The sequence below is a fragment of the Diabrotica virgifera genome, chromosome 5 (genome assembly GCF_917563875.1).
Source record: "Diabrotica virgifera virgifera chromosome 5, PGI_DIABVI_V3a".
Taxonomy (NCBI): Eukaryota; Metazoa; Arthropoda; class Insecta; order Coleoptera; family Chrysomelidae; genus Diabrotica; species Diabrotica virgifera.
Window position 1 is genome coordinate 86,821,958 of NC_065447.1, and position 144,179 is coordinate 86,966,136.

The 144,179-nt window shown below is 32.6% G+C and overlaps 1 protein-coding gene across 2 annotated transcripts; it reads left to right on the top strand.

Moving 5' to 3' along the window:
• Positions 1-43,253: 43,253 nt before the first annotated feature.
• LOC126885051 (fibrinogen-like protein 1) lies at positions 43,254-96,853 on the top strand. Of its 2 annotated transcripts, XM_050651480.1 has the most exons (6): positions 43,254-43,426; positions 46,852-46,903; positions 62,626-62,850; positions 67,881-68,102; positions 84,606-84,839; positions 96,632-96,853. In XM_050651480.1, the coding sequence occupies exons 1-6, from the start codon at positions 43,361-43,363 to the stop codon at positions 96,781-96,783; spliced, it is 951 nt and encodes a 316-aa protein (XP_050507437.1). In that variant the 5' UTR covers positions 43,254-43,360; the 3' UTR covers positions 96,784-96,853. The 2 variants fall into 2 exon arrangements, with proteins under 2 accessions (XP_050507437.1, XP_050507438.1); XM_050651481.1 differs by lacking the exon at positions 62,626-62,850 and having other exon boundaries at positions 43,297-43,426.
• Positions 96,854-144,179: the final 47,326 nt, after the last annotated feature.

Below are 144,179 nucleotides of genomic sequence, written 5' to 3' on the forward strand. Positions count from 1 at the left end.
TGGCCTTAAATTATTAATAATTTAACAAGTCCACCATATCCACTGCAGGAAATATAAAGCTTTGGGTAATATAAATCACGGGCATACCTTATCTGGACTCATTGGCACCCATACCCATGGGCAGGGGGGGGGCGTGGCCGTTTGGGCTTTTTGGGTGCTGTAAACTATATATGGTTATCCAAAGTATACAAAATATACTGCGCAACATCTTCACGTCTGGCCCCCCCTGAAAATTTTTATATGGGCGCCCGTGTTGGACTAATAATCCGTATGAGAAAACCACTAAATCAGAACTAAGTTTTAAGATAATACGAAAAGTTACCTTGACCACTAAAACAAAAAGAGAAATAGCACGGAAAATATACAAAACAGGGTAGAGATAAAGTATGGGAACACGGTAATTTCTCGGAAACCGCTAAAACGATTTTTATAGATTTTGGTGGTTAAGGGTCTTCTAATGAGGCCGATATTATAGTGGTAATTACATTGTTGTCAAATCTACCGTTTTTCTGTAAATCTAATGAACTTACTTATTTTAAATGGAACACCCTATATTTTTTTGCGTTTTGAAGTCCCTAAGAAATATTAATTATTTCTCATGTTATATTCCCGATACCTAAATGCCATAATTTCGGAGTTATTGCTACATTTATTATAAAAAAAAACTTTAAACAAATTATAAAAATCAATGTTTTTCGGCCTGAGCAGATTTTATTTTAGGTTCTTTGGATCATTGGGAACAAAAAGGTCTTGTGTCATTTTCCTCTAAAGTTAGTTGTTTCCGAGTTATAAACAATTTAAAAACTGAAAAAAATCGAGAAAGGACGATTTTGAGGTTCAATAACACAAGTAAAAAACATAATTTTTAAAATTACGAAGTACCTAAATTCAAGCTTAAACCTTCTTCTATCAGCTTCCTATAAGAATTTTTGGCACGTTTTATTCTAAAATATTGTTTTTTAATTGTTAATGAAGCGCATATGAGAGAACAGGCGATCGGGTTGCATTAATAACTGAAAAAACGATGTTTTAAAATGAAAGAAGAAAGACGATCAAATAACTTATACACAACGCTAACTGATACAATAAGCTTTCAACTTGAATTTGGGTACTTCATAGTTTCAAAAATAATATTTTTTACTTGTGTTTTTTAACCTAGAAAATCGTCATTTTTAGAATTTTTTCAGTTTCAAATTGTTTATAACTCGGAAACGATTAACTTTAGTGGAAAATGACAAAAGACCTTTTTTGTTTCCAATGATCTAAAGATGCTAAAATAATGTCTACCTGTGCCGAAAAAATTGATTTCTATAGTTTGTTTAAAAGTTTTTTTTAATAAATGTAGCAATAACTCCGAAATTCCAGCATTTAGGTAAAGGGAATATATCATGAAAAATAATCAGTATTTCTTAAGGACTTCGAAACGCAAAAAATATACAGGGTGTTCTATTTAAAATAAGAAAGTTCATTAGATTTCCAGAAAAACGGAAGATTTGACAACAATGTAATTACCACTATCATATCAGCCTCATTAGAAGACCCTTACCCACCAAAATCTATAAAAATCGTTCCAGCGGTTTCCGAGAAATTACCGTGTTTCCATACTTTATCGCTACCCTGTATATGTCTCAGAATATCGTAATCACTAAATCAGTACTTATGTTTGGAAATAAGTGTAAAAGATCTTGGTTTGTGTTGGTTTATTGAATTTTATTTACAGTAGTATATAGTTTTATGAATATAAATATAATCATTACAACCCCTTGTAAAAAGTACGTCAATGCTTGGTGGAAACTTCTTTGGTCGTTCTTTTCCGTTTGTTTGCAGATAATGTGATGGGATCTTAAATAGCACTAAATACGCGGACGGTAACAAAGGTTCTATGAAATCCGAGATGGGATATTGATAAAACTTGTACGTATGTTAGAGCACGGCTTACACACTATGAATAAAAGCGGCGGTCATCATTATCATTTCGAATTATGGTAACCAGTTCTCCAAATCCGAACTACCATTGTGAGCTTTATTAACTCAACCTTAAACGTGGCGCAATATAGATTATATTATCACCAAAACGAAACTCAAGAAGTTGAAACTACCAGGAGTTCCGTAAATAGTTTTAATAATTCCGAAAGCAATTGCATTATGTATTTGGAGTATCGAAAAGGACAACTATTAAAATATAATATCTGTGTATTATTTGAGTTTGTCAACTCATTATCAGGATCGCTCCAAGAGAAAATAGTCCGAGCAGAAAATATGTCTAACTAAACTCAATTTTCTTTATTAATAACTATTGGAAAGTTTAATTTTTATACAGAATGCTATGTATGAGAGAACACTAAAAATTATATTTTTACATTTTTACTATATGACTCTGTACCGGGTGTCCCAATAAGAATAATGGCTTTCGGCCATATCTCAGGAACCGTTTATAGTACAGCTTTGAGAAAAAAATATTTATAACAAAAGTTCTCACGGGAAAAGCCTGGAAATTATTTTCATACTTGTAGGTTCACCGCTAGAGGGCGTAATTGAATATCAAAAATTAAAAAAATCAAAATTTTACAAAATTTACCTTATGAAAGGGAGCTGGAAATGCAATCATCGTATTCTTCATAAAATTCTGCGTATTTTTGATTTCACAAATCTAATTCTACCTTAGCAAATAAGAGGTGGGGGTGAGTGGGAACCTTCTTATGAAAAAATGGCTGTAAGTCCGGTTCTGCTGAATCGAATTTTGCATACTTGGTCTTGTTGAAAACAGCTCTTTTTCGTCAATATAAGTGTTTTATTTTCGAAATAGCCCAGTAAGTAATATGCAAACTAGGACGCGTAATTTAATTATTTTCAGAAATCTAGTTTGCTTTGGAAAATATTAAATACAAGTATGCATTTTTAATCCTGTATTACAAAATTAGACCAAATAAGCAACATAATACCAAAAACTACATGTCGATACCTTTTTTCAATCTCGAGATATCTTAATAAATGTGTAAATTTTAAATATAACTGTTACTGTCAACGGTAAGGTTAAGGAAAAGTAGTGGCTATGGAAAAAACAAATAAACATTTTCCAGATTTAAACGTATATAATTAATTAAAACAACAATAAGACAAACAACACTATAAAATATAACAAAAAAAAAACAAGCAACTACTTATGTACTTAGTCTTAGTTGCCTAAATGTTCAAATTGTTGCCATTATTTTCGATTTGCTCTTTTAAGAATATATTGAATAGCAATAGATTTAACTGTTTTAGACTTTTATTTATGGGGACGGATTAAATACCTTGTTTTTGCCGTTAGGCCCACTACTCGAGAAAACATGATCTAGAATCTAGGGAATACGAAACACCATTCAAAGCATTGCGAAAGCAGAAATTGAGACTGCTGTGCAATCTACTCTTGAAAGAGTAAATGCTTGCATCGAAAATGATGGGCAACAATTTGAACATTTAGGTCGTCACGCAAGTAAGTAGTTGCTTTTATTTCTTTGTTATATTCTATAGTGTTGTTTGTCTTATTGTTGTTATAATTAATTATATACGTTTACACCTGGAAAATGTTTCTTTGTTTTTTCGATAGCATACTACTTTTCCTTAACTTCGTTTACCTGTGACATTAACAGTTGTTTAGAATTTACACGTTTCTTAAAATATCTCGAGATATAAAAAAGGTATCGACATGCGGTTTTCGGTATTATGTTGCTAATTTGGTCTAATTTTGTAATACAGTATTAATAATGCATACTTGTATTTAATATTCTCCAAAGAAAACTAGATTTCCGAAAATAATTAAATAACGCCTACTAGCTAGCTTATTGCTTATTAGGCTATTTCTAAAATACGACTCTTACATTGACGAAAAAGAGCTGTTTTCAACAAGACCAAGTATGCAAAATTCGATTTAGCAGAACCGGACTTACAGCCATTTTTTTATAAGAATGTTCCCACTCACCCTACCTCTTATTTGCAAAGGTAGACTTGTGAACGGTAGACTTGCTAAACTTGTGAAATAAAATATGCGCAGAATTTTATGAAGAATACGATGGTTGGATTTCCAATGCCCTTTCAGTAAGTAAATTTTGTAAAATTTTGATTTTTTAAATTTTGATATTCAATTACGCCCTCTAGCGGTGGACCTACAATTATGAAAATAATTTCCAGGTTTTTCCCGAGGCAACTTTTGTTATAAAATAATTTTTTTCTCAAAGCTGTACCATAAACGGTTCCTGAGATATTGCCAAGAGCCATTTTTATTGGGACACCTTGTATACCTAAAATTGAGTAGGCTACAATTTACTCCCATTTCTAGGTACCTTTGCACATGGTTTCTAAATGAGGTGATTTTAATATGTTTCCAATATCATGATAGCAATTCCTTACAGCTAACTTCCCCTACTCATCGGCTTTTTTATACCTTTTTGCTAGACGGTCTCTCCTTCTTTCTTGTTTGCAGAAACATAACAGAAACAAACAAAAATTAAACTACTACATATAGGATACCGAAACCTACAAAAAACAGAGATACCAGATTGCGTATACTTACCGATGATGTAGCAATCGACATGAGAATAGGTCCAAAGAAGTATAAAAATGTGAAACAAAGCTTTAAACAAATTGGGTATATACTGTAGAAGTAAAATAGACGTCTCTTTGTAGCTGGTATATATAAATTTTATTAAAAAAATTTCTTAAGAAGATCTGGACAAAAACTTTACATCACAGATTAACGAACGGTTTCGGTCTTAGCAGACCATCATCAGGTTAAACTCTAGATCATTGTAGTTGAAACTAGCCACAGAAATTGGTGACATGACCTTTGAATAACAAATTTTAAGCCATATTTGCTTAATCTAATTCGAAAACAAGTCGATGTTAGATGATTAAAATATTATCAAATGTGCGTCTTTATCTTTGCTTTAATATTGGCACTATGCAAGTGCTGGTATTATGAGGAAGTCGGAGCAACTGATTATGAACCAACTGAATCAGTTGGTCCGACTTTCTCATAATACCAGCATGTGCCAATCTTGGAGCAAAGATGAATACGCACATTTGATAATATTTTAATCATCTAATAGCGACTTGTCGCATTAGATTAAGCAAATATGGCTTAAAATTTGTTTTTCAAAGGTCATGGGACCAATTTCTGTGGTTAGTTTGAACTAAAATGATCTAGAGTTTAACCTGATGACGATCTGCTAAGACCGAAAACGGTCGTTAATCTGTAATGTTAAGTTTTTGTACAACTTGGATCTTTTAAGAAAATTTAATAAAATTTATATACAGGGTGATTGATTAGTAGGGTAAAGCTCAAAAGCTCCGCTATAGTAATAGATAAAATAGTATAGTAAAAGTTAATAACAAAAATTTTAGCCACCTTTGAGCTTCACATTACAAAATTAGTTAGAATGTTACAGGGTGTTCGATAACAAAGTGGCAGACCAAACTTATGTTTTTTTTTTAAATAGAACATCCTATATTTTATTTTAAATTCGAAATCCTGTTAACTTCTCCATCACAAAAATATAAAGGTTTGTTATGTTATACAGGGTATTTACAAAGTTATAACCAATTTTATATGAAAATCGTAACAAGTTGAACTCCCTGTATAAATAAAAATAAGCAAAACAACAATGGTTTATTAATGCCATATTTTTAAACGTATTGTCAAAATTTTCAAGAATGGTCGATATTGCTAATTTTTTTATATCAAATACAGGGTAAGTCAAAACGCAAGTACATTATTTTCTCAGTAATTTTAAATGGAACACCCTGTATTTTATATCACTAACGAAAAGTACCATTACCGTACTTTAATTTTTAGATAACATTCCCTATGTCTAAATTTATTAGTTTTCGAGATATTTTCATTTTTCAATGGACCAGTAGCGTGGCCACTCAAATCACCAGAATTTAATAAACTGGACTGATTTTTTTGGGGTTACGTTAATAATGAAGTTTATAAAATACCTCCAACAACAAGGGATGAGATGAAAAATAGAATACAAAGTGTATTTCGATGTGTTAATTTACAAATGCTCCGTAGAGTAAGTAGCTCATTCAATGATCGTTTTTAGGCGTACATAAATGTGTTAGGGGATAATTTTGAACACCTTATGTAATTAAATATTAAAAATATTTTATTAAAAGTAGCTTCTAATTTTTTCAAACATGTTTTTTTTGCAAAATGTATTACTGATAAATTATGTTTCGTTCTTTATTTGTTACATTGTTACATTTACATACAAAAGTAGTGTTTAATTGTCTTCACAAAATATTGTATTTTGTGTTTGTGTGTTTTTTTTGTAAAATTTATTACTAATTTTCCCTGTTTATTTGTTGAATTTACATAAAAAGATAGTTTTTTTTAATTGTTTCAAAAATGTTGCATGTAGTGGTTGTATTTTTGTTTGCAAAATGTATTACTAATAAATTATTTTTATTTCTTTATTTGCTACAGTGTTACATTGATTACCGGATTGATAATCGGTAATCTTCAATTGTCAATTCAGTCATGGCTTACTTAAAATTTAGATAAATTTAAACACCTAAAATAATTTGCTCTGAAAAATGAAAATATCTCGAAAACTAATAAATTTGGGAATATGGAATGTTATATAAAAATTAAAGTACGTTAATGTTACTTTTCAATAATGATATAAAATACAGGGTGTTCCATTTAACATAACTGAGAAAATAATGTACTTGCATTTTGACTCACCCTGTATTTGATATAAAGAAAATTAGCAATATCAATAATTCTTAAAAATTTTGACAATAAATAAAAAAATATGGCATTAATAATCCATTGCTGTTGTGCTTATTTTTATTTATACAGGGAGTTGACCTTTTTACGATTTTCATACAAAATTGGTTATAACTTTGTAAATACCCTGTATAACATTACAAACCTTTATATTTTTGTGATGGAGAAATTAACAGGATTTCGAATATAAAATAAAATATAGGGTGTTCCATTTAAAAAAATATAAGTTAGGTCTGCCACTGTGTTATCGAACACCCTGTAACATTCTATTTAATTTTGTAATGTGAAGCTCAAAGGTGGCTAAAATTTTTGTTATTAACTTTTATTGCTATCTATTACTATAGCGGAGCTATTGAGCTTTACTCTACTAATCAATTACCCTGTATACCAGCTACAAAAAGAAGTCTTTTTTACTTCTACAGTATTTTTGACTATGGTATACAGCAAATTAGAGGGATTCCCATTTTATGTAAATTGGGTATAAACATCAACAAGAAGAAATCAAAACTGATGGTCATAGTAAAAGACAGAATGGATATTTTAGTCCAGACTAAGAACAGAAATTAATCGGGTAAAAACGGTTGAATACTTAGGAGGGACAATTCAAATTATACCAGGGAAAAGGAACAACTATCATAAAAAGAAATTAATAAGTACACAAACTAAAACAAATTTTTTTAACATTATAATAGTCCAATCTGTAAATCTGAGTGTGAGTCCACGACACCAATGGCCGGTTTTTCAGTGCTAGGTGAACCTAGTTATTTTTCGGTCACCGAAATGTTTATGGTTAGTCAGTTTTTCAGTACTAGGTTAACGCTTAAACCCGTTGACCAAGTTGACCAAGATTTTAACCTATCCTGGTTAGATGATTTAACTCCGAATTTTGTGGTTACGCTGGCGCATAGGTACAGTGAATGCATCAGAGTCGACTATGTCTATGTCTATCATGCTAGGAGGATTAAAATATTGATAAAAAAAATTTAAACTAGGTAAGCTAACCAAAATTTTAACATGTCACTGAAAAAATGGACCTAAGTAGGTAACAGCAGCAAAGTCATATACCGGCGGCAGAGATTAGATATTTTTAGGAAGAGTACAGGGAGATAAAATCCACGGCAGAATATGTTGAGGAAAGTCAGGTAAGTTAATATGTAAACATATATTTTTAGCCAGAATATAAGCAAATTTTAAATTAGATTTATATTTTTATTAAATAATTTAGTAATAGCAGCAATTTTTAGCTATAAATATCGTCTAAAACTTCGAATAAATTCAAGAATCGCTTTAATACTTGATACACAAAGTAATAGTTTCTCGCACAATATTATAATGATCTAATCATAATTTTATTTTCTTAAAACGTTCATTAATCACTATCAACTTAGCATGCACAAATATATCGGTGAACGTCTGAATACTGTTTGGTGGGCAATAGGCCAGTTTGCTGCCGAAATCGTAGCCTATAGGTCGTAAGCCTATATATATTACTATATACCTACGCTAAGTATTACGCAGAATACTAAGAATAATACGCAGAAAGTTAACCCAAGTAGCACAATAAAAACATTTTAGTTTTATTTAAGGTTTATAAAGGTTTTATTGTGGTAAATAAGAAGATAATGGTTTTAAAGTTACCTTGGAGATATACCGCCAGAACTTTAAAACTGTTAAGTATTTGTCACTAGTTTTAAAGTATGTAATAAAGTATCGAATAAGACTAATTAATCTTAATAGATAATTTGTTTTATTGTAGTTTTAAAATGGATAATTCTCAGTTAACTTTAAAACTAATCAGATTTATGAAGAACTTCCGGACTGTTTGGTTTTATTAGATTCTAGTTTGTTACCTTTTAGTTTTATTGCAGTTTTAAAGATTCTTCTAATATGACTAATAAAACCTATTATTACAACTATTGGATCTAAAGACTATTATGTCAGTAAAACATATGCCTTAAAACTATTTTTTAGTTTTCTTTGAAGTTGCTTTCTTAAAAGCAATTAGTAGGCTATATTAAAACCAAACGCTCTTAACTGAATCAATTTGGTTATTGTAAAGACTAAACTATTCTTCTTGTTAGAAACAATAAAACTAAACTCATCATGTCCAAAATGGTCGACCATTTGTTTAAGAGCGAAACAGTGGTATAGTGTGTTGTACAAAGTGGAAGTACAGTTAGTACGGAAGAAATAACTCGCACGTACTTAAAATATAAAAGGACTGGTCATTTTAAAGGAAAAATACAACACACACATCACTACGACGCCTCGATTTTAAGTTAGATTCACATTATAACCGAGTGGCATTATTGACAGCAGCATTAAAACTAAACGGTTTTAATTCCAAGGCAACCTTGCTTTTATGTAGGATATTATGCTCTTAAAAAGGTATAAAATAAAACTATTTGATCTTAACAATTCTATGTCGATAGACCAAATAGTTTTATTTGGATTTCGGCCATATTACTCTCTGGAGATGCTGAAAGCCATGATAGATTACAATATAAGGCTTACATAAAAATCATAAATAAGCGACTCAAAGACATAAATTCGATTTATTTTAACATTAAAACATTAAAATTGTAGATAAAATTCTTTTTCTTTCAAATTAATATTTTTGGGATTTAATTTTTTTTATTATTTTTATTATTTTAATCGCCCAAAGTCAGAAATTTTAGGGCGCGTGAGTTATTTAGACCTATTTTTGTTAACATTATCAATAAAGTTGGGTGCGCAAGTATTTTTCTACCCTGACTGTCCGAAATAACCAAGTACTTTTTATTATTTTATGGTTTCAAATACGTATCTACCTATCATAACACATGTAAAAACATGTTGGCCTATGTAGAGTATATGGGTTTAAAGAATCATTTAATATGTAAATTGTCTTTAAAAGTCTCCACTTAAGAAACCTTTTTAAGTTTGCTATAAAACTGCCTGCACTTAAAGTGTCTTTTAACATGGTTTTAAAAGCACCTTCACAGCAGCTTTAAAACCAGTTGCTTAAGAAAACAAAGTTTTAAGAAGGTTTTTATTTTTGGTTTTATTGACCTCTTTCAGAGTGGGCACTTTTATACTGAAAGCGGTTTTATTGCCACCTTAAGGTTTACTTAAAAACCAAATGGTTTTAATGTTAGTTTTATTCTACAGTTTTAAAGCATCCTTAAACCCGTTCGGTGTTACTTGGGAAGGGAAAAAAACTTATTATCTTATATATCTGTTACAGGGCCTTTATTGGACGCAGCTCATTGATGACAACACTTCGAATTCTCTCGTGGTCATGCAGCTTGGGAGATGGAAGATTAGAGAAACGTTATGTATACAGATGAGTCCCATTTTACGAGGCATTCACATAAATGGTCGCCACAGAGTATGGAGAAGGCCTCAAAAACCCTATGCCCAATGTTGCTTGCCTCCTAGAGTACAGTTTGGTGTTGGAGGTGTAATGGTAGGGGGCGGCATTTCTTTGGAAGCAAATACAGATCTTGTTATGTTAAGGGAAGGAGGCCTTAATGCTGATATGTACACTACGAAATTTCTGAAAAAATTTCTGCCGTACCTTATATGCATTTTGTAGGTGAAAATGTTCGCCTAATGCAGGATAATACTCGGCCACACTTAACCACTTAACTGTATAAACTGTACAATACTTTACATATTATGTTAGTATTCGGTTACTATTATGGCTTTCTAGAAGTCTAGACCTTAGTAGCGCTGGTAAACAAACGGTATAGGAGTATTAATTATATTTTTAAGGTACATTCCATGTCAAATCACTCAGGCAAAAACTTTTGAATCTCCGATTTTTCTGAAACTTGGTGTACAGCTTCTGCGGGACGTAACAATAAGACATTTAAGGTCAAAAAGTCTTCTTCTTCTTCTTTTTTTTTTCAAAATATTATTTTTTTTATAAACGATTTTGCAGTGATTTGTTGTTTATTTAAACAAATTTGGATTTTCTATAATAAAGTATCAATGGAAAAAATAATATTTTAAGAGAAGGGACTCAAAAATGTCATAAGATATTATAACAAGTTATTTTGATTCAAAACACGTTTTTGATCAAATTTTAGTGTAGAAAATGTTAAAATACCGTTTTTTTACATTATCCTCCATTCCCAAAATACGTCATATACGATTTGGCACAAAATTTGCCCTCAAATAACCAAAACATAGAACTTTAAGTGTTTAAAAGGATTTGAATTATTTTACAACACAAAAAAAGTTACATGCAATAATATCAGACTCAAAAGTATATTAGTCCTGTCGGGATAGGATTTAACCTTGCACGCCGAGCTGCCCAAAAATTTATTTTTCTAATCTTTAGGGGGTCAATAGTAGCCTAAATTTAAAGTCGCGAATGAATTCCTTTGTTACGTTAGCCGCCATCTTGATTTCAAAGGCGAACCGTTTTTGTTCAATATCTCCGCCAGTTTTAACTTTTCGACAAAAATGGTAGGAACTGAAATAATTTCAGATTTTTATCTGCAATTTTTTAAAGACACCTCAGAAAAACAATGAATTTTGCGGTGGACATCAGAAATCATTGGATCATGGTAGACAAAAAATTCAAAAAGATTTTATTAGCTTATGAGATTCTCGAGGTAACGCTGTCAAGTTTCTTTTAGTTTTAGTGATCTTTGACTTTTTAGTATCACTCAGAATCAAAACAACGAATTTTTTTACAGGAAGAAGGGTGAAAATCAACATATTTATTATTGTTAAACAAAATATAAGCATACAACAAAAAATATCTCGACAGTGTTACCTCAAGGAATGTCTAAAGAAAATATGTACAAAATTCCAGGAGTGTTGGTAAAGTAGTTTTTGAGTTACAATGTCTACAGCCTTTGAAAAAAGCAGTTTTGAGAAACGAGCTTTTAAAGTATTGTCAACTTTTATTTTCAATTTTCTTTTGTCTGTCAAATCGTAAAGTAATGCACACGGGAATATGTTTTTGAATCGCGGGATAATTTAAAAAAGAAAATGAGAACAGCTGTTGACCGTTTCTCACTACGCTCAACCGCGCTGGCGCGAAGATGTTGCAAAGCGAGTCGAAGGTAGGGGGATAGTGTTGAATATCCCTATTTTCTACTTGCTTTGCATCAGATTTGCGTCAGCACTCTTGAACGTAATGAACAACGGTCAACACCTGTTCTCATTTTCATTTGTAAATTACTCCGCGATTCAAAAAGATATTCCGGTGTGCATCATTTTACGATTTTACAGACAAAATGAAAAATAAAAATAAAAGTTGACAATAGTATAAACGCTTTTTCCTCAAAATTGTTTTTTTTCAAAGGCTGTAGACATTTTAACTCAAAAACTACTTGACCAACCCACCTGGAATTTTGTATAAGTAATCTTTTGGCATTCCTTGTTCTTCCTCCTGTTCCTTCGAACAGGACCTGTTCTTCGAACCTGTTCTTTCGACATTCTTTGAGGTAACACTGTCGATATATTTTTTGTTTTATGCTTATTTTTTATTTAACAATAATAAATATGTTGATTTTCGCCCTTTTTTGTGCAAAAAATTTCGTTGTTTTGAATTTTGAGTGATACCAAAAGGTCAGAAATCGTTATAACTAAAAAAACTCGACAGCGTTATCTCAATAAACATATAAGCTAATAAAATATTTTTGAATTTTTTGTTTACCACGATCCAATGATAAGTTCGGATGTCCACCGCAAAATCTATTTTTTTGCGAGTTTTCCTTAAAAATTTGCCACTGTTGGCTTATTTTCAATATTTTTCGTTGAATTTTTTTGAGTATTCTTTGAATTATACTGAATACGCTTATTTAATTTAAAAATAAAATAATTTTACCACACTTTAAAAAAAATTCACAAAAATATGCTTGAAATGTTGATTTCAACCCCTACTTCTTCTTCTTCAGATGCCATCTCCGCTACGGAGGTTGGCAATAAGCATAGCTATTTTAATGTTTGAGGCAGTAGCTCTAAATAGTTGTTTTGAGCTGCATCCAAACCATTCTCTCAGGTTCTTCAGCCATGAAATTCGTCTTCTTCCGATGCTTCTTCTGCCATCTATCTTTCCTTGCGTTATGAGTCGCAGGGTGCCATACTTTTCGCCCCGCATCACATGTCCGAGATACTGTAGTTCTCTTTCTTTAATTGTAAGTTCAACTTTCTTCTATTTACCTATTTTTTTCAGTACTTCGTTGTTCGTAACTCTATCTACCCAGGAAACCCTCATAATTCTTCTATATGTCCACATTTCAAAGGCGTTAAGTCGTCTCATTGTCTCTACATTTAACGTCCATGATTCCACTCCATAGTATAGTGCAGTGTATAAGTAACATTTTGTTAGGCGTACTTTAAGAGGTAATGTTAAATCTTTGCTACATAGGACCTTTTTCATTTTCATAAAATTAGAACGTGCTTTTTCGATTCTGACTTTGATTTCTGCAGAGTAGTCATTATTTTCTGTTATAAGTGTTCCTAGGTAAGTGTACTTTTTTAGTCTTTCGATCTGTTAGCCCTCTACTATTAAGAATTCGTTAGTATTATGGTTGTTTTTACTAATCTTCATAAACTTCGCCTTTTTGATATTAAGAGAGGGTCCGTACTCCCTACTACACCTTACTATTTTACTCATGAGTCTTTGCAGGTCTTGTAAACTATCGGCTATTATTACTGTATCATCTGCATATCTGATGTTGTTAAGTTAGACTCCATTTACTCTTATGCCGACTGTTTCCTCTTCCAGAGTTTCTCGCATTACCTCTTCAGAATAAGCGTTAAATAATAGAGGTGATAGTATGCAGCCTTGCCTGACTCCTCTCTTTATTTCCATTTCTTCAGATGTTTCTTTTTCAATTCTTACTATTGCTCGCTGATTGTAATAGAGGCCTAATAAACTAGGCCTCAACCCCTACGGCCCCCCTTAAGGATAGCTATGACACGATTTTGATAGGCAACCCATGCTGGTTGAGTTTGTCTATGTATGAAATTTTATAAAAAAAATGTTTCATCCGGCAAGCAGATGGGTACATTTTGACCTCCTATTCGGATCTTAGACTATATAATATTATTTTTTCCATTAATATTTTACGATAGAAAATGCAAATTTGTTTAAATAAATACCAAATCACTGTAAAATCGAATAAAATAACATTTTGAGAAAAAAAAAGAAGAAGAAGAAGTAGAAGACAATTTGACCTTAAATGTCTTATTTTTACATTATGCAGATGCTATATACAAATTTTCAGACAAATCGGAGATCCAAAAGTTTTCTTGATCCAATATTGAGTGATTTGAAATGGAAACATCCTTAAAAATTTTGGCACGAGGGCTACTGGTGTCCACACACAAAACAAACTAAATCCCAGAGCGGTGTTAATTATATCCTATGTAATATTAATAGGTCAATATCATTTTCTCCTTCATGTCACTTGTAGATTTGTTTAGATTTCACGGTGAGGAACTTGTAAAAAAATAATATTGACAGAACGTGAAAACGAAAAATTTTACTTGAAAAATTTAGGAAAATTCGGAAAATTATGTTTGTAGAAAAACGATTCTGACTTCCTTTATACCTTGTTAATTTACCGTCAAACAATGGAAGACTTCGCGCCGGTCCAGGCCGGCGGCAAATAAAGGTCCGGTCGTAGCCCAGGGATTGAAATCACATATTCTGAGAGAAGTTCTCAGAATTTACTCAGAACCAAAAAAAAAAAATTTCACGTTGCGACGTTGCGTTGATTTCCGTCTTTTTTTATGTTTTTTTATTATATATTTGGTGCCACTATAGTATGCGGTCTACCATCGTGTTTCTGTTACAGCTTGTGGTCTACTTCTGCGGCTAAAAACACCATAATCTTTTCTCAGAAGGATTTGCACATAATAATGTAAGGCAGCAAACCGTACAAGCATGCTAATTAGGGTGGCAGTGAATAAAATTAAGATAGCTATGATGATAGCCAACGTACTGACAGGACATTGTACATAAAGAAGAAGCAAATTATTTGTAAGCAAAATGTTTATTGCTAAGTAGTAATAAACATTTTTAGGAATATACAATAAACTTATTTCTTTACTGCAGTGACTCCCTCTACAACGAGAACTGAAATGACATACTACATAATTACCTCGATATAAGCGGATCTCGTTATGTCAGACAACAATAATATTGTTCATACCACCACTACTGAAATGTTTTGATGCCTCTTACATAGTTTATTAAGTGTCGATGGTCGACTTCACCAATGAAACTTGGCCATCGCAAATTGTAAATTACCTTGTAAATGTATTGTATTGTAAATAGGAGGGGAGAAGTTTATTACAGGCGGTGGAATTTATTACAGCACTGGCCTCGGTAAGCACACAGATGTTGGGCATTCCTGTATACAGGCAGTTAGAGGTAAAGAAAGATATTCTTCGATTTCATTTTTCCTCGTTATAACCAAATATGTCTCGTTATAGAGGTGTGATAGTTCAATAGGAATCTCATGGGACATCTAGTGTATCTCGTTATAAGCGAAACCCCGTAATACCCGTGTTCGTTATAGAGAGAGCTTACTGTATTATGTAAATAACACCATATTCTTCTTGGTTAGAGTGCCTGCATTATTTTTTTAAGCTAGAATCATTGACTACCTTTCTATGTTAAATGGGTGCATGATTTTTTCTTTAATAATAATTAGGCTGTATCGTTTTGTAAATAATTAGGTTACATCTATTTTTTTTTTTTTTGTAAATAGTGGTGATGGATTTTTTTGTAAATTATAATCCTCCTTCCACTTGACATTTATTTTCCTTCAAATGTTTATTGTAAATAAATATTTTTCTACAAGAGTTTTCTTGCATTTCATTATTTTGTGCAAATCATTTAGGAATTTTCTATTTCTTAAGGAGTAGGTACCACGCCACGTTCCGTTAGATTCCAGCTTTTTTTTATTTACATAAAGCCGCATCAACCATGGAAGGTTATTCTTCTTCTTCTTAAATTGCCGTCTCCTCAATGGAGGTTGGCTACTACAATTGCAAACTCTTCTCTGTCTTCAGCTGTTCTTATTAGCTGTTCAAAATTTAGCCCTGTCCATTGTCGGATACTTCTGGGCAATGATAGTCGTTTCCTTCCTAGTACTCCCCTGCCCTCGATCTTTCCTTTCACTATAAGTTGAGCATATTGGTACTTATTATTTCTCAATATGTGGCCCAGGTATGATGTTTTTCTGACTTTCACTGCGTTGAAAAGTTCTCTTGCCTTGCCTATTCTATGCAGCACTTCTTCGTTTGAGGTATGCGATGTCCACGAAATTTTAAGAATTCTCCGGTAGATCCACATTTCAAAGGCCTCTAACTTATTTATGGTTGATGTTTTAAGGGTCCACGTCTCAACTGCATAGAGAAGAGTCGACCAGACGTAGCATTTGGTTAAACGTAGTCGAATTTCGAGATTTATTCGAGAATCACAAAGCAGTTTTTTGATTTTTTCGAAAGATTTTCTGGCCTGTTCTATTCTCGATCTTATTTCTAGATCAGGATTTAAGCTGCTATCGGTCCAACATCCCAAGTACTTAAATCTATTGACTTGTTCTAAAATGTGCCCATTTATTGTGCAAGGTTGAGGTACATTTTGGTTTTTTCGGATTGACATCACTTTGGTTTTTTTAATGTTTATTTTCATACCAAACTGCTCACAGGTCGAGTTGGTCTTGTCGATGAGTCGTTGTTGACCCAATACGCCATTCACCTTGACTCCATCCTTGGAGTCCTCCAGTGCCTCTTTAAATAGAAACTCGGAGTAAAGATTAAACAGCAGAGGCGACAGAACACATCCCTGTCTAACTCCCCTCCTAATTTCTACTTCTGCGGATGTGGAACCCTCGATCCTAACTCTGGAGTTTTGGTTCCAGTACAAGTTCTTCAGTAAATTGATGTCTTTTCTATCTAAGCCGACTTCTTGCAAACGTTCTAATAGTAGGTCGTGTCTTACTCTATCAAATGCTTTTCGAAGTCTATAAAGCATATAAATATATATTTCTGTTGGTCGTAGCATTTTTGCGCGAGAACTAGTAAATTGAAAAGGGCTTCTCTCGTTCCCATGCCGGCTCTGAATCCAAACTGATCGTCTCCGATGATTGTTTCGCACTTTCTATAGATACGATTATGTACGACTTTTAACAAGACTTTTACTGCATGACTCATAAGGCTTATCAGACGGAACTCATTGCAGTGTTGTGGGTTTGGCTTTTTTGGTAGTGGGATGAATATTGACTCTAGCCAGTCTTGGGGTATTTTACCTGTATTATAAATGCGATTGAATAAAAGGACAAATATTTCGATATTTTCTTCACTGATTAGTTTCAACGTTTCTCGGTATATTTCATCTGGACCTGGGCTTTTATTTGTTTTGAGTTGGTTAATTGTATTTATAATTTCAGATTTCAGAATTGCTGGCCCTTCGTTGTTATTTTCCAATATTGGTTCTTCTCGTATGTCATGAAAAATAATTTTAATATAGTTTTCCCACTTTTTCAGTTTATCTTCCGTTGATTCTATCAGTTTGCCATCCGTGTTCAGCATGGTGTGAAAAGTTATTCGATTGGTAGTGCATGTAAACTCTTTTACCTTTTTATGTAAATTAAAAAAATCGTGCTTTTGTTGCAGTTCTTCTATTTCGACGCATTTTGTTTCCAGCCACTTTTCTTTTGCTGCGGTTATTTTTCTTCGAATTATTCTATTTAGTCTTTTGTATTCTCCATCCTGATCATCTTTTCCTTTAGATTCTCTTCGTTTGTCCATTAATTGTAAAATCGCATCTGTCATCCAATCCTGTTTGTTATTTCTGGATGATACCTTTAGATGTTTTTCTATTGCATGGTTCATTTGTTCTTTAATAGTTTTCCAAAGAACGTTTATGTCATCGGACGCGGTAATTCTGTGGTGGTCAATATTTCCTAAATTTTTATTCAATTCTTTATTTACTGAGTGTTGTATAGTGTCGTTTTTCAATAATCGGTTGTCTAGTTTGTGTTGAGGTTTTTATTTCTTTATTATTTTCCATCTTGCGCGCACTTTTACAACAACAGGATTGTGATCAGAATTGATGTCAGCTCCAGAATATGTTTTTGCATTGATGATAGCTTTGTGATATCTTTTGTTGACCAATATGTAATCTATTTGGTTACGGATTATTCTTTTTTCATTGTGTTGTTACGATCAGATGGACACGAGGTCATGAAGGCTGAACTGGAAGGATCAGGACGATATTATCCTTGGATGGAATAAGGAATGACCGAAGATGGAAAGGTCCAATCGTTTACATTGACGAAACAAAGGCCACTTTGCTCAGTCGGAAGAGCTGTGGGCATGGTTCTTTGGGTTGGGCTTCTGTTACAATGATAGATGTTAAATGAATAAACAATGGTATGCGAATAGAGCTAATGAAACGACGATAAACAAAAGATAAATAGATAGCATTAACTGATGGTTTGACACTTGGACTCTAAGGAAACGGAAATACTTAATACTCAAACGAAAATATAGGGCGCCAGGTATTTTGACCAAAAAATACTCAAAGGAACAATAATTAACGAAACATAACACAACAATAACAAATTAGCAAGAATGCTACGACAAGACATCAATGTACTAATCTTGAGCTGTAAATAATAAATAAAAACAACATAGTACACTTTAAAAAAACATTTATTAAAATACTCAATGAAATCTCTTAATGCTCACATAATATATGCAAATAAAACGTAAAAACGTCAACCACAAAAACAAAAATTACACAATAATTATTTAAAAATCGTTAACAAATTGCATATACGTTGGTGTATTCACCAACACCGCAAAACTAACAAAATACGAGATGTACCTATAATGTAAGTGAACGAATATAACTCTTATTAACTAAAAAAAAAAAATAAACTTAAGTTACTCAAGAAAATAAAAAATCGATACTCTAAATAAAATTTATTCTTACCGTTCACTTACAACAAAAAAGAAAGAGCTCTTTGTTTATATATATAAATCTAGTAGTACTCAATAATAATACTCTAAAGATACTCAAAAAAATTTTACATGGTAAAAAACGAGTAACCGGCATATACGTAAATGTCACTATTAACACTAAAAATGGGCTAAAACTGTAAGTCAATGAACTTATCCCACGGAAAAAACACAAACATAAGGTCCTTGTTCTGGACACGCGAGAAGACATCTCAATACTTCTAATAAAGGATGCGTAACTTACTTGAAACAGATGTAGAGGATGCCCTTAGAGGCATTCTTTATCTAGGCCAGGTCATTTACCCAGCGGCGAAGTCGAAATAAAAGGAACGACAAAGAATAGGTTTGGCGACAGTGTAATATGGATTCAGGTGCTAGCGATAGGTGGTAACTGGGACTTGGGCCAGGGACCAGCCCTGTGAACAAAATTAAGTATTCACAGCGAGTGTTCTATAAAGAAAAGGGTTTTGTAAAGACTTACCAGAAGAAAATTCTAGGCTGGTCCATCACAAAACAACTAACACTCACTACATGACTGACACGGCTTAACTTACTGCCACAAAGTTTAACTCACGAATGCCAAGATATCTCAGATTTCTGCTTAAATAAGACTGACGGCTTGGGGTACGCGACTTGCCAACGGTCGCCACAGAAATGCAAAAAAGGGCCTTATTAACACCCATAAAGGGTTTAGCAAGCCTAATACTTAAAATAAGTTATGGGATGCAAGGCCCATATCATTCACCAGAAAGCTATTAAAGTCGACTCTATCGATAGCACATATGTGTTTCTAAGAAAAACACGTCGATAGGGACTCTAAGATCTAATCAGTTAAGATAAAAGCGTGAAATGAAAGGGACTAGACCAAAATCTACGCTGGGAAAACTTAAACGTTATAGTGTTGTGGTGAAGTCCAAGTGTATAATCTGCGAGGATGTAATTTAAACTACGTATTTGTCACTACCATGTTGTGTTGTTGGCAGAATTCGGTCATTCTCTCTCCCCTGTCGTTCCGCACTCCAAGTACGAAATCTCCAATCAATCCAGATACCTTTCCTCTACCTAACTTAGCGTTATAGTCACCTAAGATAAATGTTAGGTCTCGTTTTTGGTCACCTTTATAAGTTTTTCTACATCAGCATACCACGCTTCTAGCTCTTCCATGGGTTTATCTGTCCTAGGGGCATAAGTCTGAATGATGTTAATATTTACTGGCTTTTCGGATAATTGAATAAGTAGACATCGGTCCGAAAATGGCACAAAGTTTATGACGGCATGGTTGAATTTATCTTCTAAAATTATTCCAACTCCGTTACGATGAGCCGGATCATTATTACCAAAGTAATAGAAAGTTTTGTTCATGGTTTTAACTTTAACCTGAACCTGGCCATCTAACTTCACTCAAACCCAATATCTGCAATCCTAAACGTTTCATCTCGTGACATGCATTTTCGAGTTTTTCTGTTTCGAACAGACTTCTAACGTTCCATGTTGCAATCTTAAAATTTGTATTCAAAATATTTAAATTATTCCTCCCGGGGATTCTTCGCACCCCTTGATCATCTAAGAACTACCGGGTACTAGGGGCCATTTCTGTTTGTGCTTTCATTGTAGTTTTCTTGGGAAATATATACCAGAGTGGTTTCCCGTTGCCTTCTCTGGTTTGTATTTTAGCCGATCCTCTGGATACAGACGCTATTTGCAGCCGCCCAATCTGGGTCAGACGCTGCGTGCTAGTTGATTTCATACAAACCCTAAAATCAATGGTTTGCCACTTCCGCCATCCATACCGTACCAAAGGTGTCCTTCTCCGCCATGGGTGCCGTTGTGGTCTTCATCCGTAACCCTGGACAAGGGACCGTAAACAGGTACTAGTTTCCCGGGTCAGGAAAGCCCTGGAATCTACGGGGGGCAGGGATTGATTCTTATTTTCCCTGATAAGACTATCCAAAGGAGTTCCTACCCGCTACCCATATGGAAGGTTATTAGCGGATAATTATTACATTTTATGAAATAAATTTATATCTTTAAGATAATTAATTGTACTGAATAAATTATAATTTAATACAGGGTGATCAACTTCTGTGACAAAGTCCAATATATCTGTTATTATAAAATATATGAAAAAAAGTTGTTAATAAAAGTTATAGACACCTTTAATGTACACATTTTAAAATTAGTGAGAAACATACAGGGTCCTCCATAACACGGTGCCAAACTAAAGTTATGTTTTTTTAAATGGAACACCCTGTATTTTATTCAAAATCTGGTTTCTCTACATTTTTCTGATTAAAAATATATAACACATATTATATTCATATTGACTGTCATATATCAACACATATTGACTGTCAATATTAAAGTAGTTTTGCAAAAACGTACAATTTTTTTATCACTTCACAAATTTTATACAGGGTAAGTCAAAATGCAAATAAAAGATTTTCTTCATATTTTTAAATGGAACACCCTGTATTTTATATTACCATCGAAAAGTTCTTCCATTATACTTGCTTATCTTTTAAATATTCCCTACACCTAAAATTATTAGTTTTCGAGATATTTTAGTTTTATTTTTGATAACTCATAGATACGTTTATTACAGTAAATTAATTACCCTTAATATTAGAAACCTCCAATGAGTTTGTTAATGATAATTAAAATTAGACTGCATTTCATTTTTTCTCCAATTTTATGGTAAATTCTATACAATAACGACAATTTTATATTTACTAACAAAATGATATTAATTTTCCGCTAAGAAATGGGAACTATAAATTGTTGCAAGTTCTTGTTTAAGGTGGCTTTGAAGTATTTGACACAAGAACTGTCAGATGTAAGATTTTAATTATCTGTACGTTTTTACTTTTGTTATTGATTATAACTGTTTGCCATATTGTTATAATTGTTACCTAACAATGAATTTTAGTCGTGAAGAAATGACAGACATGATACGGATTTTAGGAGGGTGTTTCAAAAACTCATTAGTTGCCACAAGAATTTATAAGGAACGGTGTCCATAGCGTCAACAACCAAATAAGAGAGCATTTGACAACTTATTAGACAGGTTTAATCGCACTGGTTCTGTTTATGACGCAAAAGAAAAAACAAAAATTATTATTACGGATGAAAATGAAATAAATGTTTTACTGCCTGTTACAGAAAATCCTCATACAAGTATTCAAAATATTACAAGAGAGCAAGATATACGTTATGGATCTATCCAAAACATACTCAAGAAAAACAACATGCATCCATATCATATACATTACATCAGGAACTTGTTGGAGATAAATTCGAACGAAGAGTACAATTTTGTCAATGGTCACAAAAACAAATATTTATACTGAGAGATTTTTTTGAGTTTGTCCTTTTTTTTTGGAGACGAGGCAACATTCCACAAAAATGGTAGTGTAAACAGACACAATTTTCATTATTATTCCACAACCAATCCGTACTGTGCTCAGACACATAGTCAAACGAGATGGTCCTTAAATGTTTGGGGTGGAATCATAGGCAATTACGTTATAGTTCCTTTTTTCTTTGAGGAATCGGTAAATGGTGACGTTTATTTAAATTTTCTAGTGAATCATTTACCTATCCTACTTGAAAATGTACCATTAAGCATCCGACAACATATGTGGTACCTTCACGACGGAGCCCCTGCTCACCAAAACGCACTTGTCAACGGTGAACTCGATGAACTATTTCCTGAAAGATGGATAAGAAGAGATGGGCCAGTTCACTGGCCACCCAGATCACCAGAATTAAACGAAGGTGACTTCTTTTTTTGGGGTTATATTAAAGACGTAGTGTATAGGGCACCTCCAACAATAGTTGACGATATTAAAATAAGGATGCAAAACGCCTTTCAAAGTGTCACACAACAAATGCTTACAAGCATCAGTAGGTCTTTCGAAACTCGTCTCCAGGCTTGTGTAGACGTTATGGAAGGTCATTTTGAACACCTTTTATAACATAAGAAGTACGTTGAACATTTTTTTTATTTAATTTAGTTTTTTTAATAAAATTTAATAAATTAAATTATTGTTATTAATAACTAAGTAATACATGCTGTTATCAACAATAAAACTAAAATATCTCGAAAACTAATAACTTTAGGCATAGGGAATATTTAAAAGATATGTAAGTATAGTGATAGAACTTTTGGATAATAATATAAAATACAGGGTGTTCTATTTAAAATTATGAAGAAAATCTTGTATTTACATTTTGACTTACCCTGTATACAATTTGTGTAGTTATGAGAAACTTTTACATTGTTGCAAAACTACTTTAATATTGACAGTCAAAAGCATTAAAAAAATAAGTTTATATTACACCGTTAGAAACATACAGGGCGATCAAATCAGTATGATTGTTTAATAAAAGTGCTCGTAACTTTGAAACACTCAGTATAACCCTAGACAAGTGTTATATTTCTAGAATCAGAAAAATGTAGAGAAACCAGATTTTGAATAAAATACAGGGTGTTCCATTTAAAAAAAACATAACTTTGGTTTGGCACCGTGTTATGGAGGACCCTGTATATTTCTCACTAATTTTAAAATGTGTACATTAAAGGTGTCTATAACTTTTATTAACAATTTTTTTTCATATATTGTATAATAACTGATGTATTGGACTTTGTCACAGAAGTTGATCACCCTGTATATTCTTCAGCTGACTTGGTTCTTCAGAAATGTTGTTGATGCTTCTTTCATACGAGTAAAGTGGACATTCTATAATCTGAGTGTGCTGGACTGTTATCAGGCATCTACAGGATGAGCTTTGTGGTGGTAGCTCTTTGGTTATTAAGTACTCATGGGTTGATGTTGTTTATCACCTTCTATCTCAGAGGACGAATCAGTAACTGTGGGATGTATATTTTTTCTAAGTCTTGTTAATTTATTTTTTATGCTACGGTCCGGAATATGATCATGAGCGGATAGTAAAATTTCTCTAAAAGAATTTATATCGGCTGTGTAATTTTCTACTCTAGAGGCAGGATTTTTTGAGTTTAAAGCATAACATATAGCATCGGAAATATAGTCCTGTCGCCAGGGGGAGTACAACGGCCTCCTGTATTCAGATGGACTTACCCAAGTTTTTTTTTATGTATTTTGACCTGTAGAACACGAATTTTTTGGGTAACAGTTGATCCGGATGTCGATAAGATTGTTATAAACCAAGAAGTTGAGGAATCGCATAACAGAGATTTCTTGCGAAAGAAAACATTTTTTTGTATTTTTTGGGCCATTCTAACCAAAAAATGTTCCTACAAATTTTTTCGTAGGATGCATAGTTTTCGATATAAACGCGGTTAAACTTTCAAAAAATCGAAAAATTGCAATTTTTGAACCCGAATAACTTTTGATTAAAAAATAAAATAGCAATTCTGCTTACCGCATTTGAAAGTTCAAGTCAAATTATATCGGTTTTAATTATTTGTATTGCTAAAAATTTATTATTTTATTGTTAAAACAAGCTATAAACACCTAGTGCTTGAGTGATGTTTTCAATGATTTCTCATTTAAAATCGAATGAGTAGGTAGAGGAGGTAAAAGTGCAAGCGGGGCTATTTCTACGTAGCATGCATTAAAACGCATAGGTCTGGATCCCGCGTATGAAAAAAAAGTTGATTAATAGCAAGCTGAAAATTTGTTAATAGCTTAAGGGTGTCTAGTCAGACAAACTTTGATATATGGGAACACTGGAACAGGGGAAGTTTTAACTGTGGAACAGGTTAAAAATTTGGAACGGTCAGACCACAAAAACGGCACATGTATTTTGTCCGACGGAACAGACTTAAACTCTCCGAACAGAGATTAAACTCTCATGCAAAAATCAGACTGCTATTTATCACCAAATGGGCGTTTTAGTGAGTGGAACATGTAAAATATGTCAAATGACAGGAATTATGACAGGTGATAAATAGCAGTCTGATTTTTGCATGAGAGTCTAATCTCTGTTCGGAGAGTTTAAGTCTGTTCTGTCGGACAAAATAAATGTGCCGTTTTCGTGGTCTGACCGTTCCAAATTTTTAACCTGTTCCACAATTAAAACTGCCCCTGTTCCAGTGTTCCCATATATCAAAGTTTATCCGACTAGACACCCTTAAGCTATTAACAAATTTTTAGCTTGCTATTAATCAACTTTTTTTTCATACGCGGGATCCAGACCTAGCATGTATTAGGCACGGGAAACACTATGTGTTTATAGCTTTTTTTAACAATCAAAAAATAAATTTTTAGCAATGCAAATATTCAAAACAGATAAAATTTGACTTAAACTTTTAAAGGCGGTAAGCAGAATTGCTATTTTATTTTTTATTCAAAGGTTATTCGGGTTCAAAAATTGCAATTTTTCGATTTTTTGAAAGTTCAACCGCGTTTATCTCGAAAACTATGCATCCTACGAAAAAACTTGTAGAAACATTTTTTGGTTGGAATGAGCCAAAAAATACAAAAAATTGTTTTGTTTTGAGAGAAATCGCTGTTATGTAATTCCTCAACTTCTTTGTTTATAACAATCTTATCGACATCCGGATCAACTGTTACCCAAAAAATTCGTGTTCTACGGGCCAAAATACATAAAAAACTTGGGTAAGTCCATCTGAATTAAGAAGGCCGTTGTACACCCCCTGGCGACAGGACTAATAACTGTAAATTCTAAATTAAATTTCGGGGATTTATATTTGACTTTACCTTTAATAGATTCCAGTGATTTAAGAATATCATGTTAGGAGAATTTTGGACGCTTAACTCGATTTTTTGGTTTGGAAAAAATAGTTAAGTCGTCTGGATGTTCAGGAGTGTCAGGAGAGTCTTTTTGTTTTTTGATGAGGGGGATCAGTGTTTAAAGTGGTAGTATTATTATTTGTAGTTGTTTCGTTGTAATTGTCTTGTGCTGTAATTAGAACATTAGTAGTATAATTATTAGAAGTTCCAGCTTCCGTTCTCATTGGTTGGGGTTTGGTTAAGAGTGGTATTCTAGGTTCAGATTCAATGGTTGTTTCACATAGTATTGCTTGCGATAAAACAGGACAATCTATTTCACGATGACCTTTTGTCATGCACTTAGAGAAGTATAAATTGTCTATGGATAGATATATTCGATTATTGGTGTTGTCGAAAGATATTATAATGAAGTCTGGTAGACTTATATTTTCATCAGGAGTGATAAAAACTTGATGACGGAAACTTAATACGTGGTTAAAGGTAATGTCCGGTTCTCCAACTCGCAGAAACGTTATTTGAGATACTGCATGAATCCCCAATTTTTTCAACTCATCTTCTAGTATTGAATTTGTTATAGTGGGAGAAACATTCGAAATGATCAGTCTTGTGGCAGGATTAATTAAACGTCTTATTTCGACTACGGTATTGTTGATGGATAACAATGTGTGTGATTTTACCAATGTATTGACGACTTCAGTATTTGCAAGATAGATACAAATTCTGTTGTTAGAGATGCGGGATGCAAATAATACATTTTTCTACGAGCGTGCAAAAATGTCTACTTTCGGTCACGCGTTTTAGTTTAGAAAGTTTCACTTTTCCACACGCTGTTTACTTTTCCGCACGCGTTTTATACTTTTCCGCAAGCGTTTTAATTTTCCGCATGCGTGTAGATATTTTAATATGGCCTTAAAATAATTATAATACATGCAATAAACTAATATTTAGGTATTATTTACTATCTTATTTCAAATGTATCTTATTGTGTTCCTGTTTTAATGAAATGACCGCGACAATTCGATGAAATAAAATTATTTTGACATAATATTCGAAAGTCAAATCGGTAAACAATAACAGTGGTTTTGAATCATCGTCATGAAAAAAAAATCGTCGTCATGGTAACTAATTATATTGAAAGTTTGGTTTTGACAACCTTGTCAAAAAATTGTTGTTGTTTGTTTGGGATTATATGACTGCGGACACAAAATCCATTCGTCAAAGAATTAATTTGTGTATGTATTTTCATATTAATTAAATTAATTGATTAAGATTTAGTCATTTTTTAAGGACCCGTAGGAGAAATATTGTTCCTAACTCTTGCAGAAAGTCTCTTTTCCGCACTCGACTGCTTGCCGAACTCGCGCTTCGCGTCGTTCGGCAAACTGCAGTCGCGTGCGGAAAAGTATGACTTTCTGCACTTGTTAGGAAAATAGCTATTATGGGTTGTACTACACCGAGAGAACAATTTCTTTTCTCCTAAAACACCGATTTCTTTGAGCAATATTTCTTAAAAGTTAACATATCGTATTAACTTAAACATACCGGTTCACATATAAAGAAATGAGTTTTTTAAACACAACTCAATAATTTCTTACAGATAATTTCTTCAATACTAAGAAATGCATTAATGGTTACATTTAATTTTCTTATCCTAAAGTTTTTATTTCTTAAATTGAAAACTACACATATTTTGCAGTATAAGAAATATAATTTTAAGTTAATTCATATTTATATTTGTGAACAAGAAATTTTCTTGCAATCAAATAAATATTTTAAACCACAAGAAATAATTCTTCAGAAATACCCTCTGTAGTAACTGTGGTTATAAAATAAAAACTTTGTCATTAATGCCCAAATGTTACTTGCACAGAGATTTTCTTCCACAAAAGAATTGCGCAGATTAACTATTTATGATTTAGTCGTCAGTGTTTGTCAAGATGGCGTGATATGTTCATGTTCATATAGATGGATGTTGGATTTATTGGTGTACTTTAAAAATTAACGGATATTTTGAAGGTACGTACATATATAGGTATTAAATACAAGTAAATTGAGTAATTTAAGATGTAATAATAATATTGTTGCGTATCCGAATGGTTAAAAAAGAAACATAATAGTATCTTTATATGCTTTTTAGGTATAATGATGGACGACTCTGAAATAAAGGAGCTTATTATTCTAACTGGGAAATATGCCACAATTTAAAGCTGGGACAGAATGATATAATATATAGCTTCAGAACAATATTAAGAAAGGAGTTATTAACCAACTGTCGGGCCTTCCAGAAATGGTAGAACTTCATACATGTAAGTACCTTTTTAAAAATGTGTATACTTTTGTATCGTATCAACTATAATAGGTTTCTTGAATGTATCGTCTTCTATTAAAATATACAATACAACGCTATATCAAACATGGCGGGTGCAACGCTGAGGATTTTTTCTGTTAATTTATTTGAGATAAAGAAATCAGTTAGTCTAAAAGAAATATATGTTTATGGTTAAGAAATATTATTGCCGAAAACCGTGAATTAGTTAATATGTATTACATGACTTAGATGTAAACTAATAATAAGTACTTTCCCGTAATAAAATTTCTTAATGATTAGATATGCTGTCTCTTTTAGATTATAAAAATTAAGAAAATTACATATTATTATGTCTGCTTCAATGTTTTACATTGTTTGTATTTTCCCTCGTGTTTTAGCTAAACAACGTTTATTGTGTGACTTAATATTATACAGATAAATAATTAATATTTCATTAACAAAAAGAAAAAAATAAACAAAGATGTGTAGGTTAAATAATGCCATGATTGATTATTATTAGTATGTATTAATAGTTCTTATGTGAGGCCGTGTATTTGTTTTTTTTTGTATTTCCTAAATTTGTCAAAATAAATACATATATCTTTATAAAAAAAATTTTATTAAAGTAAGTTTACTCTTTCTACATAACGATTTTGTTTTAGTGAACTGCTGATATACAAAGTGCTATTAACAAAAGAAGGAAAATTTGAGGAAGTTGGATTTGCCTTTCCATCCTTTTATTGTTGTGTAGAAGCCAGTGGTTTAAGAGTGGAGAAAATATTTGTATGTAATAATAACGTTTTATATCTTGTTTTATTAATAAATAATGATTTTACCTTAACACAATGATTTATTTCGCCGTATGTAATATCACTTTATTTTCAAGAAATATTAACTTAACTCTAAATATACGTTTATCTCTGCGAAATATATTTCTTAATATTAAATAAATAAATTATTAATAGTAAAATAATAATATTCCTTACTAAGAAATATTATTGCTCAGAAAGAATAGTTTTCTAATGTGTAGAAAATATATTTTTATGACTAATAAAATTAATTAACATCAAGTGTAATTTCTTTCTGATAAATGGGTTTGAAGTTTGCCAGAAATTGATAGTTCAATCATGTTTAAGATATATTTCTTTGGCTATAGTATAATTTATTTGAAATATTTTAGAAAATTATATCTTATATACAAAGATATATTTCTTAGGCAATATGCCAAGTCGATCTTTCTTAAATATTAATAAAGTTTCTTTATGTCAAGAATTTTTTTCTCTCGGTGTAGATTTCCTATTGCAATAATATATTCGTGTATTTTGACTCCATTTAGAGCAGATAGAACAACAGCTTGGTTTTTTGTTGGGTATTTAATTGAGGTTACAGCATTGGAATATGAACTTGGATGATTATTATTAGAATAATTAAGTCCAACAGAATCTTCATCCATTTTTATATATATTTTTCATACCTTGGTTTAAATTATTTGGAGACGATACTCTTTTCACAAGAACAATACGACAATGAGCTGCCGATAAAAACGTACTTGTTACGATGAATGTGTAATACTCACAGTTGTGATTTTTTCCGTAGAAAATCACTATAACTAGAGTGTTTCACTGGTATGTTATTTATGTATTTATTTAATATATTTCTTACATAATTTTATATAAATCTCGGAGTAAATTAATTACAACCTGACGCTAACAGTTATTTTGACAGTTCAGATCCCAGCTTTATATTTTTACATTCATGTCCCTTCAAATTAATTCGATTCGTATTACGGCCCTCTTGTATTGTTTATATCTCACGCATCTTATGCACTCACCCACTTAAAACCAATCAACTTAAAGAAATCCCATCACTATTCCGCACCAGTTGAAGCCCTTATTATGAAAAGAAATGTTTACATTAAAGCTAAATCAAAATTTTAATATACGCCACTTATCACCATGTCCTCTATAATCTGAAATATGGGAACTGGCCTAATGGTAAACGTTTGAATATTGTTGGTGAGCCGTAAAAGACTTGTTCGAAGACATGGAGTTATTGTTCCTCGTATTGTACACTGTGGGGAGCCTAGGCATCTTCAAATAAAAGCACGAGAGATGTGGGAACTCAGCATTTAACAGATATTTATTTTAAGACATTAGAAAGTACATCAATCAAGAAATATCTTGGAAAACAGTACAGTTACGGACTGTGAAATAATAATCCTATCCAATAATAAAGTAGTGGGATTCGTTTGTATTATAAGTTTAAATAGACGAAAATTTAGAAGAAATAGTCAAATATATACAGGGTGTCCCAGACTAATTTAGCCAGGCTATATCACTTAAACGAATAGAGATTTTCGAATGGGACAAAAACTGATCTATTCCATTTGTAACATACTTTAATATTGCGTAGAAAAAATCATCCCCTAAATATTCATCCCTTAGTTACAACCCTTAACTTTATTTTTTTTAATAGCACCCTGTATATTTTTTTATAGTTTTGGATGTGGTCTTCTAAGGTCTATTCAACAGATTTTTTTAAAATAACATCGGTTTGTAATTAATCAAGAAAATATCAGTTTATTTTTTATTTTGGTTATGTCTCCCAGACTCATTTATCCAGGCTATATCTCTTAAAACAATAGAGATTTTCGAATGGGACAAAAACTCATATAGTTCAGTTATAATACACTCTAATATGGCGTAGAGAAAATATTCCACTAAATATTCACCCCTTAGTTACAACCCCTAACTTCAATTTTAATAACTATACCATAATTGACAAAAATAAAAAATAAACTGATATTTTCTTGATTATATACAAACCGATTTTATCTTTAAAAAATCTGTTGAATAGACGATAAAAGACCACATCCAAAACTATAAAAAAATGTACAGGCTGCTTTTAAAAAAATTAAAGTTAGGGGTTGTAACTAAAAAATCAATATTTAGGGGATGATTTTGTCTACGCTATATTAAAGTGTATTGCAAATAGAATATACTAGTTTTTGTCCCATTCGAACACCCCTATTCGTTTAAGAGATATAGCCTGGATAAATTAGTCTGTGACACATAAAAAAATAAAAAATAAACTGATATTTTCTTGATTATTTACCAACCGATTTTTTTCTTAAAAAATCTGTTTAATAGACCATAGAAGACCACATCCAAAACTATACAGGATGCTATTAAAAAATTAAAGTTAAGGGTTGTAACTAAGGGATGAATATTTAGGGGATGATTTTTTCTACGCCATATTAAAGTATATTACGAATGGAATAGATCAGTTTATGTCCCATTCAAAAATCTCTATTCGTTTAAGAGATATAGCCTGGCTAAATTAGTTTGGGACACCCTGTATATAGGGTGTAACAAAAAGGCAGGTCATAAACTAAATCACATATTCTGGGACCAAAAATAGTTCGAATAAACCTAACTTACCTTAAAACAAATGAGCACATAAAAAAGATAGGTACAGCCCTTTGAATTACAAATCTAAACTCCATCTTTCAAGATATCGAAAACTATTAGAGATTTTTTATTGATTCTTATAGCAGCATTCTTATGCAGCAACATCTTAAAAAAATAACAGTGAAATTTGTGCACGCCATAAAAATTTTATGGAGGTTTTATTTATTTTATTTAATCAGTTAAACCCATTTGTACCTTTCAGTGTTGGGCTATTTACATACATTCCAATAGTTACAATTCAATAAATTTTAATAATTTTAAAATACTTATTTTAACAATACAATTCAGTGATCGTTTGCCAAAAGAATATATGTCCACTTTTGGTACTTTTCGGAAGAGCAAATTCAAATTTCCACGACGGCTATAAAACTACAATTTTAGCTTAATATGTGAACTCATATAAGTATCTGTATAAACATTAAACTCAAAACCAAATATAATATTTCTAAAACTGCGATTTTATGGACATCGTGAACATTTGAATTTGCTCTCCTGAAAAATATCGAAAATGGACATATATCAGCTTTTGGCAAACAGCCACTCATTTTTAATAATTATAATGTACTTATTTAACACAGTTTTCTGTCCATATATTTACTCTTGCGGTGCTTCTTTCCTACTCCTTTTCCATAATGTTCTATTTTCAGCTAATTGTCTTATCGTATTCCAATGCAGTTCTCTCTTCTCTGCTTTCAGTCTGAGCAGCCTACTTTGTTTTTACCTTGTACCCTGACTCCTGACTTCATATACTTTTTTAATTATTCTTTTGTCGTTTATTCTATGGATGTGGCCTAGCCATCCTAGCCGTCTTTCCCCTATGGGCTTTGACTTTAGAGCTTGAGTTATGTGCCATTTCTTATTTTATCTCGTCTTGTGACCCCTTCTATTTTTCTTAAGAATCTCATTTCTGTAGCTTTGATTTTTCTTTTGTTGTTCTTTGTTAGCATCCACGACTCACTCTCATAGACGATTGATGGCCTTACCAGTTTTTGGTATAGTTGTGTTTTTACGTCTTTGGGTATCTCTTTCTTCCCAAAGAACATATATTATTTCTTACTGTATTTTAAATTGTCCCTGCTTTTGCTATTTTATTGTTTATTTCTTTGTCTATTTTACCATCTTCCTCAATAATTGTACATAAGTAGTTGTAGCTGTTTACTCGTTCTAATGTATGTCCTTCTACCTTAATTTTTATTACTTTTTTCGTATTTGTCATAACCATGGTTTTGCTTTTATCGGTGTTTATTTCCATGTTAATTTTTCTTAGTTCTTTTACGTAAATGTTTATTATTTGTTGCAGTTTCTCTTCCGTATCAGCTAACAGTACCATATCATCTTCAAATAGTAATTTTTGTATTTCTACATTATTCATTTTCCATTTCTCCGATATCATTTCTTTACTTTTCTCATTGCATTGCTTTATTGCGTCATCAAGTACCATTGAGAAGAGTAATGGACTTAAGACGCAGCCTTGTTTTTGCCTCGAATACAGATTCTTGATTATAATTTCTTATTTTTATTTTATTATTTTTTTTATAAGGCTTTAATGATTTCTATCATTTCCATTTTTCTTCCAACATTTCCATATATGTTCCCTTTTTATTCTATCAAAAGCTTTTTTTAAATCAATAAAACATATATTTTTTGCCTCTTTGCCTTTCATCAATAGTTTTTCTCCTATTTGCCTCAATATGTCTGAGATTCTTCTTATTTTATTTCTAGTTTTCCTCTCAGCCTTTTTTTAATTATTCTATTAAATATTTGGCCAGGAATGCTAGTCAATATAATACCTCTATAATTTTCGTAATTTCTTGCTTCGCCTTTCTTAAACAGTGGTACTATTATATCTGTTTTCCAATCCAATGTTAATTGTTTTACTGTGAATATTTGATTTAGTAGTTCTCGGAATTTTTCTTTTGAATTTTCACTCATGTACTTTAACATTTCAGCTGTGATTTCATCTTGGCCTGGAGATTTTCCCAATTTTAATTTGTCACAGGCTTCTGTAATTTCCTCTTTTGTTATTTGTTGCATTTCCTCTCTATTTTCAATCACGTCTTACTCTATTTCTTGTTGGTATTGTTTCCATTCTGTTATCTCTTCAAAGTAATGTTTCCATCTTTCCATTATTTATCTTTCTGTAGTTAATACATTTCCTTCTTTATCTCTTATATTTCTTAATGTAAGTGCTTTCTTTTGTCTTAGTTGTTTCAATGTATTATAGAACAATTTCTGGTTAATAAAATATGCTTAGTATTGGGAGTCCACTTTAACAGGACCCTCAACTGAAACATTGATTTCCAAAACACCTTACATAAGGTAAGGAATAGAGCTAAACACCTTGGAGCGCTGTCTGGAAGGTTTGGAGGCACATTAAGCAGGACTCTCCTATATACCTACAAAACATACATAAGGCCTATTATCGACTACGGGGCTTTTCTATATGCCGCACTCAACCACAGACACAACAACACCATCCTTGGTTGGGAGCGTAAAATACTCAGACAATACCTCGGGACGCATTGGAGTTATCCGTCGGTGTTAGTACACCCACTTGCTAAAATCCCCCCCATAAAAGAGAGACTCCACTCTCTGAGCAACAAATATGTAACACGTACGATTAATGGTTTTAATAATAGAGCTAAGAACGTTCTATCAATCCACTTGCAATAGGCAACGGCACATACTTACGATTAATGGTTCCAATAATAGAGCTAAGAACGTTCTAACACTCCACTTGCAATAGGCAAGGGCACATACTAACCATGGAGGACTAGTCCAGTCGGGTTAGACAAACAACAGGCCTAACCTTGCATTAGGATCTGCTTCAAGATTTTTTGTTGTAATCCTTAGGGGTCAATAATAGTGTAAATTTAAAATCTCAACTGAATTCCGCCGTTGCGTTAAACGCCATCTTGATTTTAAACGAGAACCGTCTTTGCTCAATATCTTCGTCATTTTCAACTTTTCGACAAAAAGTGTTAAACACCAAAATTGTTGAAAGTGTGATTTTCTATAATGTCTATTTTTACAATTTTTTCGTGCGGTCTATATTTTCCGAGTTATGGCGGAAAATAGTCACAGTTAGAGCATAATTATTGAATTATCTCATTTATTATTGGTTTGTAACAAAAATGTATCAATACAAAAATAGACAAAAGTAAATTCTACACAATTTAGGTATCTTTCATTTTTTTGCTAAAATTAATATTTAAGGTAGTACGTATGCGTTAACGGCGCGAGCGTAAGACCTGATTGATTTTATAGCAATCGTTTTTGTTCAATATCTACGCTATTTTCAACGAAAATTTTTTGCTCAATTAGAAATCCAATGAAATCAATTAATTTGTGGTCATCTGATTGAATACAACCAATAAAACCAACATTATACTGAAAACAGATCCCATGGGCTGTTGTCACTCAATCATGTAGCTATGGATACCTACATTTCGTTTCATTTCGATTTTGACATTTCAAATATTCAATATTTCAAAATGTCACGATTTGGTTGTAATACTGATGAGAATATTAATGAAATTATAGAAACTAACATGTCTGGATCTTCATTAAATTTTTCTAATTGTTCCTTTGTTAATTGCACATTTAAATAAATTGTTTCTGCTCTGTATTTTTTTTTTTCATAACCAGCAAAAAATTTTCTATCCGAATAACCCTCGAAAATTGATAAATGCTCAAAAATTTTTTAATAACTTTCTCAAGCTTGTTGCTTACGGCGTCGGTCTGTTTCCAAGCAACAAGCTTTCGAAATCTGTTATAAAATTTTTTCGAACAATTATCAATGTCCTTGGGTTATTACTACTGAAAATTGTTCCAAATATGATTTCCTACAATTTCTTTAACAATATTTTTCATGCGTTTGATATTTTCCGGGTTAAGCGGGAAACTAGTAAAAAGTGGTGGGGGGAGCCTAATTATTGAATTTGATCTTGTTTCCGGGCTGTCCCAAATCTTATAATTCTATCCTTTAGGGGAGATCAATAGTAGTGTAAACTTAAAATGCCGACTGAATTCCGTGGTTGCATTAGCCACCATATTGATTTTAAAGGAGAACCGTTGTTGCTTAATATCTCCGTCATTTTTAAATTTTCGACAAAAATGCTGACCGACAAAAATGCTGTGCGATGAAAAAACTAAAATTGTTGGAAACGCAATTTCCTACAATTTTTTTGCACAATTTTTTATGCGATCAATATTTTCCGAGTTAAGGGGGAAAATAGTGGAAGCGGAGGGGAAGCATAATTATTGAATTGTTTCATTTATTATTACTTTTACGACATAATTGTACATAAACAAAAATAAAAAGAATTATATTTTATACAATTTTTGAAACTTCCAATGAAACCCCAACCAAACTAAGTACATAAAAGACATAAATAGTAACTTATATGCATTAAGTTCTCTTAATTTTATTAACTAGCCGGTTTTATTGGTTGAATTGGTCTGCCGATATTTTTATTGGTCATGTCAGCCAATATATTTTTATATTTCAACAATTTTTCTTTTAATTTTGGATCCTATTGGGGGAATTTCCCCATTCCCTCCTACCTCGTAGACCCGACACTTGTTCTGGCGAAAAATTGTAGTAAATAATAATTACAACAATTTCAGTCCATACGCTTTTTGTCTAAAAGTTGAAAATGGCGGAAATATTGAACAAAAACAATTGCTATAAAATCAATCAGTTCTTAAGCTCGCAATTTTAGTGCATACGTTTTACCTTAAATATTAAATTTATCAAAAAAAATAAAAGAAATCAAAATTGTACGGAATTTAATTCTCTTAATTTTTGTATGGGCTTTAATTTGTTGTAAAACTAATAATAAACGAGATAATCCAATAATTCAATAATTATGCTCTAACTGTCACGATTTTCACCCCATAACTCGAAAAATATCGACCGCACGAGAAAAATTATAATATACAAAATTATAGACAAACATATTTTCAACAATTTTGGTTCTTATAGTTTTTGTCGAAAAGTTGAAAATGGCGGAGATATTGAGCAAGAACAGTTCTAGCTTAAAATCAAGATGGCAGCTAACGCAACGGTGGAATTCAGTCGAGACTTTAAATTTACACTACTATTTACCCCCCCCCCCTAAAGATTAGAAAAATAAAATTTGGGGCAAATCATAGTGCAAGGTCAAATGCTATCCCGACTGGGCTAGACTTAGAAAAACAAAGTTCCATTCCTCCACCCAATCTTCTGCAATTGGCCAGAACTTCCTGATGAGTATTACGACATTCTAGAGCAAACTTCCCTAATATATCGCAGATAAAATAAGCTGCACCCCACAAGCTGAATCTAAGAGCCGTTCCCGATTAGTGGCAGCTTGACGTCTTCGCTGGCTAGGCAAGTTCATGGCAACAATTCTTCACTTTTAACCTCTATAGCTTCTGCGCTAAACAACAACACCACCATCTGAAGCCCCCGCTTCACTAGCAGTTTTGCTTTTCCACTTACATTATTCTAATGTCTATACTTACTGATCTACTCAATTTCACCCCTACACTCCCGAAAGGGAGTCTTCAGTACCCTGAAGAGGCTCAAGCCTAAACGGGAATAAGTAACGTGTTTCGTTCATTCTCTTAGTAATTGAAACTAGCCCAATATTTGAATTTTTTTTAAACATCCTTTATTTATTGCAATCTGTTTCTACAAAAAAAAAAACAATAATCAATAGGTCTATCACATTAACATAGTGGAAATCCATCCAGTGATGAAAGTCCTTTGCTGTCCAGTAATCCAGTAGTCCAGTAATTTCTGATAAAAATATCTGAGATATAAATAACAATTTACAAAGACATATTTTACGAACATATAAAAAAACATCAACAGTTAAAATACACACACATTAAATTATAATCTACGTTTCAGTAATTACACGTACATAAAGGTCTAATGGGTCACGGCGTTTTAGTCTTCCTCTCCTCGGTCGATTATGTTGGTCTTGCGCAAGCGTATTTGGATACTTCCGTAGTCTATTTTTGTAGGTTCCACTGAGTGAGACAACGGTGTTTTTAATGTTTTCGATCTGGAGGTCTCGATGTATAACATAATTAGGCACATACCACGGTGCATTGGTAATATGTCTCAAGATTTTTGATTGGAAACGCTGAAGTTTCAGTAAATGGGAATTAGATGCTGTACCCCATATCTGAATACCGTAAGTCCAAACTGGCTTTAGGATAGATTTATACAATAATAACTTATTGTATAGACTTAATTTGGATTTTTTGTTCATGAACCAATACATTTTTCTGTATATTAATCCGAGTTGTAGTCGTTTTTTCCAGATGTGCTTTCCCCAATTTAATCGGCTGTCAAAGTGTATTCCTAAGTATTTAACATCATTTCTTGTGGGTATGATGGTATTGTTTATATGCACAGATGGTACACTTTTCCTGTATAAAGTGAATGTTATATGTGCAGATTTGCTGCCATTTACTTTAACTCGCCACAGTTTTAACCATTTCTCTAAACCATTTAAATGCTGTTGTAAATTTTGGCACGCTGTAACTGGAGCCGAGCTAGATGCCATTATAACAGTATCATCTGCGTAGGTAGCAATTGTGCTGTTTGCTGTTGTGGGAATATCTGCTGTGTAGAGTAAGTATAAAGTTGGTCCCAATATACTGCCCTGGGGTACTCCTGATAGAATTGGAGTTATGTTTGATACTGCTTCATTATGTCTAACCTGGAAGTATCGATTGGTAAGATAGGATCTTAGAAGTGTATAGAGAGGATGGGGAAAATGAGTTTTTATTTTAGATAGCAGCCCATCATGCCAAACTTTATCAAATGCTTGTGAGACATCCAAAAAGGCTGCAGTGCAGTGTTCTTTCTTTTCGATTGCATCTCTTGCTACTTTGGCAACTCTATGTACCTGCTCAATTGTTCCATGTTGTTGCCTGAATCCAAACTGGTACTCCGGTATCAAATTTTGTCTCTTGATTATATAAATCATCTTTGAAGGAGTAACCTTTCAAATATCTTAGAGATAATGGGAAGCAAACTGATCGGACGATAATATGATAGTTCGTGTGGATCTGTATTTGATTTCGGTATTAGAATAATTTGTGCCATTTTCCATTGAAATGGAAATTAGCCTAACTTTATTATAGCGTTGAATATGTACATAACCAACCGAAGTCCTTCTTCAGGTAAGTTTTTGCAGATTTTTCCCGATATTAAATCATAACCTGGAGCTTTTTTAATATTAAGATTTTTAACTAAACCTTTAATTTCATTTATTTTGATATTTTCAATAGGAGGTGACATCTGGTAGGGTACAACTAAGCTCTTGTGAATTAATTCTTCTTCTTCCGTAGAAACAATTCTGGGATGAGGTTGAAAAACTTGCCTGAGATGATTAGCGAAAACTTGGGCTTTATCGTCATCTGCCTTGGCCCAATCACCATCTTCCTTTCTAATGGGACCATCATGCTTAATCTGATGTTTAATTTTTTTTGAGAGTTTCCAAATAGAGTAATTTGTGCCATCCGTTGCGGTGAGATCTTCAAGAAATTTATTTATGCCTTGATCTTTGTATTTGTGTAGTTCCCTTTTAAGCCTTTTAAGCGAGTAGCCCTATTCAGTTGAGTTTTGTTCCCAGGAGATCTGGAAATTTGCCACTGTTTTCTTAGTTTTCTCTTTTCGTTGATTAGGATTTTTATATGATGTGGAACTATTTCAATTTAAAGTAAAACGACACTAGGTCGATGTTAACAGATTTTTACTTAACATTCGGATGACCATGGGGGTAAATTTGGACCCCAACGTATGTTTTATTTAATAAATTCAGAAATATTTTCAATTTTAAACTCATTATTTTTTATTTAACTTTAATATCATTCTAGATACCCTCATATTTTGTAATAAAAAAATTCCCTATATTTTACGAAATTTTTTTTTCTGAATTTGGGGTCAAAGGCGAACTCCCTTGGCCTTCCATGTTAAAATTTTTTATTAAGTAAATATCGTGTATTATGTTGAATTGTTAGTAAGAAACATTCCAATAGTGAAAAAAAGTTGTTTGTTAAACTTTGTGGCGACGTAAATTATTGTATTATTTTAAAATTTCTTTAGTTCTATGTTCAGAATGATGATTCCTGTTATAGTTCAGTTGTGATTAAAATATGTTTTACTAATGTTTATTTATTATTTATTGACACAATACCAATATTAAAATTACGAATACATTATTTTATTTCTTAAAACAACTTAATTTTTTTTGTCAATTGTCATTTGTCATTTTTGATTTGGGGTCATTTTTTACCCCCGTTGGTCATCCGTGTTACAAAAAAAGGTTGGTCATCGAAAGGTTAAAGAGCAACATGGCTTCCCTGCTCGAACGAACAAAAGTAGTAAGTATCTAATATTTTGGACACATCGAAAGAAAATATTCTTGAAATACCGCAAAAAGTTTGGAGATTTGCCGAAGAAATCTCCAAACTGTAATATTTTGCACACAGCAAACGAGAATATTCTTGAAATATCGCAAAAAGTTTTAAGATTTGTCCAGGTAATCTTCAAACTGTAATAATTTGGACACAGGGAAAAATAATATTCTTGAAATACCGCAAAAAATTGGGAGATTTGCCCGCAACATAAATTTTACGTGTCAAAAATAAGTCAAATGAGATCTTCCAAAGATTTACACCTAAACACAATTACACTAAAATTACCATGTGTGGTTACCTGAACTATATTGTTCATTGTATAAGCCTTTTGCATAATAGTCCAGTCGGGTTAGACGAATAACAGGCCTAACCTTGTATTTGGAGCTGCCCCAAATTTTATTTTTTTTTTCTTTAGGAAGGATCAATAGTGGTGTAAATTTAAAATCTCGACTGAATTCCGCCGTTGCGTTAGCCGCCATCTTGATTTTAAACTAGAACCGTTTTTGCTCAATATCTCGACTATTTTCAACTTTTCGACAAAAAGTATAAGGACAAAAATTGTTGAAAATGTGATTTTCTATAATTTCTATTGTTACAATTTTTTCGTGCGGTCGATATTTTCCGAGTTATAGCGGAAAATAGTGACAGAGCATAATAGGGAACTTGCATAAATTTTTAAATTCGAAAAAAATGTTATTAATCACAACAGAACATAATTTAAAACATGTATCAAAGATAAAAAAAGTTTTGTTTGTTTTTCGTTTGGCCCCTAAAGACGATTAAAAATTCAAATTAAAACAGGTGGTCCAAAACGCATAGTGACGTCATATAGTTGTGCATGTACATTCTGCACCAACAAAGTAAACAAAATTGTATATAATTTTAAATTAGACACTATAAACGTCAGTAGAAAATACAGTTATGTAACGTCACAAGCGTTTTTGATCGTTTGAACTATTTTACATTGGCTAAGGGTTCTTCTAAACCAAGGCCAGAAAACAGAAAAAAATATATAGATTTTAAATTATCTTCTAAGTTATTATGAGGTTTTACCGCGTGAACGTTTGGAAATATTATTTTTAAAGGAAACTGAATAATATTACGTAATAAAAAAATGTGTAAGTTCCCTCATAGGTTTAGCATTCGTTTTGACACTGACACTAAGTTTTATAAATATATTTGATAATTTCTATTTCCGATATATTTGAGTGTTTTTAAGATATATTTTTTAAAATGACCGAAGAGGGTTTTTGTAAAGGGCAGTCTGATAACTTACCTATAGTTGATATGTGTATGGTGGCTACATATTTTCAAAAGAGTGAAAATTTTTCCGTCGGAGAAGTTCGGGGAGTTAAAGCAGATAAGTACATATATTATGTATGTTATACTCCCATTATACCTACTAATTTTATACTGTGATTTTATTCTGATTATTATTCTCATAAGTATTTAACGATAAAACTTAGTAGGTACACACTTCCTATTAAGTATAGTGATCAAAAAATGTCATTACAATATAAATATTTTCCCATATTTCGCGACGATGCTGTGGCCAAATACCCAAGTAGGTGGAGGCCAATAAACTAAAGAAGAAGAAGAAAAATTTACTTACATATAACCCTCCCACATCACTGATATAACCATATAAAAAACTAATGTAAAACTATGTGACGTCACGGGCCGTCTGAACTACTTTAAAACAAAGAAGACTTTAAATTTGTGTTTCTAAGTTATTTATGAGTTTTTGAAGCGGGAAATTTTGGAAATCTCATTTTTATACAAAACTGAACATTATTATGTAATAAAAAAAATGTGCAAGTTCCCCATTATTGAATTATCCCGTTTATTATTAGCTTTACAACAAAAATGTTTCTGTACATATATAAAGAGAATTAAATTCTACACAATTTTGATCTTTTTCAGTTTTTTGCTAAAATGAATATTTAAGGTAGTACGTATGCGGTAATGGCGCGAGCGTAAGACCTGATTGAATTTATAGCAATTGTTTTTGTTCACTATCTACGCCATTTTCAACTAAAATTGATCCAAATATGATTTCCTACAATTTCTTTTTAACAATTTTTTTCATGCGTTTGATATTTTCCGAGTTAAGTGGGAAAATAGTAAAAAGTGGGGGGGGGGCATAATTATTGAATTGAATCTTGTATTCGAGCTGCCCCAAATTTTGTAATTCTATCCTTTAGGGGAGATCAATAGTAGTGTAAATTTAAAATCTCGACTGAATTCCGCGGTTGCATTAGCTGCCATTTTGATTTTAAAGGAGAACCGTTGTTGCTTAATATCTCCGCCATTTTCAACTTTTCGACAAAAACGGTAGGAACTAAAATTGTTGGAAATACAATTTCCTACAATTTATTTTGCCCAATTTTTTATGCGATCAATATTCTCCGAGTTAAGGGGGAAAATACTGGAAGCGGAGGGGAAGCATAATTATTGAGTTGTCTCATTTAATATTAACTTTACGACATAATTGTACATAAACAAAAATAAAGAGAATTATATTTTATACAATTTTTGAAACTTCCAATGAAACACCAACCAAACTAAATACATAAAAGACATAAATAATAACGTATATGCATTAAGTTTACTTAATTTTATTAACTAGAGAGTTTTATTGGTTGAATTTATCTGTCGATATTTTAAGTTTCATGTCAGCTAATATATTTTAATATTTCAACATTTTTTTTTAATTTTAGAACCTGTTGCGGGGAATTTTCCCATTCCCCCCTTCGAAGACCCGCCACTGGTTTTTTCGAAAAATTGTAGTAAATCGCAAAAGTTGAAACTGGCGGAGATATTGAACAAAAACAATTGCTATAATATCAATCAGGTCTTACGCTCGCAACTTTCGCATACGGACTACCTGAAATATTGATTTTATCAAAAAAATGAAAGAGATCAAAATTGTACAAAATTTAATTCTCTTAATTTTTGTGTAGGTGCATATTTGTTGTAAAACTAATAATAAACGAGATAATTTAATAATTCAGTAATTATGCTTTAACTGTCACTATTTTCTCCCCATAACTCGGAAATATCGACCGCACGAAAAAAATTATAATGAACGAAATTATAGAAAATTTCATTTTCAACAATTTTAGTTTATACACTTTTCGTCGAAAAGTTGACAATTGCGGAGATATTGAGCAAAAACTGTTCTTGTTTAAAATCAAGATGGCGGCTAACGCAACGGTGGAATTCAGTCGAGATTTTAAATTTATACTACTATTGACCCCCTAAGAATTAGACAAATAAAATTTGGGGAAGCTCGTAATGCAAGGTCAAATGCTATCCCGACTGGGCTATAATATATTATTGAATCTAATAATCCTCTCCTAATAAAAGTATGGTTAATATTTTTTTATAATAATATCTATAAGGTCATAATTGTAAATATTTTCGTAACCTGTAAAAGTTTTATCTCCGATATATCGGTTTTGTAAATATTATGATGTAGTTTAATAAAATAAAATTTGTTTTCTTAAAAATAATAATAAATATCATGCATTTATCAAGATAAAAAACACAGAAATTTCTTTTGGCGGTATACAGATAATAGATAAATTGTGATATTCTTATCATGTGTTCGCCGACCTATAAATAGTCAAATTGTTTAACTTTGCTTTTACAAATTAGCATGAATTCCTTAGCAATTATTGTATTATTGTTGTGTAGCAATTTGAAAATTGCTCTGAGCCAAACGGTAAGTTTTTATTTTATGTAAATAATTTTCTAGTGACTTATATGACAATATTATAATACCAGAATAGGTGTCCAGAAACTCTCCTGACAAAAGAATACCGGAGATTCTTCAGATAATTTTAAGATTTCTTCAAAAGTGTCATCTCCGCGATGGAGGTCGGCAATCATCATAGCTATTTGAACTTTGGAGACGGCTGCTCTGAAAAGTTCATTTGATGTACATCCGTACCATTCTCTCAGGTTACGCGGCCACGATATTTTGCGTTTCCCTATTCTTTTTCCTTGAATCTTTCCCTGGATAATGAGTTGGAGCAAAATGTATCTCTCTCCACGCGTAATATGTCCAAGATGTTCCAATTTTCTGGTTTTGATTGTATTTAAGACTTCAATTTCTTTATTCATCTTTCTGAGAACTTCTTTGTTTGTGACGTGTTCTGTCCATGACATTTTCCTAATTCTTCTATACACCCACAGTTCGAATGATTCTAGTTTTTTCATTCGTGCCGCATTAAAGGTCCAAGCTTCCATTCGGTAAAACAAAGTCGAGAAAACGTAGCATCTAGCCAACCTGACTCTTAGCTCTAACTTTAGATCTCTTGTGCAGAGCACTCTTCTCATTTTGTTAAAATTCTCACTAGCCTTCTTTATTCTAATTTTAATCTCCTGGAAGTAATACCCAATTAACCTAGCCTGAAAATGCATCATAATGGAGCTAAAACTCTTTAAATATAGCGTCTTGTAATTAGTTATTTTTTTCAGAATGCTTTTAGTAAAAAAAAAACGAAAACTGGCACGCCTATTTATCTTCCAGAGATCAAGCATTTTTGACACTGGATTATTAAATTGTGAGGTATTCTAAATACCTCAGAGGTATTTAGAATAACTTTTTCTTCTTATTCTTCTTCTTCTTCTTCTTCTTCTTCTTCTTTTTATTCTTCTTCTTCTTGTGTAGACATGACTCTTTCTGTTTCAATATACCTCCAGTAAATTGTCATTCCATGGTTTTCGTAGTATTGCCACTGATCGTCTTCCTATCGAGGAACCGTCTCTCGCCGTCCTTACTACTCTATTTGTTGTCGTTCGGTTTATGTGGTCCTTCCGTTCTACTCTTCTGTTTTTCACCCAGTTATTAATGTTGTCCATGTTGCATCTCTGTCGTATATCTGCACTTCTAGCTCTATCCCATAGTGTCTTACCATCGATTTTTCGAAGTGTTTTCATCTCTGGTCGTGTTTCTGCCGCGTATCTCATTATTGGTCTGATGACCGTTTTGTAAATTTTGCCTTTCACTTCTCTTCCGCTATTTTATTTCTCCGTATTGTGTCATTCAGGCAGCCTGCGGTTCTGTTTGCTTTATTCACCTGATCTTCCACTTCGGTTTCGAGCTTTCCGTAGCTAGATAGTGTGATGCCTATAGATATTTAAACTCCATTACTTGTTCTATTTTCTGACCCTCCAGCTCTAATTTAAACCTATTAGATTTGCTGTTATAACCTTGTATTTAGTCTTTTTTGAGGAAACTACCATGTTAAATTGTCTAGCGGTTATATTAAACTGGTGCAGCATACGTGCATTGTACATAACTTTCACTTTGCGAGATTAGTATTGCGTCGTCTGCATAGCAGAATATTTTAAATGTAAAGACTGAAATAGTTTTGTACACACTTATGACAACAGGTAAAAGGGGGAGAAGTGTACTTTTGAAGTGTGTAAAATTAATAATTCTTAGCTGAGCACTTTCGGCTTATAAAGCCATCTTCGGAGCTATGCTACAATAAAAGATCTCTAATGAATAATTGATCTTAGAATTCAAAGTTTAACTTACGTCAAAAAGGTCAAAATACCACTATGAAGAGAGATGGGTTCCAGTTATGATATGAAATACTTCTGTTTCTTATGTAGTTTTTTATTGGTTGGAAAAAACCTTGTCTGTTTTTTTAAAAAATTGTTCAATTTGCTGTTGGTTATTTTTGTATCCAGAAAAGTTAAACATCAAGAACGAGCACAAAGGACTTTCACACGAAAATTACATTATATATAAAACGAATATATGATCATGGTAAGGTCAAAAAGACCTTACCATTTGAATACTGCGGTGTCAGATAGCAGAATGGTCGTCTCGCATGGAGGATTTTTAATGACAGTCGATGTAGACAGGGTGTGCTCGTTAAGGTGTCTTCACATTTTCTCATATAAAGTGACAGTTGACATATGACATTTTTATCAATTGGATTGAACAACTTTTCAACAAAGTCTGTAGTTACATAAATCTGGTTTTTTAAAAAATAATGAAATACATATTGAAAACAGACTTAAGGTCTAGGATAAACCAATTGACAAGTTATCCTCCACAAACCAAACTCGAATCGGTTTTGAAAATTAATACATGATGTAAAGAAACTTGATGGTGAAGTTTTTTTAGGAAGATGGGAAATAAATTAACAATGAATTTTGTGAAATGTGATTTTTAAAAAGAATAAGCTGCCAAATGATTTATTACAAATATTGTTTTAAATGATGCTTTAGTAAAGAATTAAAAAATTTAAAAATTATTTTTTGATTGCATGAGGTCAAACTTCTTCCTCCAGAGTCTCCCACAAGAGTCTGAACAAAGGTTTATAGTTGTAATTAAGATTGATTTGTGTATTCAAGCAAAAATCAGGATTAAGTTTCATTTCTTTAGCTATCTCTAGATCTTTTAAAAGGTTCATTTGTCTATAGTTTTTGATTGGGATATTATGTAAAATTGTACTGTTTTCGGAAGGAGAGAAGGAATGGTTGCTAAATTTAACATGATAACCAAAATTTGATTTTTCTGGATTGTTGAGATGTTCTTTGATCTTCTGAGATAGGGTCCTCATAGTCCTGCCCACATAAGTCATGTTACAATCCCCACAAGACAGTTTGTAAATACCACTTTTATTTAGTTTGTCGATTTTATCTTTGGTGTGGCTGAAGATGGATTTGATGTTATTTTTCGTTTTGAAAGATATGTTAAGGTTACTGACTTTATTACAAAGTAATCTTGATACTTTTTCTGAAATTGGCCCTAAGTAGGATAAGGATCTATAAATAGCTGTAGTGTTGGGTTCGTTCTCTGTGTTAAAAGCTTGGTTTAGTCTCTTTAGAGAAGAATATTTTAAGTTGTTTTCCTCCCATATGGAATTCTTTTTCGTTGTGGAATTTTTTTTAGGTACAATTAATTATCTGTAATAGTTCAGGAGATGCAATCATTTACAAAAATTAAATGGTTAATAGCAAAATTATCTGACGGGTTTTCAGCCTGGCACCATCGAAAAATCGAAGCTACGCACCATAAACATTAAAAACTTTAAGGTACCGAGGAGGGGACAAAAGTGCAAACTCGTCCCTCCCTAACTTCTAGACAAGGATGGTCCTGAATTATGAATTATATTTTATTTTTAGGTGTCACCTGTAAATCCTCTTGATTTGGAAAATGAGAAGAGTGATGGCCGAGGTAAAACTATTATTCCAAGTTAATTTTAAACTAAATCTATTATTTTTGATCACTAACGTATACAATGTGTCTGCGTAAGTTAGACCCACATGGAAAACTTTTATTTATAAACTTTACGAGAATAATTTATACTTTATAAAAATCATTGTCTACAAGTCTAAAGCCTAGGAGTCAACCATCAGATATCAAATTTTATCAATTTTATACGAGGTACATACAGGGTGCCCCAAACCTCTGGTTTTCTTTGATTACGGCTAAACTATAAGATATACAAAAAAATGTTTTTAACAAAACTAATGTGTATCAAAGAGATCTATAATTTAAAATTTTTTCAATTATACAGTGTGAGTCAGAACGACGGTATGAACTAAAGTTGTATTTTTTTAAATGGAACACCCTGTATATTAAATCATTTTTGAATATATTATTTAAAAATATGAAAAATTTGTTTAAGGTCTTATAGGCCTAAAGTTAATAATTTTCGAAATATTTACATTTTTATTGAGAAAAATGGTAATATTTATAGGGTTGTGGATTATGTTTCCAAGGAAATAAAAATTTAAGTGGTAGGTCAAAGTTTTTAAAATATAGTGTTATTTTTAAATAATTTAATATTTTTTACTTTTAGCCATAAAATATACAGTGTGTGTGCCAATATACAATTTTCTCATTTTTTTAATGGGACACCCTGTATATTAGTTGTTTTGCGTTTTGTAGTAAATATTACAACCTTTCTTTTGGTATGAAGTTGTATGTACCTAGCATGTTTCGTTTTGTAGACATTTTAAAAAACTATAGATTTTACGTTTTTGCGGATTTTTTATTTAAAAATGTTTTTGCAAAAAGAATAATTATAATCTGGTTTTAGAAACATACACTAAAATATAAAATATGAAAATGAAAACGTAATTAGAGATTAAAATAAATCGTATGCCAGTACAATTCAATTGAATTTAATAACTTTAAATTATTTTACAAAAAATATTTTACCATATTAAGGAATGCATAAATTAGTTAATAAATTAAATAAACAACCAAATTTTAAATCAACCGTAGTAATTTTTCTACCGCAGCAACTTTCCTGTACCACATTAATTGTTAGTTATGTTGTATTTACGAGTAAGATCAGTTAATAACCTTTTAATTTACCTACATCTTGAGAACGTATAAAGTATGCTTTGAAACAAGTGAACGTTATGGAAGTATATTAAGAGAAAACAGTAGCGATCAACAGGTAGCGAAAACGCGTTCCAAGATTGCGGCTGTAATTTTGAATATTTTTTTCGAGATATTTGGCACACTTATTCGTAATATAATAAAGAATGGCGGTACAGAGCCCAATTAGAAAAATATATTAATATGTGGAAATTACTCTGTAATTAAATACAATATTAAAAAAACCAGCCTGTACCGCCATTAAGAAGAACAAAAAAATACACTTTCTTTCAAATGACACAAAATCTAGGCATCGGATAAAAAAGTTTATTTAAAGAAAGTGTATTTTTTTGTTCTTCTTAATAGCGGTACAGGCTCGTTTTTTTAATATTGTATTTAATTACAGAGTAATTTCCACATAATAATATACTTTTCAAATTGGGCTCTGTACCGCCATTCTTTATTATATTACGAAAACGTGTGCCAAATATCTCGAAAAAATATTCAAAATTACAGCCGCAACCTTGAAACGCGTTTTTGCTACCTGTTGATCGCTACTGTATCACCTTAAGAAGTAAATAGTATCTATAGTATTTTTACTACAAAAGCGATATTACGTAGGTCAAAATTTTTGACGTAAGAGAACTGTCAAAACATTAGAATGTGACTTTTTATTATTGCCATGTTTATTATAAACATGGCAATAATGAAAAGTCACATTCTAATGTTTTGACAGTTCTCTTACGTCAAAACTTTTGACCTACGTAATATCGCTTTTGTAGTAAAAATACTATATGTACCTACTCGTGTCACAAAAGCTGGTAATAATTTCTAATGGTTTTGCCCAAAACAAATGTCATATCCAAAAATTTTTCGGTTAAAAAATTTTAATTTATAATATAAAAAATTGTTACAAAAATTTCAACTACAAAAGTATTACCAGCTTTTGTGACACCAGTAAATACTTACTATGTATATTAATAAATAATTTGGCTGATACATTTAACATTCATGTGTTTGAAAGCATAGTTTATAATAATTTTTATATTCTCAAGATGTATGTAAGTAAATTTAAAAGGTAAATTAAAAGTTTAACTAAATACAATTTAACTAACAATTAATTTGGTACAGGAAAGTTGCTGTGGTAGAAAAATTACTACGGTTGATTTAAAATTTGATTGTTTATTTAATTTAGTAACTAATTTATGCATTCATTAATATGGTAAAATATTTTTTGTAAAATAATTTAAAGTTATTAAATTCAATTGAATTGTACTAGCATACGATTTATTTTAATCTTTAATTGCGTTTTTCTTTTCATATTTTATATTTTAGTGTATGTTTATAAAACCAAATTATAATTATTTTTTTTGCAAAAAATTTTTAAATAAAATATGTGCAAAAACGTAAAATCTATAGTTTTTTTTTTAAATATCTACAACACGAAACATGCTAGGTACATACAACCTTATACCAAAAGAAAGGTTGTAATATTTACTACAAAATGCAGAATTAATGTACAGGGTGTCTCATTTAAAAAAAATGAGAAAATTTTGTATTTGAAAATCGTGATAACACTGTATATTTTATGTCTAAAAGTAAAAAATATTAAATTATTTAAAAATAACACCATATTTTAAAAACTTTGACCTATGACTTAAATTTTTATTTCCTTGGAAACATAATCCACAACCCTATAAATATTATCATTTTTCTCAATAAAAATGTAAATTTTAATGTAAATTTGTTAAATCAGAAACAAGTCTGGCTAATTGGCTCTGCCAAAGCCATTTTTCAAAAAAAAAAAATTGTGAAATGTCAATTTCAAAAATTATCAACTTTAGGCCTATAAGACCTTGTACAAATTTTTCATATTTTTAAATAATATATTCAAAAATGATTTAATATACAGGGTGTTCCATTTAAAAAATATAACTTTAGTTCATACCGTCGTTCTGACTCACCCTGTATAATCAGAAATAATTTTAGATTATAGACCTCTTTGATACACATTAGTTTTGTTATAAACATTTTTTGTATATCATATAGTTTAGCCATAATCAAAGAAAACCAAAGGTTTGGCGCACCCTGTATACAGGGTGTTTGGTAAAGAATGGGTCATAGCTTAACCTTAGGTTCCTGAGGTTAAAATGGGTCGATTTAAGCTAACTTACCTTAGTACAAAAGTTGATAATAACCGAAATACAGGGTGTCAAAATTAAACTTTTATTTTATTTATTCTTGAATATTTCCTGACAGGCACGGGATAACAACGCGAAATTTGGTATGTTGGGGTTTTTTGGGATGGAGAATCTAAATTCGCTACCAAAAATGATGTATTACCCAGAGGGCGCCACATACGTCTTTCAGTGCTCATTTAAGACGTTCAGTTTTTTTATCCCCGCTCTATATACTTTTCGAATCAAAATTTTTATTCTCTTAATATTTTTACTTAAAAAAGGTTACTACATTTACCTCGCTAAATTCAACTTTTCTGCGATGCAACATATTTTTGTGCATAATATCATTGTAGCTAGACCCGAAAAATAAATTTAAAATCATAATAATTGTGCCAGTTCTCATATTTATGTCATTGCATCGCAAACTTCATTTGAAGAAATTTGCGATACATTTTTGTAATTTTTTTTTTGGTTTTAAGTTATTTTTCGGGTATATACACACACCGGCAAAATTAGCCGAACACCTTAAAAATGGGACATGTTTGATGTCACGAATTTCCTAAACCAGTGGTCCGATTTGAGTGATTCTTTTAGTATGTTATAGCCTTATTATTTAAGAATATTGTTGTAATAATATTGTTGCTAGACAGCTAAATATCATTTTATACCGGGTGTACCAATAATACTGTGTTTTTTTCTTAAAGTTTGGAACACCCTGTGGACTATGCTAGCATTTATTAAATATTGAATTTAAAACTCGATTATAGCCTTAGGCTTTCTTAACATTTCCTTTTTTGATCCATTTCCTTATGTTGGAAAATAAAAAAGTTATGGGCCTTAAAACCTAGCCATGTTTTTCATAGATAAATCCTAATAGTAGGGGAGGAAATTATGCTAAATTTGCAGTTACTCGAGCGTTATGGGGACCTATTATATTGTGAATAGTATGTGCTAAAACCTGAAAACGGTTAAGTTAAGTTTTCCATATATTGCAGGATTTTTCATTTTTGAATTTATTTTCCATTTGAAACAATCGTTTTTTCCGATTTTAGCGCGATCCATCCATAATTCCAAAAAAATTTGTCGAATAAAAGTTGCTTATTTTTACATATAGAATCCAAATCTGCTATAAAAATTTGGGAGCTCCTATTTAAGATTTTAAGTTAAATTCCCCACCCCACCTCCGTGGGGGGACGTGTTTGGTGCCATTCGATAAATTTTTCAAAAATATTGAATACGTGTATTTTGCAGTTTTTCGATCTGATGTTCAGCTAGTGCAGCTGAAATCCACGGGAGGTCGTCATTGTGACATCGCTTATTAATTTATTTATTTAATACATCTATTGAATTACTTTAAACTTGTTTATTAAACTAAGCAGATAGTGATGGTAGGGGAGCCCAAGCGGGGATTTTTTCAGTTACATGGGGAGAAACCTTGTACCCTGTAAATGTACCTATACCATAAATTGGTTCTTAAAACCGGGGAATTCATTAAGGTGGACCGAGATAAAAATCTATTCTTAGAAATCTAAAAAATCTATTCGCTTGGAGAGTAAATTAAAAATTTTAAATACGATATTTCGCGAAATGAACATCAGGTCGTAAAACTGCGAAATACACGTATTCAATATTTTTCAAAAATTTATCGAATGGCACCAAACAGGTCCCCCACGGAGGTGGGTGGGGGGTTACTTTAAAATCTTAAATAGGAGCCACTAACTTTTATTTAAGATTTGGATTCTTGACGTAAACATAAGCAACTTTTATTCGCAACATTTTTTTAAATTATGGATAAATGGCGCTATAATCGGAAAAAAACGATTGTTTCAAATGGAAAATAAATTAAAAAATGAAAAGTCCGCCAATATATCGAAAACTTAACTTAACCTTTTTCTGGTTTTAGCACATACTATTCACAATCCAATAGGTCACCATAACGCTCGAGTAACTGCAAATTTAGCATATTTTCCTCCCCTACTATGAGGATTTATCGATGAAAAACATGGCTAGTTGTTAAAGCCCATAACTTTTTTATTTTCCAACATAAGTAAATAAATCAAAAAGGAAAATGTTAAGAAAGCCTAAAGGCATAATTATGTTTTAATTTCAGTATTTTGTATATGTTAGAATAGACCACAGGGTGTTCCAAATTTTAAGAAAAAAACACAGTATTATTGTTACACCCGATATAAAATATTTAGCTCTCTAGCAGCAATATTATTACAAAGATTTTCTTAAATAATAACGCTATAATATACTAAAAGAATCACTCAAATCAGACCACTGGTTTAGGAAATTCGTGACATCAAACATGTCCAATTTTTAAGGTGTTCGGCTAATTTTGCCGGTGTGTGTATGATAATATGCAAAAAATTTGCAAAAAATGCTGCCTCCCAGATTTAAAACGCGTTTATCCCAAAAACGGTTGAGCTCAGCGAGATAAATCTACTATAACTTTTTTAAGTAAAAATATGAAGAGAATAAAAATTTTGCTTCAAAAATTATGTAGAGTGGGGGATAAAAAAACTGAACGTGATAAATGAGCACTGAAAGATATATGTGGCGCCCTCTGGCTAATACAGAATTTTTGGTGGCGAATTTAGATTTTTCGTCCAAAAAACCTTGCTTAACAAATTTCATGTTGTTATCCCATTCCTGTCAGGGAATATTCAAGAATAAATAAAATAAAATTTTAACTTTGACACCCTGTATTTGGGTTTTTATCAACTTTTGTACTAAGGTAAGTTAGCTTAAATCGCCCTATTTTAAGCTCAACAATCTATGGCCCGTTCTTTACCAAACACCCTGTATGTCAAAAAATATGAATTTCGCTCAAGAGTAAAATTTCTTTAAATTTCGCCATATCGAAAATTGTTGTTATGGAAAGTAGTTTGGAATGAAAAACTATAAGTCTGTATCCCGCGTATGAAAAAAAAGTTGATTAATAGCAGGCTGAAAATTTGTCAATAGCTTAAGGGTGTCTAGTCGGACAAACTTTGATATATGAGAACACTGGAACAGGGGAAGTTTTAATTGTGGAACAGGTTATAAATTCGGAACTTCAGACACGAAAACGTCACATGTATTTTGTCCGGCAGAACTTATAAATTAATTTTTGTTACCCTTTCATTAAACTCTCATGCAAAAATCAAACTGCTATTTATTACTAAATAGGCATTTTAATGAGTGGAACACCTAGAATATGTCAAATGACAGGAATTATGACAGATGACAAATAGCAGTCTGATTTTTGCATGAGAGTTTAATGAAAGGGTAACCAATCAATTGGAAGTTCTGTCGGACAAAATACATGTGACGTTCCAAATTTTTAACCTGTTCCACAATTAAAACTTCCCCTGTTCCAGTGTTCCCATGTATCAAAGTTTGTCCGACTAGACACCCTTAAGCTTTTAACAAATTTTCAGCTTGCTATTAATCAACTTTTTTTCATACGCGGGATCCAGACCTACTACGTTTTAATATGGATTTACATCCTTCTAATTATAAAAATTTGCAATTTTTTTCCTAATATTAGATATGTCTCTCAAAAATACTCTCTTTCTCTCTATCATTTCATTAACTTTTATACTAATAATACTAAGTTAAAAGTAAAATTTTGCAAATAGTCTTGACTGATTATCGGAGAATAGGCCATTTTTGGGAAAAGTTATTTACCAGCAATTTTATTGCTGGAATCGAAGCTTATGATTATATATATTAATAATATAGGTATGCAAAGTCCGCAGATAGTGTGCTACTTTTTTTTTTCGTGTTACAAAAATCGTGTTTTTTCAATTATTGCTCTATAACTCCGAAGATTTTAACTTTACAACAAAAACACTCAAATAAAAATTCACCGCAATTAAATTCTGCATAGAGATATGTTTTTACCGATCTGCTCCGACGAAATTTTCCTCGGAAAATGCGGGTTTTCTCAACAAAATCTTTAATTTTCAAATAAAGTTTTAGATAAGTCGAAGACGAAGTAGTTTTCAATCCTAATAGTAAATAATTAATATTGAAAATATTAAAAATATTACAAAAAGATTTTTAAATTGAAAACTTATTGGTACACTTTCCTGGTGACACCTCCAAGACTTCTACAATTTGCAAGTCAAATGGATGCTGCAGTGAAGACGAGAGGGAAGGAATTCTACACTATGCAATTCACATCACCCGTCTGCAGCTGGTAAGGTTGTATAAGTCGTATACTTATAGTCGTATTACTCCGTAGAGTAACTAGGTGCATTTTTTCGTTGGACCTTTACCAGCTGCAGACGGGGGATGTGAATTGCATAGTGTAGAATTCCTTCCCTCTCGTCTTCACTGCAGCATCCATTTGACTTGCAAATTGTAGAAGTCTTGGAGGTGTCACCAGGAAAGTGTACCAATAAGTTTTCAATTTAAAAATCTTTTAGTAATATTTTTAATATTTTCAATATTAATAATTTACTATTAGGATTGAAAACTACTTCGTCTTTCAATGCCAGATGGCGCTAGCCACCTACTATCATCACTTCAGTTGCAATGGGTGAGAAAACCTCTCGATGCGAATCAGTTAAAATATGGAGAACAGTGCCTACGTTCTTTCCGATGAAGGCTCCAATAAGAGCCGAAAATCGCGATTCAAGGGACTGGACTGCACTCCGTATTCTAATTGAAAAGTAAGATTGTTTTGCCTTCGCATTGCAACTGAATAAAAATGGTATACATTTTTATTTTAGATAAGTAATTATCTACCAATGGCAATAATTAAATAATTTGGTGACTTGAAAGCCTTCTTGGTTTAGATTATACTTCCAGAAGCTGGTGAAAATTGAACGAATATTTTAGCAACAATTCAATTGTTAATTAATAATTTACGGTCGCAATAATAACCAAAATGTTTATGATACACTGATCAAACTTCGAAATCTTATAAAGATGAGATGCATATTTAATATTTTGTCGACAAAATATAAATTTTTTATTTTTTTGCATAGTCTTTAAATGTTAAAAAAATAGTTATAAACAAATTAACGTTTCTCAGAAAGTTTTTATTATATTCTAATTTTAAAAAACAGTTAAAATGCGTATTCTAAATAACTTGAAAATGAATGCTTTAAAACTTTTTTGCAACCATTTGCAAAAAAGTTATGAAACAGCACAATAAACATACGATTTCTACGTTGTTTATAATTTTTTTAATTCTTTCAATGCGTAGAAGTGAATTTAAACTACAAGCTAATTATTTACAAAAAATATCGATTATTAGTTTAATTGTTATATTTTAATTAAATATTATAAATATTTTTTTTTGTAATTTACACTCGCGAAAATAGACTAATACAGTGCGGTAGCTAAAATTTTTACTCGCAGCGACGACCACCGCGCGCCGTAAATAAAATTATATTATTATGTATGCTGCGAGTCAGTCGCTTCGAGTGAACATTTTAGCTCCGGCTCTGTATCAAGCGTACTTTCGCACTAAAAATTACAATAAAGAATATTTTTAATCTTTGATTGAAATATAACCATTGAACTAATATTTGATATTTTTTGTGAGTAATTAGATTGTACCATAGACTCACTTAAGCTTTGAAACAATTAAACAAATTATAAACAACGGACCTATCGTATATTTACTTTGCTGTTTCATAACTTTTTTGCAAATGGTTGGAAAAAAGTTTTAAAACGTTCATTTTCAAGACCTTTGAAATACGCATTTTAAGTATTTTTTAAAATTAGAATATATTAAAGAATTTCTGAGGAATGTTAATTTGTTTATAACTATTTATTTAAACATTTAAAGAATATGCAAAAAAAAAGAAAAATTTATATTTTGTCCACAAAATATTTATAATCTTTCTGAGTTTGATCAATGTCTCATGATTATTTTGGTTGTTATTGCGACTGTAAATTGTTAATTAACAATTGAATTGTTGCTAAGATATTCGTTTAATTGTCACCGGCTTCTGCAATTATAATATATGTTAAAAAAGCTTTTATTTCACCAAGTTATTTATTTATTGGTAAATCATAACTTACCCAAAAAATTAATTTGAAAATTCGAGATTTTTTTGGGAAAACCCACATTTTCCCAGGAAAATTTTAGTCGGAGAAAATCTGAAAAAAACATGCCCCTATGTAGAATTAAATTGGGGTGAATTTTTATTTGAGTGTTTTTGGTGTAAAGCTAAAATCTTCGGAGTTATAAAGCAATAATTAAAAAAAAAACACGATTTGGGGGAGCCATTTTGTTAATAAAAAAAGTAGCCCACTATCTGCGGACTTAGCATACCTATATTAATAATATACAGGATCATAGTATTCCATTCCAGAAATAAAATTGATGGTAAATAACCTTTCTTTGTACTTTGCTAATTAGACCAGAATATTATTACTATTTTTTTTTTCAAAATTTATTGATTATGCAAAAAAACGAAAAATTTATATTTTGTCAATAAAATATGAAATAAGCATCTCATCTTTATAATCGTTATAAGTTTGATCAATGTCTCATGATTATTTTGGTTGTTATTGCGACTGTAAATTGTTAATTAACAATTGAATTGTTGCTAAAATATTCGTTTAATTTTACTGGAGTTTGGAATTACAATCTACACCAAAAAAGCTGTTATATCACTAAGTTATTTAATTATTGATAAATAATTACTTACCTAAAACTTTATTTGAAAATTAGAGATTTTGTTGGGAAAACCCTCATTTTCCGAGGAAAATTTTTGTCGGAGCAAATCGGTAAAAACAAATATTTATGCAAAATTTAATTACGGTGAATTTTTATTTGAGTGTTTTTGTTGTAAAGTTAAAATCTTCGGAGTTATAGAGCAATAATTGAAAAAAACACGATTTCTCGTCGCCGTTTTGTTTATAAAAAAAGTAGCACACTATCTGCGGATTTTGCATACCTATATTATTAATGTATAGAATCTTATAATTCGATTCCAGCAATAAAATTGCTGGTAAATAACTTTTCCATGTATTTTTCTAATTAGCCCGGAGTAAAAACAAATAGATACTTATGTTTAATTATTTAAACAAAATACTAGCTTAAATAAACAGTTAACAAAGAATTTTTATAAAAAATGCAAGGAGGCACTCCAAATTAAAAAAGAACATCAATAAATTTTCTCTGCTTATAACTGGAGTATTATACTCCACTCCAAGTCCAATAACTGAATTTTGACAATAAAATCGAGAAAGTAGTGCAACCGCTTTGTCATTAAACCCTTCATTTTTGGCGCATCATAGACAGCTCATTTTTACAAGAATCATTTTGATTTTTTTTTGTTTTAACTTAAATTTTTAGTCTTCTAATGCCTAGTTGCACCAACAAATCTTAAGCTCCAGCTTAGCGAAGCTCTACTTATATATTTTCGATTTTTATCTAAGCACGTCTTAATTGAGACGAAGTATAAGTACACCAGGGCAATAAGGCAAAAATATACCATGTTAGGGACACTTGAGCAGCCAGGTTGCAAATGGGTTTTTTGGGTACTATATAGGTACCTAATATATTATAAATACAAAAATGCCCGTCACAGTTTGGACGAGAAATTTAATTATTAACAAATAAGTGTCAAAAATGGCAGTTTCTTCGTTTAAATCGCTACAGGTAAAAACAGGGTAAATAAATATCTGATTTATAATATTTTTCTTAGTAGATGAGCCAAGGTTAAAAATAGCGCTTTTTGAATTTTGGTTCGATCATTTGTTGCTTCGGATATTGCATAATAAAACTAAAATTTCGAAAATAAAAAATTTGCTGTAACTTTTGCGAAAATGAATTTAAGACTTTCATATTGCATGAAAAGTTGAGTCAAACAGTCCACACAATACACAAAAAAGACGATTCGTCAGTTAGTTTAAATTTTGTTCAATTTGTTTATTCCAAAGAGCTTTCTTTTCGCAATGTTATTGTCCAGAAAATAATAATGATATAGCAATTCTGTGAAAACAACGTGAAAGAAGAAAAGTCATATTTTCAAAACGTTTAAAAAAATAATTAAAACGTCATTTTTATCACATCAGAAAACATTTTACTAAAATAGAGTCATTTTTAGCTTATAAACAATTTGAATAACTTTATTAATATTCACTGTAGGCTAAAACTACGATGAGATTTGAAAAATTAGTATTTTTGTACGAATGTTCAATGAAAAACTTTTCGCCTAGGTTAATTACGGTCAAAGTTAGCCACTTTTTTATTTAATTGACGGCTACTTTGTTTATAACAATTAAGCAACCTAACTAGAGCTATTTTGAAGTTGAAGATATATAGTTTATGTGTAAAATTTTGAGTAAACTTTGAACCTCAACAGAGTGCTTAATAAAGTTTTAAAAATGTCGTCCGTACGGAATTAATTCGTGGTCGGTTGAGGGGAAATATTAAAATCCGTGAACTGAAAAAATGAAAATGATTCTGCAAACATATTCTGCGATTAATATCGTCGGAGCTTGTTGATTGATTTTGATCATAATTTTTTTAATTTGTATGTACTCGTAGTCATATAGAGTACGTTATGTACACACATCCCCACCTAACACTACAAAATGTTAAAGAGAACCCCCCTAATCACTCAGGGATATGAAAAATAGATTAGGACCGATCATAAGACCTACCGAATATGCATATATAATTTCATAAAAATCGGTCAAGCGGTCTCTGAGGAGTATGGAAAGTAACACTGTGACAGGAGAATTTTATAGATGTAAATATATAGATGGCTATTAACAAATAGGGGTTGGTGATAAAAGAGTGAAAATTAATGGTGGTATGTATTTTTTAATTCTACATCATATAAAATTAAGGTAGATAATTGTGTCCAAAAAAATAAAAAATAATGTCATGGTAGCAGCCCCCCTTATAAATTATGGGTATAAAAAATAGATTAAAACCTCTTCACCGTCCTATAGGATATACGTGTAAAATTTCATAAAAATCGGCCAAGCCGTTTCGGAGTAGTATGGTAACCAACACTGTTACAGGAGAATTTGATGTATATAGAAGTAACTGAGAATTAAATAATAAAAGCGGCTAACTTTGAGCTTAATTAACCTAGGCAAAAAGTTTTTTTTCTGAAAATTCGTGTAAAAATACCAGCTTTTGAAAAACTAAAGTATGATTTATTCTATAGTAAATATTAACAAAGCTATTCAAATTGTTTTTAAGCCAAAATTGACTCTATTTTACTAAACTTTTTTTCGGAGTGATAAAAACGACTGTTTAATGATTTTTTGAACATTTTTAAAATATAACTATTCTTCTTGCATGTGGTTTCCACAGAATTGCTATGTCATTATTATTTTCTGAACAATAATATTGCAAACAAAAAGCTCTTTGCGATCAACAAATTGAATAAAATTTAAACTAATTGACGAATCGTCTTAAAATTTTTTGTGCATTATATGGAATGTTTGACTCAACTTTTCTTGCAATATGAAAGTCTTAAGGCCATGTTCGCAAAAGTTATAGCTCGTTTTTTATTTTTGAAATTTTAGTCTTATATTGCAATTTTTGAAGCAAAAAATGATAGGACCAAAATTCAAAAAGTGCCATTTTAAAACTTGGCTGATCTTCTAAAATACGATTACTCTAAATAATATACAGGGTGAGGCAAATAAAGGGCATATTAGAAATATCTCGAGAACTAAAGGCAACAAAATCATGAAAATTGCAATAAAGGGGTTTTGAAGGATGATCTATTAAATGAAAATATTTTCATCTCTTTGCCATTTCCGGTTATTACAACTTCGTTTTTTTTTTTAATGGGACACCCTGTATATTTTTACATTTTTGGATTCTGTTCGATGTCTTCTTTCTTAAAATATGAGGTTTTGCAATATTATACAGGGTATTTTAAAAGATAATTACTTTGTTTTAATAATTTCGTAGCAAAATTAACACCCTGTAGAATTGTAATAGTTTGACATCTAAAACTCTACTTATGTTCAAATGATTTTTAATATACTCTACTATTGTTAAGAATCATTAGTATAGCTTAATTTTTAATTTTAGTACACAGGGTTGGTCGAAACTCGGAATGAGTATTTTCTGAGTTTTCTTAAATGGAACACCCTGTATATATATATATATAATATATATAATGGATTTCTACGGCTGTCGCCGCCTCTCCATACCCAGCTTCCAATTTTTTCTATCGTAACACGTATCTTCATCTAATTGCCTCGAATCCATTGCGTCCTGAATATTGTCCCTCCAGCTTCTCCGTGGTCGTCCCCTTCTTCTTCTCTCCGGTGGGACCCACTCTAATATTTTTCTCGGCCAGCGAGTCTCATTCATTCTTTTAACGTGCCCGAACCACGTCAGCTGTCTCTTTTCAATATCGTCCATTATAGTTTTTTCCACCTTCATACGTTCTCTAATTGTTTCATTTCTTACATGTTCTAATCTGGAAACCTGAAAACTTCTCCTCAAGAAGTCCATTTCTGTACTAAGTAGCTTCTTTTTATTTCTTGCACTTATGTCCCAAACTTCTGCACCGTAGATTGTAGCGCTCTTCATTTTACTTTCATATATTCTTTTCTTTGTTTCCTTCCTGATATCTTTGTCCCATAAAATTGAATTGAGAGATCTAGTGATGCTTCTACCTTTATTGATCCTGTGTTGTATTTCATCTTCACTATTTCCTCGTTTGTTAAATATAGCTCCCAAATATTTGCATTGTTTCACACCAACAATATGTCCTTGTTCCAATGGTAGGTTTCCTACCATTCTGTATTTTAGTATTGTAATGAAATGATATTTTATGGTACTTTTTTATTTCTTAAGCATTCCCTATACCTAACTGCTTAAGTTTGTGCTTAATTGTTAATCGCACCAACAATCTTAACCAGTATGGATTAATATGTATTTATTTCTGAAAAAATATTTAGGATTGAGTACTTTCACGGCCAACCTAATAAAATTTTACGTAATTTTTGTTGCAATTAATGTTTAGCTTGAATCACCAATAACTCACAAATTAAAGCAGTTAGTTATAGGGAATGCTTAAGAAATAAAAAATACTATAAAATATCATTTCATTACAATACAAAAATACAGTTCTATTTAAGAAAACTCAGAAAATACTCATTCCGAGTTTCGACCAACCCTGTATACTAAAATTAAAAATTTAGCTATACTAATAAGTCTTAACAATCGTAGAGTATATTAAAAATCATTTGAACGTAAGCAGAGTTTTAGATGTCAAACTACTACAATTCTACAGGGTGTGAATGTTGCTATGAAATTAATAAAAAAAAACGTAATTATCTTTTAAAATACTCTGTATAATTTTACAAAACCTCATATTTTAAGAAAGAAGACATCGAACAGAATCCAAAAATGTAAACATATACAAGGGTCCCATTTAAAAAAAACGAAGTTATAAACAACTTCCGGCATAACCGAAAGTTGCAAAGAGATGAAAATATTTTCATTTAATAGATCATCCTTCAAAACCCCTTTATTCCAATTTTCATGATTCTGTTGCCTTTAGTTCTAGAGATTTTTCTAATAGGCCAGTTATCTGCCTCACCCTATATAGGGTGAGGCAGATAACTGGCCTATTAAAGCATATTAGTTTTATTAGGAATCAGAAATACATTAAAAAAATAATTACGGATGTTTTCTATAACTGTTTTATTGATTTTTTTGGTTTAACATTGCATGAGTTTCTGTACTTAGTTCAGGCTGTATCGTCGCCCCCGTTAGGTAAATTATTCAAAATATTCGATTTTTTTGCTCAAACTTACTCAAAAGAGGTCCTTATAACAAATCCACAGAGTGCCAGGCAGCACCGTCAGTCGTCAAAAAATTGTTTAAACTAATTTTTTAAACAAATTCATAAAAATAATTTTTTCACATCGAACAAATTTTTTAGATCATTTGGGCCAATCTGGGCATAAAAGATCTCTTAGGATTTTTTTTCTAAAATTAATTGTTGTCGAGTTATACGCGATTTAAATTTGGAAAAACGCGAAAATAGCCATTTTCAAGGCTTAATAACTCGGTTAAAAATTATTATTATGAAAGTCAGAAAGTGACCAAAACAAAGTTTAAAGTCCCCCCTGCAATATCCTGAAGAAATTTGTGTCATTATTGTATTACTCAGCGGTTATTTTTAATTATCAACAATGAGCGCTAAATTTGTCCGAAGTGAAAAAATTGTTTTTGTGAATTTGCCCAAAAAAAATTGTTTAAACAATTTTTCGACCACGGTACCGCCTGGCATCCTGTAGATTTGTTATAAGGACCTCTTTTTGAGTAAGTTTGTGCAAAAAAAAAAACGAATCGGAATAATTTACCTAACGAGTGCGACGAAATAGCCTGAACTAACTGCAAATTAATTTTAACATTCACAAACATTTATTGCATTTTCTTAGAAACGAAACAAGAAGATATACAGATTCTTTTGAAGAATGCACTTGCGGTCGATAGAGAGAACAGAATCCAGAAATATCAAAACATTGTTACTAACTTATTGTTTGACCAATGTAAATATTTAGTTGGCACAAGTAAAACACCATTATGTCGCCATAATCCACTTGAACAAAAGTCAGATGGTTCCACCACTTATCCAAGAAACTGTAGAGAGATTTTAAAAAGTGGTAAGCAAAATATTAATTATCTATTCCTCTTTTTAAAGTGTCTATCCATTCCGGATGTTGGCGATTATCACGGCTCTTGACTTTGTTTTACCGCAACACAGAACAGTTCAGTGGTAGTCGTGTTATACCACTTTCGTAAAGGACCCGGCACAAACCTTATGCAAAAAAGGTCCCAGTGGATTTCGTTCATACTTTGGGAAAATACTCTTTGAAGCATCCTAATAAAAAGTTCTCATGGGCACAACTCAATCGTATGAAGGATTTTCAAGATATAGAGGCCCAAACTCGGAAAATTATAAGATTTACGGGGTATTCCAATTCCGTGAGTTACTGGTTATTTGGCGACATGTAGAAGTTTGGATCAAGGAAAAGTACTAGTAGTCTAGAATTTTTTCCTGGCTATCCAATGGCGACCTTTACTTTGACCTTGACCTTCAACGGACGTCATCTTCTAGAGTTTCGAGGGTTTCAGGCATTCAATTGATATAAACAGATTACTCATGGGTTTTTGGGACCGCAAAACACGAATATGCCATCAGAATTGCCCTCCGGATGACGTGGTGGCCAGGGCCACTGCAAGGGACGTCATCTTGTAGAGTTTCGATGGTTCTCGGCATTTAATTGATGCAAATGAATTAGTGGAGGGTTTTTTGAGGTCGCTCAACACGAATATGCCACCAGAACCGACTCCCGGAGCATCTGGTTTCCAAGGTCAATGAAAGGGGCTCCTGGATTTTCGAGGGTCTTTGGTACTACATTAATGCAAACAGACTAGTTATAGGTTTTTGAGGTCACTGAACATGAATACGTGATCAGCACAGCCACAGGAGCACCTGGTGCCTAAGACAGGTTATCTTCTGGAGTTTCGGAGGAATCAAATGGATTACCCTTAGGTTTTTGGGGTTGCCGAACATGCATACTACCGAACATGCACTATGGCACGTCATCTTCTAGAATTTCGAGGGTTCTCGGTACCAAACTGATGCAAATGTATTAGTACACACCGAGTATTCGGATGTTTTTTGAGTTGCTGTTCAAAGAAAGCGTATAAATTGATGAATAGTTTTTTTTGCTATTTGTAGAGTTTTAATAAAATAACTATGTTGTGCTATTCAATTGTTTTAATTAATTATAAAAAATATAAACTCAATTTATATCTGACAATGTTTTTCCTTCATTTATTTTAATATTGATTTACTGCATTCTATTTTACTAGTGGTATTCATCGTGGCCACTAGATACTCCAGAGTCTTTTATATAAGCCATATTCGTGTTCAGCAACCCCAAAAATACAAGAGTAATCCGCTTGCATCAATTTAGTACCGAAAACTCTCGAAACCACAGAAGATGGCGTGTCTTAGACACCAGGTACCCCGGCGTCTGTTCTTATGGCGTATTTGTGTTTAGCAGCCCCAAAAACTAATGAGTAATACCCACCTGAACTCCAGAAGAAAATCTGCCTTAGGCACCAGGTGTTCCGTGGATCGTATATGATATCGAATTCACGTTCAGCAGCCCCAAAAACCGGTGAGTAATCAGTTTCCATTAATTTAGTAGCTAAAGCTCTCGAATCTCCAAAGCATGACATGCTTTTGGCACCAGGTACCCCGATGTCTGTTTTGATGGGGTATTCGTGTTCAGCAACTCCAAAAACCTATGAGTAATCCGGTTGCATCCATGTAGTACCAAAGACTCTCGAAACTACAGAAGCCCCTTTCATTGACCTTGGAAACCAGGTGCTCCGGGAGTCGGTTCTGGTGGCATATTCGTGTTGAGCGACCTCAAAAAACCTTCCACTAATTCATTTGCATCAATTGAATGCCGAAAACCATCGAAACTCTAGAAGATGACGTCCCTTGCAGTGACCCTGGCCACCACGTCATCCGGAGGGCAATTCTGATGGCATATTCGTGTTTTGCGATCCCAAAAACCCATGAGTAATCTGTTTATATCAATTTAATGCCTAAAACCCTCGAAACTCTAGAAGATGACGTCAGTTGAAGGTCAAGGTCAAAGTAAAGGTCGCCATTGGATAGCCAGGAAAAAATCCTAGATTACTAGTACTTTTCCTTGATCCAAACTTCTACATGTTGCCAAATAACCAGTAACTCACGGAATTGGAATACCCCGTAAATCTTATAATTTTCCGAGTTCGGGCCTCTATATCTTGAAAATCCTTCATACGATTGAGTTGTGCCCATGAGAACTTTTTATCAGGATGCTTCAAGGAGTATTTTCCCAAAGTATGAACGAAATCCACTGGGACCTATTTTCCATAAGGTTTGTGCGGGGTCCTTTTGAAGCCAGGAAATGAGTCTTTTTCCCGGTCCACTTTTACCATTAACATTCCCTTGGAAAATCAATTAGAGAAGGTCGTGACGTTATTGATTTCTCATTTCATGTTCTATATCATCAATATGGCATCTACACTCCTAGCGGAGTGATTGACGCCCTCTTTGGGCTTTTGTCGCGGTGAATCAATCCGCATTAACTTTGTCGCTTTACAATTGGTTATGTGACTGGGTATCTTCTACAATTTTCCTCCATTGGTTCCTGTTTTTGCTTCTGGTTACCCATTCTCTGACTCCCATCTTCTTAAGGTCCTCCACTATCTGGTTCTCCCATCTAGTTTTGGGTCTTCCTCGTGGTCTGCCTGATACAGGTCTCCATTTGGAAATTTTCTTGATAACGGCTTCTGGATTCCTCTTTTCTATATGTCCCAAACATCTAAGTCTCTGTGCCTTGATAAATCTGACGATGTCTTTTCCTTTCAGAAGTTCTCTTACTTCGTGGTTCATGAGTTTTCTAAATTCATTATTACCTAAGTTTAATGGCCCTGCTATCCTCCGAATTATTTGCCTTTCTAGGATCGTCAATCTTTCTTCCATTTTCTGTGTCAAACACATTACTTCAGCATCATATGTGATTACGGGTCTAATTGCTGCTTTGTAAATTTTCAGTTTTGTATTCTAAGTAAGCTTCTTATCTTTAAGGAAGTTACTGTATTTCCAGTAGGTTCTGTTTCCTGCCTGGATTCTTTCATTAATTTCGATACTTCTATCATTAGTTCCTTTAAAATTTTCTTGATAACGGCTTCTGGATTCCTCTTTTCTATATGTCCCAAACATCTAAGTCTCTGTGCCTTGATAAATCTGACGATGTCTTTTCCTTTCAGAAGTTCTCTTACTTCGTGGTTCATGAGTTTTCTAAATTCATTATTACCTAAGTTTAGTGGCCCTGCTATCCTCCGAATTATTTTCCTTTCTAGGATCCTCAATCTTTCTTCCATTTTCTGTGTCAAACACATTACTTCAGCATCATATGTGATTACGAGTCTAATTGCTGCTTTGTAAATTTTCAGTTTTGTATTCTAAGTAAGCTTCTTATCTTTAAGGAAGTTACTGTATTTCCAGTAGGTTCTGTTTCCTGCCTGGATTCTTTCATTAATTTCGATACTTCTATCATTAGTTCCTTTAACTGAGACTCCAAAATATTTAAAATGTTCTACCTTTTCAAATTCATATTCACCAATATTTAAGCTTATCATATTTACTGGGTTTTTTCTTGAGCATATTAGGTATTTTGTTTCGTTTTGATTTATTTCTAAACCCATTTTGGATGCTTCTTTGCATAACTTCGTAAATTCTTCCTTTAAACTGTTTAGGTTTCTGCTGATTAATGCATTTTCTATATAGATATTCTACTTTTAATTTTTAATGATCATCAGAATATCACACTCTTTCCTCATTGTACGCAGTACTTCTACATTAGTAATTCGGTTAGCCCAGAATTTAGGTATGAAAGATGGGCCTATAGCACCACATTTCGAAAGCCTCGAGCCGATTCATAAATGCATAGAAGTTTATTACTTTCCAATTTTTGGAAAATGTGAGGTTGTCCTTTTTTGGAAGCTTAATAATGTTACCTTTTTTCCAGCCTGCTGGAATGCGGTTTGTTTCCCACACCTCTCTGATTATGGGGAGTAAAATTCAGCGGTTAGATGCGGGTCAGTTTTAAGTAATTCGGAAGCAATTTTATCGATTCCCGGGAACCTGTCATTTCTCAGAGATTTTGATAGCTGTTATTATCTCCGTTTTAGAAGGGGAACGCAAGATAATGCAAGTCTATATTCTGCGAGTTTTCGAGAAGTTCATCTGCGTTATCGCTGGGCGTGCCTAGCATCTCCTGAAAGTACTCTTTCCACCAGGTCCATGTCACCAGCCCCCCCTTTTTCAATTTGAGGGTCAAAAAAAAGCTCATTCGTTTGTATTGCGTTAGTACTGGATTATATCACCCTTCATTCGTTTGTACTGCCCCCACCCTTTTAAATCTGCCTGGAGGGGCTGGTGACATGCCATCCCCCCTTTTTCGATTTGAGGGTCAAAAAAAGGTTCATTCGTTTGTATTGCGTTAGTACTGGATTGTATCACCCTTCATTCGTTTGTACTGCCCCCACCCTTTTAAATCTGCCTGGAGGGGCTGGTGACATGCCATCCCCCCCTTTTTCGATCTGAAGGTCCGGGATGGGTATGTTCGTTTGTACTGCGTTAGTATCGGATTGTATCGTCCTTATTTTGTTTGTACTGCCCCCACCCGTCTAGATTGGCCTGGGGGGGCCAGTGACATGCTACCCTCTACTCTGCACTTTTTGCCTTCTGAAAGTCGAAAATAGGCTATTTCGTTTGTACTGCGTTAGTACTGGATTGTATCACCCTTCATTCGTTTGTACTGCCCCCACCCTTTTAAATCTGCCTGGAGGGGCTGGTGACATGCCATCCCCCCCTTTTTTTTCGATTTGAGGGTCAAAAAAAGGTTCATTCGTTTGTATTGCGTTAGTACTGGATTGTATCACCCTTCATTCGTTTGTACTGCCCCCACCCTTTTAAATCTGCCTGGAGGGGCTGGTGACATGCCATCCCCCCCTTTTTCTAAGTTCCTTTTGCCTATGTTTTTTGTCTCTAGAGTTTGGACTAATTAGATAAATGATTTACATACTGCTAAATATTTCCTTAAAATTGGGCATCTTTTAGGCAATAATAAATCAGGTGTGTACAAGATCAAACCACGGAGAAGCAGTAAACCTTTTAATGTGTTATGCGACATGGATACCAACGGAGGCGGCTGGACTCATATTCAAAAGAGATTTGACGGATCACAGGACTTCTATCTACCTTGGAGAGACTACAAATTTGGTTTTGGTGACTTAAGCGGAGAATTTTGGATTGGTCTAGAAAATATTTATCTCATGACAGGTAATAGATTATACTAATAAGTTTTGCGGCTCAATAAGAAAAACACAATTTTTGCACGATTGATCATTTTTGACTGTTTACCGTGACAGATTTTACGTCAGTAGGTGACATTTACTAGCAACTCGACGGTAAGTAATCCAACTCGACGGTAAGTACTCCAACTCGACTGTAAGTAATTCATTTACCGTCGAGTTAAAAAATCCCTTAATTTTAATTTATTTTTTGAAAGAAGAAAGAAAACTAACGAATTATTTATTAATATTGAAACTTATGGTACAATTTGTTAAATTATTTAATGAAACCCCACTTGTTTGGGCTGTGGTTTCACTTCTAACAGAAACTCCTGCAGAATCGCATACATTAGTAGTATTACTAGTATTGCACAATATTTTTTCGGCAAAATCTATTTTATTTTGAAGAGAATCTTCTACATAGCTTTCTGCCACTATCGATGAACGCCAACCTCCATGACGCTTTAATCCGAGGACATCAACACCTTTATTAGCCAAAAGCGTTGCTGATGTCCTCCTGAACGAATGGCCAGTATAGTTCTCGGGATTAGGCAAATTTAAGAATTTGGCAATTTGAGAAGGCCGGCCCCCGATTGTCCCTTTCCCTATTACTTGAGGACAACATTTTCCTTTGGCGTATCTTAAGAACAAATGATTTGATTTTACTTGTAATGGACGAAGTTTTATATTCTTTTGCAGAATTTCTAAATATGGAATTTTATCGTCTGGTTTATTAACGACTGTAAAAGTACGCTGGATGTTCGTTTTTGTCTTGGGTACTTTCACAATCATTAAACCATCGGTTTGTTGGATGTCATTCATAGTAATATTATATAATTCTTCTCTTCTACAGGCACCAGATATTCCCAATATCATTGCGACCTACAAATTATGAAAAAATCTTCATTAGAGTATTTCTTTTACCTAAACTAGCTTATATTACCTTGTGAACTAGAAATTCTTTATCCGGTGCTTCCATCAGAAATTTTTCAAATTGCTCCCGTGTAAAAATGCTCGCTTTCTTAGGCCTATAGCCAACATTTTTTCTCTTCAAATACTCGATCAAAGTTGAAAACTTGGAAATATCAATGCCATCATAAAGAAAAACCGTGGATTTAATCATTGAATATTCTGCCCAGAGGCTTCCAGGAGCTTTCAACTGCATATGTCTTTGAACGAAATATGCCAATAGAGTCTTTTCTTCGATTCTTAAATTCTTGCCTTCGCAGCATTTTTTATAACTTTGGTAGGTATTTTGATAACGAATTTTGGATTTTTCGGGAATAATTGCGGAACACCCTTCTTCCCAAGCCCGTTCAATTTCTTCAAATTCACTTTCGCTCATATTTTAATTTATAATAATCAAAATTGTACTTAAAATTATTGACAACTAAATAAAAACCCAATTCTCCATTGTTGTTATGCACCCTAGTTACTATAACTGTATATATGTTAGTCATAAATAAGGAAAAGACAAAATACATGATAATGGGAGAAACAGATAAAGAAAATGAAGACAATTTCACATTGGAGATAGAAGGAGAAAATGTATGCGCATTTAAAAGAGTTTCAGAATTTACATACCTGGGTGTAAAAGTAGATGAAAAGGGACATGGGGAAGGGGAAATAAAAGCATGAATAGCAAAAGCAAACAAAAAGTATGGAGCATTGCGTCCATTAATGAAATCCAAAGATGTGTCAAGAAAAACAAAAATAAGAATCTACAAAACAGTTATCAGACCTACAGCTACATATGCATGTGAAACATGGGTGCTTAAAAAATCAGAAATAGACCTTTTAGAAAGATGGGAGAGGAAAATACAACGAGCAATATATGGAGGCGTGAAAATAGACGGTCAATGGAGAAGAAGAAATAATAAGGAACTTGAAGAACTATATAATGAACCAAAAATAACGACGGCAATCAAAGCACAGAGAATCCGATACTTAGGACACATAGAAAGAATAGGAAAGGCGAGAATGCCAAAAATGGTTCTATTACGTAAGCCAATACAAAAAAGAAGAATAGGAAGACCAAGAAGGAGATGGAAGGACAGCGTATATGAAGACTTAAAACAAAGTAATATTGTAAACTGGAAAGAAAAAGCTTTGGACAGAAAACAATGGAAGGAAGTGGTGAAGAAATGTATGGAAAGACTATAATGTTAAGTGTAGTATTAAGTGTTTTATACAAACAAATGTTATTGTATATATTATAGTAGTATAGGATATAGCATTATATATAAATATGTAATAGTAATTGTAAGGAAAAATTAAATCTTTCAGCCCTAGGCCTTCACGGCCTGTTGAGCTTAATAAATATAAATATAATATCAATCGTGCAAAAAAGGTTATAAGCATGTCGAACGTTAAGGGTAACCGATCTCAGACAATAATTGGAGTCGTCGCTCCGCTCCTCCTCCAAACAATTGTCTTCGATCGGTATAAAACCCTTACCCTTCTCCATACTTAATATACTATTTAGGATTCACATACAATTTATTATTCGGTATAGTCTCCCTAAACATCAATACACACCCGTGTTGAGCTGGCCCCCCCCCCACTTGCAAAAATTAAAAAACAAATAGCCCTGATTTATTAGCTATTTATGAGCTTTCATATTCCGCAAACTAAAAATTTTGAGCTCGTTCCACTGAGCAGGAATTTAATACTTTATTGGGGGGTTGAGTCAGCCCCCCCACTACTTAAAAATAGGAATATTGAATCGGTTTTGCGGCAGAATTACGAGCTATTTATGAGCTCTTGAAATTATATAGTTTCGATTTTTGAGCTCATCCCCTTCACCCCCAAACAACCTTTTAATTGATTTAACTTAAGAGAAAAAGGCTGAGAAAACTTAAATATATCGTATTGCGGATATAATTCCTATAGCTTATATACTCTAAGCATAAACTATTATATCACGTGCATTTCGATTATTAAGCTACAATCCCTTCGCAAGAAAACCACCCTCTCTTTCCGGCTTAAGAGAAAGTTGTACTTAAAATGCATTAAATTAATTATTTGGCGACTACATATCATTTAATAATTTATAAGCTCCCAAATTACGCGCATTTAGATCAGTAAATTGCAATTTATTTTGTATAGTGCAGTCACTGAAGGTAAAAATCAACGATTACCTTCAATTTCGGTGAACCTTCATCGATTTTCACGAAAATTGGTCAGTGGTTAGAGGATGCGTCAAGAAACAAAGGTGCCATGGTACCACCTTGCGCCTTTACCCTGAGGGTGGATACCGCCCCTTCTCAGGGTGAAAATATTTTATAAAAAATAACTGCACAAATCTATAAAAGAACAAATTAAAAGCAAAATTTATTATATAAAGTTATTAAAATAAGTCAATACTTTTTAAGTTATTAAAGATCAAAGATTTTATGTATTCGTGAAAAAAATGCATGTTTTGAAGCGGTTTTTCGTAAATCACTGAAAAACTGTAAGTTTTTACAAAAAAGTTAATAGTAGTTTAATTCGTATAGCTTATATTCCAAGAATAAACTCTTAAATCACGCTCCTTTCGATTATTGAGCTACAACCCCTTCGCAAGAAAACCATCCCATATTCCCGGCTTAAGAGGGAGTTGTACTTAAAATAATTTAAATTAATTATTTGGCGACTACATATCGTTTAATAATTTATGAGCTCGCAAAATATATGCATCCCAATTATTGAATTGCCATTTTCTTTCTATAGTGTAGTCACTGAAGGTAAAAATCAACTATGACCTTCGATTTCGGTAAATATCCATTCATGTTCACGAAAATAGGTGAGCGGGTAGAGGATACCTCAAGAAACAAAACTAACAATAACAACTTAGCCGGGGGTATATGTCACCCCTTCTCGGAGGTGAAAATTACTTTATTAAAAATAACCCCACAAATCAAGAGAGGGACAAATTCTAAGCAAAATTTGTTTTATAATGTTATTAAAATAAATTAAGACTTTTGAGATATTAAAGATCAAATATTTTAATTTTCAATCAATTTTTCAATCAGAAAACAAAATAGGAAACTACCGACTTGGATCAAGGAATATTAGGGGTGAAAGACTACTAGAAAATTTGGAACAACAAAACCTTCATGCAATAAATACATACTTTAATAAGAAGCCAAACCGAAAATGGACATGGGTCTCCCCAAATGGGGTGACAAAAAATGAAATAGACTACTTCCTCTGCCAAAATAAACAAATTTTCGAAGACGTAACTGCACTTATTAGATTCTCAACTGGCAGCGACCACCGCATACTACGAGCCAAAATAGAAATAAGCAAACTAGAGACGCAGAAATATAGAAGAAAACCAACGGCTATTGACCATAGCAGAATAAGACAAAACGCAGAAGAATATAGACAGACTTTAAGGGAAAACTATAAACAACAAGTAGCAAAAGAAGAGTCAGAAATTAATAAGATTACTGAAGAAATTAAAGAAAAACACTTGGAAGTGGGAATGAAAACTGCCAAAAAACTAACAACAAAAGAAAGCAGATTAAGTAGCGGGACAGTTAAATTAATGGAAAGTAGACGAAAACTAATAGGCGAAAACAAAATAAGCACAGTAGAATACGTAGAACTGAACAAACTTATTAGGAGAAAAGCCAGAGAGGATCTAAGAAAACACACTGAAAATGAAATCGAGAAAGTAATTGAGAGAAATAAGGGCCTAAAATGCTTACGACCAAATTTAGGGAAACCACTACTCATTTCAATAAAGGATGAAACAGGACGGGAAGAGAGGAGAAAAGATAAGATATCAGAAGAAGTAGAAAGGTTTTATAAAGAACTATACACCTCAAAGAAAGACGCAAACTTCAACACTCAGGAATATATCAAGAAAACAATCACGAATGTAAACTCAGAAATATTACCAAAAATAGAAAATTATAAAATAGAAGCAGCACTATCACAATTAAAGAACAACAAAGCACCAGGAACAGATGGAATCCTTGCTGAAATGTTGAAAGAAGGGAAAGAAGAAATCTTACAAACATTAAGAAATCTGTTTAATCAGTGTCTACATAAAGGAGAAATGCCCGACGAATGGAACGAAAGTCTTACAATCCTGCTATTTAAGAAAGGCGACAGAAAGGACATAAAAAATTACAGACCCATCTCACTGCTGTCGCAAACGTATAAACTATTCATGAGGATTATCAACAACAGGCTAACACACAAATTGAACTCGTATCAACCAGTAGAACAGGCAGGATTCCGAAAGGGATATAGCACCACTGACCATCTTCTAACAATTAGGACACTCATAGAAAAAGCTAACGAATACCATATAGATCTGCACTTAGCGTTCGTTGACTACGAAAAAGCATTTGACAGCGTGGAAATGTGGGCAATAGGAAAAGTTATAAATAACTGTAGAATAGATTCCAGATACAGAATGCTAATACATAATATATACAGGTTAAGCAACAATGACAGTACAATTGGAAGAAACTACAAAACCCATACCAGTTAACAGAGGAGTGCGACAGGGAGATGTTATTTCTCCTAAACTATTTACATTAGCACTGGAAGATGTTTTCATAACAATGGAATTAAAAGACATGGGAATAAACATAAATGGAAAAAAACTAAACCACCTAAGATATGCAGACGATGTAGTAGTCATAGCATCAAGTTTTGAAGAATTACAAACCATGCTAACCGAACTAGCAAATGAATCCGAACAAATAGGTCTAAAAATGAATTTTGCCAAAACAAAAACAATGACAAACACACAAGACAATAGAAACGTAATACTAAACGACACCACAATAGAAGCGGTTAATGATTATATATATTTGGGACAGATGATAAAAATAAATAAGGAAAACCAAACAGCGGAGGTAAAAAGAAGGGCCAGATTGGCCTGGGCAGGATTTGGAAAATTAAAATGAGTCCTAAAAAATAAAAAAATACAACAATACTTAAAAACAAGTGTGTTTGACCAGTGCATACTCCCAATTCTCACATACGCATGTCAAACATGGACCTTGACCAAGGCAAACATGGATAAAATAATGAAGACACAAAGAGCCATGGAGAGAGCAATATTAGGAGTAAAATTGATAGACAAAAAGCAAAACAACTGGGTCAGAAGTAGAACAAAATTCAAAGACGCAGGCCAACATATAGCCAGGTTAAAATGGAGCTTCGCAGGTCATAACGCTAGACAAACGGACAATAGGTGGAATAGCACGATACAACAATGGAGACCATGGACAGGAAAGAGAGCAAGAGGACGACCCCAGATGAGATGGGGAGACGACATTAAAAAGATAGGAGGAACGCATTGGAAACAGAAAGCACTAAACAGAAGCGAATGGAGGAAACTGAGGGAAGCCTATGTTCAAAATTGGACGAATTAAAGGGCAAAAGCACAAGAAGATTTTAATTTTTGTGAAAGAAAATGCGATTTTCATAACTAACTTAAAAACTGTAAGTTTTTACAAAAAAGTTTTTATCACTAAAATTGAAGCTAATAAAAAATATAATAAATTGCTGACTTGAAAAACCCTTTAATGTAAATTTAAAGTTAGTTATAGGTAATTAAATGTATAGTTTTTTCTGCGACTATTCAAATCTAAGGATTCAAACTTAAATAACGGGAAATAGATGCATTTTATAACACTTACTAAATACTTGTCAAAGTACTTAGAAATACCTATCAAATGAGCTCCAGAAAAAGTTGATAGCATCAAAATTTATACTCCAAAAATTTTTACAAAAAAAATGATTTTTTTTTAATCACTCTGTTAATTTTTATGATATCAGGCACATCCAACTATTTGAAAGGTAATTTCAAGAGCTATAAAACTGTATTACATTTAGGCCCGATACTTTATGTCTCGATTAACAGCTTGTTAGTTCACCGGGGTTTAATCGTGACCTCTTTAGGGTCTCTTGCGTTGTAATAAATGCAATTGTAAATTTTTATTATTATTCTTATTTATAATCATAATAATACTTGTAATTGCATTTATTACAACGCAAGAGACCCTAAAGGGGTCCCGATTAAACTCCGGTTAACCAACCCGCTGTCAACCGAGACATAAAGTACCGGCTTAATCTTTCAAATACCTTATTTTTTAGGATAATAGGTTAAAGGGCTTCAGTTACATGGTTCTCGTAGTAAAATTTAGGCTTAAACGTTTCTATCTTCGTTATTTTGATTCATACATAAATCAAAAGACAAGTAAAATCTTTGCTAATAAAAAAAACTTAAATTTCGTTATCTACCATTTTTTACGTCAATCGAGTATTGTTGGAGTTATTATTTTAAATATGATCTAAAAAAATAAAGTATTTGAAAGATTAAATGTAATATAGTTTTATATCTGTATACTTTATAAGTACAAATTTTGATGATATCAACTTTTTCTGGAGCTCATTCTTGATAGGTATTTCTAAGTACTTTGACAAGTATTTAGTACCTAAGTGTTATAAAATGCATCTCTTTCCCGTTATTTAAGCTTGAATCCTTATATTTGAACAGTCGCAGAAAAAATATACATTTAATTACCAATAACTTACTTTAAATTAACATTAAAGGGTTTTTCAAGTAAGCAATTTATTATAATTTTTATTAGCTTCAATTTTAGTGATGAAAACTTTTTTGTAAAAACTTACAGTTTTTGAGTTATTTATGAAAAATCACTTTAAAGCATGCATTTTCTTTCACAGAAATTAAAATATTTGATCTTTAATAACTCAAAAAGTATTGATTTATTTTAATAACGTTATATAACAAATTTTACTTAGAATTTGCCCCTCTCTCGATTTGTGGGGTTATTTTTAATTAAGTAATTTTCACTCCCGAGAAGGAATGATATATACCCCAGGCTAATACCGCAAGTTGTTATTGTCAATTCGTGAAAATGAATGGAGATTTACCGAAATCGAAGGTCATAGTTGATTTTTACTTTCAGTGACTGCACTATAGAAAGAAAATGGCAATTCAATAATTGAGATGCGTATATTTTGCGAGCTCATAAATTATTAAACGATATGTAGTCGCCAAATAATTAAGAGTTAAATTATTTTAAGTATAACTCTCTCTTAAGCCGAGAATATGGGATGGTTTTCTTGCGAAGGGGTTGTAGCTCTATAATCGAAAGGCGCGTGATTTAAGAATTTATTCTTAGAATATAAGCTATACGAAGTAAACTACTATTAAATTTTTTGTAAAAATTTACAGTTTTCAGTGATTTATGAAAAACCGTTTCAAAACATGCACTTTTTTTTCACGAATAATTAAAATCTTTGATCTTTAATAATTTAAAAAGTATTGACTTATTTTAATAACTGTATATAATAAATTTTGCTTTTAATTTGTTCTTTTATAGATTTGTGCAGTTATTTTTTCTAAAATAATTTTCACCCCCGAGAAGGGGCGGTATCCACCCTCAGGGTAAAGGAGAAGGTGGTACACCTTTGTTTCTTGAGGTATTCTCTAACCACTGACCAATTTTTGTGAAAATCGATGAAGGTCCACCAAAATTGAAAGTAATCGTTGATTTTTACCTTCAGTGACTGCACTATACCAAATAAATTGCAATTTACTGATCTAAATGAGCGTAATTTGGGAGCTTATAAATTATTAAATGATATGTAGTCGCCAAATAATTAATTTAATGCATTTTAAGTACAACTTTGTCTTAAGCCGGGAAGATAGGGTAGTTTTCTTGCGAAGGGGCTGTAGCTCAATAATCGAAATGCACGTAATTTAATAGTTTATTCTTAGAGTATATAAGCTATAGAAATTATATCAGCAATACGATATATTTTAAGTTTTCTCAGCATTTTTCTCTTAAGTTAAATCAATTAAAGGGTTGTTTGGGGGTGAAGGGGATGAGCTCAAAAATTGAAATTATGTAATTTTAAGAGCTTATAAATAGCTCGTAATTCTGCCGCAAAAGCCGATTCAATATTTCTATTTTTAAGTAGTGGGGGGGCTGACTCAGCCGCCCCCCCGTTAAAGTATTAAATTCCTGCTCAGTGGAAAGAGCTCAAAATTTTTAGTTTGCGGAATATGAAAGCTCATAAATAGCTCATATATCAAGGCTATTTGTTTTTTAATTTTTGCAAGTGGGGGGGGGGGGGCAGCTCAACAAGGGTTCAATACCCTTGTTCCAACGAGATTTCAGTTTATAAATTTCATCGCTGAAGTGATGACGCTAAAGTGAGAAACTGGAAGCGCTGCAAAATACGCTTCCACGGCTGTTATCACTAAATTATTTGATAAAAACGCTTTCCTAAATATTTTTTTTAGGTATTGAAACAGATGGTAATCGCTAGGGGCCAAATCTGATGATTAAGGTGAATGCTCTAACAATTCGAACTTTAATTCATGGATTTAGGCCATTATCAAAATGCCCATATGACACGGTGCATTATCCTGATACCATCTTTTTTATTTTAGCTGGTCTAAAAGATTACAATAATATTCAGAATTTATTATCCTAACAGTTTCCAAGTAATCTACAAACAAAATTCATCTCAAAAAACTGATGCTAACACCTTTCTGGCCAATTTTTTGGACGTGAACTCTTTTCGGAGCCAAAGAACCAGGTTCATAACAAATTTTATCCTAAAAGTGCTAAATAGGGATGGGAAGAACCTACCGGGTTAAACCTAAAACCGGTTTTTTTACTTCGCAATAACCAGTTTTACCGGTTGTTTTTTTTATCCCATTTATAACCGGTTTTTTCTTTTTAAAATAAAAACCGGTTATTAGGTTTTTACGGTGATTAGGATTAGGTTAGGTATTATTTTGGGTCCCAATCATAATTATTATTCTCAAGTAATTATTCCAAACAAAACCATAATTAAAATTTTATATTATTTTATAAAATGCAGAAGCAAACTGAAAGTGCAATCCCACATCAGCCAGAAACAATTATTAAATTTAATTATAATGTTTCCTTGAAAAGGTATTTGTAATCATAATATTTACATAAGAAGTGATCTGGCTGAATTAGACCCAAACTTCATCTATTTTTCACACTTAACTGTTGACATTGAAAGTGGGTGAATGACTTTTTCTGATTACCAAAAATAATGCTCTGACTATAAATATCGAATTACTGATTACGAATACGAAACTCCAAGAATTTCGCTACGTTTTTGATCATATTGATATCGAGTCGAATGGAGTATCGCAAACTAAAGTGTATTGTAAATGTAACTTTGTAACATATTGGATTAAAAAAACCAAAAACCGGTTTTTACAAAAACCGGTTTTTTTGGCCGGTTATAACCGCCAGGTTAAACCGTAAGCAAAAAAACCGGTATAACCGAAAACCGGTGTTTTGTCAAAAACCGCCATCCCTAGTGCTAAATCGATGCACACCATGTCATCTACTTTATCTTTTCGAAAACGCTCCAAAGGTTGCTGAGAAAGTCGCACTCGAATGTGTTTTTTTTTGACGTTGTTAACGAATGCTGCACCCACTATGCACACAGCTTTCTGAAACCCAATACTTGTCAAACTATTGCTTACGCTGCCCAATGAGATGCCTAGGGCTCCTTCTAAATTTCGTTCAGTCTCTTGACAAATTTCCAATACCATAGCCTGTATTTTTTTTACGATTTCTGGGCTTGCTGCTCTTTTGGACGTCCTTGTCGTGGATTGCCTTGAAAGCTTCTATGACCACGTCTAATTTATCAACCCATCTTTTTACTTTAATTTTTGAAGGCAATATTACACTTTCAACATTCGTTCATAAATTTGCTTTGCTTTTAAACCTCAAAACAAAAGTCAGTCACTGCACGATACTTGATTGTTTCTATTGTAAAAAATACTGTGACACGTCTTGAAAACAAATAATGAATCGACAGATTGAAATGAAACTTTATACATGTTCATATAAAGAGTGTACCAACATAACAAAATAAAATTAGGCTAGTAGCAACGCCATCTTTTATCGAACCGCAAAACTTACTCGTATTGAACAACTTAGTATATACGCCAATAAGCTAATTAAGGATGCACCTACATTGGATCCGTATTTCTCCGATCCGATCCGATCCGATCCGACGTCGGCATCGGTTTGAAAACAAACTCATGGTATTAAATGGCCGCACCTACATTGGATCCGTAAATCGCCCGATATGGGGCGATTGATAGAAGAACTTACAGCAGAGAAGCAGTTTGACGTCGGCCGACGTCGGATCGGAAAAATACGGATCTATAGCGCTACGCTTTAATTACTATTTTTGCTAATTTTATTTTCTTAATTTTTAATAACTTTGCTCAAAACGAAACAACATTAGGCACTTAAAATTCACATGTAACATACAAACCATATGCCGTTGATTTCGAGAAACGAAATGTTATCCCTAAACAAATTGTATAAGATTAATGTTTCTTTCAAGAAAACACTAATAGATTACGATGCCCCCAGATCGCCACACTCGTTATGTCAATTTCTTTGAATACAAAACGGTTCTCATCCTTTAAAAGGCAGATGCAGAATTTATGGCCCTTCTTGTCATTATCTCAAAACCGCAAAACCAGTTGGCATAATAGTTGGTGCTCCGGAGGCCAGTCTCTACACAGCATGCAAACGATGCAGACACACCCTCGCTCACGCTAACAATCAACCCTCTTTATTCGTTGTTACACTTATTTTTATTATTTTTAATTAATTCCGTCAAAAAACCACCAATGGAATATTGGTGACGAATATTTAAAAAGCCGCGAAAATTTAAAAAATTAGTGATAATAATATACTTTTGCCGGTTCTAAATACAGTGAATATCGAAAATGACGGACAGTATCAATGTCAATAACAGTGCTGCAGGATAACAGTGCTTCAGTTGATCGGATTTCAGTTAAAATCCCACCGTTTTGGCCCAACGATCCTGAAATTTGGTTCCTGCAAGTGGAGAGCCAATTTACACTGGCAAACATAACAAGTGACGCAACAAAATTTAACCACATAGTTGCTAATCTCGAAACAGCTTACATATCAGAAGTTAGGGACATCATTGTGTCACCACCAGCTACAGAGAGGTATGTAAAATTAAAGTTAGAGTTAATTAAGAGACTTTGTGCATCTCAACAACAAAAAATTAAGAGACTACTTGTGCATAAAGAATTAGGCGATCAAAGACCTTCCCAATTCTTACGACATTTACAGTCTTTAGCAGGCACAAGAGTACCAGATAATATTGTAAGGTCTCTGTGGTGAGGTAGACTGCCATCGTCTACATAGGCTATTCTAGCTACGCAAGCTAAAGCTAGTTTGGACGCAGTTGCCGAGCTAGCTGGCACAATCTCCGAAGCTATAGCTCCTAGCGTCCATATTTCAGAAGTTTCCAACGCGCGTGAAAGTACCATCGATAAATTGACAGCCGAATTAGCTGAAATAAAAATTCAGCTAGCTAGTTTGTCGCAAGCTCAAGCACAAGCTAACACATACCGTCGTAATCGCAGCAACTCAAGAGGCAGAACTTATTCTATAGACAGGAGCTACAGCAGGGAACGTAATAGTGGCATTTGTTGGTATCACTACCGTTTTGGTGACCAGGCTCAAAAGTATTCTACTCCGTGCAAGCATCAGGGAAACATCGCGGGCAGCCGGTAAGTGCGGCATCCGGTCCAAGCCCAAAGTCTCGCCGCCTTTTCGTAACAGACTATGCAACTAAAAAACAATTTTTAATCGACACCGGTGCCGATCTGTGCGTTTTCCAGCGAAAATATATAAGGGTTGCACGCGAAAAGACTACATACGAACAATACGCGGCCAATGACACTAAAATCGCGACATACGGTTATGTGAATTTGACTTTAAACATCGGACTACAGCGTGATTTTAAGTGGCGATTCGTAGTGGCGGACATTTCAAAGCCTATTATTGAAATTGATTTTGTTTCCCATTTCGCTCTCCTAGTGGACATTGCTAAACCAGTGCTTAATAGACAGTACGACAACCCTTCGAACTTAGGGACTCGTTAAAAAGTGTCTCGATAGTAGCGTAAAGACTTTAGCAGAAGTGTCGCGGTATCATGAAATGTTGCTACGATTTCCGGAAACCACGCGACCCGCAGGTATAGTGAAAGACATTCAGCATCAAACCAAGCACCACATCGATACAACACCAGGTCCACCCGTGTTTTCTAAGCCTCGATGATTAGCACCTGACAAACTGCAATGGGCTAAAAAAGAGTTTGAAAATCTTCTACGACTAGGCATCATAAGACCATCAAAAAGTAACTGGTCTACTCCACTGCATATGGTCCCAAATAAAGGTGAGGAATGAAGACCCTGCGGAGATTATCGACGTCTAAACCAAAGAACAGTTCCAGATCGATATCCAATTCCGCACATCGAAGATTTCGGTCAGTCGCTAGCTGGTAAGACAATTTTCTCTACAATGGATTTAGTGAGAGCATACAACCAGATACCAGTAACCACCAAAGACATACCAAAGACCTCCGTTAGCACACCATTTGGGCTATACGAGTATTTATATATGCCATTTGGTTTACGAAATGCAGGACAGACATTCCAGCGTTTCATAGACGAGATTTTACGTGGACTAGACTTTGCCTACGCCTACATCGATGACATTCTCATTGCATCAGAATCCGAAGAGAAGCAAATGTCGCATTTGAAAGAAATTTTCAAAAGGCCTAAGCCGTTTGACGTTGTGATAAATCCAGCAAAGTGTCAGTTCGGCAAAAACGAGATTACCTTTTTGGGATACACAGTATCAGATGGACGACTCACACCTCCACAAGAAAAAGTAGCAGATTTACAAAATTTCACTCAGCCAAAAACAGTGAAAGACCTACGCAGATTTCTAGGTATGTTAAACTTCTACTGAAGGTTCATACCCAATGCAGCTGAGCTACAAGCACCACTACATGATGCCCTAAAAGGTAATGTCAAAGGAAAAGCTCCAATTGAATGGACACCACAGCGAATCCAAGCCTTTGACTACTGCAAAAACAGTTTACTGTAAACGATGTTAATATCTCCATCAGTTGTGACGCTTCTGATTTTTGTGCTGGAGCTGTACTACAATAAAAAGCGGATACAGGTATGAAACCTTAAGCTTTCTTTTCTAAGAAATTCCCACCTAGCGAAAAGAAATAAAGTACATACGACAGAGAACTATTAGCTATATATCTAGTCATAAAACACTTCAGACATATGATCAAAGGCAAGGACATAACGGTATCCACAGACCAGAAACCAATCACTTTCGCCTTTACTCAGAAGCTAGATAAATGTAGTCCTAGACAGTTCAGATATTTAGTCTATATAGGACAGTTTTGCACTAACATTCAGCACATTTATGGATTAACAAATATTATGGCAGACGCACTATCTTGAGTCGATAGCATCAAGAAAAATATCGACATCATGGACTAAGCTCTCACACAAGAAACAGATTCAGAACTGTAAACTTTTTTAAGTGAGAAACCATCACTGCAAATGAAGAAAATACGCTCCTCCGAACCAAATGTGAGTTTGTACTGTGATATATTAACATCTACAGCCAGACCATTTGTACCGAAACCACTTCGAATGGCAATTTTTCGCACCATGCATAACCTAGCACATCCCGGAATCAACAGTTCTGTGAAGATGATCACAGCGATATGTTTGGCCATCCATTAAATCAGATGTGAGGAAATGGACTCGAGCGTGTCTACAGTGCCAAAAATCGAAAATATCGCGCCACATTGTTTCACCTACTGGAAGTTTTCTACCACCTTCCAGCCGATTCGAACATGTCCACATAGACATTATAGTGATGCCGGTTTCAGAAGGAAACAGATACTGTCTAACATGCGTCGACCATTTCATACGTTGGCCAGAAGCTTTCCCGATGCCTAATCAAGAAGCAGACACAGTAGCCAGAACATTTTTTTCTGGTTGGATAGCTGGTTTCGGCACTCCCAAGCGCATCACAACAGATCAAGTCCGACAATTCGAATCGCATCTCTTCAAATTAACTGGAACTACCCATTTAAGGACAACCGCCTATCATCCCCAAGCAAATGGTATGGTAGAAAGGTTTCATCGACAGTTAAAAGCAGCAATTCGATCTCATGAAAATATCCGATGGACCGAAAGCCTACCTTCAGTGTTACTGGGCATACGAGCAGTGTGGAGAGAAGATTTAGGTACTTCAGCTGTCGAATTCGTGCACGGAGAACTGTTGTGTTTGCCAAGTGAACTATTGTTTTCGTTGCAAAGAAACGCCGACGACAGTGCTCACATATACATAAAAACGCTTCGAAATCATTTCAAAAACCTCCGTCCTAAGCAACCGTCGCATCATGGATCCAAAAGCACCTCACCTTCATTTTCAAAGACATGAAAACCACCTCTTACGTTTTCGTCCGCCGTGATACAATCAAAAGCAGCTTAGAAAACCCATATCACGGTCCTTTTCCAGTTATTAAGCGAGGTGATAAGACTGTTGTCGTTCGTGTAAATGGAAAAGAAACAACAATTTCCATAGACAGATTGAAGCCGGCGTACGAGCTTCACGAAGATATCCATCACTAACCAGAAAAAATGACAGTATCCAGCAAAACAAACAGCAGTCCGAAGAGAAAAGCAAGATTTACCGGAACTTATCAAGAAAGTGTCGGTTAACAGTGAATTCAGTGATTTTTCTTTCTCCTCGTATAAACATTGCGTTGTTGTATTTCCTGTTATTTTTAATTTTCATCATATGTATATAGTATGTATTATCTATCGTCTTATTCTCTCGAACGGGAGTGTATAGCGATACGCTTTAATTACTATTTTTGCTAATTTTATTTTCTTAATTTTTAATAACTTTTCTCAAAACGAAACAACATTAGTCACTTAAATTTCACATGTAATATACAAACCATATGCCGTACATTTTGAGAAACGAAATGTTATCCCTAAACAGATTGTATAAGATTAATGTTTCTTTCAAGGAAACACTAATAGATTACGATGTCCCCAGATCGCCACAATCGTTATGTCAATTTCTTGAAATACAAAAAGATTCTCAGCCTTTAAAAGGCAGATGCAGAATTTATGGCCCTTCTGGTCATTATCTCAAAACCGCAAAACCCGTTGATATAATAGTTGGTGATCCAGAAGCCAGTCTCTACACAGCATGCAAACGATGCAAACACACCCTCACTTTCGCTAACAATCAACCCTCTTTCGAGATATAAGCAAACACACCGCTTGTTCACCCAAAATAAATAAATATATTACTGTTCGTTGTTACACTTATTTTTATTATTTTTAAATAATTCCGTCAACAACCCACCAATGGAATAGATCCAGTGTAGGTGCCGCCTTAGCCAGCATTTCTTTCTTCTCTAAATGAACAGCTTTATAGTCTAGTCTAATACATCTGGCAAAAAACTTATAAGGCAGAAAAAACCCGGGCGAATGAAAATGTTATATAACTCTTTAATAATATTAACTTTATTTACAAGTGTTTATTAATACAATATAAATATATTTTAGCATTCGAAAGAAACGAACTGTTGGTAGAAATAACTGACACAAATAAAAACAAAAGTTATGCTCAATATAAGGCGTTTTCAATAGGATCCGAAGAAGATGGTTATATTTTAAACACTCTTAATGGATTTTCCGGAAACATAGATGATTCATTATCAGGACATTTGAATTTAAAATTTTCAACTCTGGATTTAGATCAAGATAATTCCAGAAAGTATGATTGTGCCAAGGATAATCGTAAGTAACATTTTGGTAATCCAATTCGTATTTGGTTTTAAATCGGTCTCCTAATAAGTGTCCTGAAAACTGCTATCTAGTATACGAAACTACCCTAAGTCTAATTGTTACTTAAAACATTTTTAACGAAATGTGAAAATACGGTTAATTCCCCAATGAATCGCTAGTGATTCCTTAATGATTATAGGTTTATTACATTCTCCTTTACTAAAACTTCTTGATGCGTATGCTATCGGTAGATCTATTATAATCTTGACTTAACACGTTCAGTGCCGCCACACGTATCCAACATGGATACATGTGAAGTATCTCATTGATATATATATATATATATATATATATATATATATATATATATATATATATATATATATATATATATATATATATATATATATATATATATATATATATATATATATATATATCATATTGAAGTCCTTATTGGAGGCAAATAATTTGGTAAATAATAAGTCATTGAAATTGGAAAACCTTAAGGCTTACATACCAAATCATTTGTTGGAAATTAAGGGCATAGTACGCGATGTAGATACGAAATTTAATGTAGATTATTTAATGGAAAATATAGAATGTTCTTCTAAAGTCACTAATATATACAGAACCAAACGTAAAATTATAAATGACAATAAAGTTGAATTTGTCAATAAAAAAATGATACTAGTCACATTTGAAGGCAACGTTTTGCCAAATTATGTTTCCTTTAATAAGGTATTTTGCCCCGTAGAACAGTATAGCTCGTTCAGTGTTACAAATGTCTTTTATTTGGGCACGTATCCGGTCAGTGCAAAAGCACACAAGAACGATGTATGCAATGCAGTCAAATTAAAGAAAAAGATCACAATTGTAGTAAAGAACTCATATTTTGTATGCATTGTAAGAGTAAGGAACATATTTCAATATCAAAAAAATGTCCTCAATTTGAGAAACAAAAACAAATTAAAAATATAATGGTTGAGCATAAGATGTCCTTTCTAGAGGCACGTAATTACTGTGACAAATCTTTTTCAAATTTTGTAAGCAATAATTCCTTTGAATGTTTAGCAGATAATGAAAGGAATTTTCCTAGTCTGCCTTCCACTAGTAAAAATATTTCGATATCTAAACCAGTTTCTAAAAACCCAACTTCTTTTGCTTTTACTCAACCTGAAATAAATAATACTAATAAAAAAAGAAAATTTAATTCACCAAGTGCACAGACGACTGCTGAGAAACCGATGTTCCCTTTTGTTTTCGGGCCTGATAAGCCTTTACCTGTTAATACAACCGTACCAAATTATGGTAATATTGAAATTAAGAAAAATGTAACAGAGATTCTTTCTACTTTTATATTGCAACTTTTACAAGGTATATAAAATTTTGATGATATACGATCAATCGATAAAAAATTAATAGTCAGTAGCATTGAACAGGTATTGGAGGGTACTTTGATTAATATTAAATAAATAATGCCCTGTCAACCTAAATTAAAAATAATACAATGGAATGCTCGTTCTGTTGTCTCAAATAAAAATAGTTTGATGCATTACTTAGTAAGTAAAAAAATAGACATAGCTCTTATTAGTGAAACATGGTTTAAAAAAAAATGTGTTATATAATTTTAATGGATATAATCTGGTTCGTAATGATAGGAGAGATGGTTATGGTGGAGTTGCAATACTTATAAATAAATCAATTTGTTTTACTGAACTAAAAATAGAAAATAATAAGTACAATAATGAAATACAGTTATGTGCTATAAAAATTAAATACGGAAATAGACAAATTAGTTTTATATCACTGTATAGAGCACCTAAAATTAGATGCACAATAAATGATTGGATGAACATATTTTCCCAGGTACAAAAACCAGTTATAATTGGAGGTGATTTTAATGCCCATCATTCTGTTTGGGGTTCAAATACAAATGATGAAATTGGAATACAACTGATTAAAATGGCAGATGATCTTGAATTTACAGTTTTAAATAATGAAAATCCAACTTTACTAACTCAACCTAATCAGAATTACTCAATGATTGATGTTACTCTCTGCAGTCCTGATCTTGTTAGTAAGACTGAATGGTATGTCTCTTCAGACACTCTTGGATCGAATCACTTCGTTATACATGTGGATATTTGCATTAAAGACGAAACGGAAACAATTTTACCGAAAAATAAATGGAACATCAAAAAAGCGAATTGGCCTTTATATACTTCTTTGGTACAAAACATTTTTAATAAAAATGGTGATGTTCAAAATAATGTATCAAGCAAATATGAATATTTAATAAATAGTATAAATTATGCTGCTGAGATTGCAATACCACAGTATAGAACTTTTAAGCCAAGAACCCGAAATCCGTCACCGTGGTGGAATACTGAATGTGACATGATTATTAAAAAGCGTCAATTATCACTCAACGATTATAAAAGAGAACGTAATTTTGAGAACTATATAAAATGTCAATCAATTATGGCAAGTACCAAAAAACAACTAAAAAGTATTGCAAAACAAAGCTGGGTCAATTGGGTTTCTTCTCTCAATATATCAATTCCATCATCAGTACTCTGGACTCAAGTTAGGAAGTTATACAGAAAATCACCAACAAAATCAAAATCTTTTGAGGATAATTGGATAGAAGAGTTTTTTGACAAAATAGCCCCACCAACAGCAACATCTATGCCTAATGAAGCTAAGAAAATCGATACTGACAAAAATCATTTTTTATTTCAACTTATTAGACTAACTGAACTAAATTATACCTTAAATAATCGTCCTAGCACAAGTCCTGGCTATGACCATATTAAGTACCCTATGATTAATATGCTACCTGCAATCGCTAAAGATCTTTTATTGGAAATATTTAATGAAGTCCTATATGCAGGTACGGAAGAATTTAAAGAAGTCATTGTCATTCCAATTTTAAAACCAAACAAAGATCCGAATCTGGCACAATCATACAGACCAATTTCACTTATGTCTTGTATTCTCAAAGTTTTAGAAAGGATACTGAAAGTAAGACTTGAATGGTGGATAAATGAGAAAAAACTACTTCCAAATTCTCAGTACGGCTACGACAAGGATGTGGTACTATAGATGCCCTCGCTACTATTGTAACTCATATTCAAAATTCATATTCTCGAAATACATATGTACCAATGTTATGTTTGGATATTGAAGGTGCATATGACTGTGTTAATTTAGATATGCTAAAAGACAAAATGATTCATCGATTCGAAATACCTTCTCTTCTAGCTCAAAATATTGTCAATTTCTACAAAAACAGGAAAATATATATCAGGGTTGAAAATAATAAACTCATTGGACCACGTTTTAATAGCTCAGGTCTCCCACAGGGGTCAGTTTTAAGTCCTTTTCTATTTAATCTTTACACAGCTGATTTTCATAATATTAGTATCGACAATATTTCGTTTAATATAATACAATATGCTGATGACTTTTGTATTTATACTGAATCTAAAAAATATAATGATGGCTTAAACACATTGGAAAATATCCATGAACATTGCTGTGAGTGGTTTAAAAAAAATGGTTTTGAGTTAGCAAACAACAAGTCTCACATTTGTATATTCACTAGACACAATGTACCTCAAAGAGAACAAATACAATTAAATGATGATTACTTTCCTGTTTGTAAATCAGTAAAATATCTGGGTATGATTCTGGATACCAAATTGACCTGGAAACTGCACGTTGATTTTATGCTTGATAGATGCAGTAAAGCACTAAATTTTCTTAAATCAATTGCAAAAACTTGGTGGGGTGCAGATGTTGAAACATGTCTTTTATTTTATCGTTCATATATCAGATCTATTATAGATTATGGCTCAGTACTGTATGGATCGGCTAGTAAAAATATTTTAGGTCGCATAGATGTTTTTCTAAACACAGTATTGCGCTGTTGCATAGGTGCTATGAGATCTACCCCTATTGAACCACTCTATGTTGAAACAATGGAACCGCCGACTAAATTCAGAAGGGAATATCTCAGTCAAAAATTTCTTCTTAAGATCCGATGTTACAACACTTGTTTATATAAAGAAATTAGTACTTTAAATTATTTTGATTTAACAAATAAATATTGGGCTCACAAAAACTCGCCACCGTTATGTGACGCATTTCAAAGCACTGCGGATAATAATACTGAACTTGCAGTTGCAAATAAATTGGTAGATTTCGAAGATTTCTTTGAGTTACTAAATCAAGTAGATATTGTACAACCCAGTTATCATGAGCACTCTTTATTAAACAGTATTGTTTTAAACAACTACCTTACAAATTGGTCAAAATCTGTTTGTATTTATACAGATGCATCCAAAAGTTCAAATGGTACTGGTTGTGCCTTTTATATTCCAGATAAATTTATAGAAAAAATGTTTAAACTGCCCTCAAATTTCTCCATTTTTACTGCCGAGGCTGCGGCGGTATATGAGGCTTTAATTTATTTCAAGTTGGCATCCTATAATTCTGCAGTAATCTTATCTGATTCATTATCTGTGCTTACTGCTATTCAAACATCTCACCTACCTTGTAGTACTTCTAATCCATACATTTTTTTAATAAAAAAAATCTTATTTGAAATTAATAAACACACCCCAAAAATAAAACTTATGTGGATCAAAGCACATTCAGGACTTACACATAATGAGCATGTAGACCAATTAGCTAAAAATTCCCTCATCCATGGAACAGTAACCAAATATCAGCCCTGCATTCTAGATGCTTTTGCTTGTTTAAGAACTGAACAGATGAAGAGCTGGAAAACACACTGGGAAAGGTACTGTAACATTTCAACAACACAATAGAGTTTGATACAACCGATTATTCCAGAAAAACCTTGGTATAAGAATTTCACCCTCCCTCGCAAATACATATCCACCATCAGTAGAATTAGATTTGGACATGCATGTTATCCTGCACATTTATTTAAAATAAACATATTAGATTCGAATATTTGTCAAGAATGTGAGGTTAAAAGTGACTTGAACCACATATTTTTTGAATGCAAAAAGCACAAACACCTTACCAATCACCTAATTAAAAGAATTATAGACCAGAACATCCCACTCCCTGTAAATATTCTCTTTATTCTGTCACTGAATAAAAAGAAAATGTTTGACTGTTTGGTATCTTTCTTGTCGGATAGTAAAATATTATTGTAATTAGTTATAAGTATTTGTAAAATATGTTTAAAACAAATATAAAAAAAATAAAAAGAAAAAAAAATTAAAAAAAATTAATAAAAAAAATAAATAAAAACATGAAACAAAAAAAAATAAATAAAAAAAATTAATAATTAAAAAAATATTAAAGAAAAAATCACTAAGAGGATTTAAACCTCCGCAGGGATGAACCGGGTTGACATCCTATCGTAGTGACAAAAAAAAAACAAAACAAAAAACAAAACAAAAAAAAACTAAAATCAAATACAAAAAAGAATGCATTTATTTTAATATTAAGATTAATATTTTTATTTGTAAAATGTATACACTATGTGTTCCTGATAAACATTAAGTAATATAATATATTTATATTTATTAACATAGTATGTACATTAGCTGTAATGAGTAGGTAAATAAGAAGTAAAAAATTGTAATAATATTATAATAACCAAGTTTCACTAATTGGCAATATCTTTAATACATTTACTTTTGATGGAGACTGGCTGAATGACCATAGTCCAAGCCAAAAAAAAAAAAAAAAAAACATGGATACACGCGTCACACTGATTTAGTAGCCGCGTGTATTAGTGCAGTCACTGAAGGTTTTCACCTCCGATTCCATTGAACCTCCATCGATTTTCATGAAAATTGGTGAGTAATTAGAGGATACCTCAAGGAACAAAGGTGACATGATGCCAACTTGCGCTTTTACCCTGGGGGCGGATGCCACCCCTTCTCAGGGGTGAAAATTATTTTATTAAAAATAATACCATAAGTCGATAGAGGGACAAATTAAAACCAAAATTTGTTATATAAATTTATTAAAATAAATCAACACTTTTTGAGACCAAAAAATTTTTTTTTCGTAAAAAAAATGCATGTTTTAAATCGGTTTTTCACGTATAAATCAAAAACTATAAGCTTTTACAAAAAAGTTATTTGACTGAAATTGGTGATAATATAAAATTAAATAAATTCCTCACATAAAGAACTAAAGTAATGCTAGTTCAAAGTGAGTTATTGGCAATTGAATGTGTATTTTTTTCGACGAGTACTCAAATCTAAATATTCAAGCTTAAATAACGGGAAAACGATGCAATGTATAAAATATTAATGCTAAACATTTGTCAAAGCACTTCAGAATACCTATCAAATGAGCTTCAGAACAAGGTAATAGCGTCAAAATTAAGCAAGTTATAATGAAAATAAAAGAACCGTTTCGAATTTTTTAGGAAAAAGTGAAAAATAAAACACGCCATTTCCACAAAAATTTGAATTTATAGTAATCCTTACAAGAACTTCTTTATATTAGCATAAGTAATGTTTTTGATAATTTTGACCGGTTTAGAATGAATATTTTTGAAAAAAAAGATATAATTTAAAAAAATCATAATTGTTTAAATTATTGTAATTCTCATAGTTTTTTGATAATAATTCCAAAAATAGTCAATATACGTAAAAAATTATATATGACCAAATTTTAGTTTTTTCTGTGCCACATATTTTAACCGTTTTAGTATTTCCATAGGGTAAAAAATAACCGAGATAGAAACGTTTAAATCTTAAATTTTGCTGTGGGAACCATGCAACCGGGGTCATTTAACCTTTTATTTTTAAAAAGTAAGAGATTTAAAAGATTAGGTTCAACGTGCTTAAATAGAACTTGGAACTAACTTTCAAACAGTTTTTAGATGAACCTGATATCGTAAACACGAACGGAGTTATTAAAAAAAACAATAACATTTTTTGGAAAAATTTTTAAAAGATAAATTTTGAAAAAATTTTGGAGCATAAATTTTAACGCTATCAACATGTTCGGGGGCTTATTTGATAGATATTTTTAAGTACTTTGACAAATGTTTAATAAGTTTATGTTATAAAATGCATCAATTTCCCGTTATTTCAGCTTGAACACTTAGAGTTTTTTACTCGCCGAAAACAATATAAATTCAATTACCTATAACTCACTTTTAGTTAACATTAAAAGGTTTTTCTAGCAAGCGGTTTATTTCATTTTTTATTAGCTTCAATTTTGATAATAATAACTTTTTTGTAAAAACTTACACTTTTTGAGTTTTTGATAAAAAATTGGTTAAAAACATGCATTTTTCTCAAGAAGAATTAAAATCTTTGTTCTTTAATAACTCAAAAAGTTTTGATTTATTTTAATCACTTTATATAACAAATTTTGCTTGAAATTTGTCCCTCTATCGAATTATGGGGTTATTTTTAATAAAATAATTTTCACCCCGAGAAGGGGTAGCATCCACCCCCAGGGTAAAAGCGCAAGTTGGTATTGTGTCACTTTTGTTCCTTGAGATATCCTCTAACCACTCACCAATTCTCATGCAAATCGATGGAGGTTCAACGAAATCGGAGGTAATAGCTCATATCCACCTTCAGTGACTCCACTATATCCAATGTGGATGTACATGTATTTTTGTATTTTGAGCCATGTACATCCGCATCCGATACACACCGTCTAAATATCTTTATAGATAGATAGATAGATAGATAGATAGATAGATAGATAGATAGATAGATTAGATAGATATACATTCATTTTTTTAAAAACTACAGTTTTATAACAATGAGTTTAGTAAGTACAGAATATAACTAGCAACTAGTCTAGAACATAAGTAACTATTAACAAAAAACAAAAGTAAGAACCAGCTATCACTAAGTGAAATGAAGAACTTGGTTTTTCAATAAACATCAAATAAATGAAGGAGATCCCCGCCAATAACTTTTCATGGTTGACGCGGTTTACTTAATAAAAAAAAATGAAGGAGAGTCTGAAGCTTATTTAAAACAAAAGATCTAAGTTTTAGGATATTCCAAATATATATTGAGATTTCGTTCACAGATATTATAGTTACATTGTTAAGACAACCAATAAGGTCGGCGCAATTATTAAGGGAAGCCATATTAACTGGTTTCATCGAACTGTAAATGGGACATCCAAACAGTAAATGTTCAAGAGTTTCCAACTTGTTGGTGTTACAAATAGTACAGATTTCAGATGGTTGTTTATAGGGTGAGGCAGATAACTGGCCGATTAGAAATATCTCTAGAACTAAAGGCAACAGAATCATGAAAATTGGAGTGTAGGGGTTTTGAAGGATGATCTATTAAATGAAAATATTTTCATCTCTTTGCAACTTCCGGTTATACCGGAAGTTGCTTATAACTTCCGGTTATACCGGAAGTTGCTTATAACTTCGTTTTTATTAAAAGGGACACCCTCTATATTTTTACATTTTTGGATTCTCCTCAATATCTTCTTTCTTAAAATATGACGTTTTGTAATATTATACAGGGTAGTTTAAAAGATAATTACGTTTTTTTATTATTTTCGTAGCAATATGCACACCCTGTAGAATTGTAACAGTTTGACATTAAAAAGTCTGCTTACGTTCAAGTGATTTTTAATGTTCTCTACTATTGTTAAGAATCATTACTATAGCTAATTTTGAAATTTTAGTATACAGGGTTGGTCGAAACTCGGAATGAATATTTTCTGAGTTTTCTTAAATGGAACACCCTGTATTTTAGTATTGTAACGAAATGATATTTCATGTTACTTTTTTATTTTATAAGTATTCCCTATACCTAATTGCTTTAATTTGTGAGTTATTGGTGATTCAAGCTAAACATTAATTGCAACAAAAAATACGTAAAATTTTATTAGGTTGGCCGTGAAAAAATTCAATCACAAATAATTTTTCAGAAATAAATACATATTAATCCAGACTGATCCTTAAAATTACCAATAATGGTTTAGCTATCAAAATACCTACGTAGTTATAATTGTTAGTGTGATTAACAATTAAGCACAAATTAAAGCAGTTAGGTATAGGGAATGCTTAAGAAATAAAAAAGTACCGTAAAATATAATTTCATTACAATACTAAAATATAGGGTGTTCCATTTAAGAAAACTCAGAAAATACTCATTTCGAGTTTCGACCAACCCTGTATACCAAAATTAAAAATTTAGCTATAATAATGATTCTTAACAATAGTAGACTATATTAAAAATCATTTGAAAGTAAGTAGAGTTTTATATGTCAAACTACTACAATTCTACAGGGTGTGAATATTGCTACGAAATTAATACAAAAACGTAATTATCTTTTAAAATACCCTGTATAATATTACAAAACCTCATATTTTAAGAAAGAAGACATCGAAGAGAATCCAAAAATGCAAAAATATACAGGGTGTCCCATTAAAAAAACGAAATTATAAACAACTTCCGGTATAACCGGAAGTAGCAAATAGATGAAAATATTTTCATTAAATAGATTACTCTTCAAAACCCCTTAATTCAAATTTTCATGATTCTGTTGCCTTTAGTTCTCGAGATATATCTAATAGGCCCTTTATTTGCCTCACCCTGTATATGTTATACCATTATAGGTAAATTTTAACACAGGGCGATTAGTTATTCGAAGTTGCGCTATGGCACAAATGTATTTTATGGGAATTTAAAATTCCAGATATTTCTGTACTGAGGTATCTACGGATAAATGTTTGTAAATAGTTGAGAATGTTGAAATTGAAATTGAAACTGAAACTGCTTGAATGTCTTCTTGATGAAGCATATCCATGTATTCTTTTAACATGTCTAAATATATATCTTTATGGGTGCGTGTAAGTAGTGGCCTACAAAACCCAAAACTGTGGTTGGCCTGCAGGTACTACGATGATTTTTGCTTAGCCATATTTTTAAACAAAATAAAGGGAAATGAAACAATTTATTATTTATATTATACAGAAAAAAAAATATATTATAATATGTAAAACATTTGCGGGTTAAAAAAAACAAATTAAAAGATAGTATTTTTCGATAAAAGGAACGAAATGAAACTGTTTCTAGATACCTAAAATAATAACTACAAAACATTTATGGCTTTCAAAACACTAAACTAAATAATGTTCTTTTTTATAAAACTTACAAAAACGAAATAATTAATCCTCTACATAGATAAAGAATCTTTTTGAAAAAATATCAGTTTACATATTAGGCATTTTTGGGTTTTGAAAAAACACGCTAAACAATAATATTTTTCACATGGGACAAATCTAAATTTAATTTAGGTGGCTTGAGATTTTGCATCTTTTGTACCCGTCTCTTGTAATATTTTCTTATAACAGTTTACGCATTGGCCTCTTTTTCTACCAGCACCTTGACTTTCTTTTAAATAATGTTGGACTGTGTTGGACACAACTGGTTCTGTAGGCTCATGTGTGTCGATCTGAGAATGTAATAATTTCATTATAAGATTTTCTTTGAATTTTGTGATAGACATTTTCTCATTTGATACCTCTTGGTGTAATATGTATGCGTTTACCAGTACCATACCCATAAGGAGCTTAATTTCCAATTTACGGTACCATATTAGGCCTTTTCTGAGGGATGTTGAATAGGCTTTCATTTAATCACAAAGATCAATGAAAGCTTTAGATTTGTTATAATCGACAATTCAAAACAACAAACACATTGAAATCTGTTCTATCTAAAACTAAATCTAACAATGATCAAGAAAGAACAAAGAATTGCGTATTACAATACCTTGTGAATGCGAACAAGTTTATTTAGGTGAAACATCAAGACCATTAGACATTAGAATAAGTGAACATCAGTCTTATATTAAAAATAGAGAATTTGATAGATCTCAAATATGGCAACACGCATGGGATAATGAACATAGAGTTCAGTGGAGAGATTCAAGTATAGTCCTGAAAGTATCAGATAGTAAAAAGAGAAAAATCAAAGAAGCGGCTCTAATTATGCTAAATGAAACCAATTGTGTCGCAAATTCCTCAGTAGAATGCAGTAGGATGTGGCTACCCATACTGAGTATCAATATCAGTCAATAGAAATATATCAGTCAATAGAAAGAAAATACCAAGATTAGTAAGTCAATAATATCGAGTTAGTACATATCTTATATTTTGGTATTACTTATATATCTAGTATTATTAATATTATTTATAATTTACACATGATGTTACAAGTCAGAATTTGGTATTATTTTTTGAGAGTAAATTAAATGTAAGACCAAATACTTACGATGTCGGGATAGCATCACAAGGTTTTTTTCCTGGTTTTCCCATGTAATTTACTATGAGATCTCTAACGCGAGAATTTTACTGTCGTTGCATTTGGTTGTCTTTTTAAAGACAGATCATATGCCATGATATTTTGTGACGGATATTCTTGAGTTGGGGTTGATTTCATGTAATCGAATGAACTATCTTTCAGTAAGTCGTCCCAGGAACGCAACTCAAAAATATTGGCAATATCATTTTAGTCTTCTACTTTAAAATGTATTGCCAATATAAATGAGTCAGAATAAATAAATTATTAGAAGAATTTTTTACTTAGCAACAACATTTTTGTTTATTTTAGTAATATTTTTTATTTTGACAAAGGCACCCGATTTGGGCGTCGAAACGTTAATTAAATTATTTTTTAATTTTAATTTTGGTTTATCTCCCATATAAATAATTAGTCATAAAAACATAACATGAAACAATCAATATTTTCTTTTAACTGCTGGTTTTTAACTGCATTAAAGCATTTTTTAATATTATGTTTTAGAGGGGGGTTGGTGGTACAACAACTGCTATTTCAGCAACCTAAATGGAAAATTTGTAAAAGTGGTAATTCGAACAGAAAATATGGAAGCACTTCGTTGGATGGATAAAAATGAGTGGCCAAATCTAGCAGGATCCAGAATGTTAATACGATAGATTCGAGAATAAATATGTTGTATTAAAAATAATATGTAAAATTTAATAAAAAATTTTGGTCTTGGTAAAAGGTATATTATTTTAAAAAGCCCTTTAGGGCTACAAACATCGAACAAAACGTTTTCGCTCTAAAAAGAACATCATCAGTGTTGCCTAAAATAAGTATAACCATATTAATTATCAAAATGTTAAACTTAAAATGATGACCAAGGTAGAAGCAAAGTTTGGTTATACTTACAAGAACATGGTGAGCCAACCAAAACATACGAAGGTCAAAGCCTTTCAAAAATGGACTAAAAGTCACATCAAAATGTTAACATAGCAAATTCCAAAGGATGGATATAATTCCTAAGGATACGGCCCTAGGATAACATATGACTCCCACACGTGGTAAGTGGGTCCAAGGTAACAAATTAGGTCATTATGTTACAAGAGGTGACAGGCAACTAAGATGTGAGATTTCAAAAGCGAATCAGTCTGATGTCAAGACAACCATTGTCAATGGAACTTGAAGTATCATGAAATGTTGGTTACACAGCTACTAAATTTATAGTTGTTTATGGTACAAGCAATGATAACAGCTAACATCAGTGTGTTGGAATAATAAAAATAAAGAGTTAGTGAGAATAGATTATCTAGATGTAAAATAGAAGGGGGAATTTGAATACCCATGATTAACGAAGAAAGGTAGGCAAAACAACATACAGAGAATGTAATTTATGGTTTGTGTTTTGAAATTAGATAATTTATATTTGTGAACCAACACAAATGATGGCTGAGAGACTGGCTGAAAATTAGAGACAAAATAGGGTCGTGATATCAAATGCTGAAAAAGTTGTAAATGCAAAATCTTATTTATCAGTTAATAAAATATAGATGGGTTCATCAACACAAATTTACAAGACTGAAAAAGTTGTATTAAAAGCTTAGTCCAAATTTCTTTATTATGTCCTTTTATGTTAAATAACATCTAGGGCAAAGAAAAATTAATAACTTGGATAAAAGTGTCTAAGCTACAACTAAAATGGGGTCAGATGAAGATAAGTGTTGAGTAAGATTATTGAGTATATGAGAAAATTAAAAATTATGTTTATTTAATTAAATTAGTAGATAAAACAGAATAAAAAGGGTGGATAAATAGATGAGTTTGTGGTATAAAAAGTAAATTTGACATCACAATTGAGACTAATGAACATTATTGAGAGACTGGGGACTCCAGAGACCAGGCAACCAAACAAACCAGATGAGAATGAAAGGTTGGCTGAATGGAATAATTACTAGATGTGTGAAACTTGAAAGATTTATTGTAAAGTATTCATGGTTTATTTAGTTTAGAATGAAATAGTTATGATTGGACACTAAACGAAAAACAGGTTGAAAAAGATGATGTGGAGAGAATGGGATAGATATTGAATAGATATAGTTGTGTACAAGTTGTGACAAATGGATGTTGTAGATATAGTTGAAATTGCTTTGTTTGGGAGAAGAAAATTTTATGAAGAAAGGATTAGATGATTATCGAAAATTGAGTGAACACGTGGATGTGAATAAGAAGAGAAAAGAAAGAAATAGAAACAATATTAGTAGATGAGAATAATTAGGAGAAATAAAGATAATATAAGAAACAGATTTATAATGTAATTTATCTGAAGAGTTGACGATGTAAAGGTTGAAATTCACGATTGAAAGACACATGGCGATTAACACAATTTGGACTTCTCTGTTTCTCTTTGACTATTTCAAGGTCCTCGTAGAGGTCCAATCTCAGAAAGCTTTTATCGGGAATGTTATGTATTAGGGATACGTTATCAGGGATATTGACAGTATGGTTGTTTAGTTTAGATGTTGAGAGAAGGTTGATGTATTCTCTCTTTTAGCATGTTCAAGTGAACGGGAGGCAAGTGACCTACAAGTTTTCCCTATATATGTAGCATCACAATCAGAGCATTGCAATTTATAGACACCGCTACGATTCGTGTATTTAATAGGGTCTTTTGAGTTGGAAAGGCACTGTCCTAAATTACTTGATACCTTAAATGAAATTTGAATGTTATCAACTGATCTTTTAATAATATCTCTAATATCTCCAGACAAACGTTCATGATGATATGGTAAAGAAGTGTAAATGAGTTTGGTAGTCAAATGAGTTTGGTGGTCATGACAAAATTCACATTTTTAGTTTTTCATTATTTATTTGTAGTCAGGACTCAAAAACCTATAATTGGCTATCCCGAGATGCAAACTAAGACCTGAATGTTAGGGTCCTGACTAAAAATAAAAGACTAATAAAAAAATATGAAAAAAAAAGTTTTTAAAAAACGCTTTTCTTTAGTTACGAGTAACTAAAATTCCAAATATTATAAAAAAAATCAACTAAAAAGTAAAAAATAAAAAGAATTGAAAAAATCTAACATTCGTCAAAGAAAAGCGTGGTGCTTCTTCATCGAATAAACGGTTTTCGCCCCACGCTTTTCTTTAACGAATGTGTTAGATTTTTTTAATTCATTTTATTTTTTGCTTTTTAGTTGATTTTTTTATAATATTTTAAATTTTAGTCACTCGTAACTAAAGAAAAGCGTTTCTTAAAAACTTTTTTTTTTCATATTTTTTTATTTTTTACTTTTTAGTCTTACACTTTTCAAACATTAAAATATATCGTCATGTTTATTAAAATATGTATAAAATATATCATGTAATAACATGAAAAGTAGTCGGAATCGGCAAAAAATTTGAAACTTTATTGTTTATTTATGAAGCATAACGTAAACAATTAGCGTAAAAAGTGAAATTATGTATAGTTCATATCATTAGCTACAATCCGTAAAAGTTTCAAGTTTTTACATCGTAAAAAACAAGAGAATTTAAGCGTTTTCCATTAAAATCGTTTTTTTTTTATTTAAACAATTAATAAACGTAAAAAAAATTATTGACTATTTGTGTATTGTTCCCGCGAATGAATATGTCTGCAAATTTTCACTCTTTTCATTGGAGAAAAGGCAGTCAAATTAACGTCTAAAGATTTGACGCAAACTATTGAACTAAATAAAAGCGTTTAAAAATGCGAATCGTGTCATGAAATTTGGTATGTTGGGTTAGAATAATATTTGGAACAATTTTTTCAAATAAATTTCCCGATATTTCTAATGCGAATCAAAATATTTAATATTAATTATTTATTGTATGTATTTTAAAGCGCAAATAAACTTTATTGAGTTTGATGAATAGTCGTTTGTTTAGATTTTTTAATTTATTTAATATTATTCTCATAGTCCAGTGAAATAAATTCTATCTGTCTCCCTAATATTGATGATAATATTGATTATTATAATATTCATAATACATATTTACAAAAAGATTAAAAAAATACTTATTTATGTTTGTGAATTTTTTTTATATCTTCTTCTTTATGTGAGCGAACTGCTCTCTTCATAGTTTATTTTTTTTTTTCAGTCCCATTTTTCAGGTTACTGCACAGGTGCTGTTTCGGGGTTGACCCTTTTCTCTGTCTAATAAAGATGTCTTTGTTCTCTGTTATTTCTGTCCGGGATGCTGATTGTGAGGAAATCAAGCGTGACAATGAATTTATCTCACACGACAGCAGCGTCACAGAAGGGTTAAATATTGTTGAGATTAAAGCCAGTGACAAAACTTTTTGTAATCATTATTCTTTACTGCGTTCTCGTTCATGGTAACTAAAACTAACGAACTGTTTTTATTTCATGAACTCTTTTAATGGTAAGTATGTAACTTTAAATTATACAGGGTGTCCCGAAAAGATTGGTCATAAATTATACCACACATTCTGGGGTCAAAAATAGTTCGATTTAACCTAACTTACCTTAGTGCAAATGTGCTCATAAAAAAAGTTATAGCCCTTTGAAGTTACAAAATGAAAATCGTTTTTTTTAAGATATTCTTCTTTAGCGGCGAATCGATTGAGGGTAAAATTGTACATGATCCGCGCGCCTGCGCACACTGACAGTATGTAGTTCTGACAGTATGTAGTTCATTGCTAATCTTTCAAGATAGGTATGTATGTATCTGTAACCGTGCAAATAAGTCATTAAAAGAATATATTAGTGGTTTTAGGAAATGTATTATTTATTATAATTCTTGTGTTTTTGGATTTGTGTTTCCCTGTAGTAAAATAATAAAATATTATGTAAGCATAACATTTTTACACTATATGTCGCCGTGTTGTGTAATTATATCCAAAACTTACATGTCTATTTCTAGGGCCTCGCTGGAGTAGTGGGAAATGCGTTAGCACTGAGATTGGAAGGTTGCGGGTTCAATTCCTGGGCGATTCATTTTTTTTTTATTTTTGGTTGTTTTAATAAAAATTTTTTGAAAGTGGTAGATAAGAAAGTTAGTTTGATTTTTAAATAAAATACAAATAACCTTTTAAGTATATTTACTTCGTTTAAATTACCTATTATATAATAGAAGAATATCTTCTTACGTGCGTACAAAGTACACACACATTCTTTTTTTCAATATATCGAAAACTATTAGAGATTTTTTATTGAAAATGGACATGTATCATTCTTATTGCAGGAACATCTTAAAACAAATTTATAGTGAAATTTGTCCACCTCGTAAAAAATTTATGAGGATTTTGTTCTCTTAAACCCCCCCAAACTTTTGTGTACGTTCCAATTAATTCATTATTGTGGTACCATTAGTTAAACACAACGTTTTTAAAACTTTTTTGCCTCTCAGTATTTTTTCGATAAGTCAGTTTTTATTGAGATGCGGGTTCTTTTTCAATATATTTACGTAAAAATTGTATGGGGGTTTTGTTCCTTTAAACCCGCCAAATGTTTGTGTACGTTCCAATTAAACTATTATTGTTTTACCATTAGTTAAACACAGTGTTTTTAAAACTTTTGCCTCTTAGTCTTTTGTTCATAAGTCACCTTTTATCGAGATGTAGCTTCTTTTTCAAAATATACCTAAAAATGTAAATTAAAAATAAATTTTCAGATTATTAACAGGTCTCTATTGTACTTAACCATATACAAATATGTGGTGAATTCGACAAATATTCAAAATATCTCGATAAACACTGGCTTATCGAAAAAGTACTAAGAGGCAAAAAAGTTTTAATAATAATGTGTTTAACTAATGGTGCCACAATAATAATTTAATTGGAACGTACACAACAGTTTGGGTGGTTTAATGGAACAAAACCCCCATAAAATTTTTATGGGGTGAACAAATTTTTCTTAATTTTTTTTTAAGATGTTGCTGCCATAAAAATGGCACATGTCCATTTTCAATAAAAAATCTCTGAGAGTTTTCCATATATGAAAAAAAATCGATTTTCATTTTGTAACGTCAAAGGGCTGTAACTTTTTTTTGTGCACTATTGTATATAGGTAAGTGAGGTTCAATCAACATATTTTTGACCCCAGAATCTGTGGTATAATTTATGACCAATCTTTTCGGGACACCCTGTATATACTACATATGACTACCTATAGTGTAGAAAAAGATACCTGGAGGGAGCAGAAGAGAAAAAAAAAAGAAAAAAACTGCTGATACTATATCGATGAAAAATATTCAGTGTTATTGAATGTTAGATGGGGTTGTGATATTATTAAATTTGAATATTTATATTTAAGAAGTATAACTTATTCATATTTGAATTTAGCCTATGATCAACAAATTAACCGAAAAGGAATTGTTGCTTGATATGGTTGCTAAAGTACTCTCTGCCTCCTATGACGCTACAGCCCAAGTCGGGCAATGGCTTCCCCCAGCACCTTCCTCCAAGCAACCACTTCATTGACTGCTCTCCTCCATTTATCCACCCTCAATATCTATTTATCATCGATTCTCATTTCGTCTATTCATCACTTCTTTGGTCTTCCTATTGGCTGACGTTGCACCATAATTCCAGTAAGCGTTCTAGTAATCCTTTACATATTCGTATTCGCGGTGTGCAAGTACTTGGAGGGGATACGAGAAACGATCGTGCGCGAATAGCGGAAAAATGTTGCAACTTTCTTAAATAATTCATATTATCAATTGAAATTGTCAAGTTGACGTATATTTCATACCTACTGTCATTGAAGAAGAAAAATTATATGTTACTCCACAATATTGATATGATATGCAAATATTATATAAAAGTAAATTTATTAATTGTATTTTCCTTGCAGTAATGCTATTCTGGCATGGCAGTAGGACTTTGTTAATAAGCATTATCCTTTTTCGTACTCCCTCGTCCCTCCTCCTCGTTGCCGTCCACAGTTGTCTGTACGCCCAGGAAGTTGAGCTGAAGCTGTATTACTACTTCAATATTTGCGTCCTCTACTGCCAAATTTTGTAAGTCTCTTTGTTCTCTTGTTTGTATTAGCGTTTTAGTTTTATCTGCGTTGACTGCTAGCCGTATTATTTCCCATTTTCTTTAAAGCTCAGGTTTACTTGATCGGACAGGCTCTTGTCCGATCAAGTTTACATTGTCTGAGTATATAACAATCTGATTAAACTTATTAAAGAATAATTTTTTTGTATATGATCGGAGCCAACCCATCTCCCTGTTTTAGTCCCTTAGGTATCACGAAGGGATCTGTTAATTGGTTTTGAGCTTGTACTTAATCTTCTTCAGTATGAGTCTTAGTTGGTTGAACTAATTTCACCAGTTTACTTGGTATAACAAATTTCTCTCATAATAATTGTTGGTCAATATAAGACCTTTCTGGTATGAATCCTCTCTGGTATTCTATGATGTGCTCTGTGAAGTAACTCAATCTCTTGTTTGTGATTCACGTAAACACATTATAGCTCATATAGAGTAAGTGCATATATACCTTTATAGTTTTTGTAGCTGAATTTTCTCCCTTCTTGTAGATTGGGCATACAATTGATTTTTTCCGGTCACCTGAAAATTCTTCTGCGTTACTTAAGTTTGTTAATAGTTTATGAAATATATCTTTCAGCGTACATCCTCCAATTTTGAAAGTATGTGGTCAGTACTTGCTGCTTTATTATTATTCGGTACTTCAGTGACATCCATTATTTTCTGTCTTGTGTATAGGTGTATTAATTTATTAGTCTGGTTCTGATCTTGTGTTATCTCGAAATCCGCTACTGCATGACTGTGTTTGCTTGTATTTGTTTGTTAGTTTGGTATTTGCTCTAATAATACACCATCGAAACAGTTTTTCCAGGATGTTTTTATTACTGCATCGTCACTGATAATTTGTTCTTCACTATTTCGAAAAAGATTAGTTTATATCCCTCTCTGAATTTTTTAAAAATTTATATGCTCCTATAGTTTCACCCTGATTAAAATCGTCATACATTTTTAGTATCTGGTCGCTTTCATATATTCGTTGAAATATTTTATTTATTATTTTTTTTTTATTTACAAACTCGCATCAGCCTGTACGGCTATTAGCGAAAATGATAGTTTTGTTAACAATAATAATAACTATAGAATACTACAATTAAATTTTATATAAACAGTTTATTGCTTTTAAGTATTGAAGGATCACTTTGGAACCGCACTTTGAGAATAGTATTTTCAAATCGTCCGGGATTCCGAATTGAACTCTTTCCGCACTGTATAACGGGCACTCCACTAGAAGGTGTTTTATTGTCAGAGGGGTCTCACAAGCATAACACTCCGGTTGAGGATCTCGTGTCATCAGATGACCATGCGTGAGGCGGCTATGACCAAGCCGCAATCGCGAGATGATCACTTGGGAAAATCGATTTGTGGAATTATCAGACCATCGTTGAAATGTTGGTTTTACCTCAAATAACTGCTTCTGGTTTTCATGCCATCTGCTATTCCATATATCAACTATTTTGCTGTGGAAATATGATTTGAGATCTGACGCTGGAGTTGTTGGATAGATCTCTATAGTTGCGTCCTCTAAGGCTTCTCGAGCATGTTTATCTGCCAGTTCATTTCCAGTGATTCCAATATGAGATGGAACCCACAGGAAAGCAACATTTTTGTGATTTAGATTGTGCAATTCTTGTCTTATGAGTTTGGCCACAGGGTGGGGAGAATAGATTTTAGAGATGATTTCTAACGAATTTAAAGAGTCCGTAATTATTAGAAAGTTAATTTGAGAACTTTTCCTAACATGACTTAGGGCTTTATATATCGCAAAGAGTTGTTTAAAATAGTGTTAGTCCCCTCTAGTTTATATTTCTTTATTTCATTATGTGTTACAAAGGCAGATGCTACACAATATTTAGTCTTTGATCCATCAGTGAATAACTGTTCGAATGAGGAAAATTGAGAAATTAAGGTTTGATATTTAGAAATAATTATATGACGATTGGTTTCTTTCTTATTTTCTAACGCTAGATCCATTATTAAATGAGGAGAAGATATTAGCCAAGGAGGGGGAGTTGGTATTTTGCTAGGATATATTTTAGGAACTTTAAGGTGTAGTTCATTTATGATTCGTTTGCATTTTTCTTGAAAGGGAATGTGAGTTTTTGTATGCTGAGTACTTGAAGAGCAAGTAGTTTGGTGACATTGTGAAGAGTACCGCTTCACTGCATATGAGAGTATTAATTCCTGTCTTCTTAAATCTAAAGGTAGTTCGGCGAGTTCGGCCTGAAGACTTATAATAGGAGTTGTTCTAAATGCACCACATATTATTCTAAGAGCGTTGTTTTGTACGATATCTAAAACTTTTAGAGTTGTTTTTGAAGCAGATGAGTAAGCTTGGCATCCATAATCAATCTTGGAACGGATCAGATTTTTATATAATGTGAGCAGAGTCCTACCGTCCGCTCCCCAGTTTGTACCAGAAAGACATTTCAAGAGGTTTAGTCTTTTTTGACATGCTGCTGAAATATATTTAATATGTTCTTTCCAGGTTAAAGCTTGATCAAATATTAGACCTAGATATTTAACCTTCGGAGTACGGAGATTATTTGACTTACTTAGATTACGAAGATGGGTCAAGCGTAGCGATGTGAAATTACGTGTAATTTCAGAAATTGTAAGTTACACGTGTAAAATTACCCAAAAATTACAAACCAGATGTAATTTATGTAACTTATGTAATTTATGTTCATTGTATTAAAAAATCAATTGTTTGCATTCATATTGAATATAATAAACACAAAGTAACTACATACTTATGAAATAAAGAAAAGTGGATAAGAAATACATACAAATAATAAAGAAATGAAAACATAGGTTCTTTAGTTTTGTTTTAAGCGGCTTTTATAAATCACAACTTCCTTTTTCGCAGACAACTGGAGACCTTCTTGTTATAAAACGTCGAAGTTTCAATTGTTTGCTCTTCCAATGAGCCTTGTGTAATTTTTTTTATCTCCGGCAAATCCAGAACTGCATCCTGAAATTAAATAGGAAAGTGTAAACATAGAGAGTAAAAATAATGGGTTTATAATATAATATATACAGATCTAACTACCTTGTTTTCGGCATCTGAAGTATCCTTCTCGACTTCCGTTTTTTTTTGGGGTTGTTCTGTGCCTTTACCCTGAAATTGATAATTTTGGAATATAAACAATAAATATGTATGTGTTTACACTAATTTACCGATTTCATTAAGACGTTTTCTAAAATGTTCACTTTGCTTTGTCTCAAAATGCGTGCTGGTCTCTGTTCCCTAGTTTCCATTCTTTGATCAATTTCATCATCGGTCATTGCAAAGTCAGCAAAATTAAAATCATCGTCGGAATTTCCATTTCCTGTTGTATTTGAATGCCATGATGATATTGTCTGAAAACATAAGATTTATAATTTTTTATTCGAAAACGGTGGAATGCATTGGAAAATCGGAAAAGAAGCAAACTGCATATATCACATGCACATATCACATATCTAAAAAATGCCTAAATTTAAAATTACCTCGTCTAATTCTTCCTCTTCGGAAATATGGTTTTCAATTACTTCTATCTCCTTCTGTAAGTTTCTACCTTCTATCGAAACGTTGTTCTGTACAGTCTCTTCTATAGGATATTGACTTTGTATGTGATGTTGTCGTGAACGTTTCAGCAATTTTGAATTATATTGTATATAATTTAAATTTGCTGCCCTTTGAGTTGTTAGGCGATTTCTTCTCTTCGTATGAATGCTGCTCTGGGAGCTAAAGCTTCTCTCTGTTGCCGCAGAAGTGCACGGCATTGTCAATATCCTGACTGCAACTTTGGAGAGGCATGAATGTCCACAAAATCCTTTCCACCATGTAACCAAAGAGACATTATCGAGTATGTTCCATAAAAATGTTTCGCCAAAAAAGTCTGTTTTAGCTAAATAGTTTCCTAAATCCTCAGTAATCTTTGACACTCCTTCATCACCAATCTCTATCGTGGTCGTGGTTGACATAGTAGTAATGTATTTCATCGCTTCAATCCTTTCGGCTGATGATAAATTTGCACCAACAGACCGAGGGTTTAGTAAGTCTGCGGCAAAATGGATCGGTTGAAGGGCGTATTCCTTCCTTGATATAAATTTATCCATCGCTTCTGTTTTTTCGCAATCCGTTAGTTTCACGCATTCTAAATGAGTAGATATGTTACTACCGATTTTCGCGAAAGTTTCACAAACCAAATGAATTGACGAAGAATCTCCTTCAAGACGTGTTATTGCTTCAGTAATTGGCTTAAGCAATTCAACAAGAGCGCTAGAATTTATCCAGAATCCTTCATCAAGTAAATTTGCTTTTGCGCTGCGTATTCTATCTTGAATTGTTTTATCTGGAGATATTGCTAGACGTTGTAGGACGGACTTGCATTTAGTCAGATCTTGAAGACATTTTACATGTGAACCCCATCTTGTTTTTACAGGTAGGCTAAGAGACACTCCACACTTCATCTCATTTCTTATTTCTGTGAATTGAGCTCTCAGTACTTGACACTGGTTAATAGTTTTAACGATATGTATAATATGTGACAAATGTGTCTCTATTGAAGATAATTTCAAAATATCGCTGCACAATAAATGTAATGTGTGCGCTAAACAGCCGTATGATACAAGATGGGGATACATCTCTTCACATTGTCTCACAGCCTTCCTCATATTCTTTGCGTTATCAGTCACAATAGCGAAAAATTTTTTAGGTCCATACTCCTCCAGAACTTCAACCATTAATTTTGTTATATATTCTGCGGTATGCTTCTCTGCTTTTGTTAGTACTGATTTGACAAATAACGGTTCGGGTGTTGTAACAATGAAATTAATTACACTTTCATTTCGCAAGTTGGACCAACCATCGCATTGCAATGATAAATTGTCAGCTTGCTTAATTTTATCATTAACTTGAACTTCAACTCGCTCGTACTCTTCGGTCAGGAGACGATTTGATAACATATATCTCGATGGTAAGGTGTATGAAGGTCTAATTTTTTTAAAAAACAATTTCCAATCTTCATTCTCGGTAATTGAATGTGGTGCTGAACTGGTGTAAATAGCTCTAGCAAGCAAAATATTCAATTCGTTATTTTGTTCGTGTGTCATTCGATCACAAAATGATTGTATTCTGTTGATTTTTGTGCAAACAGGTGTTTCCACATGAATGTTATCAGAAGCAGATGTTGATGCTGTGGAAACCGTTGATGATGTACAAGCAGCATCAGTGTTATCGTTATCCAATTTTGCCGATGTGATCTTTTTCATGGATGTTTCAAATGGAAATTTAGAGTGATTCCCCTTTGACTTTGGAGTTAAAATATTGAATTTAAGTTTTATCATATGCGGCACATAAGTGCATTGTTGAAGATGAGATTTCATTCTTGTAGCATTTTTTGCATGTACACTCTTGCAAAATTTACACCTCACATTTATGGTCTTTTGATTAGAAGAACCCGCAGGTAACACTTCAAAATAAAGCCAGATATCTGTCTTACGTTTCACCATGTTTTATGACCTAAAAAAAATATTCAGGTAGACTTAAACATTAAGAAGGGAAAAAACATTATTTTTCAAAGTATTTGATGGGCACGAGGGCATAAAAAATTGTTAGGCATCCTTAAATAGAAGAAAGATTAAAATTGAATCTGTGTAACAATTTAATGAAATTCGAATAAGCAGAATACTGGATCGGACAACTACATTATTTTGCCCTCAACGTTATCAAAATTTTTTATTTAGTAAGTTATGTCAGTGTAATTCAATTACACATGCTACATGCACAAGTACCCCGTTGCTCCTATCATTCTTATAGTTATTGTACAGTAAACTAATCTAAAAAATCGAATAAAACTTGGTAAACCGAATTCAGAATTAAGTACTGTAGCCACATATAAAATGACGCGCGTTAGATTTAACGTACAGTCGATATGCGATAGGCCCGCCCCTGTGTTTCCCAATCTAAGGTTGCTATGGACATCACCGGCACGTGTTTTGCTGTTTGTAGAAATAATATATTTCTTACCTTATAGTTTCTGTGCTTCCTTATAAATAAATGTAAAGTAACCAACGCTGCGTGAATGAATAGAGAAAGAACAGTCGAAAACTAACTTATACATACACATTACACATACAATAACAGAAATGTAAACATAACCTGCCTGACTCAGACTAAGGAACGACTAACGAGCGACGAGCGTAATAGCACCCACTGGTTCGCGCGCGCCGGCACCGGCGCACCGCACTTACGACAATTGCGCGCGCATAAGTTGCCATAATATATGTAATTTTACCAGTAATTACATAAATTACGGTAATTTATGTAAATTTATCATAAGTTACGTTAAATTTCATAAATTACGTAAATTCCAAAAATTACATAAATTACATTAAGTTACGGGTATCATGTAATATTACCGTAAGTTACGTGTAATTTATGTAACGTAAGTTATGTAATTTTACAACTCACATCACTAGTCAAGCGTGACCCATTCTCATTTTATTTATAAGGATGTTTTAAATAGTCAGTATTAATAAACAGTATCTTTAATTCAACAAAAAACAAACAAACATAACAATTATAATCCTAAATTATTGTATTTAAATTTTTTAAGATGGTTTCCCATGGGTATATACTAGTTCGCTCCGGCGGCCAGATTTTAATACCTTACAGAAAACGGGCATAGGTAAATTCGCTCCGGCCATATATTTGAATACGTATACCCGTAAACAGAGACGGCTGCGATTTACGTGTACCTACAAACATATTAAAAATATTTTTAGAAATCCGAAGACCGGGTCAGGAGTGACCCGGCATCATAGATGTTACGTAGAGGAAAAACTGTAATTTGCATGTTCACGAATTATATACGAAAAAATAGATTGAAACAAATAATGAGAACTTACGATCAATCGGATTTGTAAAAAAATTATTTCATAAAATATTAAGAAATAAGTGAATTTCGGGTCACGCTTGACCCAGTCTTCGTACTCCGAAGGTTAATTGTTTCTACATATTCGAGTCTCTGACCTCCAAATTTTAAAGTAGGTATCTCCTTTATCTGCTTTGGTCTCTTTGAAAATAGGATACAGCGAGTTTTGGATGAAGCAAATTGAAAACCACTCTTTTTAGACCAAGATATAAATTTATCGAGTTGTTCTTGTAGTAATTTGGCCATACTCTGTATATTGTTTCCCTTTAAGAATATTATGAGATCATCAGCATATAATCTGGCTTGAATGGGTTTATTCATTGATTTGATTATATCATTAATAGCTACAAGAAAAAGCGTCGGACTGATCACTGATCCCTGAGGTGTGCCATTTTCTTGATATTTCACATTAGATAGAAGACCGTTTACTTTTAGCTTGAAATTTCTATTTAGGAGAAAATTTTTAACAAAAGCGAGTATATTTCCTTGATAACCCCATGATTTCAGTGATGATATTATTTTGTGATTCCAGGCCATATCAAATGCTTTATGCAAATCAAAATAAATTGCAATACATTTCTGGTTGTTACAGAAGGCGTTATTAATATGCGTTTCTAGATCTACTAAGTTGTCGGTGGCCGATTTTAAAGGACGAAATCCAGATTGTTCATTAATCAGATGGTTGTTTTCTTCCAGACACCACAATAAACGTTTATTTATAATTTTTTCTAAAAGCTTACACATGACACAAGTTAGAGAGACAGGACGATAAGAATCTGCTTTGTTTCGTGGTTTATTAGGTTTTAAAATGGGAATAGTTATAGAGGATTTCCATAATCTGGGAAATTCATGTTTAGTCCATATACGATTGTATATTTTTAATAAAATTTCTAAAGCTTCTTCAGGTAGGTGTTTCAGAAAAGAAGCTGGAATGTCATCCGGACCTGGAGATGTGTCCTTTAAAGAATCTAACATCTCTCTTATTTCTCTGATTGTGATAAGTACATTTATAGGTTCATTATTGTTTACTATGTTGATGGGAATACTTTCTTTTTGTTCTTTGTATGTTAGGAAATCTTTATCATAGATAGAATTTGAGGATGTTAACTGGAATGTTTCGGCTATTTTTTCTACGATTTCTGCATGGTCTGTTGTAGATGATTTATTGTCTAATTCTAATGAATCTATTCCTTGATATGAACTCGAGCCTGTTATCTTCTTTATTTTCCTCCAAACTTTTGATACAGGTGTGTAATTATTTATCGTTTCTACGTATTTTATCCAGGATTGTCTTTTAGATCTTGTGGTAACCAGTTTGGCTCTAGCCCTACTCCTTTTAAGTTCGATTAAATTTTCTAGATTTTTGTGTCTTTTGTACTTTTGAAGAGCTTTTTTACTTAGTTTAATAGCTTCTTTACATTCTTCATTCCACCAGGGAGTAACTTTATCCCTTTCAATGAACTTTGTTTTTCCTATTGCTTTTATAGCTGCATCGGTTATGATTTTATTGAATTGTAGAATTATTTCGTCTATTGTATTATCTAAACAAATCATTGAAGATTCACTACGAATAATTTCTTGAAAAAGGCCCCAGTCAGCTTTGTCTAACCTCCATTTCGGATCAGGCTTAACTGGCGTAGATTTAATCAAGTGTTTTTCTATTAAAATCGGGTAGTGATCACTCCCATATAAGTCTTTTTCTACGTACCAATTGTGATTTATTTGAAGAGTGGGTGTACAAAGTGAGATATCTATAGAAGAAAATGTCCCTGTCGATAAGTTTAAGTGGGTGCTACTACCATTGTTTAGTATTGCAAGATTTAACGTGTTCACTATATTTTCAATCTTCTTTCCGGTAGATGTAGTTTTAAAGGAACCCCAGTTAGTGTTATGTCCATTTAGATCTCCCAGTATAAATTTTGGATTAGGTACCTGATTTATTAGGTTTACAAGATGTTGTTCTTCTAGGTTATAATTTGGTGGTATATATATATTACATATGTTAACTTTTTGTGTTGTACCAATTTGTACAGCTACAGCTTCCAGATTTGTGCTTAGAGGAATTTCTTTGGATATTATTTGTTCTTTTACATAAATGGCAACGCCACCTGAAGCGTGACCAGCATTATCCCTATTTTTAAAATATGAATTAAAAGATTTTAGATTCATGCAGGTGGAATCTTTAAAATTAGTTTCTTGAAGACAAATAATTTGTGGTGTGTATTGATTGATTAACAACTGTAACATAGGTAAACGAGTTTTAAAGCTATTTAAATTCCACTGTAAAATTTTGTTATACATAAATGATTATATTTTATTATTGAGCACAAAAATTAAAAAGTGGATGAATCACTTTCAGAATCCAAATTCGTTAAATTAATTTGTAGAGCTAATTTTTTCCTCAATTTAGTGCAGCGATATTTTGTTGTTCTGTCTTCTAAATGTGGGTGAATTTCATCCAACATAGTGATAATAGCTACGATGTCAGAGTTATAATCCTTCGCCACCGTTACTACATCAGAACAGCCGTAGCAATTTTCTAGTAGACTTTCAACTTGCTGACTGCTGAGGCAAAAAGGAGGCGAGTGATTATCTATATATGTTTTAGTATTGTCTGAAAACTTTATGTTTTGTTCAGGTTTTTTTTCTGTTTTGGTCTTTTTCTTATTTTGTGTTATAGTTGGAGTTGCGAATTGGACATCCTCAGAAGTAGGAGAAGAAACAGCAGAAGCGGTACGTTTTTGTGAGTTATTTTGTGTTGAGGGATGATCGGACTTTGTATTGTCCACCAAAATATTTTTGTTTATCTCAAGATTCATAGGGGTATTGAAAGATTGAGAGAGGGGTGAGTTTGATAGTTCTGGATTTTGTGGCGTAGATAGCTTAGACATATCTAGAGGTACGTTTTGTTTTATTAGTGAACTGTGGTCTTTGATGGGTTGTGTATTATTGGAAGAAGAAGCGGTAGTGGTGTCAGAAATAGAAAGTGCTGAATTCTGGGCCTGAGTTATGTTGTCTGATTGAATATTGCTTCCTGTAGGTATTATACTCATCGGTGGTGGAAATGAGGCAGTGCATTGTAAAGCATTGTGTCCTGCCTGCTTGCATTTGAAACAGTTGTGGCTGTCTAGTGTTAAATATAACCTATTTACTATTCCATCTTGTTCTATATCAATGTATTCCGGTAAAGATGCATTTTCTGGAGGCGAGATGTAAATTTGTCTTCTAAAACTAAGTATATGGCTGTAAGCTGGGTCAGTAGCTCCAATTCTCAGTTGTATCATTGGCGATAATAATGTTAAGCCTAGATTTTGTAAACATCCTGTGATTTCTTCATTAGAAATTGTGGGGCTTGCATTAGATATTAGCAATCTATCTGATGGGGTAATTAATCTTCGAGCAACTATACGAGTGTTATTAATTGTGATACTTCCATAATTTTTTAGAAAATCATCGACAATGTTTTTATCTCTCAAATATATGCATACTCGATTGTTAGAGATGCGTGAACAGTATATTATATTATATGGGTTCACTATTGGTCCAATCTGTAGGAGATAGTCTTGTATTTTAAAACCATCTATTGATGTAAAAACTACGGCTTGATCTCTGTTTGGTAGTAGATTCGAGTTCTGGGCTAACGCCGCTGAATACGACTTAGTAGGGTTAATGACGTTCTGTGACATGTTAAATATTATGAAGTAGGTAAATTAAATAGGTACTCACTAAATTTGTTATCATCCAATGATAACAAAATCTATCATCACCCAATGATTAATAGATGTGTTGTTTTGCACTTCACTAACAAAAACTTGTGAAATTAAAAAGCAATTATAAACTAATGGTTATCTACGATAACGACTTTACTGTCCGAACGTTCGAACGAGACTCGAAATATTTTATTATTTTTGTAATTTTTACAATTATTGGCTAGGTTGAGTATGTGTGTAATATTGAACAACCCTTTCGTAGTATACTCCTGAAGAAGTTATCTTAGAATATATCATAAGTGCGAAATTTAAGAGGTTGGTTCATTTGCTCTGTATGTTTTGGTTAAAATATGGGAAACTAGTTAGAAAAATGTAGGCAGTTTTGAAACCAATTATACATATAAGTAATGATAGATTTTTGCTATGAAAATCTCGATATTTAAACTTGAAAGGGTTGAGTTAATAAATGTTTTTTTATTTTCACCTTTACTCAATCTCTTTTAATTTACAATATTTTGACTATCCGTTGAAGAAAGACGAAACAGTGTTAAGGTGGAGAGAGTATTTGCAAAAAAATTATGATTTTCGTGGTGTCATTAGGCAAATAGCCTGTCCAGACTTCATCCACCTACATTCATCAATCTGCATTCAGATTATCGCTCCACCTTTTTCGGGGCTGGCCCCGAATACTTCTTTTTGATTCGCGAGTTTTGCCGCTCTTTTGCTTCCATTTTGCTAATATGTTAAGTCCAATTTTTCTTGTTAAGCACCCAACCGTTAATACCGTCTACGCATATGTGTTTCTTATGTTTTCACTTGTTTTCCTATCTAGAACAGTCTTTCCAGCTATGCCACGAAGTATAGTCGGCGCGGGAATCGGTTGAAAAATTTACACCGAATATAACAAAATTCAATTTGACAACATTGCGTGGATGTTGATAGAATCCCTTCTAAAACGGGCTCCATACTCTCGGCGAAGTTACTTCGGCAAAGTTGACTGAAGTCCGAAGTACCCTTTCTACACACTCGTTCTACTTCGCGAGGAAGTGCGATACCGACAAAGAGCGGTGCGATACCGAAAAATATCCCTTTGACTAGACCGACAGAGAATGGAAGTAGAACGAAGTGAGGCAAAGTTACACAAGGTGGCCGTCTACACTCTCGTACTTGTTGAACCTCGATCGACTTCGGCGAGAGTGAAGTGCAAGCTTAAGATAAACAAAACTGTAATTTAGTCCAGACAAATTATTCTATTTTTTGCCAACAAAAATTACATGTTTCCAACCAAATAATGTTTCAAATATGATGTGAAAAATAATTTTTAATTCGGTTCCGCTAATGAACTTGCTTTTTTTGTCATTAAAGTAGAAAAACGTTAAATTTCTCTTGCATATTCAATATGGTTCAGTTATCGTCTAATTATTTTCATTGTACTAATATTCGTCCACTAATTTAGAATGATTAATGGGACGTTAAATAAAGCTTATATTTAGCAGCTTCTGGCATGTTTTAAATATATCGGATTTCATTGATAAAATGTGCATTTCCACCGATTTGCGTTTCGACTACACCTTCATTTGTGGTGTTTCAAGTAATCTTTTGGTTTTTGTTATTTTTGATCTAGTTTCTGTGGTGGACGTCCTTATATACCTTTTAGCAGGTTTGTATATCGTCGTTGCCAAGTCAAAAGCTGCTATGTGGGTTTTATAGAATTTTACAGGAGACAGATAAAACCTAAACGTTCAATTCAAGGTCGTTAATTATTTCTGCTATGTGCATGAAGAAATCCACATAGCAGTGTATGACGGGCACGCGTTATGTAAATATTTTTCTTTTACGTGGATGAGGACTCCACATAGCATGTTTTGCGATACCCGCTCACATAACATATTTTTCAAACTTGGATATTACAGCAATTATATGAATTACCATATACCTAACTGTATTTATAGGACGGTGACCAACGTAAAAATCTGTTAAATGGTCTCCTTTTGTGAAAAAGTCCCACTTAGCAGCTTTTGACGACGACATATATTCTCGATGTGGCCTCAATGACAACGTTTTTAAATGGGCTGAAGAAATTTACTCACAATCCTGTGAGATTGTAGTACAAGGCCATTTGTGGATAATAAAGGTAATCATTTATTTCATTTAAAAATTTAATTATAGTTTTTATTTATGTCTGTCTGTATATCTTATCCCGTTTCGGCGACACTGCCTTGCAAATTATTGTTCAGCAGGTTTCACACGTGAGGAAAAGAAATAAATTCACTCTGTATAATAGAAGAAAGAGTTTTACAAAGGGAACGTGAATACTACACTCGTATTCATAATCGAAGAAATATGGTACAGATATTACTATTAGATAGTAAGTTATTGAAATGTTATTTCATACTTGTAATTACGTTATAGGCACTTTGAGATACACCAAAGTATAAAAGATATATTGTACATAAAGATTAAAGTACAGCTGGTATAGAAAAAGAAGATTTTTCTATAGCAGAATATCTGTCACGTTCTATATGTCTCTGCCCGTATAGTGTATATCCGCCAGTATATTTAGATGATTCTAATGGATGATGAATATACGTCGTAGTTTCTTAGAGAATCGTTTTTTTTTAGCTAAGAAGTCGGCTACTTAGCTTTCTAGCGCTACTTAGAGTAATGAAATTTGTTGTCTCCGCCCAATTTCCAATAAAGCTGGAAAAGCCAGCTTTATAAACAATTTTCGAACGTTATAGTCTATGACGCCAAAATCTTCAGTTTCTTAGGCTAGCATCATATAATTGACCCACCCCTTTCCATAAAGCTGAAACCGGAGCAGTTTTACAGAAGTTTGGAAAACATTCGTCGAAAAAGCCAAAATTATCAGTCTCTTATACACTATACAAATTACTCAGCTTTCTACCTATAAGTTATTTTCCAACTAAAGATGAGGCAATAAGTACATAAAAATTATGAATATTTAAATATAATTGAATACAAAAGTTACTCGTTTATTTTGTATTGTTTGTAAACATGATTTTGTGTCTCAAGAATGTCCCAAATAAAATTTAAAAACAAAAAACCTAATGAATCAATTTTGCTCTACTGCACTAGCTGGACTCTGATCCAGCTATTAATAGTGCTCAGTGTGCTAGTCCTCAATGCCGTTTAAAAGTGACTCACGCAAGCTTAACATAGTCAAAAATCTAAAAACTTTATTTGTAATAGGACACACTATATTTTATATTTTTAAAAGCTCCTTAAGGTGATACAGTAGCGATCAACAGGTAGCAAAAACGCGTTCCAATATTGCGGCTATAATTTTGAACATTTTTTCGAGATATTTGGCACACATATTCGTAATATAATAAAGAATGGCGGTACAGAGCCCAATTTGAAAAATATATTAATATGTGGAAATTACTCACTAATTAAATACAATATTAAAAAACGAGCCTGTACCGCCATTAAGAAGAACAAAAAAATACACTTTCTTCAAATAAACTTTTTTATCCGATGCCTATATTTTGTGTGATTTTGGAACTACTAAAATTTTTTATTTCATTAGTAGTTCCAAAATGACACAAAATCTAGGCATCGGATAAAAAAGTTTATTTGAAGAAAGTGTATTTTTTTTGTTCTTCTTAATGGCGGTACAGGCTCATTTTTTTAATATTGTATTTAATTACAGAGTAATTTCCACATATTAATATATTTTTCAAATTGGGCTCTGTACCGCCATTCTTTATTATATTACGAATACGTGTTCCAAATATCTCGAAAAAATATTCAAAATTACAGCCGCAATATTGGAACCCGTTTTTGCTACCTGTTGATCGCTACTGTTTCCTCTTAAGAACCTGATAGCAATCTATAGTCAGTTTTTTGCCAATTAGAAAATTGAATATTTCCAGAAACTAAATAGTCTAAGATCCGAATATAGGTCCGTATATAGGAATATAGGTATACATAAGATACATATTTCTAGAATGGGTTGTCAAAATCGTGTCATAGATATCCTTAAGGGGGGGCCGTAGTGGTTGAAATCATATTTCGAGCACATTTTATTTTTGAAAGTATGGTAAAATTATTTTATTTTTAAATTAAATAGGCATATTTAGTACAATTCATAAAATATTCAAGAAAAATTCAAAGAAAAATATTGAAAATTAACCCAACGCGCAACGGTGGCAAATTTTTGAAGACACCTCAAAATATAATGAATTTTGCGGTGGACATCACAACTTATGATTAGCTCATGGTAAAAAAAATTCAAAAATATTTTCTTAGCTTATGAGTAGGTAGTGAAGGTAATGTTGTCGAGTTATTTTAGTTTTATCGAATTTTGAATTTTTGATATCACTCAGAAGTCAAAACAACAAATTTTTTTACAAAAAAGGGTGAAAAGCAACATATTTATTACTGTTAAACAAAAAATAAGCAAAATCCAAAAAATTATCTCGACAGTGTTATCTCAAGAAATGTCTAAAGAAAATACAAAATTCCAGGTAGGTTGGTCAAGTAGTTTTTGTTTGAGTTACAATGTCTACAGCCTTTGAAAAAAGCAGTTTTAAGGAAAAAGTGTTTAAAGTATTGTAAACTTTTATTTTCAATTTCATTTTTTCTATCAAATCGTAAAATAATGCACACCGAAATATTTTTTTGAATCGAGCAGTAATTTACAAAAGGAAATCAGGACAGCTGTCGACCACTGTTCACTACGTTCAAGCGTGTTAGCGCGAACCTGCTGCAAAGCGAGTCGAAGGTAGGGATATTCAACACTATCTCTCTACCTTCCTACCATCGACTCGTTTTGCAGCAAGTTCGCGCCAGTGCGCTTGAGCGTAGTGAGAAACGGTCAACAGATGTTCTCATTTTCGTTTGTAAATTACTCCGCGATTCAAGAACATATTTCGGTATGCATCACTTAACAACAAAAATCAAAAATCTTACAAGAAGTTCCAAGATCAAAATCTATAAATCCATCGTCAGACCTGTACTAACATATGGTTGCGAAACGTGCACCATGACCAAATCAAACGAAGAAAAGCTCAGACGTTTTGAACGAAAAATACTTTCGAATTTTCAAATTTTCGAACCTCACCACGACATTAACACAAACTAGTATAGGATCAGAACCAACTTCGAATTAAAAGAAATCTACAATGACACCGATATTGTCCAAGAAATTAAATCACAGACTTCATAACAAGACACTTGTAAGACTGGTATGGGAGGAGATTCCTACAGGCAAAAGACCACTCGGACGTCCCAGAATGCGATGGAGAGATAACATCCAAGCAGATCTCCGAAAAATGAACATTCCATTTGACCCTAGGTTGATGGAAGACCGAACAAATTGGAAGAAAGTTGTACAGTCAGCCAGGACCCACCCAGGGTTGTAGCGTTACGTGATGATGATGATGATAACTTTACGATTTGACAGACAAAACAAATTGAAAATAAAAGTTGACAATACTTTAAATGCGTTTTCCTCAAAACTGCTTTTTTCAAAGGCTGCAGACATTGTAACTCAAATTCACTTGACCAACCCACCTGGAATTTTGTATATATTTTCTTTAGACGTTCCTTGAGGTAACGCTCTCGAGATATTTTTGTTTTATGCTTATATTTTGTTTAACAATAATAAATATGTTTATTTTCACCCTTTTTTGCCAAAAAATTCGATGTTTTGATTTCTGAGTGATATCAAAAACTCAAAATTCGATAAAACTAAAAAAAACTCGACTGCGTTACCTCGAAACTCATAAGCTAACAAAAACTTTTTGAATTTTTTGTTTACCATGATCCAATGATGAGTTCTGATATCCACCGCAGAATTCATTGATTTTTGAGGTGTCTTTAAAAATTTCCCACCGTTGGCTTATTTTTCAATATTTTTCCTTGAATTTTTTGTTGAATAATGTATGAATTATACTGAGTATGCCTATTTAATTTAAAAAATATAGTGTATTATTCAACGAGCATGTAATGATGGCTATTACTCACAATGATGAAGTTTACGACACGAGCCGTAGGCGAGTGTCGTAATTCATCAGAGTGAGTAAGCCATTACATGCAAGTAGAATACTATACTTTTTCTACGACCTTTTTTATTTGGATTAGTAGAAAAATATAATTATCAACTACTAACATTATTTAAAATCAAAAGATTTTATTTTTCATAAGAAAACATATTTTATATAACTATGGCAACACTGTTAGAATTACCCGTCTTAAGCTTATGAAACAATTAGCTAAACAGTTTTCATTAATAGTGTCATGGAATGGCGGATGGCGGTGGCTTTTAAAAATAGGACATATATTTTAAGACAATTACATGAAAAAGAACGTGTGCTCTCAATAAAGATATATTGTACAATCAACAGTAGGTAAAAGAGAATTCATTGATATAAATTTCATATCCGTAAGTTCTATTTCCGGAATTAATACCGATTGATTATTTACCTTTTAATAGCGTCAATCTTAAAATGTCAAATGTTGAAATTTAAATGTAAAAAATACATATACTAACCCGTTGTTACAATTAAAAATTCTTTAACATTTTTCGAATTTAATTGTGATATAAATTACAATGATTACTTTATTAAATAAACAAATTTGAGTAATTTTATTTGCTAATAGGAATACTAAAAGCGGCGGGTGTATTTTCCTCACCAAAATAAATTTTTACCTGCGTTTGGAAGGGTATGTCATAATTCCACAGGTATTTTCCTCACCAAAACCGAAATGGTTCTTTCAGGTAGATTTTACTAAAAGGCATTCAGGGAATTATTTATCTAGTATAAAATTACACTAGGTACCTATAATAATAATTAGTTAATTGATTATAGTATTTTATTTTTAGTGGAATTTTGACAAAAATGGCATGTTTAATAGAAAGTAATATTGCGGTAAACCTTTACTGGTATTTGAAAATTTTATTTTTTATAAAATGAAAGTTTTAAGAAGTGAAGAAGTGTTCTGGAGGTGTAATAAAACAACTTGTAGTGCAAAATTGTTTACTATTGGTGCAAATTTTACAATATCTCGAAGTAGCCTACACCATAATCATGAACCAGATCGTCAGAAGATATATCTAAAAATTGTTTTTAACGCTTGTAAACGTAAATCCGAAGAGAATCTAACTGAGAAACCAGCAAAAATTATACGCCAAGAGCTTGAAAAAATTACTACGATTGATGTCAGTTACATAAGAAAATATATTTATATATTTATAGACGATAAATGATGCCTGGTCAACCTCCTTCCAATATTGATGAGGTTCAAGAATTTGTGAAGAGCTGTGCTCAAAAAACAACCAAGGGGGAAAATTTTCTCTTTATAAACTGTGTCAAAAGTAAGATAATTGTATTTAGTTGTGAAACAAATATAAGACTTTTAACCACATTGAATTTTATACAGAGAGGGTAAAAATTATGGAATAAATTCATTTTCTCTAAAATGGACGATTTTGGAAAAAAATTCCGAAACAGGTTGGTTTTTATTTTTAAATTAAAATTTTGTGGCATATATTTCATACTAGTCACGTTTGATAGCTCATTTGAAAGGTAAAATAGTTCTCTATTCAATAATATAAACATTAACATCATTATTTATGCAGGGTGACCAAAAAAATAATTTTTGAATTGAATTAATTGACGCAGAAAGAAGAATGTAGGTATGTACTTTATTTAACTCAAAATGCATTGTACTGCTGTCAGAGTAACAAGTAGAAAAATGTTTATTTTACAAATAAACATTTATTTTCACTTAAATTAAATCTCAAACAACCTCTCACCTGCCTCTTGGCAATTCGAACATTTAATTTAAGCGAAAAGCAATGGTTATTTGCCAAATAATAGTACATTGTTTACCGGGTAGGAAAAGCTTAACATTCCTGGACGACTGTGAAGATTGCTAAGTCGAGGTGCAAGCCGAGACTTAGCAACACAGAGTCCAGGAATGTGGCTTTTCCTACGAGGTAAACATACTATTTTTCCGCAAATCGTTTAAAATTCGACAGATATTGATTGATTTAAAAAAAAAAACGCGATAATTTTATTCCCAAATAAATGGTGCTTTGAAATTCCTAATAAAATTACTTGGGTTACTATGGAAATGTATTGAGGTTGAATTATCATTTATGTAGAACACTAACAACTGTACGGAAATATCATTTCCTTACAGTAAGGAAATGACATTTCCTTACAGTAAGGAAGTCCTGACTTTTTCTTTAAGAAATTTTGACAGGAATGTCAAAATTTCCTGGCGATTTGCGGAAAACATTTTTTTTCTATTCTCTGGCAGCAATATAATGTATTTTGAGTCAAATAAATTAAATACATTCTTTTTTTTGTGTCAATTAATTTAATCCAATAATTATTTTTTTGGCCACCCTGTACAAATAAATATGTTAATCTTTATACTACTGAATAGAGAATTAAACAATTTTTCAAATGAGCTACCACACGACCCCTATTCCCATTTAAAAAAATTATCGACTACGTGATCACGTTCAGATGGATGACGTCACTAGTATGAAATATAGGCCAAAAAATTGTAATTTAAAAATAAAAATCGACCTGTTTCGGCATTTTTGAATGGCAAAATGAATTTATTTCATAATTTTACCCCTCTCGTATGTATGGTACATTTCTTACTGTACCACATATTATTTGCAATTATTCACTAGTCTTGGGTTAAGTAATGGGCATTATATCTTTATTAGATATACTGTTTACTGCCAAACAAAAAACAGAAACTTACAACAATTTTTTTATTTATTAAAATCAGAAATTTTTAAAGCTCTCAAAATTGAGTTTGGGGGCGTTCAAGTATTACGTAACGCAATTTTTGAAGATTTTTGACCCCGCCCTCCCCCCTGTGTAACGCACCGTAATAAGGCGTTCACGTATTACGTAACGCAATTTATGAAGATTTTTGATCGCCCCTCCGCCCAATCAATCCTAGTAAAATTTTTGTAGATTTTGAAAAGGCTATACATAATGCAATCATTCAAATGTGTCCGAACACTGAAATACATGGTTCTAGATTTCATCTACACCAAGCTTGGTATAGAAAAATTCAGTCTCTTGATTTAACATCAAAATATACAAAATCATTCTGAAGTAGGTAAGTGACTCAAACAGACTTTTGGCCTTACATATTATATATAAAACCAGAAGACGTATCAGATTGTTTTGTGTTTGATTTAATGTCATGCAAACCAGAAAATGAAATTTTAGATAATATGTTGATTATTTAGTTGAAACTTATGTAGACGAAAATACCATATTCTCCCCATATTTGTGAGCAGAGGCAAATTATTCTGTTATTCGTATTACGAATGATGCTTGCGAATCTTTTCAGTAGCATTTTAGTTCATCGTTTTATAATACGCATCCATCCATATAATATCTTCTTAGAATAAATTAAAGAATTTCAGATATATACGTATGTTAAAATTTAAAGTTTGCATATTGCTAAACCTTTGGACGGCATGGACAAAAATGAACGGATGATACAGGGTAAAATCAGAACGAAGGCAAAAGAGGCTAAATTGGAAGGAAAAAACGTCAAGGTAGGATTTCAAAAAATAAAAATAAATGAGGAGGTATGGACATGGAATAAACATCAGCAACAACTCTTAAAAATAGAAAACCAAAACAGAAACCAAAAAAACTAAACGACGTAAATGAAACGGTAGCAACAACGGCAATGGACAAGGAGACGATTGGGATTAAAAACAAGAAAATGAAAACTAATTTGGGAACATGGAACGTAAGAGGCACTTATGAAACGGGAAAACTTAAAGAATTAATTAGAGAAACAAAAAGATATGAAATAGATATATTAGCTTTACAAGAAACAAAACAATTAGACACAGAAATAGTAGAAATAGATGATATAGTATTTTTTAAAAGTGGGGGGAATAACAGATTGCTAGGAACAGGCTTTATCATACAGAAAAGATGGAAAACCAGAGTGATGAATTTCAAGCCGATATCAGATAGAATGTGCACAATCAGGTTAAAAGGGAATCAACGAAACATAAGCATAATAAATGTACATGCACCAATAGAAGACGCCACCGAAGAAGACAAAGATGCATACTATGAGCAACTAGAGAGAGAATATGACAGATTACCAGCATTTGATATCAAAATAGTAATGGGAGACTGCAATGCTAAAGTGGGAAAAGAGGATATATATGAAAATATAACAGGAAAATACAGTAAACACGATGTATCAAATGATAATGGTCAACGAATTATAGGTTTTGCCACAGAAAGACAAATGGTAATAAAAAGCACATACCAACGCAGAAAAGATATACATAAAGGAACGTGGATTTCCCCTGACAAAAGGACAATAAATCAAATAGACCACATATTAATAGAGAAGAAGCACGCCCATAATATAATAAATATAAAAAGTATGAGAGGAGCGGAATGTGACTCAGATCACTTTTTGGTAAGAGCAGCCTATAGAATAAATGCTAATATAAAGAAAGACAATCAAAGGGACAAAGAAATCAAAAAACAATTCAACACAGCAATACTAAAAGACAATATGACACAGAAGAAGTACGAACAACAAATAACCAGCAGACTAAACGAAGAACCAGAAACACTAGACCCGGAAGAAAATTGGGAAAGCATAAAAGAAGCAGTTTTAAACACCAGTAAAGAAATATTAATTAAAGGTAATAGAAAACAAAAAGCAAAAGAATGGTATGATGAGGAATGTCAAAAAATAGCAGAAGAAATTAGAAAAATAAGAATAAAAAACTTAAGAAATAATAGTGACATTAGCACACAAGAATATAGAGAATTGAAGAGAATTATGAAGAGAACATGCAGAAATAAAAAAAGAAAATACAACGAAGAAAAACTCAAAGTGATAGAGGAAAAATTCCAAAAAAAGGAAATAAGATCCTTTTACCAGGAAACAAGAAAAATGGAAAGGGGATATCAGAAACATAACCCATATATGAAAAATGAGGAAGGAATATTAATAAATGAACCCGGGGAAATAATGAGAAATTGGAAAACTTATTTTACACAACTTTTAAACAAAAACGAAGAAGAAAGGGGAACAATCCAGGAAATTGAAGATGACCATATAGTAATAGAAACACCTACGAGGGAAGAAATAGAAAATGAAATAAGAGGGCTAAAAAACAATAAAAGCCCAGGAATAACGGAAATATCGGCGGAAATGATAAAGGCAGGAGGAAAAAGACTACACAAGGAGATACATAGCCTGATAAAAAGTATATGGGAAACAGAAAGAATGCCAGGAGAATGGACCAGGGCAAGGATATGCCCCATACATAAAAAAGGTGATAAAATGAGATGTGAAAATTATAGAGGTATCGCGTTGCTAGAAGTCGTGTACAAAATATTGAAAAACATCTTAAGAAAAAAAGCTGAATCAATACACGGAAAAGATATTGGGCGAATATCAGGCAGGATTCAGAAGTAATAGGTCGACGACAGACCAAATATTTGCGTTAAAAGAAATCCAAACTACGTGCTACGAACATAAAATAGCAGTATACGTCCTGTTCGTCGACTTTAAACAGGCCTATGATACGGTAAAGCGGCAACAGATGTACGCACTAATGAAAGAAATGGGCATACCAAGTAAAATCGTCAGGATGGTAAAGATGACTATGGATAACTCCACAAACGAAATAGCATGGAAGGGACATAAATCAAATAATTTTGAAACAAAGGAAGGATTAAGACAAGGAGACCCACTATCAACGACTCTTTTTAATGTAATACTGGAAGGAATAATCAGGAAAAGTAAAATAAGCACACAGGAAACGATTTTTAAAAATGGCCACCAATGTATTGCATTCGCAGATGATCTAACATTATTATCGACAAGTAAGAAAGAGCTAACAAAATTAATGAGCAATATAATAAAACAAGCCAAACCTTTTGGTCTTCTCATAAATAAGGAAAAGACAAAATACATGATAATGGGAGAAACAGATAAAGAAAATGAAGACAATTTCACATTGGAGATAGAAGGAGAAAATGTATGCGCATTTAAAAGAGTTTCAGAATTTACATACCTGGGTGTAAAAGTAGATGAAAAGGGACATGGGGAAGGGGAAATAAAAGCAAGAATAGCAAAAGCAAACAAAAAGTATGGAGCATTGCGTCCATTAATGAAATCCAAAGATGTGTCAAGAAAAACAAAAATAAGAATCTACAAAACAGTTATCAGACCTACAGCTACATATGCATGTGAAACATGGGTGCTTAAAAAATCAGAAATAGACCTTTTAGAAAGATGGGAGAGGAAAATACAACGAGCAATATATGGAGGCGTGAAAATAGACGGTCAATGGAGAAGAAGAAATAATAAGGAACTTGAAGAACTATATAATGAACCAAAAATAACGACGGCAATCAAAGCACAGAGAATCCGATACTTAGGACACATAGAAAGAATGGGAAAGGCGAGAATGCCAAAAATGGTTCTATTACGTAAGCCAATACAAAAAAGAAGAATAGGAAGACCAAGAAGGAGATGGAAGGACAGCGTATATGAAGACTTAAAACAAAGTAATATTGTAAACTGGAAAGAAAAAGCTTTGGACAGAAAACAATGGAAGGAAGTGGTGAAGAAATGTATGGAAAGACTATAATGTTAAGTGTAGTATTAAGTGTTTTATACAAACAAATGTAATATTGTATATATTATAGTAGTATAGGATATAGCATTATATATAAATATGTAATAGTAATTCTAAGGAAAAATTAAATCTTTCAGCCCTAGGCCTTCACGGCCTGTTGAGCTTAATAAATAATAATAAATATATTGCTAAACCTATCAAAGATAAAGAAGTTAAACTGAAATTGAAAAATAACTGTAGAAAATTTATTAATATCAGTCTAATCAAATGAATTTTGTATGGATTTTGTAAAGTGTGTCTCTTAGTATAATAGTAAATATTAAATAATAATTTATACATTTTGCTTATTATCTATATTATAAACTATTATTATAATGTAAGGAATTTAATGTCTTTTATTCGGATTTTGGGTGCTTTCATAATAATCATTCTTAAATTACCTCTATATTTTTATTTTATTACCTGAGTGAGTTGGTGAGGAAAATACCTACCGGATTAATAGGAACCCTTAAATTTGGTGAGGAAAATACCTGTCGGATTATATGTTTTTACTGGTTGGTGAGGAATTTACCTCCGCCCATTAAAAGTGCCATGCCCCACTTGAATCTCTAACTTCAACCCGTGACTAATGACCCGTGAGTAACTTCAGCCCGTGAGTAATGAACTATTACTCACGGGTCAAGTAATAGGTGTTATTATCTATTCAAAAATAGCGAATAATGAGCATATTAATAAACGGTCGTAGAAAAAAATAGTCCTACCATACTTTCAAAAATATTGTGCTTGAAATATTGATTTCAACCCATACGCCCCCCCCCCCTCTTAAGGATAGGTATGACACGATTTTGATAGGCAACGCATGCTACAAATATTTTTTTATGTATGAAATTTAATAAAAACAATGTTTCATCCAGCAAGCAGATGGGAACAGATCGACCTATGTTCGGATCCCGTACTAAAACGATTGTTTAAATTTCGCGCGCTTAACAGTTAAAAGTGTTTAGTTAAATTTTGATCTTTAAAAAGTTCGACGTAGCGGCCTAGGTCGTAGGTCGTAGAACTTGCAATGCCGTAATTAAAAAAAATATACGAACAAGTCAAACTGATGAGCATCGCAAAGCGTGAAATGAAGGTGAACCGAATAAATGTAATCGAAATCAAGAATGTACAGAAAATTTAAATCGGACAAACTAATATTTTGTGTCTACATTGCCCTTGGATTGTGCTGGACTAGTGGCCAAGTAAAACTGGCGCCATATGTAGTGTTTTACGGAACTCGGCTAAATTATACTTATTTTTTAACTCACAGCTAAGACAGAACAACGTTTGTTGAGTTAGCTAGTATCTTTCATAAAAATAAAAACTCTGAGATGAGCTGGACATGTGCCAAAATCAAATAATGAAAACTACCCGCCTAGATATAGCCTATTAGTGATACCAGCAGGAAAGGGGAGTAGAAATAGAGCAATACTATGCAGCAAACTGGCAACGTTAACGATGATTACAAACAACTGGGGAATGCTTAACTAGACAGTAGTATTAATGACGATAATAAAAATTCTTCCTGACAAGCAAAAAACATTTTTAGACGAGAACTGTAACACAAATAATATTGTAAATGTCCTTAGTAGACCAGGCCATTTAGCATAAAATAAATCGATTTTTAAATATAGCACCTAGAGACTTGTAACTTTCTGCATTGTGTTTAGGATGACGCCAGGAAAAAAGTTTACTATAGAAATATGGGTGGAAATACATAGTTGCATTTTTAAATGCATAAAATGCGTAAAAAAGTGCACAAATGTGTCAAAATATGTGTATTTAAAGGCCAAATTTTGTTATTCGGGGAGCTTTGGGGTCGCTGAAGACGAATACGACAACAGAACCGACAACCGGAGCACCCTGGTGTCCAGGTTCGTTGCTAGGTGCAGGTTATCTGGAGTTTCGAAGGTTTTCGGCACGGAATTGATGCAATTAATGCTCGGGGATTTTTGGAGTAGCTGAAGTTGGAGCACCTGGTGCCTAACACCTTCAAACTCTAGAATATAACATGCCTTAGCAGTAACCTTGGGCACCACAAGGTTCGCGGCGGATTCTGATGGCGTATTTATATTCAGTGTCCCCAAAAACCGCCTATTTATCTATTGGCATGCAATCAAGTTCAAAAACCTTTGAAACTCCAGATGACGTGTCTTAGCAGTGACCGTGAGCACCAGGTACTCAGGGGTAAATTCTGATGGCGTACCCCCAAAACCACTCGAATGATCTGTTTGCATTATTTAGTGCCTAAATTCCTCGAAACTCTAGAAGATAACGTGGCCCTAGACAGTAGGTGCTCCAAGTGTCGGTTTTGATGGCGTAGTCGTTTTCAGCAACCGCTAGGACCGCCTAAGTAATCTATTTGAATAAATTTAATGCCGAAAACCTTTGAAACTCCGAAAGATGCCGTGTCTTAGCAGTGACACTGGGCACAAGGTGCTCTGGCTGGAGGTCAGTTCTGATGACGTATTCTAGTTCACCAACTCCAAAAACCTCCAAGTAATCTGTTTGCAACAATTTAGCGCCGATAACCATCGAACCTTTAGATGACGTGCCTCAGCTTTGACCCTGAGCACCAGCTAGGTACTCCGGAGGTCAGATCTGATGGCGTAATCGTGTTCAGTGACCCCAAAAAAATCCCGAGTAACAAAATCTGGCTCTTAATATGTTTATCTTGACATATTAATGCTGGATGCATTTTATGCATTTTAAAAATCCAATTTTGCATTTCCACCCATTTTTCTATATGATAGTAGACTTTTTTTCCTAAAATCATCCTGAACACAATGCAAATAGTTGTAAGTCTTTAGGTGCTATATTTATAAATCAATTTATTCCGGTGTTGTTAGTACTATAGGTCTGGAACCCGCGTATGAAAAAAAAGTTGATTAATACCAAGCTGAAAATTTGTTAATAGCTTAAGGGTATCCAGTCGGACAAACTTTGATATATGGGAACACTGGAACAGGGAAAGTTTTAATTGTGGAACAGGTTAAAAATTTGGAACGGTCATACCACGAAAACGGCACATGTATTTTGTCCGACAGAACAGACTTAAACTCTCCGAACAGAGATTAAACTCTCATGCAAAAATCAGACTGCTATTTATCACCAAATGGGCGTTTTAATGAGTGGAATATGTAGAACATGTCAAATGACAGGAATTATGACAGGTGATAAATAGCAGTCTGATTTTTGCATGGGAGTTTAATCTCTGTTCGGAAAGTTTAAGTCTGTTCTGTCGGACAAAATAAATGTGCCGTTTTCGTGGTCTATCCATTCCAAATTTTTAACCTGTTCCACAATTAAAACTGCCCCTGTTCCTGTGTTCCCATATATCAAAGTTTATCCGAATAATCACCCTTAAGCTATTAACAAATTTTCAGCTTGCTATTAATCAACTTTTTTTTTCATACGCGGGATCCAGACCTACTACATGCTCTCGTTTATAAAGAAACTTACCTATTTCACCAGTTATTGTAAATTAAGTAAGTAATTAGGTAAATTATTATTCTAGCAATTATTGATGCGTCTGAAATTATAAAATATTGGTCATACAATACCCCATTCAATTTTTATAGTTTAGCACAAGGAGAACTCACATTACTACAAATATAATAAGTCTATATAGACCTGGATCCAGCGTACCAAAAAAAGTCGATTAATAGCAAGCTGAAAATTTGTTAATAGCTTAACGGTGTGTAGTCGGATAAACTTTGATGTACGGGAATACTAGAACGGGGGAAGTTTTAATTATGGAACAGTTTAAAAATATGAAACGTCAGATTACGAAAACTTCCCGTGTATTTTGTCGGACAGAACTTCCAATTGATTTGTTACCATTTCATTAAACTCTCATGCTAAAATCAGACTGCTATTTACTACCAATATAATTCCTACAATTTTTGACATGTTCTATGTGTCGGACTTAGTAAAATGACTAACATATTTGTCGGACTAACATTTTTTCATATACATATTATATACAGTTTGCTACTGAATAAATTTAAAAACAATCTGCTAGTTTTCACAATCATAAACTTGTATTAGACCTATTTGTAGTAGTATGAATTCCCCTATATAATATAATATGAAAAAATGTTAGTCCGACCAACAGTCATTTTAATAAGTCCGACACACAGAACATGGAAAAAATGACAGGAATTATATTGGTAGTAAATAGCAATCTGATTTTTGCATGAGAATTTAATAAAATGGCAACAAATCAATTGGAAGTTCTGTCCGAAAAAATACATAGGACGTTTTCGTAATCTGAGGTTTCAAATTTTTAAACTGTTCCGCAATTAAAACTTCCCCACTTCCAGTGATACCGTACATCAAAGTTTGTCCGATTAGACACCGTTAAGCTACTAACAAATTTTCAGTTTGATATTAATTAACTTTTTTTTGGTACGCGGGATCCAGGTCTATGTAGACCTATTATATTTGTAGTAATGTGAGTTCTCCTTGTGCTAAACTACAAAAATTGAATGAGGTATTGTATGACCAATATTTTATAATTTCAGACGCATCAATAATTGCTAGAATATTAATTTACATAATTACTTACTTAATTCAGTCCGTTCTTTAACGGTAAAATATTGCAAAACCTCTAAATTTTAAAGAACCGCTTGGATTGACATGAAATTTGGCATACACATAGCTAACAAGTCAAAGAAAAAAAGTGATATTGTGCCGATATGTGCTTTTGCCCTGGGGGTGGTTTTTACCCCCTCTTTGGGGTAAAAAAATATTCGTCCAAAGAAAGTCAGGAAATGGATAAACTGGCTAATTTTAAGTAACTTTTGTTCTATAGAGTTTTTTCACTAAGTCAATACTTTTCGAGTTATTTGGCAGTGAATATGTTCATTTTTTCAACAATATAACCACGCTTTTAGACGGTTTCTCGCAAATTACTCAAATAGTATGTATTTTGTCGAAAAAACATTCTTAACAAAAATATAGCCTGTAAAATATTTAAGAAAATGGTGTATAGATCACGTCTCTACACCTAGTAGAAGCAGAGTTATAGCTAATGAACAATAGGTTCATATTCGTCAAATTCCAAATGGAATATTTTAACGTGAAATAACCAAAAATGAAGCACATTTCGGGGAAAACTCATTACAACTTATTTAAAGTGTTTAAAAAAAGCTTCATTTTTGTTTTATAAAAAAAAATTCTAGCATCAAAATTAAACAAGTTACGCTCAAAATAAAGTTAGTCCCTTTTGGTTTTAGTAAAAAAATCGAGAAAATCATCCTCTAATTAATATCTTAAATAAACTTAATCGTTACGATTTCACAAGTTGCTTGACTCGTGTATATATTGTTTATATGATCTGTAAGTTTCATCGGTTCAAAGCCCTTATTATTGAAAGGGCTGTAGTTAAAAGCGGTTGAACGAGTCACTGATCACGAATGTATGCAAACTTAGAAACACCAAATCTTAATCAATTTTTGTCTGACAGAAAAACAAAAAAATACATGATATTCAGAAAAGTAAATCTGACTTTTTTTGTTTTTCGAGATTTTTGGTATCACTAACAATTTTTAAGTTATTTTGAAAAAAAGCACATTTTTCAAAATTTAAATTTTTAAAAATTTTATTTTGAAACCAAATTTTTTCAAAAATAAGCACTTTGAATCGACCAAACTTACAGATCATATAAACACAACATAAGTAAAATAATTTGTGGAGCGGTAACGATTAATTTAACTTAAGTTGCTATTTAGGGGGTGGTCTTCCCGATTTCTTTTTGCAAAAACAGAAGGGACCAAATTTTTTTTGAGTGTAACTTGCTTAAATTTAACGCTAGAAACTTTTTGTAAAAACAGAAATAAAGCTTTTTTTAAACACTTTAAAAAAGTTATGATAGGTTTTCCCCAAAAAGTGCTTAATTTTTTGGATATTTCACGTCGAAATATTCTATTTGACATTTGGTGAATATGAATATATTTTTCATTGGCTTTAACTCTGGTTCTACGAGATCCAGAGACCTAGCGCGTACACCATTTTTTTACTTTTTTATAGGCTATATTTTTGCTAAGAACGGTTTTTTCGACAAAGTACTTACATTTTGAGTTATTTGCGAAAAACCGTCTAAAAATGTGGTTATTTTGTTGAAAAATGAACATATTCACTTGCAAATAATTCGAAAAGTGTTGACTTGGCGAAAAAGCTCTATAGAAAAAAAGTTACTTAAAATTAGTCAGTTTATCCATTTCCGGACTTAGTTTGGACATATATTTTTTCACCCCCAAGAGGGGGTGACAGTCACCCCCAGGGCAAAAGCACACATCGGCACAATATCACTTTTTTTCTTTGATATGTAAGCTATATGTATGCCAAATTTCATGTCAATCCAAGCGGTTCTTTAAAATTTAGAGCAAAAACCGTGAAAGAATGGACTAATTTACAATTGATGAAATAGGTAAGTTTCTTTATAAACGAGGTCATGTAGTACTAACAACACCGGAATAAATTGATTTTTAAATATAGCCCCTAGATACTTACAACTATTTGCATTTTATTCAGGATGATTTTGGGAAAAAAGTCTACTATAGAGAAATGGGTAAAAATGCATAATTGGATTTTTAAAATGCATAAAATGCATCCAGCATTAATATGTCAAGATAAACATATTAAAAGCCAGATTTTGTTACTCGGGATTTTTTTGGGGTCACTGAACACGATTACGCCATCAGATCTGACCTCCGTAGTACCTACCTGGTGCTCAGGGTCAAAGCTATGGCACGTCATCTAAAAGTTCGATGTTTATCGGCGTTAAATTGATGCAAACAGATTACTTGGAGGTTTTTGGAGTTGGTGAACTAGAATACGCCATCAGAACTGACCCCCCAGAGTACCTTGTGCCCAGTGTTACTGCTAAGGCACGTCATCTACCGGAGTTTCAAGGGTTTTTGGCATTAAATTGATGCAAATAGATTGCTCAGGCGGTATTCGGGGTTGCTGAAAACGACTACGCCATCAAAACCGACACTTGGAGCACCTACTGTCTAGGGTCACGTTATCCTCTGGAGTTAAATGCCCAGTTGGTGATAAACACCAGTCTGATTTTTGCATGAGAGTTTAATGAAATGGTAACAAATCAATTGGAAGTTCTGTGCGACAAAATACATGGGACGTTTTCGTAATCTGAAGTTCGAAACCCGTAACTTATTCCACAAAAACCTTCCCCTGTTCTAGTATTACCGTACATCAAAGTTTGTCCGACTAGACACCGTTAAGCTATTAACAAATTTTCAGCTTGCTATTAATAAACTTTTTTTGGTACGCGGGATGCAGACCTATAACTTCATTTAAGCATATTTAAATTACGACATAATAAGCATTAAATAGAATGAATCCTTTAAAATAATCTAAAATTAGTAAACATCATTTCTTTGGACACGCGCCAACTCGTAACTTTTATTGAGAAAAATTTTCAAATCAAAAGGTACACCGGCCAATTCGTAACTTTTCTATTCCCTGACCTGCCAACTCGAAGCTTTCTTCAGGTGAATTCGAAACCATTGTAAATCTAATACCTTTAATCTAAACCGAATATTTCTTGGTTTGCTTAAAAACATTATATGTATTTGTATTATAATATGTACCTACCTATAAAAAATAGCAAAAATTGAAAAATCTTAAAAATAATTAAAACAATATTATAGTGTTTTATTAACACGTGTTATAAATATTATTTCCAAGCTCTATACGAGCTTGGTTTTTATCAAGTAATTGTAAATTCAATATTTAGATGTTTAGCAATGATAAATTATTTAAATCCATCTGATAATTTAAAAGCAAAGAGATTTTCCATATGTTTATTTCAAGTCTATAAGAGTATACCTTTATTTAGTTACGAATTCACCGGTAGTTGATTGGTTACCGAAAAATTAACTGAGGGTCAGAGTTACCAATTGGCCTGTAATTAGGATGGGGGATTAAAATAGTTACAAATTCACCGGGACCCATTTCTTTTAATCAAAATGTTTTCACTGATGAAAATGATTTTGATGAAAATGATTTATCTAACCGGATTCATACAACAATAATTGATGTTTCTAACTAAAAAAATTACCTCTTAACCTACTAAATCAAGTTTAAAATAATAAATTTTTATTACAGGTAAAATGCCGCTCGGATTTTTAAATCATAATGTTCAAGGTAACCTATTGTTTTTCCTTTATATTAATGGTATTGTCTAAGATAATTGATGATCTGGAAGCCGATAGGCTACACTTTATTAATCACTTCTATAAACAAGAATAGCTGGTTGTTATTTATAACGTAACAATTGGAAATTACTTGTACTGTGAGAATAATATAACCCGATCGGTAGATGCTGTGATATTTCGTAATATAAAAAGATTTTATATCATCTAAATATTGACTAACGCTATTTGTTAAACGGTTCACGTTATATGCCCAATTTATTCGAAATAAGTTTATACAGGTACAAGAAATATGACTTGATTTGTAGGCCTGGATACCGCGTACCAAAAAAAGTTTATTAACAGCAAGCTGAAAATTTGTTAATAGCCTAACGGTGTCTAGTCGGACAGACAAACTTTGATGTACGGGAACACTGGAATAGGAGAAGTTTAAATTGTGGAACAGGTTACAAGTTTCGAACGTCAGACTACAAAAACGTCCCATGTAATTTTTCGGACAGAACTTCCAATTGATTTGTTACCCTTTCATTACAATCTCATGCAAAAATCAGACTGTAATTTACCTCCAATATAGCTCCTGTCATTTGGCATGTTCTACGTGTCGGACTTATTAAAATGCCGAACATATTTGTCGGACAAACATTTTTTCTGTCTTCAAAACAAGCTGTAGAGAATGGACTACCTCAAGGTTGTATACTTAGCACCACACTATTCTTAAATTGTACTAATGACATAAATATGCTCTATGATAAAAGCACTAGTTCAGCACGCTATTTACGCTGATGATATCATTCCATTTTGTCAAGGTAGGACCACATTCAGTACATGCGCGTTACTCCAAAACACCCTACATTCTATAACCAATTGGTCAGAAAGTACAGGATTCAAATTTTCACCACCTAAATCTGTAGTAATCGAATTTACTAAAAAATACAGGTCTCCCCAACCTAATTTACAACTATGTACATGGAACTTCGCTTCGTGTGGTAGATAACCATATTATAATCTTAGGTATGCAGTTTGATAAAAGACTATCTTGGAGAAATAATATACAAACCATTAAAGCTAATTGTTTAAAAAAAATAAACATAATTAAATCCCTTGCTCACCATCACTGATAAACTTGTCAGGATGACACGTTTCAGAATTAAAATCACGTTCCACAATTAAAACTTCCCCTGTTCCAGTGTTCCCATACATCAAAGTTTGTCCGACTAGACACCGTTAAGCTATTAACAAATTTTCAGCTTGCTCTTAATCAACTTTTTTTGGTACACGGGATCGAGGTCTATTGTGAAATCAATGTAACTGTACTTTTCTGTGTATTAGACCATCGGATTTCAATACAGTGGAACCTCGATAACTCGGATTAATCGGGACCGCGGCCGATCCGGGCTATCGAAAATCCGGGTTAGCCGGAGAATATAGTAAAAATTAATAAATAACCTCCATTACAATTACAAAAACATGAAACACATATGCACAGTACACATCTAAATTACGTATAGTTGTATAGAGTGTAGAGTTTTGTTCATTTCTTGGTAAAAAACTCAGTCATACTGTAGAGATGTACCGACACCATAATATGGTAGGTCTGGATCCTGCGTACAAAAAAAAAATTGATAAATAGCAAGCTGAAAATTTGTTATTAGCTTAAGGGTGTCTAGTCGGACAAACATTAATATATGGGAACACTGGAACAGGGGAAGTTTTAACTGTGGAACAGGTTAAAAATTTGGAACGGTCAGACCACGAAAACGGCACATGTATTTTTTCCGACAGAACAGACTTAAACTCTCCGAACAGAGATTAAACTCTCATGCAAAAATCAGACTGCTATTTATCACCAAATTGGCGTTTTAATGAGTGGAACATGTAGAATATGTCAAATGACAGGAATTATGACAGGTGATAAATAGCAGTCTGATTTTTGCATGAGAGTTTAATCTCTGTTCGGAGAGTTTATGTCTGTTCTGTCGGAAAAAACAAATGTGCCATTTTCGTGTTCTGACCGTTCCAAATTTTTGACCTGTTCCACAATTAAAACTGCCCCTGTTCCAGTGTTCTCATATATCAAAGTTTATCCGACTAGACACCCTTAAGCTATTAATAAATTTTTAGCTTGCTATTAATCAACTTTTTTTTCATACGCGGGATCCAGACCTATGGTAGCATAATATCATATTATGATGCTGCAATAAATTTATTTTAAAGATTCGTCTTTATCAATCCTACCTAATGTTTCTAGTTTCTTTTCCATTGTCACTGCAACATTTTTACGTTTTGTTACCATTACGTAGACAAAGCAAACACAATCTGAAGCACGATTACATTACAGAACGGAAGTGATTAATAGGCTGTACTACACACAATACAAGAATTTTTAAATAGTCACGTCTTTTTTAAACAATGCTAAGACAGTTTGACATAAATAAAGAAAAAGGAATACAGACAGGTGTCTGTTCTTTCCGATAAGCTGAGACGGTCGCTCTGGCTGCCGCCGTGTGCGTGAATCATTTTTACTATTGTACTTATGTGTTCAAATTACACAAATACACATTATATCTGAAATATTATTTGGCCTACATACATTTTTATTTGATAAAATTGTTAAATTGTTTATTTGTTAAATTTTTGTCTGATGAAAATCGGTCCGGGTTAGCCGGACTTCCGGGTTATCGGGGGCCGACTTATCGGGGTTCCACTGTACAAAGTTCAACCTCAATTTTACCCCTTCTGAATTTTTGTATATTGACAATGTCATATAAGATAAGCAAAAAAAAAAGGAAATATAAAGTTGAGCCAGGTTCGTTTTTCTCAAAATCGAATTTTCTTTATTTTGCACAACTTTTCCAAGGTAAAATTTTTCGTTTTTACGACTTGCCGTTAGGTTTTTCTTTGCAGGGTCCTTATCGTGAAAACCCATAAACTGTCAAGTGGCATGAAGAAGAAAATCATGGACTCTGACCTATTAACATTACTTGTTTAGATCATATAGCACCCTTAGGGCACCAGTAGCCCTTACAAAATTTTTTTAAAACTTGAAGTAATAATTTGGTATCGATTCTTTCTTTACAAAAAAAATCAATTGTCATGCATATTTTTCTAGGAAATCCCACAGTTTTTACACATTTTACTCTCCTTGAACTCAAGCAAATGAAATGACCAAATAAAGCTCATCAATGGCATTCGTTCGACCGGAACCATTTTGCAGCGTTGCAAAGGCAGAAACAAGAACGACTAGAAGAAATTAAGTAGCTCACAAATATTTGGAATGATGTCGGAATTCACCAGCTCAAAGAGAGGCGAAACAGTTCATTACAGAACATTCACCAAAATTTACGGCATAATAAGCAAAGACAGTGTGACAGTCCGGTAAGTGTGCAGCTCTTTGCATTAGGAGGAAAAATCCACCGGCAAATAGCTACATGGAAGGTTCAGTATCGAAGCTATTATACCTTTTAAAAAGTGTCGCAGTGGAGACGTATCTAGGACTAGAGGGCTAATCTAGGACTAGAGAACCACAATAGACCTGAAAAGATCGCAGTGGAATAGGCCAAAAGGCCACCTCTTTAAATCCATATATTTCCTTGATTTCATCTTTCAGTAGTCTCAAACGCACAAGTCATAAAATCCATTCACTTCTTTGTGAATGTATCCTAAAGTTAGATCCAAAGAGTTAGATACAATAATATCATCATCAGAGACAAGAAGAATTTTGAGTTTGTAGTCCAAATAAATTAATACAATGGACATCATAGCGAGAACAGTTGCCAATCTCTCATAATGGAAACTCTGAAATTCAGGAGTGTTTTCGCCAAAGATAGTACTTTTGCAAGAATCTCATTAAGCAGAATTGCCGTTGAGTACAGAGTTGCTAATATCGAAGTTCGGAGAATTCGAAATTTCATAAATACTACGATGAATTTATTAATGATTTGTTATTAGGGAATAAAGGGAAATTTATACAATAACCAGTAATTAATGTATTCCGGGCATGTTTGCTGTTTTCTCTTCTTTCTCGTTCTAGAAATATTTTTCCATCTGTTCTATGAACTAACTACCCATTATGTTATTTCTATTATTTTTTGTATTAGTAATATTTTGTATTATTGTCGATATTTTTAGTGTATGTTCTGCATTATATTATGTTATGCTAGGTTTTACAGCAGTCTGGTAGATTCTTGATTTGGTCTCAATGCTAATTTTTTTGTTTTGCAGTACACATAATACACATTGTATTGGTTAGATATATACCGTTGCTGCTGCTTTTTTTGTTGATTGTAACAGTTCTGTTACCGCCTCTGTTAGTTAAATTACCCAGTTTAATTTGGTAAGTAAGATGAATTTGTTTCTTAATATGTCCTCTTTATTTTTCTTACTCTGACTTTTTATACTCTTACTTTATTCTTCGTCTCTCCTTCGATCTAAACCTCACTTTTACTGTATTATAGGGTTCAAGATTTGACTGGTGTAACATGCCAATTTTTCTAAAATTAAGGCCCGTACTCCTCGCTACTCCAGCCTTCATCGTCAGAAAAATGACTATGCTACAAGTTCACTGACAGTCCAGTCCTTAAAGCTCAATATGAGGTAACGTGAGTAGATATCCCTTTTTTGCCAGCCGATTTAAGTGAAGTTTTTTCTTAAGGGAGTTACAAATAGGACAAGATACTAAATTTGATTACTTCATCATTATCATCATCATCATCATCAGTGACGTCACAGCTCTTCATGAGCCAAATCCTCCTCAGAACACTCCGCCATTCGGCACTGTCTCTGACAACTCTTCTCCATGCTCTAAGTCTAAGTCCTAAATTTGATTACTTAGTGTAAATTATCGCTGAAAATTTCATATTTAAACATTGGTATGGGAACCCAAGCGGGGATTTTTGCAGTTATTCGAGCACGTCAGATAAGGTAAGAGTGTATGCAGGACAGTGTATATTTAAAAAATCTAACAGTTTGAGCGGAGCGTGTGGGTGTCACAAAAGTTTCACAAGAAAAAAGCGAATATTTCGATAAATAGACGTCAGATCGAAAAACTAAAAAATGCGTTTTAAATATTTTTTAAAAATGTATCGAATAATATTAAACACGGCCCACTACGGAGAGGGGTGGAGGGGAAAATTTAAAGTTTTAAATAGAAACCCCGCGCTATTTCGCGAAATAAACATCAGCTCGAAAAACTGAAAAATACACGTATTCAATATTTTTGAAAAATCTATCGAATGACACCAAAATACGACCCCCCACGGGGGTGGGGTTGGGGGGTTACTTTAAAATATTAAATATGAGCCTCCATTTTTTATTGCAGATTTGGATTCCTTACGTAAAAATAAGTAACTTTTATTCGAAACATTTTTTCGAATTATGGATAGATGGCGCTATAGGGAAAAAAAGATTGTTGGAAATGGAAAATTAAATTAAAAAATGGAAAGTCCCCACTTAAATGGAAAACTTCACTAACACTTTTTTTGGTTTTAGTACCTAATCTTCACAACACAATAGGTCTCCACAACGCTCGAGTAACTGCAAATTTAGCATACTTTTCTCCCCTACTACAGTACATATTTCACTATTTTTTATTACTAATTACCCAATGTTACTGGATAGCATTGTGCATTGTGCAGTGCTGTCCGCAGATTAAACGCTGTGTCTAGGTACACGCTAACGTGTACGCAAATAAAAAGTTAGGTACACGCGAATTAAACTTCATCAAGCCAGTGACGTCATTATTTAGCGTGCGCAGTGACTTTATATTTTGGAACACGCTATTTTCATATGTTTAGTGTTTGTTGTTTCTTTGATAGAAAATATTTTTTTAAGGGGAGGGGAAGTGAAGCAAAACTATTCAGATGTTTCAAACTTAATTGTAATAAAACAATGTGTATATAAAAGTATATATTCAGGTTAGCAAAATAAATATTAGTTAACATGATATATAAAAATACTGCTAAAATAGTTTTTATACGTAAGTTAATTATACCAGTTTATATTGGTGTTTATTTTTGCTGTGGTGTCTATTTTTATTTATTCAGGGAGTTGAACTTGTTACGATTTTCATAGAAAATTGGTTATAACTTTGTAAATACCCTGTATAACATAATAAACCTTTATATTTTTGTGATATGGAAGTTAAGAAGATTTCGAACATAAAATAAAATATAGGGTGTTCCATTTAAAAAACATCAGTTTGGTTTGCCACCATATTATCGAATGCCCTGTGTAACATTCTAACTAATTTTAGTAATTTTGTAATATGAAGCACAAAGTTTGCTAAAATTTTTGTTACTAACTTTTATTGCTATCTATTACTATAGCGGATCTACTGAGCGTTATCACACTAATCCCCGCATATTTTATCTTATTACTTCTGCTACCCTTAATCACGAATTTTTGTCTTTTATCGTTTTCATACTGTTTTAGAATGTTGTTAAACTCATTACAAGAAGTAAATAATTGTCCACACTCAATAGTTAATTTAAAAAAAACACTACACAAGTAAAAAATAAGGAAGCTCTTTACAAATCAATATTAAAGTGTAAACATAACGCGATTAGACAAATTCTAACCACACTCTGACACTCGTGATATTTACAGATACCTAATACCACAGCATACACGCGGCTCAAATTAGCGTGTACCAAAAAACCCAGTCATAGTGCACGCTAAATAATGATGTCACTGTCACTGACTTGATGACGTTTAAGCGTGTATCTAACTTTTTTATTTGCGTACACGTTAGCGTGTACCTAGACACAGCGCAGATTAAACATGTAAACCACTAGGTGGATTAACTGGACAGTAATTTGTTTGTTTTTTTGCATATTTTAGAATAGAGAATATACAAAGCAACAATAAAATAGATATATGCTATCTGCGAAAAAAAGGCCATAAAAACCAAATGTAGTACCTACAACTCTAACAAATATTAATTTACACTGAATTAAAAAACAGTATTGCATGGTTGTAACCAAAAATTAAAGAAAAGTATAATAAGAATAAAAGCATCCTTAACTTGTCGTACAAAGAGAACATTGGTGATAAAATTAGAAATGAAACGCTTATACCAGTGAGAAAGGTAATTTATTTTCCAAAAAAGAATAAAAAATGACTTTACGGCCTTCGAAACAAATATTGTGGACTTACGTAGACAAATATTCAAAAAAGTATTCTAACCTGATACGAACAATGATATCGCATAGTTTCCCATGGTTACAGAAATAATAATCTTAGCCAATATAAAATATAATTATTTTAAATTTATTGCGACACTAAAGAAAGATATTAACATAATATCATAGAAACAATGGGCTACGTACAACGTTTAAGAAACTTAATATATTGTTTCTTTGTAATAACTTGTTATATATTAATTACCAAACAGGATATTAAATGTATGGTATTATATTTTATTGCAAATCGTAAAAGTAGATTCGTAGCGACAGTGTATTTAGTGTACAAGATAAGCCAATAAATAGTTTAAACAGACTTTGAACATATGTAAAATATGTTACGTTATAAACGTCACATCTTTATTAATTTATATTTAAGTAAATCTTTTATTCCAATTTCTATTGAATTTATTAATTTCCTAAATTTTTATTTTGTTCTACTATTTTTCTTCCAAAAATAGTTGCAGGTCTCTCTCTGTCACCTGTCCACTAAATATTATATCCTTATCTTTTGAATCATCTTCTATCCTTATCTTTTCCTAGCATTGAAACGCAACAGCTACTTTAATCCCAGACGTTAGTTTTGTCCCACTTTGTCAGTTGGCAACCTTTGAATTCTCTTCCTTTGAATGTTTTGTGTCTCTAATGCGGAATTTTTTATTATAATTTTTTTTAATACATAACTGATATCTGTTCCCCCTTTCGGGAGTAATTTCTTCCTGAACCATTGCCGACGATGGATATAATCCACCACGTGGAACTTAACAACTAGAGTCCAGCTGTCTTCAATGCGACAGCGGCTTGAAACCATTCTAATGGTTAATATCTAAGGCTTATACACATCATCTGCAATCAACAACATCCATCTTCATCCTCTACAGAAGCAAGTGATCCATCGATTCAAAGAGTGTGACTTCATTTCATTGTATAGGAAGGGTTTACTTGTACATATTAAATAGCACTTCGCAGTAGTACACCTGAGTGACTGAGCTAGACTAAGCGATAACCGTAGGCTCCCTTAGTTAGTGGGAGTGTTAATGTTCTACATTAACGCCCCAATTATAAGTGGTGGTCATATCGTTATACATTGGCGCCCAACTAGAGTAACGTGCCCAAAAAAGTATTCGGAGAAAAAGAAAAGGATGATTGCCGGGACTCCACTGAGTAGTTTGTAACCTTGTATAGTTTAGAGCTCTATATCTAGAGCCAATATATAGCCCAAAGCCAGTGCCGGATTTAGGGTACTTGCGACCCTAGGCCAAATTACGTAGAGCGGCCCCCGATAACTTCACGATTATGTAATTAAAGTATAAAGCACATTTCATATTAATACATAAGGTTTATTTTAATTTTACTACAGGGTCGTATCAAATGAATTTTAATACAAACTTATTAAGAATACAGCCACTGCAATTTGTAGCCTCCTATACGCTGGCAAGCATTAATATTTATTTTTAATATGAACGTTGGTTATTTTAATTAGATTGTATGGTTTATATACAAAAGTGATATACACGATTTACAGTAGAGGTAATTATTAATTAATTTTGGAGAATAAAAAATTCAATTTTTTTACCAAAAACTTTTTTTTTTACAAAACGTTGCTGCCCCTTTTTGCTTGCGGCCCTAGGCCGCGGCCTAGTGGGCCTAGTGATAAATCCGGCACTGCCCAAAGCTCAAATCCACAGAAAAAACTGGCGTGACACTTCATCTGCTCTGCAACCAAATATAGCATTCTAAACAATGGCCTGAAGACTGGACAAAATCTACAATAACCACAATTCATAAAAAAGGCAGCTTTCATAAATGCAACAATTATAGAACTATTTCTCTTTAATCACATCCCAGTAAAATAATGCTACATATAATCAATGAGAGACTAAAAACCTTCCTTCAAAGAGAAATTCCACAAGAGCAAATTGGATCTACCAAAGGTAGAGATAGTCAAGAACACCTCTGCTGAATATAAGACAGATAATCGAAAAATCTAGGGGATTCAATATTCCACAGTAGATACGCTTTATAGATTATCGTAAGGCGTTCGACAGAGTCAAGTGAAGATACTTATGGCGAATACTAAACGAAGTAGGCGTACCACAACACCTTATTTCGCTTACAATTAGCTATACGAACACACTACTGGATCAGTTAAAGTGCTTGACACACTTTCAAACGGGAATTTCATCCAGAACGGGATGTCAGAGAGGGATGTATACTATCTCCTCAATTATTCAATATATATGGGGAGCATGTTATGAGAAGAGCACTTAAAGGATGGGAAAAAGGCATCTCAATAAATGGTTATAAAATAAACAACCTACGTTTCGCAGGTGACACAGCCCTTCTTGCAAATAGT

Excerpts from the sequence above, each read along its gene's own strand:
- LOC126885051 (XM_050651480.1), top strand. The coding sequence starts at position 43,361 with ATGAATTCCTTAGCAATTATTGTATTATTGTTGTGTAGCAATTTGAAA. Across the intron at positions 62,851-67,880 it reads TAGAGAGATTTTAAAAAGTG|GCAATAATAAATCAGGTGTG; the intron begins GTAAGCAAAATA and ends GGCATCTTTTAG. Across the intron at positions 84,840-96,631 it reads TGATTGTGCCAAGGATAATC|AGGGGGGTTGGTGGTACAAC; the intron begins GTAAGTAACATT and ends ATTATGTTTTAG.